Raw genomic sequence first — 137,157 nt, forward strand, 5'->3', positions numbered from 1 at the left:
GGGAACAGTTGAAAACAGCACTTAGGTTACACAGGCAACTCTGACAGGAATTTATCATAGAAAGAATGTGGCTCTCTATAGCTGTATACAAGGAGCCAAGGACTGCACTGTGAAAACATAAACACAAATTTGAGAAGCAGAAGGAATGCTAACCAGGACAATGTGATAGTTCTAGCGGAGGTATTTTGTGACCTGTGACACACAGAGGGATAGACTACACCTGGGAGAACCCTGAGATAAGGCCATTCCAACTAAGAAGAGAAACGTGCTGTCTGAAAAAATTGAGGAGGACAAAGAAGGGATTAAAGTAAATTGTAGATATCAGTTTGGGGAAAATAAGGCTCTGTGGCAAGGCTGGCAGACAGTTTCTAGATCCCTGCATTGATATATGGGACTCTGTAGAGTCACCCTAAGCTTAAGTGCTAGAACCTTGCATAAAGATGCAGAGTACTTACTGCTGACTCATGCTAGCAGGTGTAGCATATTAGCTTCAGGATATAAAGGGGATTGAAATATCTCTGTGGTGTAGAAGGGTCCTTAGGAAAGTCCCTGTTGGTAGGAACAGCCAAATCTAGGGAGAAAGTGTAGGCTGAAATTTGTATTTGCTGTTATTTAAGTTACCAAAAAAGCCAAACTATAAGAAGAGGTGTAGTTCTGTCTTGAAAGCATCTGCTTTGTTAGAGCAGTGAGAGTCACTGGAATTAGTGGTTGTTGGGCCCTGTCTTGTGAGAGGGGTGCAGCTTCTTGAAACCTTGACCCATGTCATCTGACTGTGCTCCACCTCTATTAACTATGTCAGAATTAAAGTAATTTGTGGAAAAATGGAGCACATGAAGTGACATGATTCTTTCAGGCTGGAAGGAAATCTGCTAGAGAAGGTGATTACAGCACTTCCATGTTTTCTTGGCAGAAAGTGACACTAGAAAAACCAGAGAGTGAAATCATCCATACCTTGCTACCCATACCAGATCCAGAGACGTTGGAAGATCTACAGTATATTTCAGGGGGAGCATAAAAAGGATTGCAAGATGTTATACAAGTCATTCACAATATTTCAGGAAAACTTTGATCCACATAAGAATGTCACTTAGGAAAGTCCCATTTTCTTTACAAGAAATTGGCTGCCAGGTGAGACCCCTGACCATTATGTTACAGATCTACCTAATAAAGCTAAATCATGTGAACTTCAATAATGAGGCAGAATTATCTGTGGTATAACTGATAACCTTGCTTTGGCCTGGTTGTCAAAGAAAATGGATTTGACTTTGTAAATGACAATGGATATTTGCAGAGCTAGTGAAAAACTGTTCTTCCCAAATGAAAGTGTTAGCAAGCAGTGAAGAACCTGAATCACATCTAATTAAAAATCTATACTATGGCATAAAGGCTGAATACAAAGTAAACAAATGGCAGAAGCCAGATTTGTTTTATATAAGGCCTGGTCTACACTACGAGTTTAGGTCGACTTTAGCAGCGTTAAATCGACTTAAGCCTGGACACGTTTACACTACGAAGCCCTTTCTGTCGACTTAAAGGGCCCTTTAAACCGGTTTCCTAACACCACCTCGACAAGGGGATTAGCGATAAAATCGACCTTAGGGGGTCGGAATTGGGCTAGTGTGGACGGAATTCGACATTACTGGCCTCCGGGAGCTATCCCACAGTGCTTCATTGTGACCGCTCTGGACAGCACTCTCATCTCAGATGCACTGGCCAGGTAGACAGGAAAAGCCCCGCGAACGTTTGAATTTCATTTCCTGTTTGCTCAGCGTGGAGAGCACAGGTGACCATGCAGAGCCCATCAGCACAGGTAACCATGATGGAGTCCCAGTCCCAGTCCCAGGATCGCAGAAGAGCTCCAGCCTGGACCGAACGGGAGGTACAGGATCTGATCGCCATCTGGGGAGATGAAGCAGTGCTCGCCGAACTCCGAAACAGTAAAAGAAACGGCAAAACATTAGAAAAGATCTCCAAGGCCATGAAGGACAGAGGCCATAACAGGGACGCGCGGCAGTGCCGCGTGAAAATTAAGGAGCTAAGGCAAGCCTACCACAAAGTCAGAGACGCAAACGGAAGGTCCGGGGCAGAGCCGCAAACATGCCGCTACTACGCGGAGCTGCATGCCATTCTAGGGGGTGCAGCCACCACTAGCCCAAGCGTGTTCTATGAGTCCCTCTCTGCAAACGGGGAAGCGGGTTCGGCGGACGAGGAAGATGAGGATGGAGAGAACATAGATAGCTCACAGCAGCAAGGAAGCGGAGAAACCAGTTACCCCAACAGCCAGGATATGTTTGTCACCCTGGACCTGGAAACAGTAACCCCCGAACTGACCCAAGACCCTGAGGGCACACAGGGGACCTCTGGTGAGTGTACCTTTGTAAATATTACACATGGTTTAAAAACAAGCGTGTTTAATGATTAATGATTAATTTGCCCTGGCAATCGCGGCCAGTACAGCTACTGGAAAAGTCTGTTAACGTGTATGGGGATGGAGCGGAAATCCTCCAGGGACATCTCTAGAAAGCTCTCCTTCATGTAATCCCAAAGCCTTTGCAAAAGGTTTCTGGGGAGGGCTGCCTTATCCCGTCCGCCATGGTAGGACACTTTACCACGCCAGGCCAGTAGCACGTAGTCTGGAATCATTGCATAACAAAGCATGGCAGCGTATGGTCCCGGTGTTTGCTGGCATGCAGACAACATCCATTCCTTATCACTCTTTGTTATCCTCAGGAGAGTGATATCATTCACGGTCACCTGGTTAAAATGGGGCAATTTTATTAAGGGGACATTCAGAGGTGCCCCTTCCTGGTCTGCTGAACAGAAATATTCCCCGCTGTTAACCACGCGGTGGGGGGGAGGGTTGAAGTGACCATCCCAGAGAATTGGGTGTGAGGGGGAGGGGAGTTAGTTGGGTTTGTGCTGCATGTTAAACCTGAAATCGCAGCCCCTCCTTTTACATTGCAAACCCATTTTAAATGGCACGGGTGCTTGGTATGGGAAATGAGGGCAGAACTGTTTGAAACCATCCCCACATGTTAAGAAGGTTAAAAAAGCCCAAAGACTATATGTCTTACCATGGCTGCCTGCAAGCTGAAATCTGTGTCCTGGCACTGCGTGAGTGATCTCTCACACCAAACCAGGAGACTCTCAATATAAGAGGAAAAATGCGACCTTGTAACGAAAGCACATGTGCTGTGTGATGTTGTGAACAGCAAAATCTAACGTGAAAGAGTCTACCCATTGTTCTCTAAAATGTATCTTTTTTAACAACCTCTCCCTTCTCCACCAGCTGCAAATCTTACTCCTTCGCAGAGGCTAGTGAATATTCGAAGAAGGAAGCGAAGGACGCGTGACGAAATGTTTACTGAACTTCAGACTGCCTCCCACGCTGACAGAGCACAGCTGAATGCGTGGAGGCAGTCAATGACTGATTTTAAAAAAGCCCAATATGAGCGAGAGGAGAGGTGGCGTGCTGAATCGCGGGCTGAAGAGGAGAAGTTGCGTGCTGAAACGCGGGCTGAAGAGGAGAGGTGGCGTCAACTTGTAATCAGAAAGCAAGAGTCGATGCTCCGGCTGCTGGAGCATCAAAGTGATATGCTCCTGCGTATGGTTGAGCTGCAGGAAAGGCAGCAGGAGCAGAGACCGCCGCTACAGCCCCTCTGTAACCAGCAGCCATCCTCCCCAAGTCCCATTGCCTCCTCACCCAGACGCCCAAGAACACGGTGGGGGGGCCTTCGGCCACCCACTCACTCCACCCTAGATGATTTCCATAGCAATAAGTTTTAAAGTTTTAAATTGGAGTGTGTCCTTTTCCTTCCCTCCTCCCCCACCCATCCCGGGCTACCTTTCAAATTATCCCCCTAGTTGTGTGCTGAATTAATAAAGAATGCATGAATGTGAAGCAACAATGACTTTATTGCCTCTGCAAGTGGTGCTCGAAGGGGGGAGGGTAGTAGGGGAGGGTGGGGTGGTTGGTTTGCAGGGAAGTAGAGTTAACAGGGTGGTGGGGGAGGGGCAGAGGGTTCATCAAGGAGCAACAAACAGAAGTTTCACTCCGTAGCCTGGCCAGTCACAAAACTGGTTTTCAACGCTTCTCTGATGCGCACCGCGCCCTGCTGTGCTCCTCTAACCGCCCTGGTGTCTGGCTGCGCGTAATTAGCGGCCAGGCGATTTGCCTCAACCTCCCACCCCGCCATAAATGTCTCCCCCTTACTTTCACATATATTGTGGAGCGCACAGCAAGTAGCAATAACAATGGGGAGATTCTTTTCGTTAAGGTCTGAGCGAGTCAGTAAGCTGCGCCAGCGCGCTTTTAAACGGCCAAATGCACATTCCACCACCATTCGGCACTTGCTCAGCCTGTAGTTGAACAGGTCCTGACTGCTGTCCAGGCTGCCTGTGTATGGCTTCATGAGCCATGGCATTAAGGGGTAGGCTGGGTCCCCAAGGATCACGATAGGCATTTCAACATCCCCAACTGTTATTTTCTGGTCTGGGAAGAAAGTCCCTTCCTCCAGCTTTCGAAACAGAAGAGACTGCCTGAAGACGCGAGCATCATGTACTCTTCCCGGCCAGCCCACGTTGATGTCGGTGAAACGTCCCTTGTGATCCACCAGGGCTTGCAGCAGCATTGAAAAGTACCCCTTGCGGTTTATGTAGTCGGTGGCTTGGTGCGCCGGTGCCAAGATAGGGATATGGGTTCCGTCTATCGCCCCACCACAGTTTGGGAATCCCATTGCAGCAAAGCCATCCACTATGGTCTGCACGTTTCCCAGAGTCACTACCCTTGATATCACCAGGTCTCTCATTGCCCTGGCAACTTGGATCACAGCAGCCCCCACAGTAGATTTGCCCACTCCAAATTGATTCCCGACTGACCGGTAGCTGTCTGGCGTTGCAAGCTTCCACAGGGCTATCGCCACTCGCTTCTCCACTGTGAGGGCTGCTCTCATCCTGGTATTCTGGCGCTTCAGGGCAGGGGAAAGCAAGTCACAAAGTTCCATGAAAGTGCCCTTACGCATGCGAAAGTTTCGCAGCCACTGGGCATCGTCCCAGACCTGCAACACGATGCGGTCCCACCACTCTGTGCTTGTTTCCCGGGCCCAGAATCGGCGGTCCACGGCATGAACCTGCCCCAGTAACACCAAGATTTCCACATTGCTGGGGCCTGTGCCTTGTGAGAGGTCCATGTCAATTTCCTCATCACTATCGTCGCCGCGCTGCAATCGCCTCCTCCTCAGCTGGTCCTGGTTTGGCTTTGGCATGTCCAGGAGGCTCTGCATGTTTTCCAGGACAATGCGCGTGGTGTTCATAGTGCTCAGAATTGCCGCGGTGATCTGAGCGGGCTCCATGATCCCAGTGCTGGCTATGGCGTCTGGTCTGAAAAAAAGCGCGAAAGTAGTATCTGACGGACCAGGGGAAGAAGGGAGGGAGGGAGAGAGGGAGGGAGGGGCGAGTGACACCGCGTACAGGTACAGGGAATTAAAATCAAGAAAGGTGGGTTTGCATCAGGGAGAAACACAAACAACTGTCACACAGAATGCCCCCCCCCCAAAGATTGAACTCAAAAGCCTGGGTTTAGCAGGAGGGAGGGGGGAAGCAAATGAATGGAGAATAAATCTATTTTTTACATCTTAAGACGACGGTGCAGCATGACTGATAGCCCTTGGCATTTTCTGGGTGCTTGGCAGCAAATACTGGGCGCTTGGCAGTAAGCCTTCAGGTCTACTGCACAATATGATGCCCACTGCAGTATGACAACGATGGATACCAGTCGTAATATACTATCTTCTGCCCAAAAGGCAAGGGGTTGCTGCTGTGTAGCAATGTTGCCCCATCCTGCGAATAATACATCTGATAACCATCATCATCAAGGCAAGGGGGCTGGTGCAATGCAGCCCCACGGCTGCCAGCCCCATGTCTGCCAGCACCCAGATAGCCCTCGGCCTCTTCTGGGTGCTTAGCAGACAATATTGGGCACTTGGCAGAAAATAGCATACTACGACTGATAACCATCATTGTCTGCCCGGGTGCCCATGATCGACAGCCACTGCAGTACGATGACGACGGTTACCAGTCGTAATATACCATCTTCTACCAAAAGGCAAGGGGCTGGTGCAATGCAGCCCTACGGCTGCCAGCCCCACAGCTGCCAGCACCCAGATCGCCAATGAAGGCTACCAGTCATGCTGCACCGTCTACCGCCAAAAGGCAGTAAGCTGCTGCTGCTGTTTAGCAATGCAGTCCCACGTTTGCCGGCACCCGGAAGAGATATGGTGACGGTGAGCTGAGCTGAGCGGGCTCAATGCTTGGCGTGGTATGTTGTCTGCACAGGTAACCCAGGTAAAAAGGCGCGAATCTATTGTCTGCCGTTGCTGTGACGGCGGGGGAGGGGCCTGACGCAATGTACCCAGAACCCCTCGCGGCACTGCTTTGCATCATCCGGGCATTGCGATCTCAACCCATAATTCCAATGGGCGCCGGAGGCTCCGGGAACTGTGGGATAGGTACCATAGTGCAATGCGCCGGAAGTCGACGCTAGCCTCGGTACTGTGGACGCGGTCCGCCGACTTCATGCACTTAGAGCATTTTAGGTGGGGACACACACAATCGGCTGCATACAACCGGTTTCTATAAAACCGGCTTCTATAAATCCGACCTAATTCTGTAGTGTAGACATAGCCTAAGTGTGGAGGCAATTGCAACTGTGTGTGGGATGGGGGTGGGGGAGCTGTATGCAATAAAAGCAAATATTTTGCAAAAGGTGAGTCACAGCTCAGGAAAAATTGCAAAGAAATACAAAAGCAAAACATTTTAAATATACAGCTTAAGGACAAAGCTCTGATGATACAAAAGCAGTGTTCTTTCTGAGCCTCTCGATAAATTTACAAGGCAAGATTTTACAATTGGTTTGTGATATTGGCAATAAACAGAAAGTAAATCTCAAAATTGATATTGGCACTGAGTGCAAGGTAATTGCAGTAAGTATATACAAAAAGATGAGTGACCATCTAATATTAAAAAGCAAAAACTATGCTTGTTTAATATAGCAGGCGCAAAATGAGCCACTCTGGCATGTCTGTCAAGAAGAGATACCACTCAGTAGAGTTTGAAACAGTACAACAGGAACATGTGGTTTGGGTGAAGAGTAGTTTGCAAATGCAGATGATCAACTGGTCAACTGAACAGGATGCAAAAGATACTCTTCAGGAATTTAATGAAATGTTTAACAGAATGGTATGCTTTAAGGATAATGTATTACATTAATATAGATCCTAGTGTGCTGACACAATACATGAACCATACAAAGTTCCATTAGCACCAATAGAGATTAGCTGTTGGACTTGCCTCAATGGTTAAATTAATTTTTATTGAGTGAGTTCTGACATGTACTGAGTTAACAGCAAGGTCACTGTAACAAAACCAAGTAAGATAAGGCTGCAAGTTATAGATCCAAAAAATAGTAGAAGAGATCATGTCTGAACCTGGAAATGCACAAGGATTTCCATTTTGCATGCAAGCCAGGAGTTCTGGTAGCTCCAACTCGATAAAGGAAGTGAAAAACTCTGTACCGTCCTCCTTTGCAGTTGGTAAGTACCCTTTAAAAGTTTTCTCTTCAGAATTGACTCAGTAACTAAGGTGCATGAAAGCATCAGGCTTCAATCTTTGAGGTTCTGGAAGAGATATAAGTAATTGTTGCTGATTTGTAATGAAAATGATGGGTGATGCATTAAGAGATTGATTAATGTTTTGTAGCATGCAAATAAACAGAACTTCAAATTTAACAGGAACCAAACACCAGATCAGGCCAAATGAGGCTAGTTACACAGGACAGAATCTGTATTCAATGACAAAGAAATTCCGTTCCACCCAAAAAGGTGAAGATAATGGTACAAAATGAAGAGACCCTGTCACAGGGAAGCCTTAGAGAAATACATGGGCATGTTAACATATTTAAGCAAATTCATCCTTTAATTTGTCACACTTAAATGGTCCACTCAGATTACAGCTTGATGACAATATGGCATGACACTGGGAAGGCTGGCAAAATAATAATGTTTGGAAATTGAAGAAAAAGTTGTCACAGAAGCATCTCTCCTGAAATATTTTGAGATTAATAAAGAACAAAATAACTCAGATGATGCAAGCTCATGTGGGATGCATACTGTTTTTGGCTAGATGATCATCCAGTGGCATATGCTTCCAAAGCACTGACTAAAACACAACAGAACTATGCTGAGATTGAAACAGAAATGCTTGCGGTTGGTGTGTTTGTGATCAGTTTTATTAATGTGTTTATGGACAGGAATAGATAAATCCATGGAAGGCATGGTACAGAAACAATTGTGCAAAGCACTACATTGAATTTTTAAAAAATCATGAAACTTTAAAAGTACACATTACTTGTGAAAAAATAGACCTGGTAAGGAATATTTTATAGCAGATATGCCTTGTACGGTACCTATACATTCTGAAAGGAAGGAGCTGGGGAAAGAAGAACATGAAGTAAATAGGATCAAATACTATCCATTTCTGAGACAAAATTTGACAAATTCGGATACTAAATGACCCAACCTCTCTAGAAATGTCTTGAGAGAGTAATTCTTAATAGATGATCTGCAGAAAAACAAACAAACAGATATCTCCAATCATAAAACTTATGTTGACTCCAGGGATAAGATTGTTACATATGATGGGATTCTCTGCAAACAACATTGTCAGAGTGGAACACATCTTGAGTCATAGATACTAAGCACAATACACAGCATACATGTGAGTAATGGAAACTGTAAGAAGAGAGCCCCAAATGTTCTATTCTGGCCAGCCCTTGTGTTGCCATTGGGAAAAAAAGGTATCTACATGTTAAATCTTTAAAATCAGAAAACAATGTAAAAGAACCACTGAAACCAACTGAGATTCATGATTGAGCTAGGTCCACGATTGATGCAAATATATTTAAATAACCTAACAGATTACTTACCTCTTGTCATTGGATTACTGATGGAATTTGTCTGGAAAACAAAGATTTTTTTTTTTACACAAAAATTCCATGTGAAAAATCTACTTTAGAAATTTTCCTGTTAGGAAATTCCTGTTTTCCTTTGGGAAACATTGTGTGGGAATGTGGCTTTCTTCCTGTCTTTTCACAATTTGTTACTGTTTCGCAAACTGGAAAACATTGGGAAACAAGAAAGTAAGTGTGTGTGTGTGTGTGTGTGTGTGTGAGAGAGAGAGAGAGAGAGAGATTAGAATTGGAAAGGTACAGAGAAGGGCAACAAAAACCATTAGGGGTATGGAACAGCTTCTGTATGAGGAGAGACTAAAAAGACTGGGACTTTTCAGCTTGGAAAAGAGACGACTAAGGGGGGATATGATAGAAGTCTGTAAAATCATGACTGGTGTGGAGACAGTGAATAAGGAAATGTTATTTACTCCTTCACTTAATACATGAACAAGGGGTCACCTAATGAAATTGATGGGCAGCAGATTTAAAACAAACAAAAGGAAGTATTTCATCACACAACACACATCACCCTGTGGAACTCGTTGCCAGGGGATCTTGTGAAAGCCAAAACTATAATGGGATTCAAAAAAAGAATTAGATAAGTTCATGGAGGATAGGTCCATCAATGGATATTAGCCAAGATGGTCAGTGATGCAACCTCATTCTCTGGATGGCCCTAGCCTCTTTCTGCGAAAAGCTGGAAGTGGACGACAAGGGATGGATCACTTGATTATTAACTGCCTGTTCTGTTCATTCCCTCTGAATCACCTGGCATTGGCCTCTGTCGGAAGACAGGATACTGGGCTAGATGGACCATTAGTTTGACCCAGTATGCCTGTTCTTATATGAGAGAGAGAGAGATTTCATTTATAAGTGGCAGCGTTGTTCTCACTCTGAGAACTAACATGCTACACTTTGTTCCCGTTTTCCAACTGGCAATAGTAATGGTCAGGAAAGTGGCTTTTTTCTCATGGGTGTTCTAACTTTTAATAGTTGGAAAACAGGCTAAGCGGCGACAACATGCACAATTTCAAAATGAAAAATGTGAATCGAGCATTTTCCCCCTTACATTTTGTTGAGAAAATATTATAGAAAACAAAATATCACCAAAAATGATTTTTATGCAAAATCCTTCTTTTCAATAACCCTTATTTTTGATGAAAAACATCTTTTTCATCAGAAAAATTTTGTCCATTGTTAATTAGTAGTGCGTGTTTAAAACCTGAGCTATTACACAATATATTGAAAAACAATTTGCCTATGGTGAGAGATTCCAGATCAGATTCCAATAATGGCTCACCAGTCACAACTGCCTCATTTTTTGAATTCTCTTTGAAATATCAATTCAAGCATGGCATAACAAGCCCTTAGTCTCATAGTCAAAAGGATTAGTTAAAAAAAAAAAAAAAGCTATTCTGCCTTCACCAAAGTCATTCAACGGTTGTACAGGAGGGACAGATAACATCTAAATTAGGGCTGGCAAGCGATTAAAAAAATTAATCGCGATTAAACAATAATAGAATACCATTTATTTAAATATATTTGGATGTTTTCTACATTTTCAGATATATTCATTTCAATTACAACACAGAATACAAAGTGTACATTGCTCACTTTATATATGTCCATACTGATGATGGGTTCTGCTCGATAATGAGCCAAAGCAGAACGGATCGACGATGCATGTTCATTTTCATCATCTGAGTCAGACGCCACCAGCAGAAGGTTGATTTTTTTTTTGGTGGTTCAGGTTCTTAAGTTTTTGCATCTGAGTGTTGCTCTTTTAAGACTTCTGAAAGCATGCTCCACACCTCGTCCCTCTCAGATTTTGGATGGCACTTCAGATTCTTAAACCTTGGATCGAGTGCTATAGCTATTTTTAGAAATCTCACATTGGTACCTTCTTTGCATTTTGTCAAAACTGCTGTGGAAGTGTTCTTAAAATGAACATGTGCTGGGTCATCATCCGAGACTGCTATAATATGAAATATATGGCAGAATGTGGGTACAACAGACCAAGAGACATACAATTCTTCCCCAAGGAATTCAGTCACAAATTTAATTAATGCATTCTTTTTTTTAACAAGCATCATCAGCATGGAAGCATGTCCTCTGGAATGGTGGCCGAAGCATGAAGGGGCATAGGAATGTTTAGGATATCTGGCACATAAATACCTTGCAACGCTGGCTACAAAAGTGCCATACGAACGCCTGTTCTCAATTTCAGGTGACGTAAATAAGAAGCAGGCAGCAGTATCTCCTGTAAATGTAAACAAACTTGCTTATCTTAGCAGTTGGCTGAACAAGAAGTAGGACTGAGTGGACTTGTAGGCTCTAAAGTTTTACCTTGTTTTGTTTTTGAGTGTAGTTATGTAACAAAAATATCTACATTTGTAAGTTACACTTTCACAATAAAGAGATTGCACTACAGTACTTGTATGAGGTGAACTGAAAAATACTATTTGTTTATCATTTTTACAGTGCAAATATTTGTAATCAAAAATAATAATATAAAGTGAGCACTGTACCTTTTGTATTCTGTGTTGTAATAGAAATCAGTATATTGGAAAATGTAGAAAAACATCCAAAAATATGTAATAAATTTCAATTGGTATTCTAGTGTTTAACCATGCGATTAATCACGATTAATTTTTTTTCGTTAATCATGTGAGTTAACTGCAATTAATCAACAGCCCTAATCTAAATAAAACTTACAAAGATATCCAAGATGCTACTGACAGTACAGGGGAAGATGTTACAGTAAGTCTTGGAGTAAGTGGATACTAACCCCTTTCAAGTGAATGGGTAACAACTTTTTTAGCCTGACCCAGGTGTGACAGGGGCTGGGATTGGAGCAACAGTCTGTTACTAACATTTCTGTGTGTCAAACCTTTATTACCATGGTTGCTTATAGGCTTCTAAGAGACTATATGGGAAAAAACACTCCTATTTGATTTAGAACAAATCATTATTACCTTCCTTATACTAAATGCTGTCCACAATTGTCTTCCTACTGTGAAGTATTTGGAAACAATAGGAAGACACATTGTATTGTCCAGTTAATGTTATTTAGCCAAGGCCATTGTGATAACAGCTATGTCTAAGTATGGAGAAGCTAGAGAGGAGTTTTGAAAGTAACATTACTTTGCAGATAGGTCAGTCTTATTTTATAGGAAGGTGGTGGGTATGTACATCAGAGTATGTGATGAAAACAACAGAGACGTGTGGGTGGATTCTTGTTGATTTCCAGAAGCCAGCAATAGTCTCCTTGAAAACATCCTGTGGTCAAAATTCAGGAAAAGGGTTGGGTTTGTTTGTTTTTTCAATCAAACCTGCCATTAGAGGAAGGAATCAAAAAGATCCTTGCATGAAATTCCTGAGATGTGAGGCATTGCAACAGAATTGTCAAGCAAGGGTCTGGAATGTGCTGATCTTCACAGTGGACATGACAAGATGAGGAATCCCAGTAAAGTTGCAGAGGAGCCACAAGGAAAGTGATTATTAGAGTGATTAAGTCAGCAAAAGACAGTGGCTCCAAAGGAGGAAGGAACAATGCAGGTAGTAAACTGCCTGCTCTTTGATCTTTGAGGAGTCCGGCCTTCTAGCTCAGTCATTAAAAGTTTCTTGAAAATTAAATATGCCAAAAGAACAAGGATAGCTAAAATTCCTTGTGATGGTCATTCAGCTATCCTCAAGGCATCAAAGGGGGACTCCTTTACACTTTCAAATACAGTAGTAAGTCACATACATTAGTTGTTGAAGATTCCTTTAATTATCACACTCATTTAATACTGATGTACTTCTTTTCTTGTTCTAATTGTATTCATTAATCTCTTTACAGTCCCCTAGGCATACATACAATTGTGTGCGCCATAAAAGCATTTTGCAAAGTCAGATGTTTTTCTGTAAGTCTAGTCTATTTTTTAAATAAAAAAGGCAAATTAAATATTTGACTTACCTGATTTGTTACAGTCTTTTAAAGTCAAATTCTGCTCTCCTTACTCAGGTAAAACTGCCATTGAGGACAAAGAGTGCCACAGGCAATGGGGAAAAACATTAGAAAGGTAAGCTATCACCCACCGTTAATACAAATAACCATTAATTAAATATGTATAGTTGGATGAATACTGTACTACTTTTATATCTCTAGGTGGCAGCAATGGAACAAAGTATTTAAAAAGTAATGAATATTATTATATGTGTTCACCGTTTAATACAAACAGGCATTAATTAAATGTATTTGACAGTTTCTTGCTACTGTACTACTTTTATACTCTAGATGGCAGCAGTGGAACAACATATAGAACAATTCCTGATGATATTTCTTCATCCATGTTCATGCTATACTCACATTTTCAGCAGGTTTAAGTTATAGAGAAGAATTGCAGAAATTTAAAGGCAGAGTTACTAAACAAACAATATTTGCATGGTTCATATTTGCTGATGCTGACTGAACAATGGAATTTGGTGCATCGTAACATTTAATTGCTATAATGATGGAAATCCTAATGTCCATTAGCATTGGTATTGTTATGAATTGGTCACTGTTTTTCCATTGTAAACTCTTCCTGCTTTCCCCCTCCCCAACGATTTATAGCTCAGGATCTACATCCATCAGATGGATAAGAGTGAGATATTCATTTGAGGGCTGATCCAAAGCCCTTTGCTTTCAGTGGCAAGACTCACATTGGCATCAGTGGGAATTGGATCAGGCCCTCCTGGAAATGTAAAGGAAAAGGTGGTCTTGGCTTTTATTTTATTTTTTTCCCACATGTTTAATGCTGAGGATGCACAGAATTGGCTAGCTTGTCCTTTTAAGGCACAATCCCAAGAAGGGGAACAAAGCTGCTTTGTCCTAGCTGGAGCTTGGGGAGGGGATTGTGCCCACCACCCCAAGCTTCCCCTGTACACAGCATGGTGCACTAGCCCCATCCCAGTGCATTCAACCTGATTTGTGGACTGCTGTGGTGGGGGAGAGACTCGGCCTCCTCTTTCCTTTTGAGATGCCACATGGGTGGCACAGAAGAAGCAGTGCATGTGCTCTTCTGAGTGAAGAGACTGCAGTTAAGACTGGTTCTTGTATAAGATCAACAAAGAGTTTGGAAGCTCTTTGCTCCTACCCTCAAAAACACCCACAAAAGGACCAGTCCTAACCTGGCCCCATGTAAACAACGGATATTTACGTTAAACCTGAGGATTATGCATCAACTCATTTTTCAAAATCTTCAGCTGCCAGTAAAACAGTAGGAAAAAGAGACTGAATTGTTAAATACCAATGTAAAATTAGAGGCAAGTCACTCCAGAACTACTAATAAATCTTAACGCTTACAGGGCTGCTCTTCGTCAGAAGATCTCAAAGCACTGTATGAAGATGAGTAAGTATTATCCCTGTTTTATTGATGGGAAACTGAGGCACTTTAAGAATATAAAGGCCCTACAGCTGGGAACAGGATAGCTGTATCCTAGACACCCGTACTTGTGCCCTACCCATTGTGAGCCATTCTGCTCCATGTATCAAAGATAAATCAAGGTTATACAAGTGACGGAAATAAGAGTAATTAGGGCATGTATTCATTTGTGAAAATAATGTATTTAAAAATTATTGCATGTTTCCCATTCAACAAGGGCTCTTGTGCTCTTTTTTTCTGGACTGAATGGTCCCAGGTCAATGAAGAGAAGATATTAGATTTAGATTACAAGTGGTTTTTTAAAAAAAATATCATGAATAAAAATCATTCCAGCTGCCACCTCAGTGACAAGGCCACTGTGCTCTGAATTTGAGAGGTGGAGATAAAGGTCAAGTGATGTCAACTCACATGGTTTCCCTATACTGTCAGACGATATGTACTGATTGGAGGACATAGGATTGGCATTCTCAGAACACACCCTTCCAGTAAGTATAGACCGCACTTCCTGCCAGCTAAGGGCACAGTCCCAGGTAGGGAATTTCAATGTCTGCACACAGTCCCAATCAAGAGTGTATGCAAGCCAGCTGTGCGTAATGTTGGGGATATGTACTCAATATTTTTGCTTTATTGCTAGGCATCCAACAAGGATTTTCACATGAGGCAAAGCCAGATGTAGGCACTGAAGAGTTAGGCCTGTCCAGAGCATGCCCAGGTTCTCCTTGGTATGGAAAAAAAAAAAAAAGATGGGGTTGACTATCAAGATGGAACACAGACATGAGGGGGATGGGATGTGCCCTCATTCTCTTCCTCAGTTACTTGGCCTGTGGCCCTCAGCAGCTGAAATACTTGTTTGAGTACCTTGCGGAGACGAGTGGGGGCATTTGGCTGGCGCAGTACTGCTGGCGGTAAGAGCGATTCTTGTGACGTGACAGATCAGTGGGGCCTACTATATTGGAGTTGTGCTGCCACTACTGGTACACATGGTGGACTCACAGGACTCTTGTAGGTGCCTTGCCACCATGGAAATCTGTGTACTGACTGAGTAGCTGATGGACTGAGTCTATGCTCTTTGTGAAAATCAAAGACTAATGAGGGGAGCTGTTCCAGCTTTTAGACTCATAGACTGTAAGGTCAGAAGGGACCATCATGATTATCTAGTCTGATCTCCTGCACATCGCAGGCCACAGGATCTCACTTACCCACCCACTCCTGTAATAGACCCATAACCTCTGGCTGAGTTACTGAAGCCCTCAAATCATGATTTAAAGACTTCAAGTTATAGAGAATCCACCATTTACACTAGTTTAAATGTCAGTGACCCCGGCCCCATGCTGCAGAGGAAGGTGACCCCTCCCCCCCTCCACTAATATCCACCCAGGTTCCTGTGATGGGGTGTAAAAACCCCACACTGGGACAGAAGGAGTTAAGGAGCAGTTCTGGGCTCAGATGACATTGCTCTCCCACACCTGCAGAGCTGGTCCAGCTGGAGGAGAAGCTCAAAAGGGAGGCACGCAGCTCAGAAGTGGAGCAGACAGGATAGCAAGACAGAGCTATTGTGGGAGCTCCTGAGTAAGGGCACAGCAGAAGTCCTTACTGCAAGAGAGAAGTCTGCAAGTGACAGCTGTCAGCTATCCCAACCCTAGAGGAGGAACTAGGGAAGTGACCCAAGTGAGGTAACTGGGACATTCCTCCCTTGGTTTGAGGACTGAGAGAAGCCTGGAGGCTGAGCGCTGCAATGGGAGCATGGCTGGAGAGAAGGGCTTATCAGGACTGCTGCCTGCCTAAAATCCTGCTTGGAGGGAGTGTGTGACAGCCCCCAGGCAGTGGGAGTGAACCCCAGGATCTTGGGCCAGTTTGAAGCTGGTTCTAGCCTGCAAGGAAAAGGGCTACCAGATGGGCTGAAGAGTCATTTGTTTTGGGCTATCTTCTGTTGGACTTCAACGTGAAGGCCTTTAAGGCTGTGTGGGGAAGTGAATGGTAGGACGTGGCCCAGGACGGCAGAGTTGAAGCACTCCAGCATGTTTGATATCACTACCTTTCATAGGGCGCTGGGCCAGAGCCCAGTGGAGTGGGAGGGCCCTGATGCCCTTTCCAACCTCCCTTGTTGCGGAGTGATGAAGGAACAAAATGAGGGCAGTGATGTCACATCCATCACACTCTTCCTCCTCTGCCTCGAATACATCCCCTCCGGGGCTTGGCAGCTCTTGCCACTAGAGATATTAGCTGGTGCCAGCCGATGCTACCTTGAGGGACTGCTGCTGGCTTGATGGTCCTCTTGTTAAAGGTTTTATTCTCCAAAACCATCTAACTACTCCGATGAACAGTAGCTGTATGCTGCAAGAGTATCACTAGCAGTGCTCATTATCTGACAGTCTCCCCTCACATTGTAGTGATTTTGGATTCTGGTGAGCTCATGTCTAGCTGCATGGGGGCAGAACTCAAGACATGATCTGGAAAGAGGAAATACAGTTTGGGGAGGTGGGGTGCAGGAGGAAAAGCAGTGTGAAGAAGTTACATAGTGTACATTTTGTCTGGGTTATAAATATGCGTTAAGGCACAAACATTTCCTGCACACACCCTTGTGGCCTGCAAGCTCATGAGAGTAGTGTTCATCTTTCTTATGCAATGGATGGCCTTCCATAGGGTGGACTAGAGAACCACAATACTCCTCATTCCACAGAACACATGTCCCCTCTCCCAGCTCTGACCAGAACTCCTCTTTTCTGCCACTGCCAGGTTGGTGCCACCCTCTTGACTTCCTTGCAGAGTGCCTTCTGCCTTTTTTTTTAAAGACTTTAAGATCTCTGCTGTAGCCTTCCACAGCATTCGGCATCCCCATTCATAGTCTGTCCTTCTGGGCAACCCCCATACCAGGTCGCCAGACTAGCCCCTGAAGTAGGCAGTTCACCAGCACCTTGAAGTCCTCCTTTGTGAAGTTGGTCATTGACTGGCCCCAAAACCGTCACTAGCAGCAAGTGAAGTCACCTTGACAGGAGCAGATACCCATGTAAAAGCAGGTAAGGCATATAAATACCAAGGTATGTGACCTCTAAACGGGATTCTCATGCCCTCTTTTCCATCCTTCAAATCCCTCTTTAAAACCCACTTTTCCCAAGCGTTCTATACTGATCGCCCCATGCCATCCTACATCTGAATACTGCCCTATGTTTTATTTGTTTCTCAGTTAGACAATAAGTGTTTTTGGGAAAGGAACATGTCTGATTATTTGGGGCCTTGATTTCTCCACCTCCAAGGCCCAGGACACAAGTAATGCCCAGTGAAGTGAATGTACTTGAAGAACTGGTTTGTAATATGACTTGTACATTTGTGATGTTAAATCTCACACTTACATATTCCATTTAAAAACAACCACCACCACCATTATGGTAATTGGATGTTAAGGCTGTGTGGTTAAGAATTTAAAAGTCCAAGAGTGCTATTTGTGCAGTCAACCTTAACTCTCCCTTGGTGCATATGCAATTATAAATAAAGATTATACAGTATAGATATGTAATCTTTAATTACATATTCAGATACTATTACTCAGATAATATGATCTAATATCACATCAGAGGGAGCATGTGGCAGAGGGGTGAAAGCACTGTGTGTGACGGGTTCGGTCACAGACACCCCCTTGGGACTGTCACCTGATGTGCTGAAATTACCTCTGAGCCCGTTTTCCCTGCCAGCTTGGGACTTCCAGAACCCTGTCTTGTTGAGCCAGACACACTAGCCTGCTGCAACACAGACCCAGGGTCTGGTCCACACCCCCAAAGCTGCAGCCTTAACTGAAAACAGCTCAGTGGGTTACCTATCTCCAGCACCCAGACACCCAGTTCCCAATGGGATCCAAACCCCAAATAAATCTGTTTTACTCTGAATAAAGCTTATACAGGGTAAATTCATAAATTGTTCGCCCTTTATAACACTGATAGAGAGAGATGCACAGCTGTTTGGTCCCCCAGGTATTAATCACTTACTCTGGATTTATTAATAAACAAAAGTGATTTTATTAAGTATAAAAAGTAGGATTTAAGTGGTTTCAAGTAATAACAGACAGAACAAAGTGAGTCACCAAGCAAAATAAAACAAAACATGCAAGTCTAAACCTAATATATTAAGAAACTGATTACAGGTAATATCTCACCCTTAGAGATGTTCCAATAAGCTTATTTCACAGACTAGACTCCTTCCTAGTCTGGGCCCAATCCTTTCCCTGGTACAGTCCTTGTTAGTTCCAGCAGACATCTCAGGTGGTAAGCAGAGGTTTTCTTATGGCTGGCCGCCCCTTTTGTCCTGCTCCACTCCCTTTTATAGCTTTGGCACAAGGTGGGAATCTTTTGTCTCTCTGGGTCCCTGCCCCTCCTTCTAAATGGAAAAGTACCAGATTTAAGATGGATTTCATTATCATGTGACATAGTCACATGTCACTGTAAGACCCCTAGTGTCCATTCTTCCTGGGTTGGCCCACAGGTACACAGGAAGGCTTTCAGGTAAATAAACCATTTACAACCAATTGTCCTAGTCAATGGGAGCCATCAAGATTCTAAACCACCATTAATGGCCCACGCTTTGCATAATTACAATAGGACTTCAGAGTTATACTTCATATTTCTAGCTTCAGATACAAGAATGATACATGCATACAAATAGGAGGAATATATTCAGTAGGTTTTAACTTTTATTATGATACCTTCCAAGAGACCTTTTGCATAAAGCATATTCCAGTTACTACATATTCACACTCATAAGCATATTTCCATAAAACATATGGAGTGCAACGTCACACTATGCTAGAGAAAAATTTCTGGTATAGCATCTATGGTCCATCAGAGTAAAGATTTGCTCTAGTGAAGGTTAGTGTCTCTGTCAGCTTGACATCTTAATCCGATGGCTCCTGTGATCATGTAATTTAAAAACTGATTGTAATGCAGCCGCTCAAGGGAGCAAAGATAAATGCCTTTTCCAGCTGCAGAGCTCCTATAGCGTTCAGGGGCAGGCACAGAGGCAAGGGCTACTACCAACTTTGCCTGGGGGATCATGGCTGCGACAGTGATCTTACTGACCTAACAAGGTGATCTTTCTGAAGTTCTTGTTTTACCCACAGTGCAGCTTATAGACTTAGCTATAATCAGTCTCATGGAATTTAGTGCACACCTCACTTAACTGGATTTTAAGATGAGTATTTAATTTACCCGTGGATACTCCCTAGACACTTGCCTCCCCCAAGATAAGTCTTGTGGCTTTAGTTTTTGTGAAGGAGAGAGCCCCACTTCTGCAAGGCTCTGCACACTGCATCACTGGTCCTATTTCCTACCTCTTCCAACACTGCCAATTACTCTCACCTCTCCCTTCATCTCCATTCCATTCCATGCCTTCTTCCATCCTCTCCATCCCAACATACCATATGCCTATCCTCTTTTCTTTCAAATTCCTCCTGAAATTCTGTGAAACATACAAATGCTAAGCTGTGTCAGAAAAATGCTGTCACTTCTCCATTATAGCACACAAAACAAAGCCCCTCCAAGAGCAACCCATCCAATGATTTCATTGGATTTGTGCCAATTTTTTCAGATTTGGGTGGCTAAATTATCTAATTTTCGGGGGTACTCAGCAGCTCTGAAATTTCTGCTAATTTCAATGGGTGCTGCAGTTAAAGCGCCCCTTCAAAAATTAGGATGTTTATTTAGGAGGCTCTATTGAGGAATGTCAACTAAGCTGCCAAACTTTAGGTGCCCAAGTTAGAACAAGAAACAAATCAACATTTTCTATGTCTTGTCCTGAGGGCAACTTTTATTTTTGACTTGTTAATAGGCTGCATTCGTAACCCATCCTCAAAAATTCAGAAAGCAAGACAGCATAAACCTTAGCATAAGCTTCCTCCCCAGGCTTGGCTCTTTTAGGAGTCTCCACAGAATCTCCTCTGTCCAAGCTCCCTAAACTGCATCTACCAGCATGACTTGGCAGTAATTACCTTGTACCATAACACAGGGTTTTAGCACCTGAGTCTAGTGTGACTCAGCAAAAGAACTGTGCATTCCTACACATGTTCTTAGGGTCAGCTACCCTGTTACAGAAGGGATATCATCAGGTAGTTCTTTCCCAAATTGTTATTCATGGTAGTTTAATATTGTTATAAATCCAGTGGGGACTGGATTTTTTTAATAATTCTAAATGTGAATTATTTTTATATCTACCAATTTGTTGCTTGTAAACTGAAACCAAACCAAAATAGACATTATTTTTGAAGCACCTTAAAACATTTATGCTTTGTTGTGGCAGCATCAGCTATTCGGCCGTCAGAGGGGGCACAACCTAGCTAATAAATCTCATTCACAGAGTTGGGTTGCCATCACTGATGGTGCTGATATATAAAAAAGAAAATGACGCTCACCCTCAGTGTCTTGCATTCATAAGAAACCCTAGAGAAAATATCACAGATAAACAAAATTGGCAGGAGAAGTTTATTTTTAAGTTTCCAAGAGGTTATTTTAAAAAATGCAGAATAGAAAAATAATTCTTAGCATGCAGAAGAATGCAGACTTAAAATGCAGACTTGCTCTGAAAAGGGAATAGGTAAAAACAGCACCTTCTTCCCCAACAGCTCTGCACTCCGGTCGTGCTGGAACAGTTTTTATAGTGGGGGGTGCTGTAGGCAGAAACTATATATTTGGGTTGTTGTTATTACTACTTCAAGCCAGGGGGTGGTGAAGCACCCCTAGTTTGAGCACCTATGCTGCTCTCTGTGTGTTCAGAGTCTTACCTGCTGACTTCTATGATAAAAATATGTTTTTACTGCTTTATACACCAGTTAACCTTGCAGGGGTCAGTACAACTCAGAGGGAATGAGTTGGAGTCTATTCCCTTTTTTTTCCTCATCATCAGAATTTTTCACTATTTTTTTCAGTCAGTTGCTCCTGCCCAAATGCACTGAGGGGAAAGGCCATGGCTTATGTGGTCCTGAAAATGATACTTGAAGAAATAGGTGTTGCACAAATGGAACTGTGGGCCTAAAATGACATGCAGAACCTCATTGCTGGTGGTGCTACATCAGAAGGAAAGAAGGAGTTGCAGATCCCAGGTTGAGTTTGCACAGCCATCAGTTAGAGAGAGAAATCTTTGTGCCTGTTAACCAATCAGATTTTGTATAGAAATAATTGAGACAATAAATATGGAGCCACAGTGCCAGATTTTACAGATCACTGTGCAGAGCAGAATCACTCTTTAATAGTTCATGTAAGGTGACTTTCATTTTGTTAAAGAGAAGCCAAAGCTTTGATGCCACTAGGCATCCTTGGAGGGACTTAGATGTAGAAATAATTTGTATATTGTTAATTATTTCTCCTCTGTTTTAGGTTTCATGAACTGGTTTATTTGTAAGTAGAGGATAAAGAGATCAAACAGCTTCTAGGTTTCTTTTCTTACTTTACATTTATTTATTGTTTTGGAGGGGGGTTAATGACTAATAAAGGGTGAAATTCATACCTATCAGAGGGACAGTGCATGCCTACGTATCTCTTAAGTGGTATTAGGCCTTGTGCTGGATCACTGCACAGCAGAGAACTTCGTCAAAGTCCTTTTTTTGGTGGTGGTGGTGGTGGTAGTAGTAGTAGTAGTCTTATGTCTTGGGACAGTCTGGGTAATGATCTAGGGTATAGCACTGTGTGTTACCAGACCAATTAAAAAGGGTATTGTTTCTGGCAAAATGGCATTTGGTTGTGTAAATTCTATCACCTGTGCTTGAAACTGATAGTTATCACCTATATATACAAAAATGAGTGCTTCAGAAATCCTCTGCTATATATGTCTCCCCTCCACACTCTTTCTTGAGAACCCCTACCAGTATATGTTCCATTAAAGAACACTAGTGTTGTTCTGACCAATCTGATGATGTTAACAATAAACTTAGTTCTTGTGCCCTTTACTCAGCACATCAGAATGAGTCTATTTTCCCCCATCACTCCGAACAGGATGAGTTAGGAAGAACTGAACCTCTACGGAAGTAAGGGGCGGGGGGGAAGACAGCATTATGTGAAGCTTAAAAACAGTAAAGCAAGAATGACAGGATTTTCATACAACTAAAAGATTATCTTCTTTAAATTTCTAACTCTCATGTTTGCTCTTTATGGGTAGATTGTTAGAGCATATGTTCAGCTTTCTCAAGAGGCATTTAGGACTTCAAATGCAGTAATAAATTAATTTGCGAGATAGAGGCAATAATGAAGGATTCCATTTCAAATCACTGACATGCAACTTTTGTGGAATTTTCAAACACTAAAAAATATAAGTGACAGCCTCATTTATTTATATAAATGAACCCACTGATGAAGGAAGGTACAAGATTGACAGCATTAGAAAGGGAAGCTCTCTTTGTATCTGTAGGAGAGATATTGCTTACATAGCAGTAGTACAAGCTTTCCTCCATGTCACTTAGCCACCACACTGTCCTAGCAGGCCCACCTCCGCAATGTGAAGGTAGTTCAGCCACCATGTGTATCCAATCCTTTGTTTCTCTTCTGAGATTACCAAAATTAGTTGCAGTGACATGGAAACATGTCAGCTAAGAACTGAAACCACCAGTTTATTCACATGGCCAACAATAGGGACAATTTTCTCTCAGTATCCACCTAAGCTAGATCATAATTAATGAACTGCTCTGTATCCTGTCACATAGTGCCTGAGCTATCCAGTTTTCTGTGACATCAATGTTATGCCAAGAGCACAGCAGTCTCACAACCACTAAAGAGCCATTTACTTGTAAAGAAGTGTAAGAAACATCTCTCAGGGGCTAAAAGTGTTAAAGAAATGCTTAACAGTATATTGAGTTGGCAGATTCTTAGGTTCAGATTACAGAAAAACATTAGCAGTGAAAGTCCACAAGACTTATCCTAATTTATCAGATTACTTCCTCAGAAACTCTTCTTTTGAACTGCTCTTCAACTAAAGAACAAATGTATAGACTTCAATGCTTAATAAAGCTAAAAGCTTCTCCCTGGGGTAATTGAAATTTTTCCATCAAAGGGTGGATAGACCTGGTTGCAGCTGCAACAAAGAAGAAACATATAAAGCCAAGTGGAAAGCAGTTAGACAGCATTGGTGGTACAAGACCATTGAACATGGTCTTGCTAATTGGAATCTATAGCACAGGACATTCCACTACATGCTGGGCAAATGACCCTGAAAGTTTCAAGTCTATCTAGTATAAAAAAAAGTTCAGATGTAAAAATAATCATACGAATGATGGATTCTGTATCCTTGAATGGGCATAACCAACCAGAGATCTGGGTAACTGGCAAATTTCTTTTTTAAATAAGGCCCTTTGAGCCCCATATATGCATCTACTTTCACAAGCATTTCAAAACCTGTCTTCTAATAATTTCACACAGAGCTTTCAGAGAAGCAATGTTCAAAAGAATAAAAGTAATGAAACACAGCAAAGTTTTACATTTTTATTTCTGCACTTTGGGAAAATTCCTATTGAAGACACAAGGCAGTTCAAATTGGAATTTCTTTACTGCCAACAAAAATGAGTAACTCTTGATCTAACGAAAAAATTACAGAGATTGAAAAGCAGAGATGGACTTGGGAAATGTTTCATTTACAGCAGGATGCAGCCCTTATTGCACTTGTATTTCAAATTGTTATATCCGTGGAGACCTAAATTGCTCCTGTATAGGGGTTTTGGGGGCTTTAGGGCTTTCTGTCCCTGAGGAACTCTTATAGGTAGCTAAAATCACAGACTTCATCGTTATGAAACTGGATAAATTTTGTTCAGCAATGTCCTTATTTTAACTGGAAATAAAAGAACACAATAATAAAACTGCTTATTTCTTGTCTTTTGTCTTACTTAGACTGTAAGGTCCTTGGGGCAGGGACCATCTTTTGTTCTGTGTTTGTACAGCGCCTAACACAATGCGGTCCTGGACCATGACTAGGGCTCCTAAGCACTACAGTAATACTACTACTACTAATAATTTTCAAAATATTTGGTATACAGTTTAAATGGTACCATCAAATGGGCATGTGCACATCCTTTTAAAGGCCCAGATCCTGCAATCTGATTTATGCAGGCTCACCCTTATATCCTGTGATGGGGTGTACAAACCATGCACTGGAAGGGAAGGGGTTAAAGAGATACTCTGGACCCAGGCATTCCCATCCCACTGCACCTGCGAAGCTTGCCCAGGTTGGAGGAGGAGCTTAAAAAGGGTAACTCAGGGCCGGGCAGGCAATGGAGATAAACTGACCTACGCTCAGAGCTCCTGAGAAGGAGCACCACAGGAGCTCTTGCTGGTTGAGGCCTGGTGACAGGGCCCTTACCAAGGCAACAAAGAAGGGGCCTGAGGTTCTTTGAAGGTTAGCGACTTTATCTTAGTGTTTAATTCTTTACTGTACCACTCCTAGCTTCAGAGCCCATGCTTCAGCATGTGCCCCAACTTCTGAGCACTGTGTACAAAGTATTTTCAGAGCACTAGAATTAGCCCCACTATCCAATTCTGTTGACCCAGGCTGGGAGACTCACCCCTGTGGGCTCCAAAATGCTGTGTAGACATACCCTAAGTGTTTCCAGGAGCAGGCCCTACATTAGACAATGACAGAACAAAAATGTCACTAGATAATGGCCATCCACACAAATACCCATCTATACCCAGATGCTTCTCTCTTTGGCCCATTAGCCATCTCTCTCTCACTTCCCCTTATCACCTCCATTTTCCCTGTCCTTTTCACTCTGGTCCCATCACTTTCTTTCCCTCCATTTACCATATATCACTTACCTGTCTCTTCTTTCCCCACCTGCAATCTATCTTTTTATCTTCCTCTCTTTCCCCCTTTCCCATTCTTTCCCACTCACTCACATATTCCCGTCTTTCCTCATCAACGTTTCCATTCCTTTCTCTGCTATTCTTTTTCCTCCCTTTCCACTTCTGTTTTCATCTGCTGTTCCCCATCCTCTTCCTCTCTTTGTTCTCATCTTTGCCCCCTTTCATCTGCTATCTCCTCTCTGCCTTTCCATTTCTCTTCTCCCACGTTTCAGCTCTTCCCACTAATCCCTTCCAGTCCCACTTTTTGATAGTATCTTAATGTATTCTGTCTCTGACACTAGACTTTTCTCCCTCACTGTCTTAACTAACATTTCACATGCTGAGCACAGGAGCTCCTTTCAGAAGTACCAATTCAGCACAGCAGGGGAAAGCCCAGTGCTGGAGGTATTATTCCATTAAGATAGGCTAGAACCAGTAGGTATGGAAAATTATGGAGCACAGTGCAAACGGTAGTTTAGAGCACCAGCAATTTTTAGGGCTAAAATGATGAGTCTTGGAGCAATGAGGTGCTTGTGGTATCAGAAAATAGAGTTTTTAACATGCCAGACAGATGACCTAGAGCAGTTGCTACCAGTACAACAAAGTAGTAATAAAAGGAGTGGTTGTATTCTGAAGACATAAGGTTCTGAGTACTTGTGTAATAATGTAAAGGGAAGCAAGAGACCAAGCAAAAAAATTGGGTCAGTTTTGCAGTTTTCAGCAGAATTGCCTTCTTATAACTGAAGTAGCTTGCTTCATTAATCCTCTTTTTAATCTTATCAAATAGATACACAGTGGAAAACACCATTCTGCTAATCTTACAGTATGGCGAGGAAGACAGAGAAAAGACAAGAAAGTGGCCAGATTCCACCTCATCATCTTCAACTTGATTGCAGTTAACCTGATACCTCTGCAAAGCCAAATGATTATTCAGAACAAGATTGTCTAAGCTAAGACAGCAAATACTAGAGCCACTGAAGCCATATTTTAACCTCTTGACTGCTAATTTCACTGCAGGACAATGTATACTATGCACTTTTGTATCTAGCAGTGGTACGGGTGAGGGGCAGTGTATATCTGTGACAAGGTGATTGCCCATAGTGTTTTTGAAACACCTTGAATATAAATGTTTTATCCATAACCTTTGACTATTAATGGTAAATCTTCTCCCCCAAATATCACTGAAAAAGTTCAGCAGGCAAAGTTAACATCAAATAGGGCCAATCCAACATCCATTAAAGTAATGAAAAGAGTCCTCTTGACTTTAATGGGAATTAAATAAGGCTAATATTGGCAAACCAACTGATATTGAAATTCTTCTTCGAGTGATTGCAGATGTCCATTACATTAGGAGTATGTGTGTGTGTGTCTTGTGCACCAGTGCCAGAGAGTTTTCCCAAGTAGTACTCATAGTGGCGACCACACCTGTGATCTGGTATCCCTCATGCTTTGAGCCACAGGCATAAGGGCAGAGCCGCCCTGCCAAACCTTCAGTTCCTTCTTATCATTGGTGGTCAGTGTGTGCTATTAGCTCATTCTTCTGCAAACAAGCCGTTATAGTTAATTCTTGTTGTTAGTTAGTGGTACTCATTTTGAGTCCTTGGGCCTTCTTTCTTCCCCCACCCTCTCATTTAACATATTCTCCACTGTTAGTAGTTAGTGGACTGTGGGCTCTGCCTGGTACCAGGAAAGCCTGTGCCAGGTTCCCCAGGCTTCAAGCCCTGCTCTGGTGTCACAAACCAATGCCCATGAGCAACCCTCACTCTTGCTGTCTGAAGTGCTTGGATAAGTGTTGTGTCAGGAGTAGGTGTGTGATTTGCTGATGCTTCAAGACAAGAAGTAGGAAGCAGAGAGAACACCTCAGGTACCTCCTTGTGGAAGCCACTCTTTGCCTGGCATCAGTACCACCTCGGTCAGCTAAAGGGAATTCCTCTCCATCCTTAGCTTTGGATAGAGACAGGAGGAGATCCCCTTCACAGGAGCAGTCCTCAAAGAGGCACAAGCTCTTGGGGCACTCTTGGCCTCTGAAACCAAAGAAGAGGATGACTTCCACATTGTCAGAGTTCTCTTTGTGGGACTCCTCAACCATAGAGGCTAGTCACTCTTGTAACAAAGGTAGAGTGCACCCTTCGGCTCACCACTCCCTAGTACCACATCCTGGGGCTCAATCAGGCCACAGTTGTTGATTCTGGTTCCTGTGCTGGGACCATTGAGGCTGGTTGTTTCCTCAGCACAGCCCATGCTCACCGAGGGGCAAAGGCCCTTTTGGTGCTAACCACCCTGGAAACCTCTGCAGCTGCAAAGAATCTGCTGAGCTTCTCAGGCCTGTCACACATGGTGCACACATTGGCTTCCATGTTGGGATTTGCTACGGTGTCAGTGACTTCAGGTCTGGTCCACTTACAGCAATCTCAATGCCAGCTCCGAGACCAATGGTAACTGTTCTGCCTCAGCACATGTACTGACAGCCAGGAAGCCCGCAACGTTGTCGCCTATGCAGGCCTGTCATAGATAATGGTTACACTCTCCAGCAACACTGCCCAGTTCCATTTCACCTTGGCCTTTGGATCATCTTAATTACTTGTTCTTTCTTATGTTTAACCAATAAACTTTTAATTTAAATAAATGCTTTTAAGTATTCACCAAATCACCACATACAAGCAAAAGCTCTATTTAAAATTAACTTCAAACCTATCTATTTAATATTAAATAATTTAAAAATTATAAATACCCCTAACTCTTTACGTCTTTAAAATCAATATCCATACAACATGACCCATACTTCTACTGAAGATTTGAAATGTCCAACCAAAATTAGAGTTGTCCTTTTTCACTATCCAATGAGGGAACAAGACATCAGCTTTTCAGTTCTTGCAACTTGGACTGGAATTTTCCAGTCTCTTTATGCAGCACATTTTGTCACACTAGCCTGTGTAAGACAAATTAGGCTGTAAATGTTGGTAGAGCCACCTTAGGACACTGGCTGGTTTGCTCCAGTCAGCAACTTACCTCTGCAAGTCACTTTCCATGGTCCTTTTTGTGGTGCATCCCTTGGCTAACTTTGCAATTATGCTTGTTCAAGTTTCAGTTTCTCCATCAGCCCTCTGCTAGTTGCTGAAATGTCCAGTTTAAAGTTCATAAAATTTATACAGAATCTCTCTATATTCTTTGATGGTCTTTAAACTTGTTTAATAGTCCATTATACAATGCAAAGACACTTCAAGAACTCTTGTTCTCTAGCAGATCAGAAAGCTGTATAAATCTTCCATTTCTGTTCTCTTTGTTTTAATAACATTGGTGGGACCTTGGTATGAATGGCTGAGTTGAATTTGTGCATTATTAACCAAATAGTTACATTTCTGATTCTTCCACTCTTGAGACCAGCTGTCCTTATAAAAACAATATTTGGTTTCAGTTCTTTTTATTTACTGCTTCTTTCATCACAGGTACATTTCATTAACTTGATAGCATCAGCATGCTTGATTGCAAATATTAGCCTTACTTCTTCACTTTATTACTTAAACTAAAGAAATCAATATGAACACAACCCCTTTCTTTCCCAAACAGGATTGCCTATGAGGTAAACCATGTCATTAAAGTTTACAATATTTTGCCCAAAGCTGTATCAGTTATAGCTGACATCCATTTTATACTAATAACTTTATTTAATTGCAATATTAGATTCCATCAAGTTCCCTGTTTTCACTACTGTATCTAGCACATCATAGCATATCTTAATGTTTGATTTTTTTTAATTCATTCATTCACATACAGGGAAAAAGGGGAAGTCTCTTTTAGCTGCACCAGTGGTACTTTCTTGCAAAAAGGCTGCAGCAACTGTGAATTTCTTCAGACTGTTGAAGAAATCTAGCCATTAGATCTTGGGTTTTTATTCTGTCAGCCCTCTGTTCTGTCTTTTCTAAAAGGCCTTGTTGCTTGAGCAATTCTTAAATAATAAAAAGTCACAACTTTGGGGCCTTAGTTACTACACAATACACCCAGGGCCTGCCTTCTATGGAAGATTTTCAACTGAAGATTGTGGCACAAAGAGGAAGTTAAAAAAAGAAAAATGGTGTGGTACACACTTGTTAGCAATTATTGTTGCAGTATCCCTGAGGCTGGTTCTAATTAGATTTCAATGCATGTACACTTTAGTTATTAATAATTATGATCTTTATTATTTTACTTTAAAATAATATAGTATTGGAAACAGAATCAGAGCTATTCCCGTTCACTGATACACATAGCTTCAAAAGGACTAAGAATAGAACAATATATTGTAGTAATACGGAAGTTAAAATGTAATATACGTGTTGCATGCTATAATAGATAGAAGTTTCAAGAAAGCCAGTCTAAAGGATTAACAGAATAGTTGGAGCCTGCATCAGCATGCTCACAATGTTAGATTCTAAATTATATTACGTTGCTTTCTAAAGATCTTTTCAACAGAAGGGTGGGGAAAGCCAGTGGGGCACAAAAGGAATAAATTACATTTATCCCTAGCATAATTTAAGATAATTATTGCTATCTTATTTTTAACTGTAAAAGGTTAAATTCCATCCCCCCAACACACACACACACACACACACACTCTCTCTCTCTCTCTCTCTCTCTCTCTCTCTCTTAAGGTAAAGCCTTGTTAAGAGTGACAAACAAATTCAGAAAAACTAGGAAGTTCTCAGTTTAGTTAGCATCTACCTCTAAGCTATGCCTCAAGACATTACTGCTGCCACTCCATCAAGGGCCTGATCACACTGGGCTGGGAAATGACTTAAGAAACTGTGATTAAACTCTGTTTAAAGGTGATTCTATCTAATCCAGTTCCTAACACAGGTTGGGGATCACTATGGATAGGGACACATTGCAGTCATATTTAAAAAGACATGTCTAATCTAAACTGTATTTTCAAGCATAGTTCTGACATGGTTTGCCCCATCACATTTACTGGCTAAACTTGTTAGAAACTGGTCTAGCCAGAATTGTATTTAAGCTGGGTTTAAATATGATTCCTAAACTCTGCTTAAAGCTCCATGTGGACAGAACCATAAGTATACAAAGATTAAAGAGAGGGTTGCCCACATTCAAATTACTATATTCACATTCCTGTGTGTTTTTATTTATTTCTAATTCATTAAGGACTTTATCTTTAGTGGGGATGAGCACCCAGACCTCCCACTGGCATTTCAACTAGGTGCTCAACACTGCTCAAGGGAACATAGGTAAGGGAACATTAATGAGGATTATCTACGTGAGAAAGGGCTGCAGGATTGGAACCTAAAAGTCTAGTGCAGACCTGCTATTTTAATTTAAAACTCAGCTATGTTCCATAGGTTTCATGTTTTCCATGCACAAAGAGCAAAACACTTTTTGTTTTTCAGTCTATGTATTTTTCTTTTAGGTTAAAGAAAGTAATAAACCAAGAAAGAACAAATATAAAGGGATAAACATAAAGTGAACAAATATAAAGGGATAAAATTTTAGGCAGTGCCTTGTGTTGGGGGATGCTGCAGAACTATGGGAAGCTGGGGGATTGAGCAAACTTCAGCATCCCTTCACTATCAGCTTACTCCTCAATATGCTAGGTCATCTTCATATGTTGCTACAGAGGGGGTCAGAGGTTTTGTATTTATGATGAATTACATCCCTAGGGATGTACAGAGGTCCCAGCTCTACCCTGGGAATGGAAATTTCCAAAACAACAAAGTTCCTTGCCAACTGTATGCAAGGCAGTGTCTGTGAATGAGTGAAATTCACTTCAGTGCACAGGGCCTACAAAAGGCTATCTATACCATTTAAAGTAAAGCTGGGTTTAAGTTGCAATGGAAGCATTTTACAGCCCCTCTGTACTGGGTTAATTTCACCCAATAACAATAACTTCTTGAAGCTTTCATAAATAGGGTAAGGGTTTAAAGATTAGTGTTGTTATATGACCAGGGCCGGCTCTGGCTTTTTTGCCGCCCCAGGCAAAAAAGCCTCCGGCCGCCCCCCCCCCCCCCGGGGGGGGGGGGGGGGGAAGGGGGCGAGCCCCAGCAGGGGCTCCGCGCTCCCCCCAGCAGGGGCTCCGCTCTGCCCCCGGCAGCCGGGGGGAGGGCTGCCGGAGCCCTGGGAGGAGGGCGGCGAGCCCCGGCGGGGGCTCCGCTCTCCCCCCGGCGGCCAGAGTGCTGGGGGCAGGGCGGCGAGAGGGCGGCGAGCCCCAGCTGGGGCTCGCCGCTCTCCCCCTGGCGGCCGGGGGGAGGGTGCCAGGGGGGAGGGCAGCCAGAGCGCCGGGGGGAGGGCGGTGAGCCCGGCCGTGGCCCCGCTCTCCCCAGCAGCCGGAGCGCCGCGCCGCCCCCCTCCAGGTGCCGCCCCAAGCACAAGCTTGGTGGGCTGGTGCCTGGAGCCGGCCCTGTATCTGACTTTGTTATCTGGTATAGTATGAGTTTCTTGTACCAGGATTCTTGTCACCATGGCCAAGAGCAGCTTTCATATGATGGTCCCATTTGCTTTTTGAATGACAGCTGCCAGTTCTGTTTTCACAGCATATGAAGGCTGGCTACACAATGGCAAATCTGAAACTCACCCATGTGGCAAAAGCAGGCCAGAAGTTTGTTTCACTCATCATTACAACTACTTTTCACACAACACTGAGTACTTTGTTGCCTGGAATAAGTCTTTTATTTTGGTGAGCACGCATGTCACCTAGTGGCTCCTGAACAAATGGGTGAAAAGTTGAAACTCTTGAAATTCTTACACATCTGAGCTATTTCAGTGGAGATGAGGAGCACAGTCAAGAAATATTTTCTTTTAACATTGGTACTTCAGGCCTTCATTATATGGTTGATGATGAATTGACTCAATCACTTTCTCTTTTTAGATTCCAGCAACAGCGGCCAGCATATAATAATATGCCACCTATTGTATTTTGTGAGTTATTCATATCCTCTTCATTTTCTAAATTGAGTGAATTTGAACCCTATATCTGTGAAATATTTAATGTGGGTGAATTTATGTAAGTGTGTCCCCTCCCGCACCCCAGTCCTGATCCCCCTCCTGCCCTCCAAACCCTCGGTCCCAGCCTGGAGCACCCTCCTACACCCCAGCCCCACCCTGGAGTCTGCACCCCCCAGCCAGAGCCCTCAAACCACCTGGGACACCAACCCCCTGCCCCAATCCAGAGCCCCCTCCCGCACCCTGAATCCCTCATTTCTGGCCCCACCCCAGACCCCGTACCTCCTCCCACACCGCAACCCCCTGCCTCAGGCCGGAGCCCCCTCCCATACGCCGAACCCCTCGGCTCCAGCCCAGAGCCCCCTCCTGCACCCCAAACCGCTCAACTCTGGCCCCACCCCAGAGCCCGCAGCCCCAGCCGGAGTCCTCACCCCCTCCTACACCCTAGCCTCCTGAGCCAGCCTGGTGAAAATGAGCGAGTGAGGGCGTGGAGAGCGAGCGATGGGGGGACGGGGGATGGAGTGAATGGGGGGGGCATCGGAGCAGGGGCAGGGCATGGGCAGGGCCTCGGAGGAGGGGCAGGGCAGGGCATGGGTGTTCAGTTTTGTGCAAGTAGAAAGTTGGCAACCCTAAGAACAAGCAAACAAGCCATAGACATTTAACCCACTTCAAAGAGGAGTTAGCAGGGATTGTTTTTCATTGCATCACAGAGGTTGCTAAGTGGTAGCTATGGTGTATTGAAAACTGTGTTAAAATTACAAGCTATCGCTTTAAGTTGCATAGACTATAACAGCAGAAGGGACCATTGTGATCGTCTACTCTGACCTCCTGCACATCCCAGGCCACAGAACTTCACACACTCACTCCTGTAATGGGCCGATAACCTCTGGTTGAATTGCAAGGGGTTTCCTGGTCCTGCTTGCAGGCTAGGGGGCTTTGTACAGAAGTGTGTGAGATCTGTTTTTTCAGCAGTCAGTTGGTGAAGAACCAACACAGAGCAAGGTGAGTTGAGTTGTTGTGCCTCTCTGCTTTATCGAGTAGCTTGCTTTGTCTCTCTCTGGTTTTGGGTTCTTGGGTGTTGGGGTTCTAGATTCTAAGAAATAAAGTAGTATTAAATTGCAATCTTCCAAAAAGAGTAATTTTAAAAATCTAATATCTTTGTGTGTGTACCATAAATGTAACAGTAGCCTTTTCATGTGTAAAATGGAATGTAAAAACAAGATCATAACACTTTTGGTTAGTAAATGAAGAGACATGTCTGAATTTGTCTGCACTCTCAATTTTGCCTAAATATTTCTGCAAAGAAAAATATGTTTAGATAGTTTGCTCTTGTTTTTAATAACAAAGCTCTGGGACTATGCCCAGTAAAATGCAACAGCTCCCTTTCACTTTCCTGGAAAGGCTTGTAAGTCAATGAAGACACTAATATCTCTTGTAACAGAAAGAGTTGATCACCTTGTAATAGGGTGACCAGTTGTCCCGATTTTATAGGGCAGTCCTGATTTTTGGGTCTTTTTCTTATATAGGCTCCTATTACTCTCCACCCCCGTCCCGATTTTTCACAGTTGCTGTCTGGTTACCCTACCTTGTAATATATAACAATAATAAAAAGGTTCTTTTTATTTATCTTCTTATTTCTGAGCCATTAGGGTACATACAAGTCAAACTTTCAAGTTTTTCTCTACAGCCATGGGGGGGCAGAATCTAGTGTGTCTTTAAAAAAATCAGTTCAATCTTGTTTGGGACCACAGACACTAAAATTCCTTAATCATACACATATGGTTATTGCATAAAGTCACTAGAGCAGAGTTAAAGTTATTTGGGTGCCCTATTTGAGTATTTCTATACTTTTAATGTTTGGATTTCATTTAAGTTTAACTTAAATTCTGAATTTCCTGGGTTTATAAGGGTGATTTTTAAGGTAATTACAATATCCCTGTAATTATTTCAGCCATATAATTGGTATCTTAACTCAATTTTAACGTAGTTTTTGTCAAGGTATATTTTAAAAAACGCATTATGTAAATGACTAGTACTCCCAGGAGTAGTCTTATTGATTTATATGGAACTACTTTTGAGGAGTGAGATTTACAGGATTACATTTAGCGTGAAAACAAATTTTTTGGGTTCTCACATAATGAAAAATATTCTACAAGAATTAGTATCTTACATTTAATCAGTTTTATGCCATTTCTAATTCCACAAATCAGAATCCTGCCCCCTTTTCTGTAAGCACTTGCTCAAATGTGAAAAAGAAGTTACAAGTTGGAGATCCAAAGCTGTGCTCCATGAAGGCTCCTATGTCTTAATACAGTGGGGAAGGTTTGTGGAATGAAGAGCCTAGTCCCGAGCCTCTCCCCCACAGCCACACCACTGTGTGGGCCGCGCTCTGGCCCACTGCTCCCGCTGAGCAATGTGGGGAGCGCAGCTGGCTCTGGCCAGATGTTGCGGCTGCGAGCTCCTTCTGTGGTCAGGGGACGAGGAGCAGAGGTCGGTTGGATAGGGGGTGGGAGTCCCCGGGGGGCTGTGGATGGGGTCGAGGCAGTTGGCAGTTGGGTTGGAGGTTCTGAGGGGGATAGTCAGGGGACGGGAAGTGGGAGGGGATGGATGGGTGCGGGGGCCAGGCTGTTTGGGGAGGCACAGCCTTCCCTACCCGGCCCTCCATACAGTTGCGCAACCCCAATGTGGCCCTCGGGCCAAAAAGGTTTCCCATCCCTGATCTATACCATCTCTGACAGGCGTTTGTCCAACCTGCTCTTAAAAATCTCCAATGATGGAGATTCCACAACCTCCCTAGACAATTTATTCCAGTGCTTAACCACTCTGACAGTTAGGAAGTTTTTCCTAATGTCCAACCTAAACTGCCCTTGCTGCAATTTAAGCCCATTGCTTCTTGTCCTATCCTCAGAGGTTAAGAAGAACAATTTTTCTCCCTCCTCCTTGTAACAACCTTTTATGAACTTGAAAACTGTTATGTCCCCTCTGTCTTCTCTTCTCCAGACTGAAAAAATTGGGTTTGTTTAATCTTCCCTCATAGGTCATGTTTTCTAGACCTTTAATCATTTTTGTTGCTCTTCTCTGGACTTTCTCCAATTTGTCCACATCTTTCCTGAAATGTGGTGCCCAAAACTGGACACAATACTCCAGTTGAGGCCTAATTAGTGTGAAGTAGAGCAGAAGAATTACTTCTCATGTCTTGCTTACAATACTCCTGCTAATACATCCTAGAATGATGTTTGCTTTTTTTGCAACAGCATTACACTGTTGACTCATATTTAGCTTTAGATCCACTGTGACCCCCCGGTCCCTTTCCGCAGTATTCCTTCCTAGGCAGTCATTTCCCATTGTGTATGTGTGCAACCTATTGGGCTTTGCATGGGGTTGCAAGATTTGGCCCACAGTGAACAACAAAACAGGAATTGATACTCTTGAGAGTGCATATATCAAGAAATAAAAGTTGTCTTATTAAGGTTTCCAGCTGAACTTTGGGATGTGTATCTAAACCAAACCTTTAAACATTTTGAAGTTAGACCACTACTATTTTAAAATTACTTCTTTCCCCCTGTAGCAGGGTCACTGCAGGACCCTCTTGGCTCCTGCTGTGCTGACAAAGTCACTCAGAGACCCTGGGGTTGAGTAATGACTGGAGTCATTTATTCACAGGTTGTGCTCCTGCCACCTTTTCACCATACACCGCTTGGGTTCTAGTGTCTGCACCCAGGAGGGAGGGAATTGGTGAATGGGAGACAGCTGCCCGCCCAATTAGGCACAGGTTTTCTCTAGCCAGCTCCAATTTACTTCCCTTAATGGGAGCTGGTGTGACAGAGAGCTGAGTCAATAGTTCTTGCCCAGTACCCTGTCACACCCCTCCTATAACCCTCTTACTATTTTCAGATGCCTCTTCACTTTCTATGTTTTAGCTGGAACCAGATGCATTAAAATACTTTCATGGTGCTTGCAAACTAGGCAGAACAACAATTTACAAAAAAGCTCATGGGAATTTTTTTCTTAAGATTTCCACCCTGTTTTCTAGACCAAGATGGCTTCTGATAAGCATTCAAACTTTAGATGTTTATCTAGACTTAACCAGTTACTAGTAAAAACTTTACATAAAACACAGACTGAAGTTACTTAGGCCCTGATTAGGCAAAGCACTTAGAGACAGATTATTAAAGGTATTTAGGCACATATAAATGCTATTGAAATTAATGGGAGTTAGGCACCTAGGCAGTTTTGAAAAATCCCACTAGGCACCTAACTGGATCATTAGGCACCTAAATACCTTTACAGATCTGGCCTTTCAATACTATTGTTGGATTAAATTATGCTACAGTACATTAAAAGTTTAGCCTGTGATAGGCATTATTCATGGTAATTATTGCAAGCTGCCTGCTTGTTCTTAGAGAATAGAAAAGAAGATTCATGAATGGTCTTAAGTTTCTGTTCATATTTATACCAGTGCAAGTCTGGAGTAGCTAAATTGACTTCAGTAGTCACTCCTGATTTACAGTAATCTAAATGAAAGCGGAATTTGGTGCAGTCATCTTCCTTAGTCTGATTGCTTCCAAGTGGCTGTCCAACCTCCTGAAAACAGCTGCCCTGTGCCCCATTTTTCCCCAGCTGCAGCAACCTGCCGCACTAATAGTCTGTAAACAAGCTTGTCCTTTTAAACACCATCAAGTGCATATTTTCAGCAAAACAATTTTAATCAGTCAAATTCACATGCAGATTACATTGGCTCAAGCCAATTCTTGTTATCATTATTGACCAGAACTGTGCATAATATTCCAAATATGGTCATACTGATGCTTTTTACCGTTCTAAAATAACTTCATTTGATACCTATTACATACCTTAATTCATACACAATGGAATTTGGTTTGCCATTTTTACTGCTGAGGATGATGCCTAATATTTAAGGTTTCATTTTTACATCATGACACAATTTTTTCCAAATATTGAACACTGAAACAATGAATAGCTTCAGAAATATTATTAGACTTCCCAGAGAAGGTCTTTAAACAATTCAATTTTTTGCCATTGGATCTTTCGTTGCATAACTGTTTGTTACATAATATTCCTTTTGAGCCTCTCATAGCTTGATCCTCCAAGGTGCTGAGTGCCCTCAACTAATGGGAACAGAGGGCACTCAGCACCATGCATAACTGGACCCTTATTGCCTCTTTTTATGACACAAAACCATTTAATAACCAGCCGAGATTTTTCCGATAAAGATTTATCCAATATTTCTTGTAGTTAAAGGTTGAAATGAAATTAATGTGACTCAGTAAAAAGAAAATATTTATGCACGTGAAAGGACTAAGGAAGATGCAAATCAAGCAGCCATTGTATCCCTAGTACTACCAGATCCCCAAACAAAATTTTGAAATATCTGAGTGGAAAAAAGAAAAGAAAACTTTTCTAACCTGCTGAAAAAAATTATGCTCACATGATAGCTAGAGACATAAAGGGTAACAAGAAAACATTCTACAAATACATTAGAAGCACGAGGAAGACCAAGGACAAGGTAGACCCATTATTCAATAAGGGCGGCAGTGGGGGGGAGATAATGTGGAAATGGCAGAAGTGCTAACTGATTTTTTTTAGTTTTCACCAAAAAGGTTAGTAGTGATTGGACGTCTAACATAGTGAATGCCCGTGAAAATCAGAGGCTAAAATAGGGAAAGAAAAAATTTAAAAGGTGTCTGCTGGTGGAATTTCTCAGAAAGCAGGTGGGAGAGCTACAGGAGAAGGTAGCTAGGCTGAGGAGCATCGCTGCCCATGAGGAATTCATTGAGAGTATTCATATGGAGCTATCCAAGGCTGAGGAAGCTATCCAGCTAGAGAAGACTGTCATGCCAGCGGGGGAAGAGTATGTGGCTCTGTCACAGGGAGGACACTGGCTGCTGGCTACTTCTGGCAGTGCCACAGCAGGCAGTGCTCCAGCCTTATTCCCAACCCACCCACCATAGTGATGAAGAACTGTTATATTGTGAATGCCAGTGAAAATGGCAAATAGAGAAGAACTGATTGAGAATTTGAAAATGGAAGGCAGCTTAGGTGAAAGTGATCATGAAATGGTAGAGTTCATGACTCTAAGGAATGGTAGGAGGGAAAACAGCATAATAAAGATAATGGATTTCAAGAAGATAGACTTTAGCAAACTTGGGGAGTTGGTAGGTAAGCAAGTCTAAGGGAAAAACAGTTCAAGAGAGTTGGCAGTTTTTCAAAGAGACATTATTAAGGGCAAAAGAGCAAACTATCCCATAGTGTAGGAAAGATAGGAAGTATGGCAAAAGACCACGTTGGCTTAACCAGGAGATCTTCAATGATCTGATCCTCAAAAAACAGTCCTACAAAAAGTGGAAATTAGGTCAAATTACAAAGGATGAATATAAACAAATAACACAAGTATGTAGGACAAAATTAGAAAGGCCAAGGCACAAAATGAGATTAAACTAGGTAGAGACATAAAGGGTAGCAATAAAACATTCTATATATACATTACAAGCAAGAGGAAGACCCAGGACAGGATAGGCCCATTACTCAATGCGCGGCGGGGGGGGGGGAAATAATAACAGAAAATATGGAAATAGCAGAAATGCTAAATGATTTTTTGTTTCAGTTTTCACCAAAAAGGCTAGTAGCGATTGGATGTCTACCTTAGTGAAAGCAAGTGAAAATGAGGTAGGAGCAGAGGCTAAAATAGGGAAAAAACAAGTTAAAAATTACTTAGACTAGTTAGATGTCTTCAAGTCACCAGGGCCTGATGAAATACATCCTAGAATAATCAAGGAGCTGACTGAGGAGATATCTGAGCCATTAAAGACATGGAAGATGGGAGAGATTCCAGAGGACTGGAAAAGGGCAAATAGAGTGCCAATCTATAAAAAGGGAAATAAGGACAATCCGGGGAATTACAGTCAGTTCAACTTCAGTACTCAGAAAGATAATGGAGTAAATAATTAAGCAACTAATTTGCAAACACCTAGAAGATGATAAGATGATAAGTAACAGCATGGATTTGTCAAGAACAAACTATGTCAAACCAACATAATAGCTTTTTTTGAAGGGTAACAAGCCTTGTGGATGCAGGGAAACTGTAGATGTGGTATATCTTGACTTTAGTAAGGCTTTTGATACTTACATGACCTCATAAATAAATTAGGGAAATACAACCTGATGGAGCTACTATTAGGTGGGTGCATAACTGGTTGGAAAACTGTTCGCAGAGACTAGTTATCAGTAGTTCACAGTCAAGCTGGAAGGGATATCAAGTGGGATCCCACAGGGATCAGTTCTGGGTTTGGTTCTGTTCAATATCTTTATCGATGATTTCCACAGTCATCTTGGTCAACTCTGAACTGAATTTGAACCAACCATGGTAGATGCGGATATCTAATGCACAAATGGAAAATCAAGGACTCCCTGGTGTGTAAGTGTTGTTCCCCAGAACAGACCATCGAACATATCACTACCTACTGCCCAATTTTCTAAATATGAAGGAGACATTACTGCAATAAATTCTGCTACTCCTGATGTAGCTATTTGGCTTGATCAACTTCAGCTGAAATTGTAGTTGCTGCTCTACACCAGCCAGATGAAAGAAGAAGAATAGAGAGTACACTTATAAAGTTTGCAGATGATACCAAGCTGGGAGGGGTTGCAAGTGCTTTGGAGGATAGGTATAGAATTCAAAATCATCTGGATAACCTGGAGAAATGGTCTGAAGTAAACTGGATGAAATTCAATAAGGACAAATGCAAAGTACTCCACTTAGGAAGGAACAATCAGTTGTAACCATATAATATGGGAAATGAGTGCCTAGGAAGGAGTACTGCAGAAAGGGATCTGCGGGTCAGACTGGATCACAAGTTAAATATGAGTCAACAATTTAACACTGGTGCAAAAAAAGCAAACATCATTCTGGGATGTATTAGCAGGAGTGTTGTAAGCAAGACACGAGGAGTAATTCTTAAGCTCTATTCCGCGCTCATTAGACCTCAACTGGAGTGTTGTGTTCAGCTCTAGGCACCACATTTCAGGAAACGTGGACAAATTGGAGGAAGTCCAGAGAAGAGCAACAAAAATGATCAAAGGTCTAGAAAACATGACCAATGAGGGAAGATTGAAAAAAAATAGGTTTGTTTAGTCTGGAGAAGAGAATACTGAGAGGGAACATGATAATAGTTTTCAAGTACATAAAAGGTTGTTACAAGGAGGGAGAAAGATTGTTCTCTTTAACCTCTGAGTATAGGACAGGAAGCAATGGGCTTAAATTGCAGCAACGGCAGTTTAGGTTGGTCATTAGGAAAACCTTCCTGTCAGGGTAGTTAAGCACTAAAATAAATTGCCTATGGAGATTGTGTATATTACAATTAGTTTTCTAATATATGAATGAGAGAACATGATTAATATTAAGTGTTATAACCATCAGCGGCTATGAAAAGGTAATTTTTATATGTTTAACTAGGAGTTTAGATACTTGTCTGAGATTAGTAGGCAGTTTCTGAAATCTTAACCTTTCATCTCACAGAATATGTTTATACATTAAAAAAAAAAAACATCAAACCTTTCCCATTCATTTGACATTTTGTAATTGCAAGGAGTCTGTTTTGTTTTAGAGGTTGAGAGAAGTACTCATTTAGGCCCCGTATTGTGTGGTGCACAGAGTTGTATGCATCATTTCCCAGACTAAGGGTTTTCTGTGTGAATTTGGAGAGCCACCTCTTCAGCCCCTTATGTGCCTATTTGGGAAAAGCCCGCTGCAATTTGGGGAGGCCAGGGCCCCATTTGTATGTGTGGGAAAGTCCTGCCCTCCTATGTCTGTGTATATACACATACGCTTTTTTCTTGGAGTCAGGCCCTCCTGTGTATTTAGAGATCCTCCCTCTCCTAGGGATTCTTGTTTATATTAGTGTCCACAACGTGCAGGTACTTTCCAAACACAGAAGACACAGCCCTTACCCCAAAGTACATGTAATCCAAAAGGATGAAGACAGACAAATGGTTGAGGAAGAAGGGAACATAACATACAAGTGAATAGGATGATGACAGGCATAAGGCTTATCAACTTTGAGTGATTTAAACATACTGGATTCCGCTTCCTTCATCTTTCCTCCATCATTCAACACCTGCTCTTTCCCTCCCAGCAACCCGCAACTCTGCTTCCAGTGTTATGCCTCCCCCTTCACAACATTTGATCCAACTCTTTGGCAGGGCATAAACAATCAGTGAGTAAACAATACAGTGTTGTGGGAGTGGTGGAAGAAGTGTGGGTGGGTGGGAGGTGGTGATTAAGGGATGAACAAGGTAGCCTGCTGTCCTGTGCCTGTGGAAGGCCCCCCTCTCCAGGGCGAGGAAGGGAAATAGGTTTCCTGGGTCTGATCGTGAAGGGGTAGTGCCCAGGCACTCTGTCCTGCGAGACTTAGCCCCCCTCTTGGCGGCTGTAAACAGGCGGGGTGGGGGTGAGCCCCCATCTCCTGGGGATCAGCCAGCTCCGCCCTGGCTGTGGGAGCATGGAGGGAGTTCCCTTGCGATCCCGCGTGTGGGCAGGAAGCGAGACCCTTCTCCTGGGGACTAGCCAACCCTCTCCCGGGTCCGGAGCCCTGCGGGACTGAGTTCGCCCGGGGAATGGGCTAGGCAGGGGTGGTTAGGGTTAGGCCTCGGGTGGCGGGGTAATGAGCCCGCTGCGGGGGACTAGCCAGCGCCCCGCTCTCTGGGTGGCGGCCCCGAGGGAGCTCTGGGGCCAGGTGGCAGCCAGCCCTGGTGTGCGTTAGGAGTCAGCCCGCGCCGTGGGGGAGCCAGTTCTGCCCCTCCCCGGGGCGGGCGAGCGGGACTCAGGCTCGCCCAGGGCGCGAGGGGAAGGCCGGAGGAGACCCGAGCAGGAAGAGGCCGCTCGGAGGGGGACAGGCGCCCCGCCCGGCGTGAGAGGGAATTAGCCGCTCCAGTGTGTGGGGAGGGGCCGGGGAGCCGAGCGGGAACACCCCGCCCCCAGTGCGAGGGGAGAGGGAGCCGAGCCGGCGCCGCCCCGCGGTGTGTGAGGACTCGGAAAGGGAGCCCGGAGAGGGCCCCCCCCCCCCAGTGGTGACAGTTTCTAGAAGCCCGTCCCGGCGTCCTTTGCGGTCTCAACATGGAGGAGCTGACCGTGGAAGTGCGCGGCTCCAACGGGGCCTTCTACAAGGTATCGGTCCGGGGGGGCGCGCCAAGCAGAGGGAGCGGGGCGGGTAACGGTTTCCGTGTCCCGGTCTCGGCCTGTCCCTCTCAGCCAAAGAAACCGTTAGGGTAGTTTCGGGCCCGGGGCGCGGGGGGGGGGGGGGGGGGGGGGGGGAGAGGGGGGGGGCCTGGGGGGGGGGGGGGTGTGTGTGGGGGGGAGGTTTGCTTGGGTGTAGTGGGGAAGGGTGGGCTGGAGGGAGTGCGAGTGCTTGGGGGGCGCTGGGAGAAGGGGGTTGGGTTGTGGGGTGGGCTAGGGGAGGGGGGTGGGGTGGGAGGAGACATCCGTGTGTGGTAGGGTTTGAGAAGGAGTTTGGGGGCGTGTAGATGAGGTTTATTCTCCAAGGATGGGGCTAGTACCTTGTAAAGTGGAAGGGGGAGCCTGGTTTCATCGGGACTGAGGCAGGTTATCAGCTGACAAACGGAGAAAGATTTCTTCCTTTTGGGGGGGGTGAGGGTTTGGATTATTCGAAGGATAGAAGCTTTTTGTAGGAGTGTGGATTAAACTGCTGAAAATAAAAGCCCATATAATATAATGCTTAGGGACTTGGAGTTTATTTATGTCATCAGAAAGCTTCCTTCACCACCACCCTCCCTGGTATGCCAGGATGTTACAGGATCAATACAAAATACTCTCAGCTGTTGCCTGTCAGTCTTTTTCCCTAAGCCAGGCCTGAGATGTTTGAGAATCCCAGCTCTTTTTATAGAGAGAGAGCCCTCTGTGCTCCTTTGCAGGAGGGCTGATTGCAGCCATCATTGTGAACACTCACTTTATGCTCTGCTCCCTGTGCACTTAATTTCAGGACTCCCTTAATCACTTACATCTAATCATAATAGCCCACTATGTAAGACAGTGATTTATTTGCTCTTTTCATGAGTTTCCTGTTGGTTAGGGCTATGGATTTACAGTCGATATCATATGGTAATAGGGTGACCAGATAGAAAGTGTGAAAAATTGGGACGGGGGTGGGGGGTAATAGCCACCTATATAAGAAAAAGCCCCGAATATCGGGACTGTCCCTATTAAATCAGGACATCCGGTCATCCTATATGGTAAGTGTATAGTATGTAAACACAATTGGTGTTTTAAGGATCATAACCAGCTGATTTTACAAGTTTCAGTCTTTTAATAGATAGCTGGTTGATAAACTAGTAAGAGGGACTCTGATAGAAAGAACTTACTAGGGAAAATTGTATTTCCACTCTTAATATGTAGTGTTGAAATTTTTATTGAGATCAACAGTGTTGTTAGACTTTGACAATTAAAGGAATTTTAAAAGTCTTATTGAGATTTTGAAAGTCTCATCAGAACACACATTAAAATCCTTCATCATAAGAGAAAGATGCTTTTAAAAAAGAGAAGGGAGCCTTTTCTGCTGGCTAAAGTAGTCAGGAATTTTATCTAGATATTATTCCTGGCTCTGCCATTACCTTGCTTTGTGACCTTGGACAGTTTACTTAACTATGCTACAGTTTCCTCATCTGTTGAAGAATACGGGGGTTTACAAGAGTGTTATGAGGTACTTTAGAATCTTTGGATGAAAGGATCTGTGTAAATTCAAAATTGTCATCATACAAAGCCTGCTTTATAATCTGGAATGATGAAGTGTCCCTCCAAGTAAGTGAGAATTGGCAGAGCTGAGTCTGTACCATATTGTATTTAGCACTATGAAGAAAGGTGGTTAATGGAAGTAATGGGCCATAGGGAGGTGACCTATAAGTGGGTTTTACTTAGAAATGACCAGTTTGGCGGTCAGCTCTATTAACTGAGATTTGGGGAAAGGATAACATCTAATACTGAATGTAGTCCAGTTATTAAGAGTTAGAAATTGGATTATAAACCTTTCTGAAAGCTGGGGTTGAGATGTATTGAGTTAAGACTTTTGGTCACCTTGTGATCCATACCCACACACCCTTTCAGAAGATTCTGTTTTGTTTCGGTAGATAAATATGGTGAAATAACATCTGCTGATGGCCAGATCTGGTTGGCCTAAAGAGCTGTTGCATGTTAAGCAAGCAAAGGTTGCATGCATGTCTGGGGATCTAAATTGCTTAATTTTTCTGTCTAGGGTTTAGAAGGGAGGGAGGGAGGAATCAGACTAATGCTTTCAGCATCCCTGGGTAGTGATAGAATAGCAAGACTTACAAGGGGATCACTATCTCAGGTAAGGTCAGAGTATGGAAGGCATTACATTTTTCTTCTGAAGGGAAAAAAAAACATATTAGGATGACAGGATGAAACCTGAGGGTTGCATTCAGTGTCCTGGATTCAGACTTACTATTACAGTATACCTCAATCATGTCATGAGATGTGAAACTTACCCACCGTGCTAGTAGATACAAAGCCAAGCTAGTAATTGTGTAAAACAAATAATTCTTGTATAAATGACTTAACTGCAGCTAAGCTATAACAATGTGCTTACAAAAATCTTTAATATTAAATCAAATTTGCCATATGTTTTACTGTAGTTAGTTCTGTACTCTTTAGAGCTATGAACATGGCATCAATAATAGCTTCTCTTGTCCCTCACTAACTGCTCTTCATTTGCTAGAATTTTAGAGTTTTTCATGCGTGCATTATAAATGACATAATTTAGTAAGGAAAATGGTTATTGTACTTTTCTAAAAATAGAAAAGATCAAAATCTATTTTCCACAATATAAATCAATTTATTTAAAAGGGGTAACTGGTTATGGTGTATGCTACAAGAGGGATTTCTTGATGGTTAGCTCTTGTATATAATAATCTGATTTAACTCTAAACCATTAACCTCCAAAACAATTTTAAATATCTTTTGAAATAAACATTATCTGACAAGGTTTTATTAATCATTTTTACTTTATCCAATGGACAGAGCGTACTCTTCTCATCTTACTCCCCTTAGAAGGTTCACAAATTAAAGCCCTGGTCCCTCAAGTTGTTTCATGTGGGCTGCCTGCATGGAACAACTTGTAGGATTGGGGCCTAAGGTATGGTGAGGCCAAGGCAGATACTTTGAACGCTAGGTAAATTAATCTTTTCAGGATCCTTCAGATGAGCATTTTAAAAAAAACCCTGGTTTTAATAGCGTGGTCAAAAATAAAGAAACTTAATGCTACAATACCTCTTGCAATCGTATTTTGCCATATTGCCTGTGTGCATTTAATGGCATCTACAGCAATGCAAAATACTACTTATGTACTAGGGGGCCACATTGTAGTTACTGTAGAAACTATACTTTTGCATTTCCTGATTTAAGTGCATTTGTATTCTCAGTTATTTGTTAACTGTAAGATCAAAATTATTTTATCAACAAAATTTAAGTTGACATATTTTTTGAAGGATTATTTTTTATCCAACACACATTTGTAATAACTACACTTGCATGCTGAAAAATAACACACAATGGACCAAAAATGTCCCTAGCATAAGCAGGTGCAACTCCCTTTTTGTTACCAGTGGAAATAATATGCACTTATACCCAGGCTAAATTTGAGCCAGTATTGACTAATGCTTCAGGTAGTCATAGGAAAGTTGTGTATGTACCAGATGTCATTCTGATTCCCCAGGAATTCTGTCTAAGAAATGACCAGTAGCAGTAAACTACCAAGTGGGGCCAGGGTAGATTATTTCTTTATTTAAATGTTTTAAGATATTATAATAAGGTTAGGCCTTAACGTATTTTGTATTAAGTTCAGATTTCAATTTAAACAGGTTTATTATCGAAGAGAAAAACTTAGAATTTAAATAACAATAAAAATCTGATTTAAATTTAAAAAAATCTGATTTTTAAACTTAAAAAAAAAATCATCCATTTTTATCCACCCTGAGGAGGGTCTTTTTATTTGTGTATTACATGAAACAATTCTCACATAAGTGGCAATTATAAAATTACAGTGCTTAGGCATTAAAAGGCTTAAGGGTTTGGTAATAGTATTCAGATCTTTTGACCTCAACATCAGCCCTTTCCTGCACCCCTTGATTTCCCCCAATATGTCAGTAGCTCTCTTGTGGGGTTTGATACAGAGATCTCCATGGTGTGTGGAGACCCTTTATTTTGAGTCTCTGGTTCCCAATCTAGCACAGAAGAAACCTTGCTTGCGCACAGGCATCTCCTCTCCCTCCCCCCCCGACCCCCTCCAATATGTTGTGAGTGCATGAGATACCTCTGGGTTTGCCCTATTTTGGATAGTCCTCTTGCTGAAGTTACAGAATTCTCACCATTCACTTATTTAAAGCTTACCTGTTTGCCTTTTTCCCCATATTGTTTTATTTGCTCCATCTTACTGCTCCCTTTTTTTCTCTGAGGATTTCTTTTGTTTATTTCCAAAGTTGTGTTTTGGCGTAATTATCTTCACAGTCACCAATGGTTAAATAAGAGTCATTGTAACAGAGTACTTTTCCCAGTTATGCTGAGAAAAAACATGTTCATTTTTTTCATTACCTATTAATTTAGGGAAAACTCTCACTTTCTGTCAAAACATCCAAAGTGGCTAGTGTAAACGCAGAGTGGTGGCTCATAGTAACAAAACAAATCTATTCATATATTCCAAGGCCAACAAGGATCACTGTGATCATGTGGTCTGACCTGTATAGCACAGACCATAGAACTTCCCTGAAATAATTTCTGTTTGAACTAGAGTATAGCTTCTAGAAAAACATCCAGTTTTGATTTTTAAAATTGCCAGTGCTGGAGAATCTACCACAACCCTTGGTAAGTTGTTCAAATGTTGTTTTTTTACTTACTGTTAAAATTTTACACCTGATCTCCAGTTTGAATTAGTCTGGCTTCAGTGTCCAACATTTGGACCTTGTTATAACTTTATTTGCTAGACTGAAGAGCACATTGTCAAATATTTGTTTCCCATGTAGGTATTTATGATCAATATGTGATCAAGTTCACAAATTCTCCTAAGGTGTGTTTTCCAATCCTTTAATCATTCTCATTTATTAAAGCATACATTACTACCCTGGTGTAGAATTCCTCTGAAATTCAAGGTTTAAGACCTGATTCTCCACTTCCTTGCATTTTGAAAACTCAGGTTATAACACTTTTTATAGGAATTAGTATCTCACATTTAACTAAACAAATATGATGTAGACTACTCTCTTTATTTGTTAGATTTATGAAATGTGTTAGTAATAATAATACCTTTGTAAATTATATTTAAAAAATTACATATTGCCTCAATACCACCAAAAGACTTCCCATCTGTTCTAAAAATGTTACTTATTGAGGAACAGATGTGTTTTGCAGTGTTCTATGAAGGTTATCAAATCTATGCTCTGGCAGACCAAGGAGCTCGTTAGAGCGGTGACTGACTTTTTTGTTATGTTTGTGTCTAGTGCCTACCACAATGGAACCTTGGTCTATGACTGGGGCTCCTAGATGTTATCACAATACAAATAATAAATGATAAAAGGATGTTGTGGAGCTGAGGACTCCTCAGTGAGAATGTCTTGTTGCTAACTTCATTTAAATTAGAGGACTGCTACTTTAGGTTCCTCAGACAATTGCATTTGCTGCAGATTCACATAAGGAAATAGGGGGTGTCAAAGATAAGTAAGGTACAAATTAGGACTTAATGGGTCAATATGAGTCTTATATTTCATCTAGAATCAGATTTTGGAGCATAGGTGTACGAGAAATCCCGCTTAGCTATGCAGCTGAACTATCTGCAGTTTCCATGTGGTCTTAAGGCATAGATATATGTAGATTACAATGCAGTGTTCCAATTTAAGGTGACACATCCATGGATAACTATGCCAATATTGATATTCTAAAGAAAAGGCCACAGCCTTTTTGCCAAGTTCAGAAGATATACAATCTTTGCAAAGCGAGCATGTGAGACATCCAGATTTCAAGTCTGTGTAACGAATAGATTTAACCTGACAAATGGGCTCCCAATGTCTCTTCTGGTTGCTTGCAGCCCCCTATAATCATCTGTCTTTATCAGTAATATAAAGACTGGTTGCTTTCAAGATAGTTTGAATCAGGGCACTTAAAAAACTCTCAGGACTGGTCAAAAACAACAAAGTGGTCTGAATTTCTTTATCTTCAACTTTCAGACATTGGATCATGTTATACCTTTCTTTTGCTAGACTGAAGAGCCCATTATCAAATATTTGTTCCCCATGTAGATACATATAAACTGCAATCAAATCATCCCTTAACCTTCTCTTTGTTAAGCTAAGTAGATTGAGCTCCTTGAGTCTATCACTATAAGGCTGGTTTTCTAATCATTTATTCATTCTCATGGCTCTTATCTGAACCCATTCCAATTTATCAATATCCTGTTTTAATTGTGGACACCAGCATTGGATGTAGTATTCCAGCCGTGGTCACTACAGTGCCAAATACAGAGGTAAAATATACCCTCTACTCTTACTCAAGATTCCACTGTTTATGCATCTGGGGATCATAGGCACCGATTTCTGCTCGCGCTGGTGGGTGCTCGACCCCCCTCTGTCCCCTGCCCTGCCTCGACTCCACCCCTGCCCCAACCCCTTCTCCAAAGTCCCCGCCCCAACTCCGGCCCCTCCTCTGAGGCGCCACGTTCGTGCTCCTCCCCCCTCTTTCCCAGAGTTTGCTATGCCACCAAACTGCTGTTTGGCGGCGGCAAGCGCTGGGAGATAGGCGGAGGAGTGGGGACGCGGCGCGCTCAGGGGAGGAGATGAGATGGGGTGGGGGATGGGAACTTGGCTGCTGGTGGGTGCAGAGCACCCACAAATTTTTCCCCGTGGATGCTCTAGCCCCAGAGCACCCACAGAGTTGGCACCTATGCTAGGGATCACATGACCTCCAAAATTTTTTATCAGAGTCACTGCTTCAAAAAGGAGTCCCCCATCCTAAAAGTATGGCCTACATTCTTTGTTCCTAGATGTTTACATTTAGCTGTATTAAAATACATATTGTGTGCTTGCACCTAGCTTACTGGGTGATCCAGATAGCTCTGTCAGCCTATTCTGTTCATTGTCTACTACTCCCCCCCCCCTTTTTTTTGGTCATCTGCAAACCTTATCAGTGATGATTTTATGTTTTCATCTAAGTTATTGCTAAAAATGTTAAACAGTGTAGGGCTAAGAATTGATCCTTGTGGAACCCCACTAGAAACAGACCTGCTCAATGTTCACTTCCTGTTTATGCTGACATTTTGAGACCTATTGGTTAGCCAGCTTGTAATCAATTTAATGTGTGCCTTGTTAAGTTTATATTGGTTTTTTGTTGTTGTTGTGTTTTTTTTTTTTAAATGTCATGTCATGTGGTACCACGTCAAACACCTTACAGAAATCAAAGTACATGCAATGGGGGGGAACTACATTCACACAGAGCTAAGGTTGCTTAGTGATGTGTTATTTCCTTACAGAATGTTGAATTGAGCCAAGCTCAGACTTGTGAAAATCAGGAAATGCAGCAGTGCCCCAATACACCCCATTAATATGCATACCTTTACTCTGCCAACCCTAGAGTTGCTGAAATGTACAAGCCGTTTCCCTCCGTTTACAGCCCATTCACTGTCACCCACAGGCTTCCTTCTGACGTGTTAAAGCACAAAAAGAGGGCGGGGGAGGTTGCCTAGAGCACTTTCCCCTCTATCCTTTTTGACCAGTACCCCAATATGCATATACCATGCTGGCCCTTGGCAGTTTAAAATTGAAGAGGTTACAGAATGGCCCTGATCACTAGTATCCTACGCTGCCGTTTCTTGGGTGCAGTGGCCTTGGGAGCAGGTGGCAGCGCCTCCTCAGCTATTGGGGTCTGCTCCTCACCTCCTGTTGCCAGTATGGCATACTGGTTCTTTGACCTGCATGGGAGGGTGAACCTCATCTCCAAAAAACAGTGAGGTGTCAGAGCTTGTTGTGTTTCTATGCCTTAGAGTACACATTTTTGGGTCAGTTGTGAGCTCTCCAGTTTCCCGATTGATGTTTTTCCAGTACTTACTAATCATTTTTATATTGTCACTGTAGCAATTCAGATGCTCTGCCAAAACAGAGAAAACTGTAACAGCTCCTGGGCACAAGACTCTGATGCTGTCCAATTCTGGTGTCATAGATTGGATGAGGTGTACACCTGGAATAAGGCATAGATCATTCTAACTGAGTGATTCACTACTAGAATTTACACTAGATCACAACCTCTTAAATCACTGGTTAGACATTGCAGAGTGTGCAAAATGTGATGCCATTGCAGGCCACTTCACTCCACCCAAATCAGCCTGTAGTCAGCAATCCCCATGTCATGGTGTACTCCTTGCTCTCCCACAAACTTCTGCAACCTCATGATCTGGGGATCATCCAGAATCCATACATTGGCGACCCAGGTTTTCTTGCCCCTCAGCGGTCAAAGTACCTGCACTGTCAGTTCCAAACCTCTGTCCTATGTGTTTGGAAACACCATGTTAATCTGCCCTGAGATCAGGAAGTACTCCCCCTGCCCGCGCAAACACCCTCAGGAGCTAATAAAATACAGATGTTCTCAAATAACTAATGCAAGACTTGCCTACCACTTGTCCTCATTTCCTGCTGCTTCCAAAGCTGCAACCCAACCCCTCTCTCTGTCTCCCCCACAAAGTCCTGTCTACATCACCTCCCCACCCAGCATAACAAACATTTTGGTTAGGCTGGCTGCTGATTATTCTGCTATAGAAACTGGGTAAAAATTGGTACCTTTCAGTTTAACAGAACACGACAGTAGAAGTAAACCAGTTTCTTCTAGGAGACTGTAATTTGTGAATACCAAGGTCAAATTTGGGTTACTAATACTACCTCGTGCCCCTATGATGCACACCAAATTTAAAAGCAAGTGTGCTTACAAGAGTTGAGCTTTTAAGCATATAAAGTGGTCGGAATGGAAACCCTCTAGCTGTTCTTCTGTATTGGTGCATGTGCACCTATAAAAAACGTGTATTTTCTTAAATACCATTCTCGGTTTGGGTCCTCCAAAGATTTAGTGGGTGCCATGCACTACTTGCAGTAAAACTTGACAGATTGAGACCTTTTTGACCAACATATCAATAGTTTGATTAAGAGTGCTGAGCAAAAAAACCACACACAAAAAACCTTGAAACTTTTTGAAAAATGGCTATTTTTTTAAAGAAATATCTCCACATCCCAAGCTCAAATGATCCCAAATTTGGTTTACTAACCCTACTCTGAACCCTTCTGAGGCAGACCAAATTTCAAAGAAATCTGACTAAGCATGTTGATTTTAGAAGTCTTAGGAAGGTCAACCTTTAAATATAAGTCATGGTGCAGCCTTCAATATAGTGGTCCTGACGTGCCACTATAGTTACATCAGCACTTATTACCTTTATCAGCTAAGCCTGTAGTCTCATCAAAAAAGATATTAAATTAGTTTCATGGGATCAATACTTCCATAAACCCATGTTAATTGCTTTAATTATATTATCCTCCTTTAGTTGAGTTGTGTCAGCCCTTCTATTGTGTCCGGGATCAATGTCTGACTGACTGGCCTCTAATTACCAGGATCATACCATTTACCAATTTTAAATATTTGCACAATTTTAGCTTTCTTCCTGTCTTTTGGAATGTCCCCTGTGTACCAAGACTTATTGAAAATCAACATTAACGGTCCAGCAACCTCTTTTAAAACACTTAGAATCATAGAAATATAGGACTGGAAGGGACATTGAGAGGTCTTCAAGTCCAACCCCCTGTACTATGGCAGGACTAAGTAAATCTAGACCATCCCTGACAGGTGTTTGTCCATCCTGTTCTTAATTATGGGGATTCCACAAACTCTCTTGGAAGCCTATTCCAGAGCTTAACTATACTTATAGTTAGAAAGTTTTTCCTAGTATCTAACCTGAATTCTGTTACTGCATATTAAGCCCATTACTTCTTGTCCTACCTTCAGTGGACATGGAAAATGATTGATCACCATCCTTTTTATAACAGCCCTTAACATGTTTGAAGATTATTAGGTTCCCTCCTCCTCCCCCCCCCCCTTCCCCCATAATCTTCTTTTCTCTAGACTAAACATATCTGGTTTTTTTTAACCTGTCCATGTAGGTCAGATTTTCTAATTGTTGCTCTCCTCTGGACACTTTCCAATTTGTCCACATCTTTCCTAAAGTGTGGTGCCCAGAATTGGACAGAGTCCTCCGGCTGAGGCCTCACCAGTGCTGAATACAGCAGGACAGCTGCCTCCTGTGTCTTACATACAATACTCCTGTTAATACACCGCAGAATGATATTAATGTTTTTTGCGGCTGCATCACATTGTTGACTCATATTCAGTTTGTGATCCACTATAAGTCCCAGATCCTTTTCAGCAGTACTACCACCTACATAGTTTTCCCCCATTTTGTGCATTTGATTTTTCCTTCCTAAGTGAAGTACTTTGCGCTTGTCTTTGTTGAATTTCATCTTGTTGAATTCAGACCAATTCTCCAGTTTGTTGGCGTTCTATGAATTCTGATCCTCCCCTCCAAAGTGCTTGGTGTCATCTGCAAATTTTATAAGCATACTCTCCACTCCATTATTTAAGTGATTAATGAAAATATTGAATAGTACCAGACCCAGGACAGACGCCTTTGGGATCCCACTAGATAGGCCCTCCCAGTTTGACAGTGAACCATTAACTACTCTTTGAGTGCGGTATGTCAACCAGTTATGTACCCACCTTATAGTAGTTTCATCAGGACCACATTTCTCTAGTTTGCTTATGAGAATGTTGAGTGGGACTGTGTCAAAAGCCTTACTAAAATGAAGATGTCACATCTACTGTTTTCTTCTTATTGCAGGGATTTATCAAAGATGTCCATGAGGATTCACTCACAGTTGTATTTGAAAACAAGTAAGTATTCTATAGGAAAACAACCCCATGGTTTAAAACTGTATTAATTTTATTCTTCTCTTCACCATTGAGATTGTGAGTAATTGGTTCATACTGGAAAGATCAGTTTCTAGAACACATGATATTTAAGGCTCCTTCCACAGTTACTAGCATAGTCCCAGATTTTCCCCTTAGTTTAACTGCCTTTCCAACACTAGAAGATTTAGTATACCAAGTTCATTCTGATAATTAACTTTTACTTTCTTGGGACTCTTATCAGGGTGATCTTTAGGAAGGCTTCACTTTCCGTATATGACTTTGCTACTCCCTGACATTTTAGCAGTATTTTTGTCACCCAGTACCCATGTGTTCATCTTTCAGCCAGGTTCAACTACAGTTTCCTTGTACAGACTGGAAATTTTTGAAGTGTATTAGAACCATATTGTAAGTTCATATTGTAATTTTTGAAAGGATCTTATATATTACTCTTCTTCGAGTATTTGCCTTTGTGGATCCCTACTTCAGGTGCATCTGTGCCTCATGCACGCAGGATTGGAATCTTGTTACAGCAGTGTCTGTTGGGACCATGCCTGCACCCTGCATAGCCTTGTTCCCTCCTCCTGCCACCTCAGGGCACAACCATCCCTCAGTTTCCTCTTACCACCTGTGAAAGCAGGACAAAACCAGTAATGGGATAAGAGGAAAGATCATCTCATGGATCAGCAACTGGTTTAAAATACTCCTCACAAAGGGTAGGAATACATGGTCCGTTTTCCCAATGAAGAGAGGTAAATAGCAGGGTCCCCAGGGATTTGTACTGGGACTGCTGTTCAACATATTTAAAATAATCTGGAAAAAGTGATAAACAGTGAGGTGGAAAAATTTGCAGGTGATACAAAATTACTGAAGGTAGCTAAATCCAAAGGAGACTGCAAAGAGTTACAAAGGGATCTTACAATATTGGGTGGGCAACACAATGGAATATGAAATTGTGTTGATAAATGCAAAGTAATGCACACTGGAAAACATAATCCCAAGTACACATTCAAAATGATGGCGTGTGAATTAGCTGTTACCAGTCAAGAAAGAGATCTCGGAGTCATTGTGAATAGTTCTCTGTTATGAGGAGAGACTAAAAATACAGGGACTGTTCAGCTTGGAAAAGAGATGGTGGGAAGGGGGAAGATATGATAGAAGTTTATAAAATCATGACTGATGTGGAGAAAGTGAATAAGGAAATGATGTTATCCCCTTCACATGAAACAAGGACCAGGGGTCACTTATCATTTTATTGATCAACAACAGGTTTAAAACCAACATAAGGAAGTAGTTCTTCAAACAATACGCAGTCAATCTGTGGAACTCATTGCTGGGGATGTTGTGAAGGCCCAAAGTACAACAGTGTTCAAAAAAGAATTAGATAAGTTCAGGGAGGATAGGTCCATCAATGGGTATTAGCTACGATGGTCAGGAATGCAACCCTGTGCTCTGGGTGTCCCATAGCCTCTGACTGCCAGATGCTGGGACTGGACAACAAGATGGATCACTTGATAATTACCATGCTCTTTTCATTCCCTCTGAAGCATCTGGCATGGACCATGTTGGAAGACAGGATACTAGGCTAGATGGACCATTGGTCTGACCCACTATGGCCATTCTTATGTTCTTCTGTCTGTCGCTTCCTCATAGAATTTCCTTAGTTTAGCTTAGGTCAGTCAGGAATTGATTCCCTACTAAAATTTTCTCCTCTTTCCTTTTGTTATTTTATTTCCAAAAATCTATTTCTTTATGAATTCTGTTTGGTGCCTCTTTCCACTACTGCCTGTAATGACAGATCCAAAGCCATCAGGCTTTATGCTCTGCCCATCTTATGACCATCAGATTCCCCTCACAGATGGCCACAGCTGCTGTCTGTCATGCCTTGTACTTGGTTGTTGCTCAGTCTGGTGATTGTTTTCCAAAAGGATAAGAAAAATCTAGGGGCATGTGTCTGAAATCTTCTAGAGCTATCAATGAAGAGCACCTCAGATCCTGAAGATCAAAGTCAGAACTCCAGGACAGGACTGTCCACAAAGACCCAGTCTATCAGTGCTCCCTCCCTCACCAGGCAGTGCTTTCACCCGATCCGTCTTCGTGCTTTGGGCACAGTCTTCACCCATTCTACCACATCTGGGCGTCAATAACAATGGACCAATGGGAGTTAGAGATTGTACGATTGGGATATACCATTCCCTTTACCTCCCGACCACCTACCCTACCTCTCTCCCTGTCCCTCTTCAGGGACCCTTCTCATTAGCATCTGGTCGGACAAGAAGTTGATCATCTTGTACCACTAGGTGCTGTGGAATGAGTATCTTTGCAATACACGGCGAAGGGTTCTACTTCTTTAGCCAGAAGAAAAATGGGGAATGGAGACCTATCTCGAATCTCAGGAAACTCAACAAATTTGTACGCACTCAGAAGTTCAAAATAGTGACACTGGGCACGATACTTCTAGTGCTGCAAAAGGGGGACTGGTTTTTAGCCCTCGACCTCCGAGATGCTTATTTTCATATTATTATACATCCCGCTCACAGGAAATTCCTGCGTTTCACAGTACGACACACACACTTCCAGAACAGAGTACTAACTTTCGGCCTATCCACCGCACCAAGAGTTTTCTCCGAAACCCTAGGAGTATTAGCGGCACATCTGCGCAAACAGGGAATAATGATTTTTCCTTATCTGGACGATTGCCTTCTCAAAGGCCCAATTCAACAAGAAGCACTGGACTCAGTCCAGATGATGATCACACTATTCAGGGATCTAGGACTACAGATGAACAAACGAAAATCCACTCTAGTCTCTGTCCAACAGGGCACATCTCGATACCATAGAAACCAAAGCATCCTTGCCCCTGAACAGATTCACAACTCTGACAAACCTTATTTTAGAGATAAGATTCAGCCCCCAAATACTGGCTCATACTGCCCTGCAACTGCTAGGACACATGGCAGCCACAACGTTTGTGGTACGACATGCAAGATTACATATGCCCTGTGTATAGGGCTGGCTGAGCTCGGTATACATACCCAGCAAGCACAGCCTGCACAAACAACTTACAATACCACCCAGTGTCCTGGACTATCTACACTGGTGGACAAGACCAGAAAATGTATACCTGGGCGTCCTGTTCCAACAGGAGCCCCCTTCAGTATTAATCATGATGCCTTGCTCATATGCACCTGCGCACGGTTCAAGGCAAATGGTCTCCTGCGGAGACTCAGTTACACACCAATCTACTAAAACTATGCCTAGTCCGCAGTGCCTGCAGAGACTTCCTACTGCACATAAAGGATGAATCCATTCGCATTATGACCGACAATGTTGCCTGCACGTTTTACATCAATCAACAAGGGGGCGCTCGATCTCACTCACTGTGCACTGAAGCCATGAAACTCTGGAACTGGTGCATACACTACAAAATAAACATTTTGGCCTTCTACCTTCCCAGCTGTCAGAATGTGACGGTGGACATGCTAAGCAGGTACTTCTCTCAAGACCGCGAATGGGAAATGAATGGGAGAGTTTTGCTCTCCATTTTCCGCCAGTGGGGCACTCCTCTCATTGACTTGTTTGCATCCCCAACGAACAGCAAATGCGCAATGTTCTGCTCGAGAGTGGGGATGGGACTCCTGTCACTGGGGGATGCCTTTGTCATCACATGGGATGCACACCTCATGTACGTTTTCCCACCAATTCCAGTGATATCACGCAATACGCAAGAACAGACAAGGCCAAGGTTATCCTCATAGTCCCGACATGGCCACAGAAGCATGGTACAACCTTACCTGATGCGCATGGTGATATGCATCTCTCAAGCTCTCCCTGGTTGTCTGGACATGCCGTCTCAGAACAACGGTCACGCTTTTCACACGAATCCAGAGAAACTCCACCTACAAGCGTGGCTCCTACATGGTTCCATCATGGCGAACTAGCCTGCTCGGAAAAAGTTAAACAGGTGTTACTAAACAGCAGGAAAGTGACCACACACAATACTTAATGGATGAGATTAAATGGATGAGATTCTCCTCCTGGTGTCAAGAAAAACACTCAACAGCCTCCACAGCACTGCTACCATTAGTGTTGGAATACCTACTGGAGCTGAAATGCTTGGGTTTAGCAACAAGCTTAATCAAAGTCCCTCTTGCGGCCGTTACTGTGTTCCATCATGAGATTGATGGGAACTTGATCTTCGCGCACCCAATTACTAAACACTTCCTCACAAGTCTCCAGAACATTTACCCAGAAGTTCGCCAACCTACCCCGGCCTGGGACCTGAATCTGTTGTTGAAATGCCTCACCAGACTGCCATATGAACCCTTAGCCACCTGTTCCCTGCTGCATTTATCCATGAAAGTGGCCTTTCTGGTTACCATTACTTCTACCAGACAAGTGAGTGAGATCAAGGCGCTTATGGCTGATCCTCCCTACACAATATTCTTCAAAGATAAGGTCACTCTATGCCCACATCCAAAATTTCTACTGAAGGTAACATCGTCCTTTCATATGAACCAACCAATTCATGTTCCTACGTTCTATCCCAAGCCTCATGAGACTCCAGCAGAGACCGTCTTGCACACATTGTACATCTGGCAGGTGTTAGCGTTTTTCTGGAAAGGACCAAACCTTTCTGGAAATCTCCTAGACTTTTTGCTGCGCAATATCCACTCAGAGATTGACTAAATGGATCTCCATAAGCATTCAACAGTGCTATCGTATTTGGAACACGCATCTTCCTATGCACATCAGAGCACATTCTACAATACCTCAATAGTGTTCCTCAACAATGTTCTGATAGAGATTTGTAGGGTGGCCACTTGGGCCTCTGTCCACACATTCATTGAGCACCATGCAATCACTCAAGACTCCAGGGCTGAAGCCATAGTTGGTCTAACAGTACTTACCTCTACAACTCAAATAAACTCGAAGTCCCTACTGCCTTCTGAGGGGCACTGCTCTACAGTCACTTGAAGTGGAACACCCACAGGAGCAGCACTCGAAGAAGAGAAGGTTACTCACCTTGTGCAGTATCTGAGGTTCTTCGAGATGTGTCCCCCTGTGAGTGCTCCACTACCCACCCTCCTCCCTCTATTTTGGAGTTCGTTGCTAGGACTCTGCGGTAGAGAAGGAACTTGAGGGCTTGGGTCATGCACGTGCTAGACCCGGCACCGTGAGACACCTACTGAGCACGCGCAGGCACTGCTACCATAAATCTCCGATCGATGGCACTAGGATGCACCGACACCTGAAGTGGAGCATCCACAGGGACACACATCTCAAAGAACCTCAGTTACCGCACAAGGTGAGTAACCTTCTCTTCTCAACAAGCTATCTCAAGATGCTAAGGAAGCGTTAAAATCTGTAATCGCTGAGGGACAACTAGTAGTGAAAATGGCTCTACAGAGAGCCATGGATATTTCTGATACTGCAGCTCAATCAGTGGCCACTGCAGTGACAATGCAAAGGACGTCCTGGCTGCAAGCTTCAGGTATGCCAAGGGAGGTACAGAATATGGTTGAGGATTTGTGTTTCGCAGGCACTGACTTGTTCAGCAATCAGACTCACGAAGTATTGCATTTATTAAAATATTCCAGGGCTATGTTAAGATGCTTGGGAATCTATAACCCAGCCTCCAGGCTGAATTCCTAAAAATACCAATCCCATTCCTTTTCCCAACACTGATACAAAGCTTATCTTCCAAGGAAGAAACCTAATTTCTCCCACAGACCACCACCTTCTATAGGCGTGAACCCTCCTGCATAGTCATCTAGACTGTGGTTTGATATAAAGGTCGAAAGGCATAACCAGATCAGACTGGAGCTGTCCATAAGTCCTATCTTTGGATGTCGTTGTTACTGCATGCGGTTGCAACATCTGTATCTTTAGGAGGAACATATTGTATTAAGTATCGGAGGGAGAGCCGTGTTAGTCTGGATCTGTAAAAAGCAACAGAGTCCTGTGGCACCTTATAGACTAACAGGTGTATTGGAGCGTCTGACGAAGTGGGTATTCACCCACGAAAGCTTATGCTCCAATACATCTGTTAGTCTATAAGGTGCCACAGGACTCTTTGTTGCATATTGTATTAAGTTTATGTATCTCTGTGGACCAGGGATTGTATGAATGATTGAGTTCTACTCCATGAGGTCACCACAGCTCCTTCAGGAATTAAAACAGTGGAGGGTTATTAAGGTGACTCAGTGAAACTAAACAACTCTAGAACTACAACTCCTCTCCCGGAGTGGTTTGCATATTCTGGTTCAAACGGTTTCCAGAGACTATGAAAACAAAGATAGGGCTTTTGGCTTAAAAAGGCTGCATTTAAACTGACTCAGGGCTTTCTGTCTGATCCAGCAAATGGACAGGATTTTCTGAAGGACTTTGATCTACTAGGGCTTGATAGGACTGACGGGTGACCTCTCATAAGCTTTTAGCATGTGGGTAGGAAACTTTTGTACATTTCGTACACATTTTCTCTGTAATGCTTTCCCCTTAAGAATAAAGATGCTTGCTCAGAAAGAAGTGCATAGTAACTTGTAACTGCTGGCAATACACTCTTCATAAACATTGGAAACAACACAAAACATAGGCACAGACCTTTAGCCAGGCTGGCTTGCTGGGGATATCACAGTGTATGGCAGGGAGTTGTGCAGCCTTAAACCCCCCCCTGGTCAGAAGGGAATGTGATAAGGGTCCATACCCAGAGACTGGTGGTTTCTGGAGACATAAGTGGCCACTTTGGGAGTGGACCACAGAGGGAGGATACAGGTGCAGTTTCCTTGAAACTGTGCAGTTGTCTTTCCCTATCTTATCAGGCTTGGACTGGAATAACCACCAACAGATGAGTAATAGAGATTATCTCCAGAGGGTACTCTATCCGATTCCAGTCATTGTCCTTTCACACCCTCCTTTCTTGTCCCTCTTCAGGGACTATTCTCACGAGAAACATCTGAAGGTTGAGGAGACCTCTTTGGTTCATCTAGGAGTAATAGAGAAGGTGCTTGTGGAATTTGGAGGGAGAGGTTTCTACTCCTGATATTTCTTTATTCTGAATAAAAAATGGGGTCTTTGTCCTCTGCTTGAATTGAGAACGCTGAACAAATACATAAGCCATCTCAGATTTAGGATGGTAATGCTAGCCTCCATCATCCCTTCCTTGAAAGCTCTGGCACTTGACCTTCTAGACACATACTTCCATATTGCAGTCCATCCAGTCCACAGGAAGTACCTATGATTCTCTAGAGGGACCTAATCACTAGCAATACAGAGTTCTATCATTTTGGCCCCTCCATAGGATTGAGAGTTTTCACAAAGTGCCATGCAGTGGCAGCTGCACATCTGAGGAGACAGGGCATTCACATCTATATGTACCTGGATGGTTGGCTGATGAAAGGCAGGTCTCATCAAGAAGTGTTCGCAGTTCCATCTCATATCCTTGACCTACTCAGAGATTTAGGCCTGGTGATGATAAATTACAAGACGTCATGTCTCAGCTGTTCTCAATTGATAAAGTTCATAAGGGTTTTAATAGACTCAAAATTGGTAAGAGCACACCTCCCCGAGGAGGGATTTCACTTCATTGTGATAGTACTCCCTAGTATCAAAGCAAACCAATCGATCATGGTCATGACTTGTGTAAAACTCATGGGCACATGTCAGAATACACTTTTGGTGACCCCTGTAGCCAGACTTCACCTTGTGCCATTACAAGGCTGGCGAAGATCAGTATGTTGTCCGTTTTGACATTATATGGACATTGATAACTATTCCATCTCATATCGTGGCATCACTAAGTTGGTATGCTTGCAGAGCTATACCCTTTTCCATCCCTTCATCAAAAAGACAGTGATCACGGATGCTTCAGGAGCAGGATAGGGCACACACTTAGATGACCTTCAAATACAGGGAGTTTGGTGTCCAGAGCATGTAAATGTGTTGGAGCTCTGGGCAGTCAGGCTTTTGCAGGCCATTCTTAACAGCCTTGAAAAGTTCTGCCATACAGATTCTCATAGACAATGTGTCTGCAATGCACTATGTAAAGTAGTAGGTGCTCACTCATCGCACCTGTGCCTAGATACCACCAGGCTTTGTAACGGATGCCAGACACATGGGATAATCCTGATATCCCTTCACCTACCAGGTGTCAGCAATACCCTAGTGAATCTTCTTAGCCAGTAATCTATAACCAGTCATGAGTGGTACCTCAGAACATCTGTCCTTTCTCTGATATTTCACTAGTTGGCAAAAAAGTCCAGGATGGGAATACCCAACAGAGAGAACACACAATGCCCAAAATTCTGTGCCAGAGTGGGTATGAGTCACGGATTCATACAGGATGCTTTTCTCACATCTTGAAAACAAGTCTTACTATATATACATCTCTGCTGATTCCTCTGATACCCAAGATAATAAGTAAAATTGGACAAAAGGCAGTGCAGGTAAAACTGATTGGCTTAGACAGTTCTGGCTGGTAGATCTCCTTCAAATGTCACCTCAACCTCTAATTACACTGCCAGACATAATATCACTTAATCAGGGTCAGGTTCTCCACCCAGACCTGAAGTCATTACACCTAATATCCTGGATGTTGGCTGGCTAAGCACCACTGATAGATACCATTCAGTGCAGGTCAACAGATCTTTCAGTAGAGCTGAAAGTCTTCCCAAGGAAAATCTATTCTTCCAAATGGAAGAGATTCTTGATATGGCAACTTGTAACAATCTGCATGCTCTGAAGGTTTCCATTCCCAAGATTCTTGACTACATCCTGCATTTAAAGTTCTCATGATTCTGTCAGTTCAATCAAGGTTCTCTATACAGCATTTTCAGCAGATCACTCTCCAGTTCAGTCAATCTCCGTATTCCTTCACCTTGCTGTTCTGAAGTTCTTAACAGGTTGATCCATACTTACTCACTAGTTAGGGATCCCGCCCCTTCCTGGAATATAAATGTCCTTAACAACATTATGGAGGACAGCCCCCCACCTCCCAGCTGCTTTCTGATTGCTCTCTTTACCACCTTACTCTCAAGACAGTTTTCTGGTGGCTATTATGTTAGCAAGAAGATTGAGTGAGATTATGACCAACCCTCCCTACATCATATTCCACAGAAATAAGAATGTGGAAGCCTCAACCTACATTTATTACCAAAATTGTTTCTCTGTTTCACATAAACCAATGGTTCTCAACCTATTTACCATTGTGGGCCGCATATGCAACTCTCTCTGTGTTATGTGAGCCGCATCTACACAGTATATATAAATTTAGCACCTTTGTGGCCAAGATGGAGTCTTCTCTGCAGGCAGCTCTGGCCAAGAGAAGGCGGGCGCAGGAATGCAGCAGGAAAAATCCCTTCCACCCCAGGGGCACCTGTTCCAAACCCCCCAGAGTGAACACACACACACACACGCACAAAAAGTACAATGGATATAAGAAAGGGAGATATTTATTTACAGAGGGATGAGAGGAGAAAAACAACAAAGGGAAATATAGGAGGAGCAGTAAAACAGAGTTGCATTCAAACCAAGGCCCCACAGGCCCCGTGGTAGCACAGTCTGAAAGGGCAGACACTGAGCAATGTGTCTGCACACAAGAGTTCAGGAGTCCTGGGCAAAGTTCCAGTCCAGTGGTGAGTCTTGGGTGCTCCTGGTCATCTTCGGCGCCAGTGAACTTTCCCCCAACAAACCCCTCCAGTGCCGCCTTCTGCTGCTCTCTGCAAAGCCACACAGAGTGACCACCTCCTCACTTAACTAGCTAACAGCCTCCCTCCTTGTTCCCAATGCAGAGTCTCAAGCCCCAGTACTCACAGCCCCATGGAGCTCTGGGCAGCCGTGATACTGGGTCCAGCTCCGGCCTGTCCTTCTCGAGCGATTCCTCTCTGGCACAGTGCTCCTCCTGGCTCCTGTCCTGGGGTGTCCCCGATTGGCTGCCCTGTCCTTCCCAGGCTTCAGGCAGGTTCTCTGCTGCTTCACTTTGCAAGGGCCTCTGCGGGCTGCCCCTCTCTCTCCCTCCCAGCTTCAGAGTCACCCCCTGGAGTTTCCCTTCTTTTTTCCTCACTCTCCCTCTCTCCCCCCTAGGAAAAAGATTTAAAGGGGCCATGCTCTCTAAACCCCAAAGGGGTTACATATATACTACCTGTATGACCCTGAGGATGTCACATGGGCCGCAGCTGTGTGCTGATTGGGCCACAAGAGGGCTGCGGGTTGAGAACAACTGACCTAAATAAATCAGTCAATTTTCCTTTCCAAAACTCTCACCACTCTGAGGGAGAAGAAGCTTCACATTCTGGATATTACTGAGGCCGTAGTATGTTTATCTGGATAGAGTGATACCATTTTTAGACTCTCTGTGCCTCTTGATTGCATTAAGCAATGTAGGGACAAGCCATCTCGGCACGGAGACTATCTAGATGGATTACACAGTGTATTTCTATTACCAGCTGGCAGACATGCCCCTTCCTCCTAACATCAAGGCTCAATCTGCTATTCTGTGCTACCAAAAATAGGCTACTACCCCATATTTCAAAAATATCTCTTTATCTGAAATAAACGGCCACCTGAAGTAATCCCCTGATTTTTGTTAAAACATTATGCTATGGACCTGGCCTCCAGATTAGAGGCAAAACTGGAGCAGGCTGATTTATTTATTTATTACTGTAACACCCACCTTCCAAATGGGCACTGCTTGCTAGTAAGTCTTGGGTGCTGAAATGGAGATCCACATGAACACATACTCAAAGAAGAAAGAATGGTATCTTACAGTAACTGTGGTTCTTTCGAATGTTTTGTCCATGTGGAGCCGCATAGACTTTCCTTTAACATTACTTTTTTGGCGTCTTTATTAGCTGGTATTCTCACTTAACGAGGGAACTGAGGGATGGTTGTGGCCACTCCTCCCTTTATGCCCTTAGGTGGGGGGTTGGGGAACTACAGGGACATACAGGGCATGAGAGACTTATTCAGAGATTCTGATCCAACGCATATGAGTTGCATGTGCACTTGAAGTGGGATCTATGTGGACAAATGCCTTGAAGAATCACAGTGACTGTAAGGTAAGTAACCACTCTTTATCGGAGGAAGATCATTAACCGTACTGGTGAGGGATACCATTCTAGACACCTAGCAACAACTGGTACTGAAGCAGTTCCTTGACCAGCATAATTCTTAAAATAATGTGGACATATCCTAAATTGAATCTTTGCTTGCCAATCATTTTTTTAAGAAGAGGAGAAATTGGTATGTAGGAATCTAATAATGTGCCATTAAGAGTCAGATCTAGCAAAACACCCACTGAAATCAATGGAAGTTTGGGGTGTGCAAGGACCTCATGCCCAACTAGCTGGATATATTTAAATACGTATAAAGGCCTGTATAGCATGAACAGTGAAAAACCTGTTTGGGTAAAGTACATTATAAAATAGTTTTTACTTAGTTCACTTGATATTTATGGAGGAAATTTAGAGGGATAATTTCAACTTGAGGGTTTTTTAATTGATTAATTTAAAAAATTCAGCTTTTGATGTAACAGCCTCTAAATATTATATCCTGAATTTAAAAAAAATCATAAGGCTTTTTCTGTTCCTCTGATGTTTGTAAGAATTTTTTCAGCAAGGGAGAAACTGACGACTACACGTGGGAAGAGTGAGACGGATTATATGCAAAGTAATATAAAATGCACAAAAGTAAACAGAAAAAATATTGAAGAAATATTTTTCTCTAACGCCTTCTGTGTTGTATTTACTATAGTTACATATAAAAGTTTCAGAGAACTATTTTTTCCAAGTTGATTGTCAATTCAAGTAATAATTTTATTTCTAAAATTCTTAGAAATTTAACTTTCGTTGATTATAAACTCTTTGTAGCAGGAACAATCTTTTTGTTCTGTGTTTCTACACTGCCTACCACAATGGAATCCTGGTTCACGGCGAGGGCTTGTAGGCACTGCCACAATACAAATTATAAATTAATAATAAGAACTGAATTTTAAACAGTGAACATATTTTAAGAATGAATTGTGTCAGTGAATATTTTTAAGGCTTGCCAGACCAGGATTAGTTCTTGAAATAATCAATGAAATATCTATTCAACTTTCAGTTGGCAACCAGAGCGACAGGTTCCTTTTAATGAAGTCAGATTACCACCTCCACCTGATATCAAGAAAGAAATAGGAGAAGGAGATGAAGTGGAGGTGAGTTGACTCTCATGTTTCCTTCCTAGCTTGCCCTCCTGTGGAAGTGACTGTTCAGACAGGATAATGTTAATACTGATTATAGTCACAAGAAAAAGTAGAGTTAAGCTTTAAAAGTGAACGTCTAATATATGTAGTGTCTGTCACTGGTAATGGTTGTACTTTTTGAAAGGTAGAATGGTCGAGTAGATGGAATATGGTTATTACGAACTAGAAGTTACAATATAGAAGAAATTGGTTGAAAAAATGTATTTTCAGTTTGAAAAAATCATAGGAAACAAACCTTTTCTCAGTTTCATTAAAAATTTTCATGGAGCTTTTCATGTTTTCTCGAAACTGATGACAATCAAAAATGGTGACCCTACCATTCCCATAAAAATTCAACAAAACAGAAATTTCCTACTGAAAATTTCCATTTAATTAAAAAGCCATTTTTGGTCAAAAAGAACCAGCTATGTTAGGAACTTGATTTCTGATCCTGACTGCACCTCTGACTTGCCCTTAGGGTTTGAACCTGTGCCTATTGAGGTTGATAGCAAAATTCCAATTGAATTCAGTGGTGCAGGATCAGGTCCTTAAACCTTTGTTTCCTCACCTGTAAAATGTGCACACTGTTTACTAGTTCACTTAGGTAGTATTGAGGTTAATGTGTGTGTTTTGAAAATCTGAAACTGTATATTAGTGCTTTATATGACTATATTGTGCTTGATTAGCTCACATAGTTCAAAATTGAATTCCAGCTTCCATTCTAATTCTGCTTTTTCAGTTGGTTATGACCTCAAATAAATTCTTTTGGAGCTGAATTTTTCCATGTTTTATCTCAGCAAAGGGATGATTTTGTTTTTTGAAAGTTTGAACAACCCCAGCTCGTGTGCTTGAGTTATGTAAATGTGGAAGAAGAAAAGTTTCCCCATAAGTTTGAATCTGAAATTTTGCACTTGGATGACTGAACTAATTTATGGTAGATTCAAGGATAAAGCCAAGTTTGAAAGAAGCTCGTGTTCAGTAAATTTAAAGTTAGGAACATTTGAAATTGGTTGATGACTTTTGTTTGTGTGTTTTATAGTTGATTTTTTTTTTTTTTAAATGTTCATGGAATCTGTGTGTTTTGAGGTATGACAAAAAACCCACCACAAACATTCCCTCTCCCTCTCTCCAGGACTTTCACTCCACTGTAGTAGTCTCCTCACGGTGAACTAGTGCACACAAACTTGTGTACTGTAGATTCACATGCTGTGTTGCTGCACAGTTACTCGCTGTGTAAACAAGCTTTGTGTGTCCTAGAAAGCTGTGAAAATGTTTCAAATTCAAGTTAATTTTATAATGTTTTATTTTGCTCTTTGAATAAATAATATGTAAAATATTTGCTAGAGAAAATGTACTGTGAAATGTTATTTTGTTTATCCAAGTTAGGGTTCCTTTTTTTAAAGTTATCTTTGTATTAAACATATTTGACTAAGATTCTCTTCTTTGAGTAGATCCAGCCTTGTATTCCACTTAGGTGTATGTGTGCGCCCAGTGCACTAGAGCCAGAGAATTTTGCCTATCAGTCTCCGTAGGAGGCCACACTTGTGCTAAATGAGGCAGCACTGCCTTGACCCCATCCCTCAGTTCCTTCTTATCTCCCGTGGCTGGAGTTGAAGCTCTGTGTGGTTCTTAATTAGTGACTTTTTTTCTAGTTGTATTTAGAATCATAGAATATTAGGGTTGGAAGGGACCTCAGGAGGTCATCTAGTCCAACCCCCTGCTCAAAGCAGGACCAATCCCCAGACAGATTTTTACCCCAGTTCCCTAAATGGCCCCCTCAAGTATTGAACTCACAACCCTGGGTTTAGCAGGCCAATGCTCAAACCAATGAGCTATCTCTCCCCCCTAATTAATATAGTACCCTAGAATTAATTAGTAGTCTTAGTATAGTGTTAATTAGATTTAGCGTTAATTAACTTTCATTTAAGTATTCCCCGGTGATATCCTCACCAGGATTTAACATTGTCCATTATGTGGGGGAGCGATCCCTGGCAATTGATTCCCACACGTAGTGCTTTCTGTGCTTAGGCTGAGCCACACGAATGGTGTTTGATTTGCAAATCGTTCGCGAAATGGACTCGGGTGATGAGGGGTCTTTGTCTAAAACAGCCTACTTGGACACGCCATGCAGCCTGCTTCGGCACCGAGGTTTAAATCAGATCGGAGGTTGCCCTTGGGTTCCAAGAGTGTTATCATTTCATGTTCTGGATCCAGCGCCTCTCTGAAGAGACAGAGGAGTCGCTCCCCGTTGAGTGCACTGACGAAAAGGTTGTATAAGACTGACCGAGGCCTCTCGAGTTCACATGGGGACTCATCTGTCTCCTGCAGAAGGAGCGCATGCTACCATGGTGTGAATGTTGGTGCGTGGGATGGAGTAAGTCCCATTAACCACTCTCCAGTACCACACAGGGAGGTCAGAGACCTGTACCATTGACTGCAGTTCCTCTGAGGGAGTTGCTCTCCCTATTAACGATGCGCTCCTAGAGCCAGCTAGGGTTTTCTGGAGCATGCCGGCTTCAGTACTACTTACTGCAAAGTGCTTGGAGAAATGCTGCTTTGTCTCAGTGCAGGGATTTGAGGGTTTTTATACCCACCCTGCTCCAAATTCCCTGGTCGTAAACACAGTGAATGATAGAGCCTGGCAGGGCAGATTTAAGTCAACTTCTAAGGTTAAACACGTTAAACAGATGGCCCTGATGGATAGGAAGATTTACACCTTTTCTTCCTTGCAGATGTGGATTGCTAACCAGTAGGTATTGCTGTCAAAATATGACTTTGTGAACTGGCTGGCTATGTCTTAAGTTTGCAGACCAGCTGACCGAAGCTTCCAGGGAAGTATGTTGGACATTTATTACCAAAAGCTGCTGGGTGGCTAAGACTTAGTTGCAGTCTGCACTGGACGCCAGGGATACTTGGGCCAGAGTAATGGCCTCGATATTGACCATGAGAAGGGTGGCCTGGCTGCAGAATTTGGCCATTGCTCCTGATGTTCAGCGGGCTATAGAGGATTTGCACTTTAATGGCTGCGTGCTGCTTTTTTTTTTTTTTTTTTGACAAAATGGATGAACTCTTCACTCCTTCAAGGACAGTAGGACTATCTTATGGCCCTTGAGGGTGTACACATTGGCAGTGCAGAGACCGCCACTATGGTGGTCAACAGCAGTATTGTCTGCAGTGCACATTTGGGCAGCTTTCCCTCCCCTGAGATAACAGGACTATCCCAGAAAGGGGCATAGGTCCCAGAGGAGGAGGCATTCAAGTCTGGGGTTTGGCCAATAGACATGCCTTCCCCAGGTGCCCCTCAAGCATCCATTTTGACTCCAGAACAGTGATCTAGTCATTGCACCCTTTTCCCCCTGTCCCCTCTGTTTGGGGACATGTTGGCTCACTTTCATAATGCTTGGGGCTTGATCATCACTGACAGCTGGGTCCTAAGCACCGTCAGATTAGGCTATGCCATACAGTTTCTTTCAGTCCCTCTTCAGGGCCCCCTCTCACGAGATACTATTCCTCAAGCAGGTCCACTTTTCCTGGCTTTTTTTGCTTGACTGTCTGGGTCTCATCCTAACTATTGGGAAGTGAACTTTGGTTCACACTCAGAAAATCAAGTTCATTGGGGCCCTAAAAGACACTGAGTTCAAAAGCTTTTTGCCCACTGACCATTTTAAGGCAATTCGCCACCTTTGCCTCAGTCTTCAGTCTCGGCTTCCAGGACAGTTCAGATGTGCCTGGGGCTCTTGAACCACATATCCGTGGCAATCAGGTTGTGGCAGTTCTGCATCGAGGAGAGTATCACTCTGATACCCAACCACTTGCCCGGGGTCCAGAATCATCTTTCAGACCATCTCAGTAGGAATGTTTGTCTGAGTCACAAGTGATCCCTGAGGCCAAGTGTCCTCCAGGTCATCTTCACAGTTTGGGGCATTTTGATGATAGACCTGTTTGCTATGAGGGACAACAGGAAATGTCTGTTCTGCTCTCGAGGGGGCCTCAGTCTGGGCTCCCTAACTGACAGTTTTCACCTCAGCTGGCAGTCGGCTCTCCTGTATGCTTTTCTTCTGATCTCAGTCATCCCACAAGTCATTCTCAAGCTGAAGGCGGATTGGGCCAAGCTTGTTCTCATTGCCCCAGTATAGCTGAGGCAGTGCTGGTTCTCTGACCTTCTCACACTGTCAGTTCAGCCTCCCTTGCTCCTTCCTCTCATGGCGTAGCTGTTTCATGGTTGAATGAGGAGAAAGAGCAGTGTTCAGCGGCTGTTCAGAAGGTACTACTCAACAGTAGAAAGCCTTCTACCAGAATGGCTTATTTGGTGAAATAGAAGCAGTTTTTGATATGGCCATTGGCCTGTGGAATTCAACCTATGCAGGTTTCTATCCAGGACATCTTGGAGTACTTGCTGCACCTTCATTCATCAGACCTTGCACTTAGCTTATTGAGAGTGCATCTGGCAGTTAATATCAGCATTTCATCCTCTCTCATTCAGGGAAGATCAGTCTTCTCCAATGGCATGGTAGCAAGATTCTTAAAAGGGCTTCTTCATCTCCATCCTTCTCTGGTCTGGGAGCTGATTCCTCTGTGGGACCTTAACATTTGGCTCTGGAGAGCCAAAGCCAAGAGCTGGAGCAAGCCAAAGGCAGGGAAGCAGCGGAGGGGCTTACCCTCTGACTTCTGATTTGAGTTTTGCTGCAAATAAATAAAACTGTTGTTGTATATAGTAGGTAGGAAACTGAAGAGGTCATGTATAACAGTGTGGCATTCCATTTTGAGTTATGATATATCCGGTGTTCTGAGCACAGTACATTCTGACAATTGTGACATTCTATTTGTCTTTAATGTTTTTTTTAAAGAGCACTGCCAGTGTGTATTAAACCAAATCAAGAGGAATGATTAAAAGGGCATTTAATAGTAGGATATGGAGTCTTTCATTTCTAACTTACCAGTTCAAATAAACCTTTTAAAACAAGAATGACTAAAAGCTGCAGTGGCCTCTGTGAAACGAATTTGGCAAGATTCAGAATTTATTTAATAATGGGCAAGAGGGATCATATCTAAAAATACCTGTTAGAACTAATTGGTGCCCTCAGCAACAGCCTCAGCCGAAGGCCAGTGATTGACTGAACCATAAAAACTCACCTACCCTCATATTCCCAGTGATGGCAACTTCAGATCAGGGAGTAAGCATGTTGCTGGGGTAGTGTAACTAATGCTACTGCTGCTGCTTATTCTGCTTGTTCCATAGTTTCCAAGACTGCTGATCTGACATCTTTTCTAGAGCAATATAATCACACACAAATTAAATTAATAGAAAAATAAAACACATGCCAAGTTTTTATCCTGATACACCAAAAGAGTTTGAAATCCCTCCTGCACAGCTAATATGAAAGATTATGCTGGCGCATAAATGGAATTAAAAATTGCTTGCCATGTTGGCTGCAGTAGCACTAAAAATAAAGCAAAACAATGTTTGCTAAATAGAGAACAGAATTATTATTGAAAAACTACTATTTTCAGGTTTCTAAATATTTGAAAACATCTAGTTTGCTACCTGAAAGGATATCTGCCAAATGAAGATAGAAATTGCAGTACTTTTATATATTAAGTTCCTAGTACTGTAAAAACCTTAAGTGTTTGCTGCTTTCAGCTTTGGCCAGTTAGAAATACTTAATTATTTTGCATGATAAGTATCCAGTGTGTAATATAATATTGATGTTAGGCCTGATCTACACACAGATTTTGTATCAGCATAACTATTTCTGTTTGGACATAAGCATATTTATGCCAGATAATTGTCTTCACGCTAGAGGTTTTGTTCCACCTTAACTATACTGGTAATATTAAAATGGTACAATTTGTATGTATAGACAAGGCCTTAGTCTTTGTGTCAGAATGACTGAGAGAGTTAAAACAATGTAGAACTTGAACTAAAAGCTACTAGTACATTATAATTTTTTTGAAAATGCATGTGTTTTTAAATTTTTTTTTTGTATTGGCTGTTTTAATCTGGAATCCCCAAATTTAGGTCCTGAATCTGCCTTCATTGAAGTTAATGGATAAACTCCATTTGCCTTCAGTGGTTTTGAATTGTTTCCATAGTAAAAACACTTGTGTTTTAAGGAGAGACACAGTACTTGAGCCTCCCATGAAATCTTAACAGCAAAACAAAACGAGAGCCAGAGCAAAGGAGAGAATATGGAAAAATTACTTGTGAATAAAGTTGAGTATGTTTGTAAATCTTTGCAAGATTAAGGTCTTATCATTCTTTCAGCATAGGTATTTTTATACAATTATAGATTACATGAGAGTCGGGGGCTTGGCTACACATAGTAGTGTATACTATGATGAAAAAAAATTAATAAATGCATTTATATGTAGTGATTTTTAGAAGTTGAGAAGATAATTTTATGCAAAAACATTATAATGTTCTTGAGCATTCATTTATAATTCTTCAACTCTCTGTCTATGACTTATATAGAAACCTGCCAAAGAAAACATTTCTAAACCTATAGTCTGCTCCCTCATTATCAGATGAGCACTTGTGACTTTCCAACCCAGCCAACACCAGTTGCAATACTGAGGAGACTGGGAGTTAAGTTTTAATTATGTATACAGGGTAGGGTAACCTGTTGGTTTTTTCTCAACACTTTTGTATAATAATTTAATTACTATGTTGTTTATTAAGTATTGCTCAACTAAATGCTCAGCTGAGGGAAAAGCCTGAAAGATTTCATCTGAAACCTTTTTTCAAGAAAGGAGTAAGCACCTGAAAAATAGACTTATAATGCCAGTGAATTTTTTTAACCATACCTACAGTACAGTGTCATTAGCATGGTTTTACAATATATTCATGCCTTCGCTTTTTATGTCAAAGTTAGATCAGAGTTTATTAGAATTGGCCACAAACACAGAGCTCTACTTTTTAGCCTGATGGTGATCATCATCATTTCAGTTGAATGCAAAGCCAATATTAAGAGCTGTAGGAAGATAGTTATTGGAAATATTTTCAGTTACCATTCTTTTGTTGTTGTTTAGTGTGTGCTATGCTTTATTTAATGCACGTTATTTAAACCTTCTCTTATTACAAAATTATTAATTTTCTTTTGGACTGTATAGTATCTTAAGAGTGTTAACATTTGTAAAGAATTATCTTCACAGCACCCTTGAGAAGTGAGATGGTATTATTTCCCCCCATTTTATGCATGGGGAGCTGACGCACAGAGAGATTTAAGTGCAAAAGTCCTAATTTTTGGGTGTCCACTTTGAGACACCTAGGGACTGATTTTTTTCAGAGTATTTAGCATTGCACTTTACATGTTCATAGCACAGCTCACATTGACTTAAGTTGTAAATGAGTGCGCTTAGCACTTCAGCAGATCAGGTCCTACGGTCTCAAGTTGGGCACATAAAAAAAGAGGAACACATAATCAATGTGAAAAAGTTTGGTTTCAGTGACTGTAGCCCAGCATCATGTAGGAACTCTGTAACAGGAGAAGGAATGAATGCAGTTCTCCATGGCAGTATTCAACTGCCTTAATCACGAGACCATACTTTTTCTTCCTGCAGTCCCCTGTTTCATTTATTACATGCCTTCCAACTTCTGGAACAAATGAGACAGGGGCCTCCATACAAAAGCTTCCTCCACTACATAGTCCTCATTCATCCCTAGAGCATGGTTCGTCCCGTGAACTGAATGAGGCAGGAGTCCTATGGAAAAATTAGTATGTGACTATGTGTTTCAAAACTATATCATAATGCACATGCACAAGAGGTAGAATCAATGTTGTGCAGGCATCCTTTTGGCATTTTCTAACTTTTAAGTGCTTCATTTTGCTGCCTTAATGTTCTTTTCATGTATTTTTTGGATGTAAATTCTTATTAAAATAAACAAAACCTCAATCAAATTGAAAAATCAGAAATTCCCTCTTGAAGCCATAGTGACGTAGGCGCCGACTCTGTGGGTGCTCCAGGACTCCAACCCTCCCGCCCAGCACCTCCTGCCCACTGCAATCAGCTGTTCCGCGGTGTGCAGGAAACGGGGGGAGGGGGGGGGAGGGAGAGGAGCAGGGATGGAGGGTGTGAGGAGGAGGAACTGGGTGGGAAGAAGTGGGGTTGGGGGCGGGGCCTGGGGTGGAGGCTTGAGGGAAGAAGGCGGGTGGGGGCAGGGCCTGGGGCGGAGCTGGGGGTTGAGCACCCACAGGGCTTGGAGGAAGCCAGCGCCTATGCATAGTGACCCCCAGTTTGGGTCAGAAATGGGGTTTAGACATTTAGGTCCATATCACAGATCTCTACCACTTCAGCTAATGGGATAACTGATAGTAGTAGTAGGCTGTTATATTCTATGTGGACTAGCTACTAGTGGAAGATAAAATATACGCTTTGCTCGTGAATCTCACAGATATTAACTAATAGCACAGAAATGTAGAAACACAGGACTCCTGGGTTCAATTCCAGGTTCTGGAAGGGGGAGTGTTCCTTGGTGGTTATAGAACCTTCTGCACCTGAGTCCAAAGTACAGCCTGTCTCCCTTGTCCTTTGCTCCTACCCACCATACCCCAGCTCCTGTGTCCTCCCCATGTACTCCTATCCACCCTCCACCCACAAATATCCTGGCTGCATGCCCCTGTCTTTCTCTATCCTCATTTCTCTCTCCCCTCCTGCTCCTGTCCAACCCGCTCGGCTTCTGTCCAACCTCCCACACCCAGCTCTTGCCTTCCTACCCCACACCTCTTTGTCCCCTGGCTCCTGCCCACCCCCTGTCTCTTCCTTGCCTTCTGCTCCCTGCCCACTCTGTACCTATGTACCTTCACAGCCCTCTCTTTTTTTCCATGTTCCTATCCGTCATCCCTCACCATATCCTTTCCTCCTACGCCTCCTCGTCTCTTCCCTATCCTCTGGCTCCTGCAACCCCTCCTGCACCATTCCTCACCCCTCAGCATTGGAGTCAGGCAGCTTCCTCCTTCTCGATACTGCCTGTGTATCAGCAGGGAAAACTTTGAGAGCACAGGAGAGACAGTTTTCCTCTCCTAAGTTCCTGTGCCTAGTGCCATAGTGTCTCCTGGTGTCCTGCAGGACCAGTTTCAAGAAAAGCTGTGCATTTGATTTTTTTCTTCCTAAGGTGAAGTACTTTGCACTTGTCTTTATTGAATTTCATCTTGTTGAATTCAGACCAATTCTCTAATTTGTCACGGTCATTTTGAATTCTAATCCTCTCCTTCAAAGTGCTTGCAGCCCTCCCCGCGTGTGTCCCCTGTAGATTTTATAAGCATACTCTTTACTCCATTATCCAAGTCATTAATGAAAATATTGAATAGTCCTGGACCCATGACTTACCACTGCAGGATCCCACTAAATACACCCTCCCAGTTTGATAGTGAACCATTGATAACTACTCTTTGAGTATGGTGTTTCAACCAGTTATGCATCTACCTTATAATAAATTAATCTAGTCCACATTTCCCTATTTGCTTATGAGAATGTCATGTGGGAAGCGCAATAGCATAGTAGAGTTGATACAGCAAATTGATCTAGACTCAGTTCAGTGACATGCAATGGAAAATTCCATCCTGACTGAACACTGTTCGAAGAACATTCACAGGCTTAGACAGTGTGACCTGGAATTTGCTCTGCAAAGTTACACAGCAAGAATCTCTCAGCATCTTTATCAGAAATGCACAGTACACCAATGAAGAAGCAAACAAAGTTTTATAAATTGGTAATGGCAAAGTAAGCATTAGTGTAACAATGTCACTATTAGAAAAGGCAAATGTATCTCTGAATAAGTAATGCACTTCTTTTAATGGGTAGGAAAGGTCTGTGCCTATGTATTATAATATACAGCTTTGCAGAGAAACAGTGTAGTCTAACGCACACTGGTCTGAGAAAAAGCAAATTCTGTATCCAGTTCTGCTTCTGACTCATTGTATTATCTTCACCAATTGCTTCATTGCTCTGCTGTGACCTTTCTGGATAGATATTTTGTGTGTCTCCTGAGCTCCCAAGTATCCATCATTATATTAAAAGATCTATTAAGCTGCTGCCTTCCTTTTGTTTTTCAGAGTAGAAATCTTCGGCCATCTCTCTTCCCACGGTCTTTTCCTCCTGTGGGCCTGGTGTCATTTTACATTCTGTTCAGCCAAGGAGGGCTAGCCCTCACTTCTTTCAAAGAGAGATTTTTGCTAGGAATTAAACTTGAAAAAGAGAATGTGTGCTAAACTCCAATGTTGTTTGGTCTGTGGTTTACTCTGGTGTCTGCACTTATTTATTTTTTTTATTATTATTATTATTTTATTTATTTATATATATATATATATATTTTGCTTCACAGCCCTGCTTTTCCATCTCTTTCATTTTGCAGTAAAATCACAGTCTGTTTATAGCACTGGTTTTGCCATGGGAATGAATATGATGTCACAAGTTCAGCCTTCTGACCTCAGGGTAGGATCAGATAGGGAAAGATGGGCCAGGAAGGTGCAGGTCTTTTTCTCCAGAGAGTGCTTGGTTGTAAAAGGTGTGTGGGGAAAAAAAACGTGAAAAAGTATACAGTAACTCCTTGCTTAACGTTGTAGTTATGTTCCTGAAAAATGTGACTTTAAGCGAAACGATGTTAAGCAAATCCAATTTCCCCATAAGAATTAATGTAAATGGGGGCGGGGGAGGGGACTAGGTTCCAGGGAAATTTTTTTCACCAGACAAAAAACTATATATAAAACTTATATACACACACACACACACACACACAGTATAAGTTTTAAACAAACAATTTAATATTGTACACAGAAATGATTGTGAAGCTTGGTTGAGGTGGTGAAGTCAGAGGGTGGGATATTTCCCAGGGAATGCCTTACTGCTAAATGATGAACTAGCATTCGGCTGAGCCCTCAAGGGTTAACGCATTGTTGTTAATGTAGCCTCACACTCTAGAAGGCAGCACCAATGGAGCGAAGGGAGACAGCATGGCAGACAGAGACACGCCCTGTGTGTAGGAGAGAGAGAGAGAGATGCGCATTGCCCCTTTAAGTACACTGACCCCACTCTAAGTACACTGCCTTTTTAAGTACATCAGCAAGTTGAGACAGCAGCTGCAGCCAGCAAGCTCTCTCCGTCCTGAGCTCTGTTGTCAACTAACCCTGCTCTATATGGAGAAGGGGTAAGCAGGGGGGAGGAGGAGGAGCAGGGGAGAGGGGGACACCCTGACATTATCTCCCCTTCTCTTCCCCTCCCCACCTCCCACTCCGCACAGCAAGTAGGAGGCTCCCGGGAGCAGCTCCAAGGCAGAGGGCAGGAGCAGCACACAGCAGTGTGGGAGGGACAGCTGAACTGCTGGCAATTGATAGCCTGCTGGGCTGTTGCCACACAGGGGACATGGGGGAGTGGGGAGCTGATAGGGGGGCTGCCGGTCCACCCTGGTTCAAAGCCCCCACCAGCTAGCTGCAACAGGTTGCTCTTCCTGCAAGTAGTGGACAAAGCAGGTGGCTGCCAAACAAAGTTATAAGGGAGCATTGCACAACTTTAAACAAGCATGTTCCCTAATTGATCAGCAATGAAACAACAACGTTAACCGGGACTACTTTAAGTGAGGAGTTACTGTATCTGTGTTTTAGGGATAATATGTGTACCACTCCATCCAGTATGAAACTGCCTGTTTTCATCTTGATTAATCCTTTATTACTGGTGGTGATTTAGTTCTCTATTTTTACTGGCTGACTCTTTAATTTTCCATCAAGATTTTTGGAACATAAATGTTCTTGAGGTGACTGGACTAGACTTGCCTTATTGATTTTGATACTCAGAGAAGGGTAGTGTATCTCTTCATGAAATTCCTACTATTAAAGGGTGCTATATATATGTACAGGACACATTTTGGGGGGTGGAGGGGAAGATGATTTTTTTTCAAGTTAAAACACTCAGTAAGGAAGATAGTATTGACAGCAGCATTGTCAGTGATGGATCTTAGACATATAGTCTAAGAATTGCCATAGCATTTTTCCATTTGTAATATCAAGGGAAAAAAAACCTATTTGGCATAGTCAGTCTGGCCAGTGCAGGGTATATTTTTGTCTGTTTTGCCGTGGCTACTTATAAATTTCTTTCTGATAGCCTTAGTTTACTACATTAATGTATACTGAACTTGTGGAACAATTCAAAGTTGTGAATCCCCCAATTCATCACTTGCCTAATGTTAAGTAGGTACTGGAGTACCTATAGTAGCACTATCGTGAGCTGACCTGAGTCCAGGTCATTGAGTAAACTATAGACAAAATGGCATCCTTAACACTGAATTTCTTGATTCTTGTGCACTTTAGCCTCACAGAAAAGTGTTTAAATTTATTGTGGAATTGCAAGAATCCCGTGTTTTCATCTGCTATTGAGTAAATTTTTACGCTCCAGTTTTAAACCCCTCAAAAAGCTGCCTTGTGTATTGTTAACAGAATCTGCACACCTAATCTGTGGAGTGCAATGTTATGAAAATGTATATAATGAGAAGCACATATGACTATGGCTAACTGGAATTTTATATAAAAATAGATTTAAATTGCAGTATCTTATACTACTGGTGGCTTTTATCTTGGTGATTAGCTGGGTTAGTTGAAAAAGATTCATTTCTGCTTCACTGTTGGTTTAACCCGTTAGGTTTTTTAATTGTGTAGCTCAGGGGTTGGCAGCCTTTCAGAAGTGGTGTGCCGAGTCTTCATTTATCCACTCTGATGTAAGGTTTCGCGTGCCAGTAATACATTTTAATGTTTTTAGAGGGTCTCTTTCTATAAGTCTATAATATATAATTAACCTATTGTTGTATGTAAAGTAAATAAGGTTTTTAAAATGTTTAAGAAGCTTCATTTAAAATTAAATTAAAATGCAGAGGGCCCCGGACCGGTGGCCAGGACCTGGGCAGTGTGAGTGCCACTGAAAATCAGCTCGAGTGCCGCCTTTGGCACGCTTGCCATAGATTGCCTACCTCTGGTGTAGCTATATTTTAAATATGCTCCTCTTGTATTTTTTCCTTTCAGGTTTACTCAAGAGCAAATGACCAAGAACCTTGTGGCTGGTGGCTGGCAAAAGTTCGAATGATGAAAGGAGAGGTAAGTTACTTTAAAAATTAGGACTGTCTGCTCCCATTTGAAGTGCAGCAAGTATGGAAGGTAAATATTGCACGACTCATTAAATCTGTGTGTAGTATCTTGTGAGGGAGAAATGACACTGATATAATGACAGAAAAACAGAGCTGGTGAGAGTGGGTTGTCACTAATACAGAAACAAAGCATAGCTTGAAAAAAGGAGAAGGAACCCAAAGTTAAGTATTACCAACACAAAACCATGATGGCAGGTTAGGTCATAAATTAAGGCCGCTCATGGCGATGGTAACTTGCTGGCTGACTATACGCGGGTGGGGGTAACAATAAATATTCTTTCTTGTAAATTACTTGCTAAGTGGGGATGACTCCTGGATACTTGCCATTTTGTGTTTGACACACCTTGGGTCAATATACCTTGGGTCTGGTTGTTTAGGTTCTGCAAGAACTACATTGCATGCCTAACTCTGAGTTATATGTCCATATATTGGATGAGCCATTTCTGGACTATGTGTGGTACCTTTTATATCTGTATACTTAGTTTCTGACATAATTTGAAACAAATCAATCTATTTTGCAAACAGAATTCATGAGGTTAAAAAAATATGTAAAACAAAAAATGTTCCTACCTGTGTTTCTAACATCCTGATAAGATTTTAAATTTGATTCAGTTGTAATAATTGTTACTTCACATCATTTGTATGGATATTAGAACCTCAGAGTTATGAATACCAGACTTACGAACTGACCAGTCAACCACACCCCTCATTTGGAACCAGAAGTACGTAATCAGGCAGCAGCAGAGACACCCCCCCCCCCCAAAAGCAAATATGGTACAGTACTGCGTTAAATGTAAATTACTAAAAAAAAGAGAGAGAGCGCAACATTTTTCTTCGGCGTAATAAAGTTTCAAAGCTTTATTAAGTCAATGTTCAGTTGTAAACTTTTGAAAGAACAACCATAATATTTTGTTCAGAGTTACGAACATTTCAGAGTTACGAACAACCTCCATTCCTGAGGTGTTTGTGACTCTGAGGTGCTACTGTATTGTTTTTCTCTTTACATTTCACTCAGCTTAGTGAAAGGAGACTAATCTGTTTCTATTAAAAACATTTTTCAATACTCTTCTGTTTTCTCTTCCTATGCGCTAGGAGAACGCAGCCATGTTTTGATTAAAATGCAGCCCGGACATGTAATTTTTTATATTTCCATTAATAGTTAAAAATACACTGAATTTTGGGCTTAAACTATAAAATGTAACATGATGACATTTCATTAATTTAATTCCACATTTTAGTTAAGAGTTTGGGGGTTGGTTTTTTTTCAAAGAGGGGTTTGGGACTGGAGTTGCATTTAAATATTGTCCTGCTGAATCGGGAACCCAAATACAACAGCATCATGCATCGACCAAGAGATTTGGAAAGTAAAACTTTTCAATGGCTAACTTCATTTTGAAACTGAATAAAATACAAACAACAAAAAAAGTGAAAGTTGGCTATGATGGTGACTGCCCTAGAAATAACCAAAGTAGCTAGAACAGCAAGTTAGATTTCTAAAGTTTTCAGTAAATAAGTAATAATTGAAGGTGATAATCTTTAATATGGACAAGGATGTTTTTTGAAAGATGTTTATCTCGGCAGTGCTCCTGTAATAAATAGGAGCCTGATTCTGCTAGTCTTCCATCTGTGCTATTCATATAGATGGCCATTGCAGTTGCAGGCACAAAAAAGATTTGCACACTCAGACACTTAGTTTAGGTTTAGTGAATCATTGCTACATATCTGACATTGTCCCATTAAAATATTATTGCTGTATTGTGAATTGATATGCTGGGTACTAGTTGGAGTGATCCTTTCCAACTGAAAAGCTGTATTTTTTTTTTGTCTTTAGCAAGTAGTAGATCTCCAGAAACTCAGTCAGGAAACAAGGTTGGGAATAAGAAATTGTTTATGTATTTCATGGGCTTTGAGGTTTGCGTAGTTTTTTGTTAGTACTTCTGCTGCTTCTGTTGAACTCCATTGGGAGCAAGGAGTTATTCAAAGCACATCATTTGAAATAGACCATTGTCAAGGACAGTCACCTATCTAGGTATTTTCTCTCTTATTGTGATTGGTGTGGATGAACAAGCTGGCAAGAAAAGACACTTTAAACTTGTGACATTGAGAGATACTGATTAGAACATCTGTCAACTCCCCTACAGTGGGGTGAAATACAAGCCCTAATATATTTCTCTTGTATGTCACAGCAGCTTGGGATTTTACTACCAACCAGCTAACTAAAGTTTGTTAGAGGACTTGGATTTAAATAGTGAGAAACAATACAAATGTCCATAGGTGTGCGGTCTATGGGTTTTTTTTAATGTAACTCAACAAATGTGTTTTTAATTATATACACAAACGAGAAGTTACCTAGCCTTCTAACTCCCGAAACCTTCCTGAGTTATTGACAGTAGGAGTTTTCATGCTTTGATCTCCTGTATCCTTACTTATCCTTGCAAAGTACTGATAGAATTACACCTGTTACAAATTATATAATCTTCAAGCTTTTATTCACTTCTGAGTTCATTATAGATGCTTTGGCTGGGTATTCTCAGATTTAAGTTTGCTAAACAAGGGACTAATCTGAAATTCACAAAAGATGTATCTGATGATGAACAACCATATGTTTATTTTTGGTAATAAATCTGTTTATATGACATGTTGCTAAATTGAACTACTTCTAAATGTGGTAAGATATATTACTTTTCTAAGAGCATATGGACTTTTTTTTTATTTTCAAAATGTGGTTGCAGGTATATGCATTTTCAACACTATTAAAGATAAATTGGAAGAGAACAAAAGTTTATGTAGACAATACATATGGCAAATAGTTGTATGTAATAATTGATTTGCAAATAAAGAAATCATTCTGTGAACCAAATTTAATTTAAAATCTGGTTATAGTCAGAAAAGACCCTATGGAAATATGGCACCACCTTACCAAACATATCTGTTCCTTGTGTGTATTTCAGTCAAGTCTGCTTATGTTGACAAAAAACAAGTACAGTATCTGGTTTTGTGAAGGAGCAAGGGAAGATTCTGCCTACTCTTTTGGAGTTGCCCAATGGGGTGGAAAAGAGGATTTGATTTGGGAAGGCTATGTAAAAAATTTGTACCCTGGCACAAAGCTGGGCTTTGTGGGCCTTCCTGTGTACCAAAGGGTTGTGGGGTAGGGCCAAAATATTTTCAGCGTTTACAACTTCCAGACTTTTTGTCTCCTGAAACTGAAATAAATATGTGTAAATACAGAGTAGCACCAGAGCCTGAGAAGGAAGGATACCTCCTCCTCCTTTATGTCCAATAGTTATCTGCTGGTCACCTATTTACACAGTAGATTTAACGTTTACTGCTGTTCCCTCAGAGCCAATATATCAGTGTAAAATTAGCTGGATTCTTTTCTCCCTCAAGCATTTTTGGAAAAATTGTCAGCTAAGTTCTTGTTGCATTACCTTTAGTAGTACATGGGATGTACTAAGCAGAATGAAGACAGTTTAAATTTCAGGTCCTGGATTGAGTCGACAGAATTGGCAGTCAGAAAAAAACAGTATTTGATTTACAAATGGAGCAAACTTAGTTTCCAGTTGTACAATGCAATGTGCATATGCATACACCTCCACCCATATAGAGACCCATTGGCTTCAGTGGGACACTGAGGGAGGGGGTCTGCACAGGATATAACATTGCAAGAGCATAGCTTTGTCAAAATAGAACTATGTTTTAATGTGTAAACCCATATTTTATATTTCCTTGATAACGGAGATAGTAGCTGTTATCTTTATGAAATGGTTACTTTTAATTAATGATTTTTTTTTAAAAAACTTTCCCCACTTAGTTTTATGTCATTGAATATGCTGCTTGTGATGCCACGTACAATGAAATAGTCACATTTGAACGACTTCGACCTGTGAATCAAAATAAAACGGTCAAAAAGAACACGTTCTTTAAGTGCACAGTGGATGTTCCTGAAGATCTGAGAGATGCGTGAGTAGCTCTGCATACTGTAACTTCACTATTATTCATTTCAACATGGCATATTCCTTTCTCCATATATGTATCATAAATTCTAGTCTTAGGTTATTTTTTGGAGAGAATACTCCTGTTGTAGTTCACAGTTAAATGTCACTAACTGTGATACTTCAATCAAATATGAAAGTGATGTGGTTGCCAATCATCCTCTGGGATAGTTGTACCTGCCCCCTCCTTTTTCCCTCCACCAGAAGGCTTGGTGATTTTCTGGTGGTTGGGCGACATGCTCTTTTGTGGTTGAGCTGAATGCCATGAAAGAAGAAATCTTTGGTCAAACAGGCTGCTTCCTGAGCATTCAGCCCTGTACACATGAGCTGCTACTGTAGCCCGCTGCAATATAGAGTAACAAGTAGAAAAGGAAGACTTTCAAGGAGCTGCAGACAGCTTTACCTCTTCCACATTTGCAGTGTGAAATCAGGTGGACCCCTGGCACATCTCCTTGCACTAGTCTGGAGTTTTCCAGGCTGAGAAACATTCCTTATTATAGACTACTGCCGCATTCTCATTTTTGATTAATAGGGTTACACAGTTCTTATTGATACGACTGTCTTCAGCTGAAGTAACCTTTATAACATTCATTTCTCTAGGTGCGCTAATGAAAATGCACATAAGGATTTTAAGAAAGCTGTAGGAGCTTGTCGAATTTTCTACCATGCTGAAACTACGCAGTTAATAATACTGGTAAGAAATCAGTTTATTTTTTGTGCAGACAGTGCATGAATATTCAAGATATTAACTACTACATTTTGATTGGTTACAGATTGTTGTGTGGTTCCTGCATATCTGTGAACTGATTTATTTGTACGGCTATGCACATTTCAAGCAGTTTAATATATGTATGTGTTCATAATATCATTTTAAAATATTATATTTTGGAGTAGGCTCATTGGATTGGTGTCAGTACTGCATCAAAGGCAGCCTGAGTTTGGGAGTGATCTTTGGTCTCTCTGATTAATGTTTCCTGCGATGCAGCTTTCTGCAGAAGTAACGTGCTTAGTCTCTTTTGAGGGTAAAAGCACCCTTTACTGGATGGAGAAGAGAGATCATAATCATAACCCTAGTCATTTAGGGAATTGGGACCCTTAGGGAGATTTTGTAATATACAGAATGATAGGTTCAGGGTAGTTAGTCCTATCTTTTACCTATTTTTAATCGTCAGTCAAAGCCAGGGAAAAGCTAGTACTCAGTCTCCAAGCCTCATAGGAAAAATTTAAAGGCAACTCTCACAAATTTGTTCAAATGCAGTGAGACTGAAATTGGGTTTGGCCTGGGGATTCCTGCATCCGCCTTCTAACATATTATTTTTCACCCACACCTATGCAGGAGAATCCCACAAACATCACACCTGGCTTAATTAGATTTGCTCCTGTTCAGTAATATTTTCCTCAGCAGTAATTCGTCTTTGCAGTTCTATTTCCTTGGGACAAAATTTTCCATATAAATTTGCCTGTTCAGATTCAGTTTTGCCTTCTTACTTTCTTGGATCTTCCAGTGAATAAGTGGGTGACCTGACATGTGTGGTAAAAAGATTACATAAAATAATCTAGCAATTTATCATAGATCCATAGTGGGATTATCTCAGTGCAACATTCACTGTATAGGTCCAGTAGAAAAACTGGCTGTAAACACATGGAGCCAATGGTAATGGATTTGTGGGATTTTGTTTTGGAAGCTGAATTTTTCTTGCTATGTCTTGTTTTGAGACCTTGAGGAAGGCTAATATCAATAAGTGACTTTCTAAATTGGGATTTATATTTACAATTCAATTCAATTGTAAAAGTAAACAGAGTTCTAATTTGCCCTCTGAATGTGGATTTTCTTTATCAAAAGGGGATATTGCTTATCTTACCACTTCTCTTTTTGTAGTCTGCCAGCGAATCAACAGTGAAGAGAGTAAATATATTGAGTGACATGCATTTGCGCAGCATTCGTACCAAGCTAATGCTCATGTCAAGAAATGAAGAAGCCACAAAACACTTAGAAGTAAGCTGTCTTAGAATGGAATTGTTTAAAGTAATCATTTAACTGTGTTCAGTTTTGAGTTTCTTCTTATGGTGGACAAATTCTTTCACCTCTCCCTAGTGCACAAAACAACTTGCAGCAGCATTTCATGAGGAATTTGTTGTAAGAGAAGATTTAATGGGACTTGCAATAGGAACACATGGTAGTAACATACAGCAAGCGAGGAAAGTTCCAGGAGTAACTGCAATTGAGCTTGAGGAAGATACTGGTACTTTCAGGATCTATGGAGAGGTAAGGGGAAAAGGTTTTTTTGTTCTTCATATTTAATAGTTGGTTTACTCTGGTGTTTATTACTACTGCATAGAGATGAGATCTGAGCACAGGAACAAGAGTCAGAGACTGCTGAGTTCTAATTCCAATTCTGACACAGTTTGTGGGGCCAGTCAACTTACCCCCTGTGTTTCCTAAGGTGTGAAGTGGGGATAAAAATACACACTTCACAGGGTGAGTGTTGTAGGTGGTATATTTAACTGTCTCATATTTGTAAAGCATTTTGAAGATGAAAATTACTATAGTATCATGTAATAAATGTTTGCCACTTTAGCTGTTACCTTTTTTGTTTTGAGTGTACATAGTTTTTTACCCCTGCTCCCCACCCACCTTTTTCTTGGTTTGCTTTTTGGGGGGAGGGGGGGGCATTGCCTATTTCATCATTTTGGAATTCAGGTCTTTCTGTTTTTCGCTCCCTAGCATCTTGAATGACGACCAAGTTAGAGATTTGTAATTCTGTTTAGATTTCTTCATTCTGGCCATGGAGTTTTTGTAATGTGATTGAAAGCTCCAGAAGTAAAGCTGATATTTAAAAGAGGATATAATATGCACAGTATGTGCTCCAGTCTATTAAAGGAGAACAGTTCACATATCATAATGTTATTTACAGATCACTACTCATTCATTGCTAACTAATCAAAAAGTTCTGCAGCAGTGTCTTCTGCTGTTTCTCATTTGAGGCCTGATGTTGACCTTTTGTGACTCTGTGGAACTTTAACATTCAGTTAAAGTCATTTTCTGTATTTAATAATAATAAAAGCTGGAAAAAGACCGCTTATATAGTCTACTACCACTGGTGTAACACATTGCACTCTGTTGGGGAACATATCAGTTATAAAAAGTCTCTTAGGCAAAAGGCCAACAAGCAGCATGGGGTGGAGGGGAGAGAAATTACTCTTGGTTGCAATACTATTTATTGTATACAGGTAATACTTGCTCAGGACAAAATACTTATTGCAAGGTATTATTCTTGTTAAATGACTATATATTACCTGCCATTCTTCAGACTAGCATGTTTCTCTCCAAACTGCCATGACCTCTCTACATAGTAAATACACTGGAGTGTATAAATATAGGTGTGCTCATGTAGCTCTATAAAGGGATTAAATATTAACAGATTGAGAGCCCTGATCGTTGACTCTGGCTGAGGAGCACTTGATGCAGGTCAGGAGGGGAGTGTACAAATGTGGCTTTAAAGCTATTTTTGTGCCCTTGTGATCCTGGGGCTGCTTTAATTAGTCCTTTCCTCTAAATCAGGTAAGAAAAGCCTGAGGGCTGCTTTTATTTGTGCTGGCTGTCAGTGGCCCCAATAGGGTGTTACTGCATCTTAGTGTTGCTTGGGCTTGCCCGACATCCCCCTTTTTTCCCTTGCCACACCTCCTATGCTAGTCACAGGGAGTAGGAGTTGAGCTGTTCTGGCAGCTACCCAAGGTTTATCCTGTACTGGATTGATCCTGTTGCCACCAGCTATGCCAGTTGAGTGCAGTTCTGCACCAGCGGAGCAGTCCAAAACTACACTAATGAAGCAGAGAATCTGGAACTCTGTCTTAATTAAGTTCATGCCTCATACGTGCTTATTATTTACTTCTACCTAAGATTTTTAACAAACTGAGTGTAAGCAGGCTCCTCCTGGTGTATGTGGTGGTTATTTGTGAAAGCTTGGGAACTTGCTAGCATTCATCTCGGAGCCAGAGCACAGAGCCACTTTTTGGGCAGGCTGTAGTAGTGGTTGAAGTCTCTTGTGTTCCCTTAGATAGGACTTTTGTCCTTTGGATTCTCACAGTCTATAGACCCTGTGTCTACCACCCACTTCCGGGCCAAATTCCACCAGTCTGCCTCCAAATCCTCCCTTAAAAGAGCACTGTGCAGAGAATTGTTTGTAACCTGCCTTTTTTTCCACCCACACTAAAGCAGGACCTCTGGTGTACAAACCTTGTGAAAATGCACATATGGAAAAGAATTTTAACCATGTCAGTTCAGCTGTGTGTATGTAACTTGTATACAAATAATATAAAAATAAATTCACACATTATTTCTGAACTTAGTTTATTTTCAATATTGATATATCTAACATCACAAAGAACTTATTTTTTAAGCTTTTATCCAGGTCTCCTATTCCACATTCAAAGAAAAATTTAATATTCTGTATTATAGGAGGAGTTGGTAGCTACTGTTATATTTAGGCTGCCTAACATTTTACATTATAAAGCATTCTGCAACTTTTTCTCTGAGAAGCTGTCACACCTTCATTGCTTGCAGATGGCCTTTGAATGCCTTCAGGGAAGCCTTGAAGGCCTTGCGGTGGGTAGAATGTCTTCAGTCTTGCAAAATGCCTTTTCTTTGTCCTATAAAATTCTGTTAAACTTTTATTGAGATATAAACTACTAAAAATTGTTTCCCCTTTCTCACTTATGTACCTTAGGAAAATGTTGGCAGCAAACTAAAATAATAACTGAGCATGAAAATTCTAAGTTCAGGCCACATCACTGCCTGAGTAACAGCAGCAGATGCTGTAATGAGAATACCTGGGAGCTGTTGAGGCATTTGTATTGAGGGAGGAACTTCCTGCCCCCCCGCCTCCCCCCAGCTCAGAGTTCCTGCATCCCATACTTCCTGTCAGGGTTCCCTCTCCACTTTGAACTCTGGGGTACAGATGTGGGGACCCGCATGAAAGACCCCTAAGCTTATATTCCACCAGCTTAGGTTAAAAACTTCCCCAAGGCACAAATTCCTTTCCTTGTCCTTGGACAGTATTGCTGCCACCACCAAGTGATTTAAACAGACATTCAGGGAGGGGCCACTTGGAGCCCTATCTCCCCCAAAATATCCCCCCAAACCCCTTCACCACCTTTCCTGGGGGGACTTGAGAATATTATACCAACCGATAGGTTAACAAAGTGAGCACAGACCAAATCCCTGGTTTTTAGGACACTGAAAATCAATCAGGTTCTTAAGAGAAGAATTTTATTTAAAAAAAAAAAAAAAAAGTAAAAGAATCACACCTGCGAAATCAGAATGGAAGATAACTTTACAGGGTAAGTAAAAAGATTTAAAACACAGAGGATTTCCCTCTAGACTTAACTTCAAAGTTACAAAAACAGGAATAAACCTCCCTCTTTAGCATAGGGAAAATTCACAAGCTAAAACAAAAGATAATCTAATGCATTTCCTTGCTGTTACTTACAATTTCTGTAATTTTTAGATGTATCAGTTCAGGATCTTTTTAGGAGCTGGGTTACCTGCTTGGTCTCTCTCTTTGTCCCGAGAGGGAACCAACAAAGAGAGCACAAACAAAACCGTCTCCTCCACCCTCCCTCGCCCCCCCCAGATTTGAAAGTATCTTCTTTCCCCATTGGTCCTTCTGGTCAGGTGCCAACTAGGTTAATTGAACTGATTAACCCCTTACAGGTAAGTGATTCTGTACCTCTGGCCAGGAGGGATTTATGTTACTGCATACATAAAGGTTGTTACCCTTCCCTTTATATTTATGACACCACCTCTTGGGGCATCATAGAGCAGGAGCTTCCAAAACTCCCAAGAGTGCCAAGAGAAAGAGGGAGAGCCAGGCTGTGCTCTCTCTGTCTTTGACAGGGTTACTGGCGTAATGGATGAAGGGGAAGCTGTAGACATGATATATCTTGACTTCAGTAAGGCTTGATAGAGTCTCGCATGACATTCTCATAAGCACGCTGGGGAAATGTGACCTAGATGAGATTACTGCAAGGTGGCTCCATAACTAGTTGAAAGACCATACTCAAAGAGTAGTTATCAATGGTTTGCTCTGAAACTGGGAGGATTTATCTAGTGAGGGCCTGCAGTGGTCTGTTCTGGGTCCAATATTATTCGGTATTTTCAGCAATGACTTGGATAATGGAATAGAGTGTGTGCTTATAAATTTTGCAGATGATACCAAGCTAGGAGGGATTGCAAGCACTTTGGAGGACAGGATTAGAATTCAAAATGATCTTGACAAACTGGAGAGTTAGTCTGAAATCAGGAAGATGAAATTCAATAAAGACAAGTACTTAACTTAGGAAGGAAAAATCAAATGCACAGCTACAAAATAGGGACCAACTGTCTAGTACTGCTGAAAAGGATCTTGGGATTATAGTGGATCACAAATTGAATATGAGTCACCAATGTGAAGCAGTTGCGAGAGAGGCTAATATTCTGGGTATATTAACAGAAATGTCATATATAAGAAACAGGAAGTAATTGTCCCGCTCTACTTGACACAAATGAGGCCTCAGCTGGAGGACTGTGTCCAGTTCTGGGTGCCACACTGTAGGAAAGATGTGGATAAATTGGAGAGAGTCCAGAGGAGAGCAACAAAAACAATAAAAGGTTTAGAAAACCTGATCTGTGAGGAAAGGTTAAAAAAACTGGGCATTTTTAGTCTGGAGAAAATAAGATTGAGGGGGAACTTGATACGTCTTCAAATATTTTAAGGGCTATTATAAAGAAGATGGTGATCAAATGTTTTCCATGTCCACTGAAGGTAGAACAAGAAGCAGTCATCTTCATCTGCAGCACTGGAGATTAGGTTAGATATTAGGAAAAACTTTTTAACTATAAGAATAGTTAAGCATTGGAATAGGCTTCCAAGGAAGTTTGTGGAATCCTTGTCATTGGAGATTTTGTCTAACCTGTTCTTAAAATACTTGTCAGGGATGGTCTAGATTTATGTAGTCCTGCCTCAGCAGAGTGCTGGACTAGATGACCTCTTGAGGTTCCGAACAGCCCTATGTTTCTATGATAACCCCTACCACATGGCCCCACTATGCCCACCCCCCCATTCTGTGGGGGCACCTGGGAAGGCATGAGCCCCCCAACACCAGGTGGGAGAGAGCCAGACTAGGCTTACCCCGACCACTCCTCAGACCCGTAGTGACTGTGTCCAATCATTTCCTCCTTTGGGAGCCTTCTTTCTTCTTACTGCCAGTTTATGGACTAGTTCTGTAGCTCAAGTGGTGTCCATCTTATGCTGAACATTCAGGATTCAAACCCTGCTGGTAAATGCATAATGGAGCATTATTACAGTTGCACAGAACAGAATTTGCTTTTACTTTTTAAACAAAAGAACTCCTAGGAAATTACATACAAAAAAACTGTTAGTTATTTAGGTTGCAAAGTCAAGTACTGGAAAGTTAGGAAATTTCAGTTTTTTTTTTTCCTTGCCCATGCATGGTCATGGACACCCTTCTCAACCCTTGAAGACCTGGACTTTGCAGATGATCTTGCTCTCCTATCACATACCCAACATTGTATACAAGAAAAAACAACTCGACTCAACTCATTCAGCCAGCAAATTGGACTGAAAATCAACCGCAATAAGATAGCTATCATGACCTTTAATATTGCCTCACCATCACCAGTATAGATAGAGGATTATGTTCTCACCAATGTAGAAACATTCACATGCTTGGGCAGCACCATCAGCTAGGATGGTGGAACAAGCTAGGACATTCAGAACAAAATCCATAAAGCCAGGAACACCTTCAGGAGCTTTAAATACAGTCTGGAAATCATTAAAACACAACACCAACACCAAACTCAAAATTTATCAGAGCTGCGTACTTTCAACATTACTTTATAGTTCAGAATGCTGGGGAATGAGAAAGTATGACATGTCCAAACTGTCTTCATACCATACAACCTGCTTCAGAAAAATCCTCTGAGTTTGGTCATGTATCCACATGTGCAAGATCCCATCCCTCCTTAAGATCTCCTAGGTTCTAGTAGAATTGATGAGCCCACCTTTTGAACCCCTTGCAACTTGCTCTCTGATGCACCTCTCTATGAAGGTAACATTTCTAGTGGCCATTTTCTCGGCCACAGGGGTGGGAGAGTTAAAACCCCTAGCATCAGACTCTCCCCTACACTGTTTTCCATAGGGATAAGGTTCATCTTTGCCCTCACCCAAAATTTCTCACTAAGGTAGTCTCTGATTTTAATGTTAACCAGGCAGTCTATTTGCCAACTTTCTTTCCAAAACTTCATGCTCATAGAGATGAGGAGAGACTGCATTTCTTGGATGCCAGAAAGGCTCTAGTTTTCTATCTGGAGCATACTAAGTCCTTTAGGTCTTCTATTCAGTTGTTTGTTGTGATTACAAACAGAACTAAGGGCAGTCCAGTGACTACTCAGATGATTTCATCCTGGATCTCTTCATGGATTCATTTATGCTACCAGTTGGCTAATCTAACCCCACCAGTTAGGATATTGGTGCATTCTACTACAGCACAGGCAACATCAACAGCTTTCTTGGTGCAAGTACCTATAATGGACATTTGTAAAGCAGTGACTTGTTGTCATCTGCCTACACATTTGCTTTGTATTATGCCATTTCCCGTCAGTCCAGGGACAATGCCAGTTTCAGACGGGATGTCTTACAGTCACCTCCATGTTTGTCTCCTTGTGAGTTACCTACAATGGGATGGACATGTGCAAGCACTGAAGAACAAAAACCAGTAACTGCCATTCAGTAACTGTTGTTCTTTGAGTTGTGTTGCATATGTCCATTCCATGACCCACCTGCCTTCTCCCTCGTTATCGGAGTCTGTTCGGTACGAAGGAACTGAGGGGAGTTGGGAATGGTTCTGCCCTCTTCTACCTGCACACAGTGGTGCAAAGTGACGGGGTGCTCGGACCACCCCAACGGGTATCACTGAGGGGGAAAAAAATTCTCTGACAATTGTGCACAAGATGGAATGGTCACATGCAACACACCTCAAAGAACCGTTTTTTCTTTATCTTTCTTCTTTCTTTTCTGTTAGTCTTTAATGTGCCACCGGACTCCCTGTTTTTTGTGTGGATTCAGATTAACACGGCTACCCTCGATACTTATTTTTTCTTTGTGATGTTAGTTATATAGATATTTCTATACAAGCATATCGGTTCAGAAATTGTGTGTGCCATTTTGGGGATAAAAGAATATATATCCTTCTGAATTGATGGTCTCTCTAAAATTCAATGAGTTGTTGCAAGATGACATAAAGGGGGTATTTTTGACAGTTGGTTTTAATTGTGGTAAATTGCAGAATATAAAAACTTTGTTTTAAATAGTGTGAAAACATTGTTTTTTACTATTTATGCCACCCTCTTGCCACTGTTTTGTTCCTGAACTTTTTAAACTCGGTTATTTTTCTAAGATTGAGTTCAAAACTAGGTTAAATTAATCTCGTTCCTGCTGTTGTCTGGCGGTTTTCCAGCTGTTGTTAACAGGGCTTTATTTTTAACATATTGCATTCAAAATAAACTTCTGTTGTGTTCATTTCTAGAGTGCTGATGCAGTAAAAAAGGCTAGAAGTTACTTGGAATTTGTGGAAGATTTTATTCAGGTTCCCAGAAATCTTGTTGGTATGTAATACTGCTAAAAGTTTAAAACACTTGAAAATTTTGGGAAAGAAAGCCTGTTCAGTATGACTATGAATAGAAGGCTTAGATGCCAGTATATGACAGTTTCTCCCTTCACTCAGAAACTAAAACCTTTTAAATAACAATAGGTATAATAGAAGTTTTGAAAATATCTGTTGCATATGTGGACATTTTGTTGTCAATTCTATCTTGTAATTAATTTAAAAAATATTAAATAGAATGCTTAGATATTATGGTTGCACTTTGAGATACATAACAGATTCAGACTTCTGCAGTCATGTGCTTTTAAATTTCCTGCTTGTGTAAAGTTTAAATTGATAAATGCGGGTAGGGGGAATGGAACCTATAAAATCCTCTTTAAAAATTAATGTTGAAAATGATCTTTCGAAATTAAGTTTAAAAGAAAATAATTTCCTTTGAACTCTAAGAATGGCATGGTGATTCAACTAAGATACCATTGTCCAGTGCTTGGTCCTAGTTGACTGGTTATGCCTTTTGCATGGTGTGCTGCAATATACACAAGCAACAGTATGATAGTCGCATCCTTTCATGTATGCTAATCATTCTTGAGGTATCATGTGTCCTTTTAATTTAGTTTTTTAATCTAGGGGCAGAAATACTTTTTTTTATGGATGAAATTCCTAAAACTGTAAAAATGTATGCTTCAGCTGGTTCCTTAAGTACCCTTATACAAGCTCAGAGCTGCTCACAATTATCTTTGAGAACTCCTGGAGGACAGGAAAGGTCTCAGAAGACTGGAGAAGGGCAATCAGAGCACCACCTATCTTTAAAAAGGGGAACAAGGAGGACCTGGGGAATTATAGACCAGTCAGCCTAACTTCAATACCTGGAAAGATACAGGAGCAAATTATTAAACCATCAGTTTGTAAGCACCTGGATGATAATAAACGTATAAGTAGGGCCGGGCTGGAAATTGCCAGTTTTTTCGGGACTCCCTGATCAGAGGGTGGGCAAGGCACATGGGGATCTCACACACCCAGATTTCTGCCTGAAGACACCTGACTCATCCCCAGGGCAGAGGCTGGAGCAGAGATGACACGTGGGTGGAACGCAGGGTCACAGCCCTAACCAGATTTCTGACCAGGAGTGGTGACAGGGCCAGGCCGTGGCTCCCCGCCATGGGGAGGGGGAGAGGCTTGCAGGGAGGCACTGACTGATGGGCTGGCGCTGCGTCCTGGGCCTGAACCAGCCACCCTGCCACCATGACAGGGATCACGACACTGCCCCCAACCTCAAATGTGAGGCCACAGGTACTCCCTTCAGCACCCCCCCAAATATCCCCTCCCAGTACACACACACCCCTCCAGCATCCCCCCAAATACTCCCTCCAGTACCCCCCCGAAATACCTCCTCCTAGTATAGGCACACCTCTTGAGCATCCCCCACTTTGTTTCAGTAAACAGATTGGGCTAGTTTTTAAGTGACTTTGGGCTATTAATGAAGTAGAAATCTGGCAACCCACCTGACTCATCCACAGGGTGCAGGGCAGAAGCTGGGGACTGGTTGGTGTTGAGACTCACTGCCAACTTCTCCCCTCCTCACACAGGCTTGTGCTCAGCAAAACCTCTGAGGAGCTTCCCCTGGGCAGGCAGGGCACTTGGCAGCATGGCACCGGGCTCCTTCACCATGCTGCAGAACAGACGATGCTTGCACCTGCTCTCAGCAGTGTCCACAGCACCTCTCCCCTATTCACCTCCCCTGCATACAACTGGCTCCTCTCCCCTCCCCTCAGCACACAGCTGGCTCTAGCCCTCAGTATTACAATACAATACAATATTTTTTGAATTAATGTAATGCATATTCTGAATTTCTAAAATATACAGCTTTGAAAATCTGAAATTACACTTGTTTTCATTGCTGGAAAACGCTGGCTAAGGAATAGTCAGCACGGATTTGTCAAAAACAGATCTTGCCCAACCAACTTAATTTCCTTCTTTGATAGGATTGCTCACCTAGTAGGTGGGGGGAAAGCAGGAGACGTGATGTGCCTGGATTTTAGTAAGGCTTCTGACACAGTTCCACGTGATTCTTATAAGCAAATTAGGGAAATGTGATTGAAATTACTATACGATGGATGCATAACTAGGTGAAAGACCATACTCAATTAGTAGTGATCAATGGTTTGCTGTCTGATTGGGAGGGCGTATCTAGTGGAGTCCGCAGGGGTCAGTCCTGGGTCCAGTACCATTCAGTATTTTCATTAATGACTTGGATAATGGAGTGGAGAGTATGCTTAAAAAATTTTCAGATGACACCAAGCTGGAAGGACTTGAAGGCATTTTGGAGGACAGGTTTAAAATTCAAAATGACCTTGACAAATTGGAGAATTGGTTTGAATTCAACAAGATGAAATTCAATAAAGACAAGTGCAGAGTACTTCACTTAGGAAGGAACAATCAAATGCACAAATCATAATGGGGAATAACTTTCTTGTGGTAAAGGAATCTGGGTGTTATAGTGGATTACAGACTGAATATGAGTCAACAATATGATGCAGCTGCAAAAAAGGCTAATATTTTAGGTGTATTAACAGGATGTTGTATGTAAAACACAGGAGATAGTTGTCCTGCTCTACTTAGCACTTGTGAGGCCTCAGCTGGAGCACTGTGTCCGATTCTGAGCACCACAATTTAAGAAAGATGTGGACAAATTGAAAAGATTTCAGAGGAGAGCAACAAAAATGATAAAAAGTTTTGAAAACCTAACCTATCAGGAAAGGTTAAAAAAACTGGGCATGTTTAGTCTTGAGAAAAGAAGACTTAAGGAGGACCTGATAACAGTCTTCAACTATGTTAAGGGCTGTTATAAAGAGGATCAATTGTTCTGCATGTGCACTGAAGATAGGACACGAAGTAATGGTCTTAATCTGCAGCAAGGGAGAATTAGGTTAGATATTAGGAAAAACTTTTTAACTATAAGGTAGTTAAGCCTTGAAATAGGCCTCCAAGGGTGGTCATGGAGTGCCCATGTTTGGAAGCTTTTAAAAACAAGTTGGACAAACACCTGGTAGGGATGGTCTAAGTTTACTTGGTTCTGCCTCAGTGCAGGGGACTGGGCTTGATGGCTTCTCCAGGTCCCTTCCAGCCCTAAATTTCTATGGTTCTATTATTAGGATAATTCCTGTCTCTTAAACTATTGAAAAATAAAGGTTGGTTCCCACTTCCTCTTCCAAGATAAAACACACATTTTCCTAAGGCTCCTTGTCCCAGTGTACTCCTGGACTTCAGTTTTATATTTCCTCTGATAAAAGACATCTCATCAAGCAGAATGCTTCTAACATCATACTTTGTCACGGGTTCAGTACTAGGAGAGCAGTGTTATCTACCGAATCATCAGTTCCAGCTACTGAAAATAACCCCGATTTTGGAAGTCAGTTATAAAGGAATTACTACTGTATGTCCCAACACGGTTTATCTCATGAGATTTGACAAGATCACTGTCAAATCTCATGAGGTGGTATGACTGTAGGTCTGAAAGATCTGTTTCAGAAGGACTTATTTAAATTCTGGGTTGGCTCCATTATATAGGAATCTCATATTTCCTTGTTCTGATTCAGATACCTTGAAATAAAGTAAGAAGAGCATGTAAAATTATAGTGCCATTGAATCCTAGCCCTGATCCAACCTCACAGTTGAACCTAATCTGGATCCAGCCGCCACCATCCATGACACATATCTGATTTGTACATTGCATTGATTCTCCCACTTGTACCTTGTGTAGTCATTTGCACCTATGTAAAGTAGGTGAAAAATGTGACACAAAGTCCAAGGTAGTGGATAATTGGGCTCATAAAGCACGACTTTTATTTTATTGCTATTACTGTTTTAGTACATGTAACTTGGAAATGACAAGGAAACTATGTTAAAGAAAACTTTGAAGCATTGGTTCAAAAATAGCTATTTTCCTCCCCTCAAGGAAAAGTTATTGGAAAAAATGGAAAAGTGATTCAGGAGATTGTAGACAAGTCTGGAGTTGTCCGGGTGAGGATTGAAGGGGACAATGAAAACAAACTGCCCAGAGAAGATGTAAGTTATTTAATCTTTCCTTCAACTATTAAACTTGTATTTTTGAAAACTACATTAATGCAATTTGTTAACAAATGATTTTGGAAGGAGCAAAGGCGATACTGTTTACTATCTGTTTAATATTAGCAAAGTATTTGTAGAAAGTTGACAAGCTGGGGAAAGGGTGAGGTACTGGATCACCCAGTGGGTTAGTTTGGGATCTCCATTTCATATATAGCCCAGGTTGTTAGTATCTATTGGCTGTTTGGTTGCCTATGAGACATTATTTTGGTCTCAATCAGTTGCTGGTCGACTGGTATCCATATCACAAAAACTACTAGAATTGACACTAGATGGGAGGGACTCTTCTTGGCATTCCCGGAGAAAGGCCAAAGAACTGGCTCTGCAGATTGAATTACCTTAAGAATGATCCTTGTAGGTTTTGGTTGAGGCACATTTGTGGGTCAGAGTAGAGGAAGATAACACCGCAGCTGCCAGTGCTGTACCTATTCTGGGGATATACAGAGGACTTCACTCGCCAGGGCTGTCAAACCAGCACCTTTCACCAGCAATAACTTTACATTTAAACTTCAGCAACTCAGGAAAGTTGATTAAATAATCATATAGTTCTCAATAACACATTCTTTGATTTGCAGTATCATTTCTCCCACAAATACCTGATCACCTGCACAACTGTCATGTAGTCGCTACACTCTTTATTCATGATAATATTTATTTTATATATAGAACTAGAACTTTGATCCCTTTAAGGTTCACCTGTGCTGAAAAGCTGGTTTAACTAGCTAGTGAAGGATTCTCCCTTTTGGGGGGAATTTGGGAATGGCATAAAATCACCACAGCTACTTCTGTGCTGGCAACTAGTGCAGTGAGCATGGCTGGAAAGTGGTATGGACTGAACATCCCCATGCCCCAGCAGTCTGCAGCTGCTGAAATGGCCTGTTGGGGCCATAGGCAGCCAAGCATAAATTAAACCAATCCTGAAGCTTCTCTAACTTACAGTAGCCCGAGGTTCAGAGAAGTGCAGAAATGTCTGTCACCATTGCCTCCTTCCCCTGACTGTATCTATTGTATGGTGGATACAGCCCAAGGTTCAAGCTACATTGTTATGAGTGGTGTTTGTCATTTATTCACATTACTTAGGCAGATAATTTGTTCTCTTTGTGGTTTTGATAATATGTTGCTCTTTTTGAGAATGATTATAGTGTTTTGTTTCTACAGGGAATGGTCCCATTCGTATTTGTTGGCACTAAAGAAAACATTGGAAATGTCCAAGTTCTTTTAGAATACCATATTGCCTACCTGAAGGTACGTTTTTATCTTTGAATTTTGGAAATGCTTATTAGAGGAAATTATCAATTTATACTTACATTCTTGAGTAACACCTTTACTTCAGTGGGAGTAGCAGAAGTTCAGTTCCTCTCAAGATTAGCCCTAAGGTTGTATGCATGGCTTCAACTTTGTTCCCTTGCACATATAATTTAAGGCCAACGTAATGCATGTGATCACAGGTTATCTAAAATACAAATAAGGTTAATAAAATAAGGCTGCAGGAGAACACCGTTGTGTACATTTGATAAAAAGTGTGTGATCTCGAAATTCATCCTATTGTCTTGCAGACATGCCAAGGGAGCAGAGATAATGTGTTTTAATCTACATTTTTTGCATGTCCTAATTTAACAGTCCAACCTTAATGTTTTAACATATATTCTCCTTTCAGTGATTCTACATGTATATAATTCCATATTATGTGTGCGCATGCCCGGTGCACTCAAATTGGAGACTGCAAGCTAGCATTACTCATCAGAGCAGCACATGTGCCCTGTCCTTCATTGTGCTGTGGACCAAGGGTATAAAGGGTATAAAAGGGCAGAGTCATCCTCACCCCTTCTCGGTTCCTTCTCAGTGTATGTGGCTACTAATTGGAGCTCCCCATAGTATCTGGCTCATGGGCTCTAGAGCCCTTACTTGTTTGCAAAGACAGCGTTCTTAGTAGTGATAACATCAGTTAGGTGACTTCTGCACAGATGATCTGTAACTGGATATCGTTCTGCATCAGAGCTTGTTACAATCTGGCCAACGTCACACCTGCAGAGAGAATTCTGGCTCATTTCACCAGAGGTGAGACTACCTCTGCAGCATTTTTAAACAACATCCCAGTCATGGACCTGTGGCTGCCCTGCAGATGGACTTCGATTCACACTTTCACAAGACACTATGCCATTACAACATCTTCTAGAGCTGATGCAGACTTTGGGAAGTTTGTTCTTCAGCTCATGTTCAAATATATTCTCAATTCTCACCACCTAAGGAGTACTGCTTTGGAATCACCTAAAATGGAATATATTTGTGCACAGTCACTTGAAAGAGAAGAAACTGTTATTTAATTGTACAGTGACTGTTTTTCATCAAGATGTGTTGTGCACATATATATTCCACAACCCACATTCCTTTCCTGCTACATCAGAGTCTTGATTATCACTACAGAAGTTTTTTTTTCTCCTGCTGACAACAGTTCATCTTAATTAATTAGCCTCTTAGAGTTGGTTGGGCAACTCCCACCTTTTCATGTTCTCTGTATATATATCTCCTCACTATATGTTCCATTCTATGCATCCGATGAAGTGGACTGTAGCCCACGAAAGCTTATGCTCAAATAAATTTGTTAGTCTCTAAGGTGCCACAAGTACTCCTGTTCTTTTTGCGGATACAGACTAACACAGCTGTTACTCTGAAGACATCAGGATTCCTGTTAAAAAGAACTGAGTAAGGATCAAGGTGGCCCCACCCTTTATACTTTCAATCCATGGCTTAAGCAAGTGCAACACACATGTGCCACCCTGACAGATAATGCTAGCTAAAAGTCTCTAACTCTAGGTTTGTGCGTGCCCAGTGTACTGATGTGGAATATATATACGCACAACATACCTTGAAGAACAACAGTTATGGTTCAGGTAACTTGTTTTTGCATGTGATGTGCTGACTCCAGCTTAACTAAGCACGAAACATAAACAAGGAACTAAGCATTAATTAAGCATAAGGAAAGTAAATACACTGCTACGTAAGGCTTTCTCAGGCCTTCAGACAGCTATCAAATAGATGACGTAATATTGATTGGTAATGGAAGATCTGAAAACCTGTTAAACATACTCTGCTAAAATGACACCGAGGGTTGAATTCACTTTCTAACAACACATAATAATGCTATAAAACTGGTTATGATTTTATCTCTCTGAATATAGGAAGTAGAACAGCTAAGGATGGAGAGGCTCCAGATTGATGAACAACTGCGTCAGATTGGTATGGGTTTCAGACCTTCTTCCACCAGAGGTCCTGAAAAGGAAAAGGGGTACACTACTGATGAGAGTACTCTCTCCTCAGTACAAGGGTCCAGGTCATATAGTGGAAGAGGGAGAGGTCGCAGAGGCCCCAATTATACGTCTGGTTATGGTGAGTGTTTTTAAATTACAGAACAGGTATGGAAACTTCTGCCTAGGAAAATGATGCTGTGCTTTATTTTTAAATATATATTTCATTTTTAGATATGTTACTTACAGCTAATGGTGCGCGTCTGTCACAGAGGTCACGGAAGTCATGAATTCCATGACTTTCCGGGACTTCTGTGACTTGTAAAGCGGCCGGTGTGACTGGGCCGGGGGCCACTTGATCTGCTTGGGCGGCCCCCTGGGTCAACCACACTGGCCTCTGCTGGGGCAGTCTCGGGCCATCGCACCCCTCCCCCCCAGCAGCAGCAGGAGTTTGGGTGTGGGAGGGGTCTCAGGGCTGAGGCAGGGGGTTGGGATGCAGGAGGGGGTGAGGGCTCTGGGCAGCACTTACCTTGGGGGGGCTCCCCGGAAGCAGCCAGCATGTCCAGCTCCTAGGCGGAGGTGTGGCCAGGCAGCTCTGCACGCTGCCTCCACCCGCAGGTGCCATCCCTGCAGCTCTCATTGGCTGTGGTTCTCGTCCAATGGGAGCTGTGGAGCGGGCGCTCAGGGTGGGGGCAGCGCGCGGAGTCCCCCTGGCCGCACGCCCCCTTCCTTCCCCCCCCAAGCACACAAGTTTTAGTCAAAGGTATATAGTGCAAGTCATGAACAGGTCACGGGCTGTGAATTTTTGTTTACTGCCCGTGACCTGTCCATTTTTACTAAAAATACCCATGACTAAAACATAGCCTTACTTATAGCATGGAACACAGTTGAGTGACTGCAGAGTTCGGCTAACATAGGAGGTAGAGCACATTAATTATTAGCATAGCATCTCAAATGAACATGAGGCCTTATGAAGATCCCATCTTGTTTGCATTCCTATTGAAAAGATGTTTTAAATTAGAGAAAAATGAAATTAAATGAAAATCCAGTAACTGAACTTGGTGAGATCATGCCCTTTGACAGTAGTATAGTTATATAATACTAAGGTGTCAGGGAAATGGTCTGTGCAACTGAACAGAAACTCAGAACGAAACGCAAGTTAACCAGAGAAAACCATCTAATGAGTGTCAGGTTTACATTCATGTTTTCGGTTGCAACCAAAATAAAACAAATGAGCTGTCTCTGGCTGCATTTCTTTTATATCACTGCACTGATTTTAAAGACTAAAAACAATTATAAACAGGTAGCACTCTATCTCTTTAGAGTTCCCTGACTAAAACTAGTCAGAAAATCCCCGTGTTCTTTTTTAAGGTTCTGAGACTATCTGGTTACGCCCTGTTCCCTCTTAAGACTTCTCCCCAGTTTCCCTCAACTCAGGGCGGCATTCTTAAGAACTCTGAAAATCTAGTGCAGAACCACTGCTTGGCTTTTAACTCCCCGTAAGTCTCCTCGCCTCTTTTTGGCTCAGCAGGGCTCCCCTCGGGGTCAAATTGTACCTCTTTAAGATTTCTCATGTAGTTTTAATTGGAGAGCTTACTGAATTCCCCTCATTTACTTAAAAAGAAAAATCAAACAGAACCTATTGTGAAGTGCTATTGACTGAGACTTACTGCCATGTTCCAACCAAGAAGTGGTTGAATTTCAGTGCTGGGTAGATATGCCTTATATACATGGTTTATGGAGCACTTTGGTCCTTCAGCATAAAAGATGCCACAGAACCATAAACATACGTAACGTTTGTTTGTATAGTAATTTCTGAAGTAATTCTAGGTGATATGGAAAAAAATAACGTCCAGGAAAGAGAGTGCCTGTAATTATTAAAAAATATTTTATGATTGGGTTCAGATATACCTTGTTTCTGTTTCAAAACTGGGAGAGTTTGTAATGAAGCCTTGTGGATGGGGGGAAGTGGCAGATGTGGTATATCTTTACTTTAGTAAGACTTTTGATACTATCTCACATGACCTTCTCATAAACAAACTAGAGAAATAAAACCTAGATGGAGCTACTATAAGGTGGGTGCAAAACTAGTTGGAAAACTGTTCCCAGAGAGTAATCATCAGTGATTCACAGTCAAGTTGGAAGGGCATATCAAATGGGGGCCCGCAGGGATCAATTCTGGGTCCGATTCTATTCAGTATCTTCATAAGTTATTTAGATAACGACAGAGAGAGTACATTTATAAAGTTTGCAGACGATACCAAGCTGGGAGTGATTGCAGGTAGTTTGGTGGATAGGATTAGAATTCAAAATGATCTAGACAAACTGGAGAAATGGCCTGAAGTAAATCGGATGAAATTCAGTAAGGAAAAATGTAAAGTACTCCACTTAGGAAGGAACAATCAGTTGCACACATACAAAATGGGAAATGATCACCTAGGAAGGAGTACTGTGGAAAGGGATCTGGGGATCTTAGTGGATTGCAAGCTAAATATAAGTGAACAGTGTAACACTGTTGCAAAAAAAAGCCACCATCATTCTGGGATGTATTAGCAGGAGTGTTGTAAGCAACGCATGAGAAGTAATTATTCCGCTCTACTTTGTGCTGATTAGTTCTCCGCTGGAGTATTGTGTCCAATTCTGGATGCCACATTTCGGGAAAGATGTGGACGAATTGGAGAGACTCCAGAGAAGAGCAATGAAAATGATTAAAGGTCTAGAAAACATGACCTATGAGGGAAGATTGAAAAAATTGGGTTTGTTTAGTCTGGAGAAGGAAGACTGGGGGGAGGGAGGGGCATAATAACAGTTTTCAAGTACATAAAAGGTTGTTACAATGAGGAGGGAGAAAATTTTGTTCTCTTAACCTCTGAAGATAGGACAAGAAGCAATGGGCTTAAATTGCAGCAGGGGTGGTTTAGGTTGGTCATTAGGAAAAACTTCCTGTCAGGGTATTTAAACACTGGAATAAATTGCCTAGGGAGGTTGTGGAATCTCTGTCACTGGAGATATTTAAAATCGGTTAGACAAACACCTGCCTGGTATGGTCTAGATAATACTTAGTGCTGCCTTGAGTGCAGGAGACTGGACTAGAAAACCTTCCAGTCCTACAATTCTGTGATTCTAATCTTATGATTAAGGTTGTCATTTAAGAATTTTTCAACTACTTTTTGGAATGTTGGACCAGCAGTTAGCATGATCTTTGTTTAATCCTGATGCCAGTAAGTCCAGAGTTCCCTGTGCTAAGCATTGATGATTTGTACCTACTGTCTGCACCAAAAAATATTGCTTCCATGTGCCAGAGGTTAAGCCATTTTGTACTCTTGGTGAATTGTGTACTAAACTGGAATGGGTGTTGTATAGTTGGCAGTATCTTGATGTAGTACATAACAAACTCTTTTATCTCAGGGAGTTCAATTTTCAAGGTGTTGTACCTTCATGAGATAATCACAAGTGGCCAAAATATTTTCATCCCTGATTACTTCAGTGTCCGAGTGCTTAAAAAGGCAGGAGTTGTATTTTTAATCTAGTAGAAAATTATGGAGAGTTTGTTACCCAGAAGTATCAGATTGAGATTTATGGCTATAATTTACCATAGTAGTTAAATTGTTCCAACCAGCATTACAGTAGTTGCATGATTGAGTAGTTGCTTAGCAACTCTATAAGGTGGTAAAGTTGTCCCTGGGAATTTTTAGAGAAGTTGCCTAGAAACTGGATCATATAGCCCACATGTATGTATATATAGATGGAATTAATCCCTCAGTGCTTGTGTGTCCATGTACAGAAAGACAAAATAATGTACGTTATGCATGAATTGCACTTGTAAATGACTAAAATTGCATAATAAATCGTTGACCACATGTTTCTCATATTATTCCAAAACAAAACCAAGAGTTTTCTAGAGAGTTGCTAAATATCAGTTAAAACCTAAAAACCATATTTTGGTATCAGATACACATGGATCCCCGTGGTCAGTGGGATTCCTATGTGCATCTGAAGCTAGAATATGGCCACAAATTTCATGTCCATCTCTTTGTTTTTCTTTTTTATACTGTTAAAGGTACAAACTCTGAGCTGTCTAATCCCTCTGAAACGGAATCTGAGAGAAAAGATGAACTGAGCGATTGGTCACTGGCAGGAGAAGATGACCGGGAGAGCCGACATCAGCGGGACAGCAGAAGACGTCCTGGAGGAAGAGGACGTAGTGTTTCTGGGGGTCGTGGACGTGGTGGACCACGTGGTGGGAAGTCATCCATTAGCTCTGGTAGTGTGTTGAAATATATTTTGGGTTTAATTTTTATCGCAGATAACTGGCTGTATTTTCTCTTCTTAAATTAAGTAAATCACTATTTTAAAGTATGTGTATATTTTTTTTTAAATATTGCAACTTTTTTAAAAAATAGGCTGTATATTGCAAGCCAACTATCAAAATTTAGATATTTACAGTTGGATCATGTCAGTCATGTCAGGATTTGCATGTTTTATACATCATGTTGTGAAAAAGTTTAAGGGCTTTGCTTTTCATCCCATCTCTCCCTAATGCCCAGTCCTCACTCTTTCACCAGCCTACACAGATAATTAGACTTGGAAGAATTTGATTTTTATTTTTTTTTCTAATTTTGACTGTTAATGATTTTTATTTTTAACTATGTATTATGAGGTCCCTTCCAACCCTGATATTCTATGATTCTATGATACAGTCCCTAGAAATTAAGGGGGGTAGGTATAGGGGTAGGGTTAGGTCATTGCTGACAGCGTGGCTGAAAGGGGCTCTCAGCCCTGACACCAGACCTGCGAGGGGCTCCCTGCATGGCCAAAGGGCCCAAGACACCAGGGCACAATGTGTAGGGGAGGTTGCAGTCCTGGCCCGGTGGAGCAGAGACCCCTTGCCAGGATTGCAAGGAGGAGGACAAGCCCCTGTCTGCAGGGCACTGCTGAACAGTTCCTGCCCATGGTGGCTCCCACACTCCTGTCTGGTGAGGAAGTGTCCAGGGCTGTGACATTGGAAGCCCCCACATGTATGTATCTGCTAACTAGGTGTAGAGGGCCGTTCAGCAAATAAATGGATTTAAAACTAATCTTCTAAAAGTTTCTTTTAAATTATTACATTGAGGGTCTCTTGATAATATGCTGACGTGTTCTACTGTGCTGTGGTGCCCTAGAATACACCTGTTGGATTATCGGAACTAGTGAAAAAGCCCAGAGTAACTAGCATAAAACCATAACTGTTATGTATGGCAATGTTCTGCGTGATTTTATACAGTTTTGTATTTTAAAATGTATAATGAAATCAGTATGACCCACTATTTGTAACTGAAGTTTGTCTTAGATGGACCTTTTCCATATGATATTTAGTGCTTAAAGATCCGGACAGCAACCCTTACAGCTTACTTGATAACACAGAGTCAGACCAGACTGTGGACACTGATGCCAGTGAATCTCATCACAGTACTAACCGTCGTAGGCGGTCACGCAGGCGAAGGACTGATGAAGATGCTGTTCTGATGGATGGAATGACGGAATCTGACACTGCTTCTGTTAATGAGAATGGCTTAGGTATGTTATCAGCTGGGAAACAGAACCACAGAATGAGTTACCTCACAAAAGATTGTTCTGAATCGTCTGTGTAAGCGTAATGGAACATATGTTCATTTTTATGAGTGGAAAATCTGTTTTTGGTTAAAAAATAATTATTAATGTATTATCTAACTTTTTCTCTTTTGGTGAAAAGTCTTCCACACCCATGGAAGTACCATGAGGTTTCCTTCTCTTACTGATCTCTACTGCTATCCTATACCATGTCCATAATACTTCTGGCTAAGAGAGACTTTGTGCGTCTGCTTTGGTTCCTGTCAGTACTGCTGTTTTAATTAGTGCCTCTGAGGCTGATTAGAGAAACAAGGCACTCGTGGTTCTCCTTGGGCCAGAATCCTACTTCCTTAACCCTTGGCAACTTGAACCTCAATTTAGGAAAGCACTTAAACACCTGTTTATGTCTGTCCCCATTCAGCCTATGCTTAAGTGTTTTCCCTGAATAAGCCCCATTCACTTCATCAGTATTTGCATAAGTGCTTTCCTGAATGGGGTGCTTTCCTGGATCTGGGCCTTGAGGAACAAGGGGCTAGTATCCAGAATATAATTGTTGTCTCCCATATATCAAAAGTATAAAGTTACCCACTGAAGTTTTGTATCTGTTTTTTTGTGGTGACATTGAGGTCAGACAAATCTTACTGCAAACGTAAGGAAAACTTAACTTTCCAATGACGTGGGGCCGATGATCAGCTTGTTAGTAGACTAGTAGCAGTTTATATTTCATTTATTATATGTTCAGAAACCACATGTAGGCATTGATTCAGCAACGTAAACGTAAGTATATGCTTAAAGTGAAGCATGTGCTTGAGTGTTTTACTGAATTTGGACCAAACTGTGAACGATCAAGTTTCTAATCAATTTTGATTGCTTCCAATTCAAAATTCCATTTTCTTTCAGTATATCTTCTTTTGTCTTCAATGTTAATAAAAGCAATCTGTGCCCATCCTTAAACTGCTGAAGAAAAACAGTTTTATCATCAGAATAGTTCATGGTAAACTTTGCAATTGCAGATGATAGTGACAAAAAACCCCAGCGACGCAATCGTAGCCGCAGGCGTCGCTTCAGGGGTCAGGCAGAAGATAGACAGCCAGGTAACTCGAGTGGAGCTGTGGGTAACCTCAGATCACAAGCATGAAAGAATGTCATTTGTCTGCTGTTTATGTATATCTATAAATATATATATATATATATATAGCTGCACTACTGTAAATAAAAATTACTTAATAACTAATAAGACTACTGTGTACAAGACAAAAAACAATTCTCACAACAGAACATATTTAATTCATAACCTGTCTAATGAAACTAACTTTTATTGTCCTTCAAAATTTAATTTTTTACTTGTAAATACAGTTTATACTTCTGATGCTGTGCTCCCATTGAAGTCAATGGCTAAACTCCCATTGATTTCAGTGGTTCAGAATCAATCTCTGTAAGAATACTGGGACACGTTCTGCACTTACACCTGTGCAACCCCCTGAAAGTGACATGACCAAATATTTTTAAATTTTTCACTATTGGCTGTTTTCATGTGAGAGGAAGATGGCTTGGAACAGCAGCGGTGGCATGGGTTAGTACTGAGGTGCATAGGCAGAACAATGTGAGGGAATTTACATGACATCTGCCTGCCCTATGTGTGTATCAAGCCAATTCTATCAGTCCCTCACTTTTATGGACGTAGTAATCATCCACAAATTGAAAAAAGACATTTTAAATTAAATTGCATGTTTCTGGTTTTTTGGTACTGTGGTTTGAGGCATTTCTTTTATGTGTACTAACACTTTAAATCTTAAAGGTGAATTCTCTGATTTTCAGTGTTACCTGTTCTAGAAAATGTGTGACTATAAATTCATAAGACATTTTGGTAAATTTAAAGGGATGTTTTCCAGCCTGCTACGCTCAAAATTTGACTGTTTTACTTGCATCTGTTTGCTGAGGGTCATGTAATTGTTCATATGTGGAGGTTTTTCCTGAAACACATGCTTCAGTGCTCTTTCAAAAAAAAAAAAGAATCCGAACAGTCCAGTACTTTATGAGCATTCTTCAGTCCTATAATAAATAGATGTGTACTTACAAAGAAGGAAGTAGATTGGTAAGAAAATCAATTTCAGCTTTACAAGGGGTTATTGTAAATGAGAAATATAATAAGATATTAGTCAACATTTGAAATGCCATGACAGCATTTCCCTTCAACTGAAACATGCTTTATTAAAAACTCAAAAACACCAAACTACCCCTCAATTTTGCTTTCAATCAGTTTAGTTTCTCCCCATATTTCAGAAGTTGAATGAAGGCTGTGCTTTTCTGTTGCCACTGTTGTTCAGAATAAACTTTGATTATATTAGTAAATATTTGTAAATAAAATAAAGGACGGAGCAATAGCATGTTGGGTTGTGAGAGTAATAGTGAAAGATATGTAGTTTTATAATGTCCTCATGGATAATGCTCTCCTGCTAATTTTTTTTTATAAATATATAATAGGAATAAATGGAAGGAGCTTATAATGATACTGTTATGGCAGAGATGGTACTGAATCTTTTTTTTTCCTTTTGTAATGTGATTTTTTTAAAATTCCATTAGTTTAATTATGAGAGCATGAGAAAAGCTCACGGAATAATCAAATGTTTAAAAATCAATATACAAAATTAGTTTTCATTGGAGACATTTAGTTGTAATGTTTCTCTTACTGTTGCACAGTTTGGATGAATATTTGTGCATACAGGACTTAAGTACATGCATAACTATTCATGTGAGTAGTTCTATTGCATGTATGCAAGTCACTGGGTGTAAAGTAGTATTTTAAAGCAGCACCTTTACTGGTACTGAGAACTGAATTGTTCTCAAAACTAGATAACTCTTGAGCAGTTGCGAAGTGTCTAATAGTAATGGAACAGAAACCAAATTAATACATTTTGCTTTGGACCCTGATATAGGTCTTACCATTTTATCACCATTAAACCCAGAAAAATAACTAGCTGGAGTTTGTCAAATGCTAAATATAATTATCAATTGTTATACAATAGATTTGATGAGCTCTGTAACTTCTTTTGGTGGTTCACCTCATTGTTTATCCCTTCAAAATGTATAATCACAAATATGTGTTCTAGAAGTACAGAGTTGCCTTAGTTGCAGGAGTGGATAGGAAATAGCAGGAGGGTGTGCTTAGTTCATGAAGAACTCTGCAAAAAAATAAATATTTTAATACTACTTATTTTAAAAATTTGTTTTCCCCTAAATCCATCTATTCCTCCCATGTTTCTAATCTCCCTTCAATCTACTTATGGGATACCCTAGAGTGAAATTTCCTTACTTTTTATATGGTACCATAGCTGTCCACTTCACTTTCTAGTCAGTAAAATGTACCAATATAAACAAATTCCCTTTCTCAAAGTGCTTACAATCTAAAGTGTTTTATGTCATGAAGAGAGCTCAGTGATAGTCCTTCTTTTCAGATTGCTTAGCCTACACCTACCTCAAACTAGAATTATTTTTTACCCTAATTACAGCCAAATTCTGCCTGCAGAAGCAGATGTATGCTCAGCTACCACTGATTTCAGTGGAAGCCATGCATGTTTATCCAAGGACAGAATTTGATCTTTACTATGAAATTATTATAAATTAAATGTTGTTAATTATAATTTTTAATCACCCAAAGAGTTGTTAGGTGATTCACAAATAAGACATATTTATCAGCTATAAAAATCTATATTTTATGCATAAAGTGCAGAAAATCCTAAACAGTGGCACAGTAGCAAATTAGCTCACTGTTAAACATGAAATAATCTGGAAAATATTTCGTAACGCTTCAGCATCTTTAATTTTTCTTCCCTCACACAGTCACAGTAGCTGATTACATATCGCGAGCTGAATCTCAGAGTAGACAAAGAAACCTCCCAAGGGAAACATTGGCCAAAACCAAGAACGAAATGGTAAGAAAAAAGGAAGAAAACAACATTTTTTTAAAAATATATGCTGCTTTGTTTTCCTCTCTTCTTTAGTGATGGGAATGCTCAGTCTTTCACGGTTGGGGAATGAAAAACCCTACTGATAATATAGTTGATGCTAACTAGCAAGGCAGATATACTTTTACCCTGTGAACGTATATTTGAAATAGGTCTCAAAAGTACTTTGTTTCCATCTTCAAGCCAAATTATGAAATCGTAAATTTTGCAGAATATTTATGAAATCAGGTGGTCTTTCTGAAGATTCTAGTGTTTTAAAACCACTTTATCTTTTGTAAAGATGCAACTGTTTGAGATGACTATAACATCACAAGAGCAAGTGACTGAGTACACAGCAGTTGATGTTCATCTGTTGTTGAATTATAAGGCAGATTTTCTTATAAGTAACAGTTGAATTTACTGCATCTAACATCGTACTCTAAAATTAGAAGTCCTTACCCCAATTCCTTAAATACGTGCCACCTATAAAGCTTTTAATCTTCAAAGCACTTTATGAATAATACCCATCTCACAGGAGTCATAAGCATTATTTTTTTATATATTTTACAAATAGGGGAAACTAAGGCAGAGATTCAGTGACTTGCATAAGGCTACAGAGGCTAGAATGAATGGTGTAGAGATGGTAAACTGGGACCCTATTCACCCATCTCATAATACCAGAACAAGGGGGCATTCAGTGACATTAAAGGGGGCAAAATCAAACTGAAGAAAGGAAATACATTTCTACCCACATAGAGAATATTGCCATTTATTGAGATGACAAGCTTAGCAGGATTTGAAAAGATATTATTCATTTACACCTCTACCCTGATATAACACACATTCAGATATTACGCGGTAAAGCAGTGCTCCGGGGGGGCGGGGCTGTGCACTCCGGCGGATCAAAGCAAGTTTGATATAACATGGTCTCACCTATAACGCGGTAAGAGTTTTTTGGCTCCCAAGGACAGCGTTATATCGGGGTAGAGGTGTATATGGATAACAAGAATAGCCAATTATACTAGTAAATACTAAAAAGGAGTAGGGGAGATTTGAAAGGGATATAAAACCTAATGTGACTTAAGCCAAACTCTCATTACTGGGGATTAGGAGGAAACTTTCTTGGGGGATAGATTATTCCATATTTGCCTACTGCAGGGTTTCTTGCACCTTCTTCTGAAGCACCTGGTGTTGCCCACTATTGGTGACAGGATAGACCACTGGTCTGATCCACTATGGCAATTCTTATGAGGGAGTTAGTGTCAAGAGCCAAGATTAGAACTCGGGTGACGTTGGCTCCCCTTCTGATGTTTAAAACACACTAGACTATTCCCCCCCTCTCTCGATTGGGTTTTTCCATGTTGTATCTAGTAGGTTTTTAAAATCTTTTTTCTTTTAAAGGCAAAAGATGTGATTGAAGAACATGGCCCTTCAGAAAAAGCAATAAATGGCCCTGCTAATGCGTCTGCGGATGAACCTTCTAAGCCACAGCCTAGCCCTGAAGAAGAGAAGTCAAGTACTATACAAGAAGAAGAAAATAATCAGGAAGAAGCAGTGCTGAATGGTGTTTCATAAACTGAAGTTCCTAGTTTACAGTTTTTACATTACATTTTACAATAGTGCTTGTATAAGCTTGCCAAAGATAGAATATGGATCGCCAGTCTTGACACCGCACTTTCAGTTCCTCCATTTTGGAATTCAGAAAGGGGAGGGATCCTGAAGAAATCATATGTTAAACATACTTTGACACCTACTGTGTTATAAATATATCATCAGATGTGCCTTGAGATAGTATATGTAACATTTAAATAAACAAAAACTTGCTGGCTATAGGAAATGTTATTTTGTTTTCAAAATATGGCAAAGATGTGGGGGGAATCCCTAATGTAATATTCTTTATGAAAGCATTAGCTGCTTTTGTTACATTTTTAATAATATGCAACCACTTCTTCACCTGAGGAAAACTAGAAAGAAATGCAGTCTAAAATATTTTGCACTGAATTGTAATTTCTCCATTAGTTTAGTCTGGAAACTGGTCTGTTTTAATACATGTTTTTTAAATGCTGTATGTAGAGGAAAAAAACTGCAGACCACTGGAATACATTTGTTAAATTCTCATAATCTGCAGGGATATTGGGTGACATTGGCAGTGACTGTTCTACTTTGAGGCTTTGTTTGGTTTATTTATTAAACTGTACAGTATTTAAAAATCAAACATAGCTTTAGATAAAACACTAAGCTGAATTAGTCATGTCCATTAAGACATAACCTGAACTACTGAAAAGATCAATTTCCAGAAAGTTTATTCTGTATAAACTACATATGTTAGTCCTTAGTAGAGTATTTTTATTTTGGTTGTTTGATGTGCAATATGTTTTTGTATGCTGGTAGAAAAAAATAAACTTTGATCTTCCATTGGTTACTTAGTTTCCTTTAATCAGAAAGATGGCCTAGTTAAAGTAACTCAAGATATTTCAGACTATTGACATTGTAATTTAGTACTAACCTCTTTACTTATTAACTGGTTGAGATGAACTCTAGGTTCTCTCCTATGGAAGACCTAGATAACACGTTAAGCTTGACCTCTCTACACAGGAGTTGGTAAAACATAAGTTAAGATGCTTTAAAAATACCGTTTTTATCCTCTAGACTAGAAGGGCCTTGGAGATTTAGAGGAGGTGATAACTTATTTTTATATAGATGGAAGTATTGACAGTGGCACATTCACATGTGTTGACATTTGCAGGTTTTTAAAGAGGGACTTAAAAGATGGAAGCCTGGCACAGAATAGGGGAGGCCATTCCAGGCATGGGAGTAATATTGATATGGACTAGAAAATGCAGAGCAATGAGGTCACTATTTTGTCATGTGGACCAGAGGGATGCAGAAAGATACCGCAGCAGATGTGGGTGTGGTTGTGTAGAGCCTTGAAAGAGAAGACCATCTTAAACCTGATTCCGTGAATGCAAGCCAGTCGAAGGATTTGAGGAATGACATGCTCTGAGTAGTGGGTAACGTTATTTTAACTGCCGCATTTTATATAGCGAGAGGAGCTGAGATGGGCAACAAGGAGGCTAGAGAGGCTGCAGTAGTCAAGGCAAGAGATAACTAAGACATAGGTATGCATTTCAGCTGAAGGGATGGCTTGTTTTCAGTATGTTCTAGAGAAAAAAGTACCAGGATTCGGTGACAGTATAGTTGTCTGAGGAGGAAAGTACAGGTCTGTCGCATCTTACGCGCATTTAACATGCGCGAATTCAGCTTTATGCGGTCGACAAAGACAAAAGAAAAATAACAATTTAAATACTGTTCCTGTAGTGCAGGCGATTCCGCCCGCCATTACACTCAATGTAATTTTGACTATACGCGGTTTTCGCTTTACGCGCTGACTGTGGAACGTAACCCCAGCGTAAGATGAGACAGATCTGTATGCAGTCAAAATAATTCTAAAGTAAACAACTGGAGTAATTGGGAAGGTAGTGGTGGTCACAATGGCACTGTTGAAGCGAGAAAGATGAGCTCATCTGATGTGTGTGTTTAAGAATGTAGTATGACATCTAGAAAAATGTGATCCTGGACATAGGGGAGAAGAGTTAAGCGTAGAGGTAGATTTGAAAGCCATTAACAACGTTTTTATTTTTTTAATACCCTGAGATATATCACAGCTGGACCTGCAGAGCTGTGTTTATTTTGGGAAATATCTGGACAAACAGATTGAAGCACTGTATTGATAAATCTTCATGCTTCTCGTTTTCTATATTTTTTTTGTTAAATACTCTTTTAAAAACAATTCAGTAGTTCTGGTTTTCCATCTTTGATTTAGTCTTGCTCATTTCTTAATGCACAGAATTTCAGTGGTGATACTCCCATACACAGCGAGACATACATTTTTGCAGATTGGGATCAGAGCGACCCAGGGAGAAGTTGCAAAGACCTCAGTTTGGTCACAATACAAGCATATTAGAGTTAGAGAAGCTAAAAGTTGTGTGAACTGTGGTCCGTGTATAGACAACATAACTTCTGTGCTGTAAAGCAATGTTTTCTCTACCAAGGGAAAATGGATAGGGTTTTTTTTTGGGGGGGGGGGGGGACTCCTTTACAATTTTTCTTTTAAAAAAAAAAAAGTCCTCCTTGAACTTTGAATCTAAGCCTCTACCTTAAAAGCTCATGCAAGTAAAATTCCCACTTTCCATCTCTTACTACAAACTTCAGTGTTGTTACCTTATTCTTTTAAGATAAGCATCATATACTGTAAGGCTTTAGTATATTATGCAGTTTTAGTACTTATACTTCTAGTAATAAGTTTGTCATTTTATTTAAATGCAGTGGAATCAGTAAAAATAATGAAAACCAGTGTAGAAATAAGTAAAAAATACATGGAGACAAATCAATAGCACTGACTATGTCCAACTTGTTTTTGAAAGTTAATACAAGTTATCTTACAAGAGAATTCAGTACATTCCACTTTCTCCATTTTACATGTCGCATTAATGTAACTAAGAATTTCTAAATGCTTTATTCCTATTGTGCAAATAAATCCCCATGATTTTCCTTGGGTAGTTTCAACCCAGCCTTTTCTCTTATTAGTATCATCTTGCTAACTTTGGGATATTAAGCCATAGCAGCATGAATTTCAAAAATGTACCTGGTTAAACAGAAATTCAACATTTTCAGAGTGCTCAAGACTGTCAGGCTGTTTGTCTGAATATAGATTAGCCAGACCAAATCACAGTATTTCCCATGTCATCCTAGGAAAAATACTTTGAATTAGAGGTAAATTGTACCACTACTACAGATAGTGGCTTAGAATCACTTTTGGAAAAGTACTATTTGTAAGCCCCCACCCTCCCCAAAACAAGATATACATGATGCAACCAAGATGGGGGGGGGGGGGAGAGAAGGGAGGGTTCCCTGCATTAGTTTAATCATTGATCAAGTAAAAAAGATTGGTGTCAACTTTCCTTGGGTCAATTATCAAAACTGATATTCATATACATAAACTAAACCATTAATTTACAACTAAATATCCACATTCACTTCTTAGCTTGGCCTTCCAGTAAATCTTTAGCTTCATTGATTTTGGCTGCCACATAGGGAGAACCACCTAGAAGAAAAAACAGTCTTGTCACAAAAACAGACAATTTTTTTCTACTTTATTACATTATTGCCCAATTCTGGCTTACTAGTACCAGTAGGGAGAAAAATGTGAGCACATCTGTTCGAAGAAATACATGACTGCCCCTTAATAGACAAATGACATCTGATACTAGTTGCAGAATACTTAAGATTTGTCTAAACATGGAGTTCAGGAACAGCTTTTACTCCAGCAAAGTGGATTAAGCTTGACAGAAGAAGACTGATTCTGGAATATGTCTCCACTCAGTTCAGAAATAGTGATTCCAGAATAGCTATTCTGGAATAATTTCATGTGTAGACAAACCCTAAATTCTATTAGGTTTCTAGTCTAGTCCTGTGTCACTTGGTGAATTTATTGATAAGGTCACCAAGGATTTAGAGGGGTATGCAGAACTATTTTCCAAATGTTTTGGATGTTCCCTGCATATTTTATATAAAGCTAATGAGTCCACAGATTAACCAGTCTCTCTAATTCAGCAGGGCCTGACCCAAGCTTCTGTACTGGTGGAATAATTTAATAGTGAAATGTAAAATACAGGTGATTAGTAGATTAAATGTACCAAAATTAGATTTGATCACCTACCAAAAGATGCATAGACCCTTTTAGAGTACAAAGGGCAGTGTCTCCTAAGGTCAGTATTCTTTGCTTTAGTTCCTGTTAAAAACTGGCAATATTATGAGACTCCCATGTTACTAGACTCTGTGTATGCCTAAGAATTCACTTGATGTTTCCTTTGCTGGAAGATTTCTGGGGAAGGCAGGTCCTGATGACCAGTTTTATTTGAGGAGGAGGAAAGAGGCAAAGAAGTGGATGGGAAGTTTCAGTCACTTCAAGGAGGCCATTATCTTTTAAATCAAGATTAAAGGTCCCAATTTGCCAAGTACCAATGGACAAAGGTTTAAAACAAATAAAAGGAAGTATTTGTTCACACAACACACAGACAACCTGTGGAACTCCTTGCCAGAGGATGTTGTGAAGGCCAAGTCTATAACAAGGTTCAAAAAAGAACTAGATAAGTTCTTGGAGGATAGGTCCATCAATGGCTAATTGCCAGGATGGACAGGGATGGTGTCCCTAGTCTTTGTTTGCCAGAAGCTGGGAATGAGCAACAGGGGATGGATCACTTGGTGATTACCTGTTCTATTCATTCCCTCTGGGGCACCTGGCATTGGCCACTGTCAGAGGACAGGATACTGGGCTAGATGGACCTTTGGTCTAACCCAGTATGGCCGTTCTTATGACATGATTTAGATTCATTGAAGTCAATGGGGTTTAACTACTATGATGAATAGAGAAGGCAGTATTCATATGTTTAAAGTTAGGCATGTGCTTAAGTACTTAACAGAATCTCAGCATTAGCGTCGCATAGGCAGCAATACTACATATTAAGTTTTTTGCTGTTTCTGAAGACTTAACGGCCCAATTCTAACCAAATAGGAGTTCCATGCGTCGGAGCAGCTGTACAATCACACTGTAGGCTTTCACTGAAAAGGAACTTTTTTTGTCTTTATATGGTAAGTCAATGCAGAGATGATGTATCGGGTAATGAGAGACGAGTTAATTTGCTGAATCTATTAGTCTTAATAGTGTTCAAATGTCTGGGCAGGGGACCTCTGAATATACAAGGATTCAAGCATCTTAAGATGTATTTCCTCCCAGTCAGGTTGGTTTTTTTTTGTTAATATATGAATGATTTACCTATATGCCCTAAACATCTCATTATCTTGGTTCCATTAATTTGGGCCAAAAATATACTGGGTGGACAATAATAATTGATTTATTTCAAATGGGACTTATCCCTACTGGTTTTACATACCTTTATCTGGATGATTCAAAAGCATGATCCGTCTGTGAGCCTCCCTAATTTTACCTTTATTGGCTGTAGGACTAGTTTAAAAAGAAGAAACAGAGTTAGGTAACCTGACAAAGGAATTTTATTAAAAATATTACACAACTGAAAACCTGCAAAATTAGAAAAAAATTAGCAATTATTAAGAATAATTTGTCTCATACTGCAATTGTTCACAGCAAGTTAAGAAATTTGAAAAGACTTTTTTTACCCTGCAGAGTTTTTTCTCTTGTTGCTACTTTGTTCAACATCTTCAGTCCATCATGCCAACGTTAATGTATTTTACAGCTTCACTGACAGATATTGACCAATTTCTACTGCAGAACTGTCAAAAGGAGCTTGACATTACTTTTTGTGGTCTTTTATTTCTTGGAAATTCAGTCATATTTGAAAGAGAAAACACATACCCTCCCTAGGACTGTACCTAATTAAAGTCCTGTAAACATTTGTGGGTGTATGTGTACAGTCCTTGAAAGCAAGCCATTTAAGACATAACTATTTAGTTATTTGAATCCCTAAACTGTTAGTTATGGCTGCCTGCTTGTGTGATTTTCCTTTACTAAACTTTTATTCTTAGTATTTTTACTTAGATTTCAGCTCTTTGTGGGGGAGATGGTCTTTTCATTGTGTGTACAGCACCTAGAAAAATGGAGCCCCACTGTCTGATGGGGCCTCTAGGTACTACCACAATACAAATAATAAGTATTCTTATCAGGCATAATGTCACAGACTTATGCTATTAGGAAGATCAATGAGATGCAAATCTGGAGCAGTGAAAGAATGAATAAGGGCAAGGCAAAATTTTCAAAAGCACCTTATGCCCAGATTCTCAAAGGTATGTAGGAGCCCAACTCCCATTGACTTGGGCACCTATATCCCAGAAAGTCAATAGGATTTATGCTTCTACGTGCCCAAGTTACTTTTGAAAATGAGACACAGGCACTTTTGAAAATCTTACCTCAACTCTAACTCATACAAGTAGTTCTGATCACCACACTGAGGTTCTTCTTAAAGCAGTGGCTCCCAAACTTTTTAAACCCCCCCCCCCCCCCCCCCCTGCTCCAAAGTACCCCCCCCCCCCCCCCTTTCCCCAGAGCTGGGCCATGACTACTAGGAGCCAGGGGTCAAGCCTGGGAGCAGGGCCAAGGCTGGGGACAGAGGCCAGGGGTGGGGCTGGGGGCAGAGTAGGGCTGGGTGGCCCAGCCCCATCATCCATCTCCCTCCCCCCACCCCAAACGTTCCTCCACACCCCTAGGGGGGCACACCCCACAATTTGGGGGCTGCTGTTTTAAAGTATGTGTTTACTGCAGTTAGCCTCTCTATGGTCAGTCAGTTACAGAATAGATGGCAGTCAGCTTCAGAGAGGGCCACCAACTACATTAGCTAATAATGCAGTGAGAGTCCGCCAGTTGAAGTCATCACAGTAGCCATTTCCCGAATATAGGAATGAGGATAGCTACATCTTAAGTCTTTGCAGCAGTCTGGGCAAGGGTCCTAAAAATCCAGACAGACTTCAAATGAAACAATTTTCTGAATAAGGCTGTGCCTTCATAGTTGCTAAGCTTAGAAAGCTTGTGGAACTTTTGCAGCCAAAACAAAAGTCAATCTTTCCAGAATTTGGTGAAGGCAACCACCAGTCATTAACTTTTTTAGTATGTGTGACCGAAAACAAAAATAATTTTTGTACTGAAATACTAAATAGATCATAGTCCATGCTTTGATATAAAGGCACAGTGACATTCTTTTATTGCCAGAAAATTTAGGTTGGGTGTTAAAGCAAGTTAAAAATGTAATACAAAAAAAATGTGGTTGAATACTAAATCCCCAATTGGAAATGGCTTTTAAAAGGTAATGTTTCTTTGTACAACATACTGTAATCAACAATCTAATATATGCAACCTTAGAAAGACCTGGTAGCCAGTCTTGCAAACTGAGCTGAGTAAAAGCAGTCTCTGCATTATGATAATCCCTTTTAATTTAACTTGGCACTGAATTTCAGATGCTGAAGTCAATGGGAGCTTTGAGGATTCAGTACCTCTGAAAAATCAAACCCCTGATCTTAAACTCATTAGTCCTGTATTCTCTCCTGCATCCTACATTTTTAATTAAAATGATTTTTTACCTCACTCCTAATATTAAAGCTGCTTCTCGTTTGGTCATTTTGGGATCAAATCCACCTCTGTAATAACCACTGAAGGCCTGAAATGGAAGATGCATTAGTAAGAAAACTGACAGGCAAAATAATGTGAATTAAACAATATTGGAGGTGAAGGAGAGATCACCATTTCTTCTTTAATAGCTGCAGAGCTTTCCTATCTATAAGAGTACAAGGATGCTTCTTATGAACGGTTTTCATGAAATTCAATCAAAGTTGAATTTCATTATTTACTCAACTATTTGGTGAGGTGGCCAAATCAACCACTTTAATTTGGAACTGACCTACAGCAGTATTGTTGAGATGAGTGAAAGTGTTTTATACACTCAATTTGGAGATCTTCTGTCCCAATTTGACAGCACCAATCAGTAATACAGTACTGCAGTGATGACAGTTTGGTCTGTCTCGATTTATATTAGAGCATCTTGAACCTCTCACTCGGGACTGAGTGAAACTATTTAGGTACAGAAAAATATATTTAACATAGGTTGAAAAAAAGTACTATGGATAAAACAAAACTTACAGATTTTGGCAGACTCTGAAGGGCTTGTTTTACTTGTGGTTCCATTTGCTTCATAGCTTGTAATGCATAACGACCTTAAAGAAAATGACTAACATTAACAGAACTAAAGGCATAATTTCATGAAGATTTAGAAATTCAGTACAATAATTTACTTTCAGATTAGTATGTAGGACAAAAATGGTTTTGACCTGACTAAAAAGAGAAAAATTTAGGTATTTTCTTTGGCTGCAATCAGATCAGCAAGTCCACTCCTCTGTATGTGTCCCTTAAAAGATAATGTACTGTGTCATGCTGAACTGAGAGTATATTTTACACTGCACCATTATTAAAGCACATAATGAAAAGTACAATCCAGTGTTAGATTCCTCACACCAGATACAAACCTGCAAATCCAGCAGCAGCTATTGTCAGACCAACCGCTATCACAGTACTAGCCTAGGTGTGGGGGAGAAAATTAATCCGTTACTCTAACAAAAATGAAAATGCAATAATCTTTAGTCAAGTTAATTACATATATACATTAAAACTAAAATGGCTTCAAATATGACAAGAAAACAGTAAACTGCAATATAATTGATAGATACAGTTAACTTGCACACATTGGCTGGCAGCTTTTAAAGCCTTACTTACTGTATTTCAAAACTACAGGTAGAAATGTTAATAGTTACTCTTGGGAATAGAAAAGCTTCAGTAGTCCTATATGGATATAGTTACTGAAACATATATTCCACTAATCACAAATGCATTTTTGGGCTTAATTGGTATTTATAAAATGCTTCGAGTTCCACAGATAAAAAATGCTTCAGCAATATCAAATATTACAGTTCAGTTTCAATTATCCAAACATCATTCAGGACATCCAATATGTCTGAATGCTCAAAATTATAATGACATTGTTCAATTATTGAAAATCAAGAGATATGTGGACACATGGCCCTATTTTGGATAAGTGATGATTGTGTAACAGCTGGCGAACTGTATTATCTACACAGCCATGCCTATACTAGGTGCACTTAACTGGTATAGGTGTACCAGTATATTACATTGGCAAAGTGCTCCTAGCTGTGCTTTTACTGGAATAGCTTATTCCATACGCACACCCAGGAGCCAAACAAGCTACACCAGCAAAAGCATGGTTTTGTTGGTATAACTGCATCTACACTATAGGCTTTTGCCAGCACAGCTAGGTCTGTCCTAAGTAGGGTGACCAGATGTCCCGATTTTATAGGGACAATCCCCATTTTTGGGTCATTTTCTTATATAGGCTCCTATTACCCCCCCCCCCCACCCCCGTCCCAATTTTTCACACTTGCTCTCTGGTCACCCTAGTCCTAAATCAAGCCTACATCACACCCCTGACTGACCCAGCGCTACTGGAAGAAGTTTGTAGCATAGGGTTGCTTTGCTCCCCTGCTTAATTTTGAACTGATGAGTAAGGCCACTGAAGGCAATGGGATCATTGAAGATCCAGAATGTCTGCACATCGTTACGCCTGGTCTCCAGGCAGATTTTGCACTGGTCTCACTGTGCTGGGGGAGGTGGGATTTGTCACCAGACCAGTTACATTGGTCCAACCCTTCGTGCGGCTGCAGAGTTTGCTCCGCTTCCCGGGCAGGCACGAGCTCGGCTGGCGTGAGAACCGTTACTGCGGTGTCACTCTGCGCTGCCGTAACGGCGCCGGTGTAGTCCAACACGCCTCGTAGTGTGGACAAGGCTGGAGCCGCCCCGGCTAGGCAGGGCCAGGGGGAGAGTTGCAAGGCAGGCGGAGGTCAAAGCCAAACACCTCAAGGGCGCCCGAGCTGCGTCCCGCGGCCCAAGCGACTGTCCGGCGGCGCGAGCCGGACACAGCGCTCGGCAGGGGCGGGCTCCCCGGCCCGGCCCGGCCCACGCGCTTCGCGGGTGAGGCCGCCACAGAGCGGGACTAACGGCCGCTCCGGCCTCCCCCGCCCGGGGCCACCCCGCGACCGGCCCCTCGGGGACCTGCTCGCCCCCGCCTGCCTGGACGGAGGGATCCGGAGCCGCCCTCACCATGACTGACCCGGCGGAGCCCCGCTACTGCGGGCGGGAAACGGCCGGACCGGACACGGCTCGGGGCCCCGCCGTCCCCGACTCGCCGTACGGCACCAGAGCCCTGTCGTAAAGCCCGCGAGGGGCTTTAGGGCCTGTCGTAAAGTGGAGCTGACGGGGGGGGGAATGGGAGCGCGGCGTGTCCTTCCTCGGAGGTGGGGGCCTGGAGCTTCCTGGGCACTGATCCCGGAGGGGAGGGGGCGCCAGGCTGGGGGGAAGGAGACGCAGGCTGAGGGGTGCTAGGCTGGAGAAGGGGGGAAGGGGACGCAGATGGGGGGGCACCAGGCTGGAGATGGGGGAGAAGGGGACGCAGACTGGGGGGGCACCGGGCTGGAAATCGGGGGGGAGGGGACGCAGACTGAGGGGGCACCGGACTGGAGATGGGGGGGAGGGGATGCAGACTGGGGGGGCACCGGGCTGGAAATCGGGGGGGAGGGGATGCAGACTGGGGGGGCACCGGACTGGAGATCGGGGGGGTGGGAAGGGACACAGACGGGGGGAGCCAGGCAGGGGATGGGGGGAGGCAGTGCAGAGTGGGTGGCGCCAGGCTGGAAATGGGGGGGGAAGGGGATACAAACTGAGGGGCGCCAGGCTGGAGATGGGTGGAAAAGGAGCACAGACTGGGTGGTGCCAGGCTGGCAGTGGAGGTGGCACTGATTGATGGGGTTGCCAGGTGGGGAAGGAGGGCACAGATTACGGAAGTAGGCTAACGATGGGGGCTCACAGTGGAGGTAGGGAGCCAATCTGCAGAGGGGAGTCACAGTAATGTTGGTGAGAGAGGGTACAGACTGAGGAGGGGGAGCACTGGATGAGGCGATGCCACTGACTAGTGAGGTTGGGGAGAAGGAGGCTCACTCTTTCTCCCTTGGTGCTCTCTGTGCTACTTCTCTCTATCTCCCTTCCCCTCCCTCATTCTTTGAGAAAAATGTGTGTTTTAAATAAGTGTCTTTGTTATTTAAAAAAAAATGGCTTTCCAGATATATGTAAAACAATTAATCTGCATTAGAAATTAATGCCCTGAATTTACATGTGAAGAGAAGTCGGGTTTGAATCATTTTTGATTATTAAAAGAATATTTAGTGAAGCCAGGCAAATATATTTGTTTAAACCTTCATCTAAAATAGGCTGAACTGTTCCTCCTCCCCCCTCCCAATATGTAATTTCAAGATGAGACCCATATTCTATAAACACCCAAGTGCTTAACTTCACACATGTTGAATAGTCCCATTCAGGGCCTAAATATGTGTAAAAGCTTTCATCTGTCTCAGACTTTAGGAATTTTTACAACAGAATTACAAGCCTCTGGAAATAGGTTTATGTACTGTTAAACCTACAGAAACTACAATATATTGGCCCTATCATGTGACTACTGAAGTCATGGTGAGTTTTGATATTGACATCAATGGGAATCAGGCCCTATATTGTATTGTCTAGAGCAGGGATCGGCAACCTTTGGCACACGGCCCGCCAAGATAAGCCCCCGGGCGGGCTGGGGCGGTTTACCTGCTGGGTCCGCAAGTTCGGCCAATCGCAGCTCCCACTGGCCACGGTTTGCTGCTCCACACTAATGGGGGTTGTGGGAAGCAGCGTGGGCCAAGGGATGCGCTGGCTGCTGCTTCCTGCAGCTCCCATTGGCCAGGAACGGCGAACTGCGGCCACTGGGAGCTGCAAGCGGCCGTACCTGCGGTCGCTCAGGTAAACTATCTCACGGCCCGCCAGGGGCTTACCCTGAACAAGCCGCGAACCAAGTTTGGGAACCACTGGTCTAATCCAATATGGCTGTTCTTATGGTCTTATTTCAGTCTTGTTCTAAGTCAAATAGACTGCCACCTTTTTCAAACACCAAATTCATTTGTCATGAAAGGCAGATATGTTTTCCTCCCACTCTTGTTAACATGTGCCCTCTCCTTTTTCTCTTCTTTTTGCTCTCTCTGGTCTCTCAAGTCTATATGTTTAATCTTTTCTGGTTATTTCTTTTATTTGTGGTAATTCCCTCCTTCTGCCTGTGACCATCCCATTTTTCTATGACTTTCTTCTTTCTTGCATCAGTCTTTTTGTTCCAGATGCATTATCACGGAAATCTGTGAATTTACACCTTAATGGAACACTCCCTGCTGTGCTGTCAACAAATGGGACTGACCACTAGCACAGTCTGTGTAAATTTAATATCAAATATTGGTTCCAGATGGACAAGCTCAGTTATTTGATTGCTGTAGATTACCACAAAATGAAGGAGAATTATAGGTCTGGTACTTGTGTCTGAGTATTAGTAATAATATAGTGTCATGTATTAATAATACAGTGTTGTGCAACAAAGCAGTAGTTGAGGGCCCCTCTGTAGTTCTATTATAAAATCAAATTTTTGGATACTGGATGGCTCAGAATATTGGTAATGAGGTAAAGAAGCTTTCTGTTCTGAGTCACTGCTTCAAATTCATCCCAGGTAAGATGGTCTAAACACTGCTGTCTGATGGCTGTTTTGGCCTGTATGAGTGAGTTGCTGGTCTCAGTGGTAATTCCTAGTGGAATGGTGAGCGCCTTGTTGGCATTCCCAAGGGCTCACAGTGAGCACCCTTTTTGGCATTCCCGAGACTAATGATCAAATGAGCATGAAGACTGAACTGCCCTTTCTCTGCTTAAGGCCCCAATCCTGCAAGCTCCTCCATGTGGGCAGCCCTTGACGTAGGATCAGAGACCTAAGATGAGGTCTGACTCCTAATGGAAGAGAAGCTTGCAATGCTGCTGCCTCTTGCTGTGGAAAATTGAAAAATTCAGTTTCCATTGTTGTCATATACCTTTTATGAGCACTGAGTTCACTTTAGAAAATAAACCGTGATTTCAGAGTTTGGGGTTTGTTGTGTTATTGTTTTGGTTTTTGCTGCAATTTTAATGAGGTCTAGTTCTTGGTAAATAAGGTAGTATTTTAGGGCATTTTCTATTTCTTTTTCCTCCTACCAATTTTTTAAAAATCTGGTAAATTTTAAACAGGGTGAAAGAAAGTTCTTGGAGTGCTTAAGATATAACATGACCCAATATAACACGAATTCGGATATAACGCGGTAAAGCAATGATCCGGGGGGGCGGGGCTGTGCACTCCTGCGGATCAAAGCAAGTTCGATATAACGCGTTTTCACCTATAACACGGTAAGATTTTTTGGCTCCCGAGGACAACGTTATATCGGGGTAGAGGTGTACTTGTATTGGCTGTATAAACGAGCAGAACCCTGCAGCCTCAGAAATTCATTTGCTAGAACCAGGCCTTAATGCCTCCCAGGAGGAAAATAGCCTGCAATACTAATATCTGGATTTATTAATAAAAGGTCACTTTATTTCTTTTTCCACTTGTTTAAAAGGATTGGTGACCACAACCCCAAAGGGTGGGGCAGAAACCATATTCCAGTGCTTATTTTATATTTATTTGTGTCACTATGAAACAGTTTAGCTCCAGAATTATAGATACTGGTAGTTTCTTAGTCTTGCGGATTTTCTGATTTAAGTTATTTGCTTTTCAGTGTGAATTAGAGTTCATTTGGTAGAAAAAAAGTAAGATTGCTTTATAGTATGCACACGGGCAAGTTCTATATGTGCACATCACACAAATACAGTCTGGGTATGGAGACCATGTAAATTGCTGACTGTGCACCTAATACTCCTGGAGGCATTCTGCACCAAAAAAAAAATAAAAAATAAAAAAAAAATTCTGCACCAAAAAATAAATAAATCTGTGCACAATATTTTAAAATTCTGCAAATTTTATTTGTCAAAATAACACTACATAATCACCCCCATTTCAATTATTTTGGTAATTTATTTCAAAATACCTGTCAGCAAGTATGTCTGTAACAATACAGACACACAGAAAAATTCCCCTAGGAGTAGAGAGTTAAAGAAACCCCTATGACAACCAGTTCCTGTTTCTCTACCCCCTTCCTCCCTCCCGAGCCCAGCCAGGGGGCCAGACACCCCCCCCCCCCCCCCCCCCCAAGCCCAGCCATGGTTCCCCCGCCAATACACCCAAACCCCACAGAGCCCAGCCACACCCCCCCGGCCCAGATATCCGCACCCTCTTCCCTAGAGCCTAGCCGCAGGGCCCCCTTGGTCCAGATACCCGCCGCTCTCCCCCCAGAGAGAGCCCAGAGGGATCGAGAGGGAGAAATAGCCTGATGCTCGGTCCCAGACTTGCACGGAGTTTCCTGCACGCTGCCGTCTCCTTCCCTCGGCGTGCTGGGAACTGTAGCTGCCAGGAACCCTCTAGTCCAGTGGTTCCCAAACTTGTTCCGCCGCTTGTGCAGGGAAAGCCCCTGGCAGGCTGGGCCGGTTTGTTTACCTGCCGCGTCCGCAGGTTCGGCCGATCGCGGCTCCCAGTGACCGCGGTTCACTGCTCCAGGCCAATGGGAGCTTCTGGAAGCGGCGCGGGCCGAGGGACACACGGACGTGGCAGGTAAACAATCCGGCCCGCCGGGGGCTTTCCCTGCACAAGCAGCGGAACAAGTTTGGGAACCACTGCTCTAGTCCCAGTCCCTCCCCCTCCCCCTGGCAGTGTCTTCTACGTGTGAGCTGGGCTCTGCCAGGTCCAGCAGTCCCTTGCTGCAGCAAGCAGCACTGCAGCCTATTTCTGTGGGGGAAAGGAAATTCTGCCTGCCCGTTAATTTCTGCTAAATTCTGCATTGCACAGTGGTGCAGATTTTGCCCCAGAAGTAATCTAAAAGGCACACATACTGCACACTCAGTACTTACCTTTTCCCGATAACATGAGTTTAACATTTTGGCTCAAAAATACACTAATTTAACAAAGAACATTAAAACTAGAGGGTTGCACGCTTTGTAGCTTCTGTCAGCTGAGCTCATTGCACACACCAGAGGCTCCTTGCATCCCTTCATTCTATTCCACAAGCTCCCTGCATGTCATCCTCCCATCCTCCTCTATTTCAGGGATTTAGTGTAATCCCTCACACCCCCTTCCTTAAACTGGGAGCTCTGAGTCCCCCATTCCCTCCTCTCCCAATGCCAAGGATCTCTTGTGTCCCCCATTCCCTCCAGCCCCCCAATTTCCCCTTCCTCCCCACCACTCATTTCTTTTTCATTAAGAACATAAGAATGGCCATACTGGGTCGGACCAAACATCCATCCAGCCCAGTATCCTGTCTACCAACAGTGGCCAATACCAGGTGTCCCAGAGGGAGTGAACCTAACAGGTAATGATCAAGTGATCTCTCTCCTGCCATCCATCTCCACTCTCTGACAAACAGCTTAAGGACACCATTCCTTACCCATCCTGGCTAACAGCCATTAATGGACTTAAGCTCCATAAATTTATCTAGTTCTCTACCTAGTTCATTCAGTGTGAGCATGTTAAACTCAGCCTCCTCTCCCCATTTCCTTGGGCAGAAACCCCTTCTGATGGCTGCTTTCCCCACTGCCACACCTGGGGAAGAGAAGCCGATCAGGAGCCTGCAGGAAGTAGGCAGCTTCCCCCTCAGGGGTCAACACGATTCTCACAGGAGGAGAGGAGAGAGCAGAAAGAGCCCAGCAGCTCAGGGAAACCCTGCTTTCTCCTCCCCTCCCATGTGCCACAGGGCAGCTACTTCTCTCCTGTACCTCCCTGCAACACCTGGCCTGGGAAGGGAAAAGAGGGGTGAAGAACCCTGAGAGTGGTGTCCTCCCAGCTTGCAGGGAAGAGAAGGGACCCCACTGTAGCCCCCTCAGACCTAAGAGTGAGGCATGAAGAGCAGAGGTGGGGCAGGGCTGATGTGGGTGCAGAATTGATAGTGGGTTGGGGGAGCAGAATTGATAGGGGGTGGACAGACTCATAGACTATCAAGGTTGGAAGGGACCTCATCTAATCCAATCCCCTGCTTAAAGCAGGACAAATCCCCAGACAGATTTTTGCCCCAGATTCCTAAGTGGCCCCCTTAAGGATTGAGCTCACAACCCTGGGTTTAGCAGGCCAATGCTCAAACCACTGAGCTATCCCTCCCCATACAAAAGTCAGTGAGTGCAGCCCCCTGCCTTCACTACCAGGACCAAGTACTGATTTTGGGCTGAGCTCAGGGCAGGGAGCCAAAATAAATCACCTTAGTAAATTTGGGAGAGGGGGCAACACAAATTGGCATGCACAAACACTGAGTGAGCGGGGGGATGGGGTGGTACAAAAATCAAAAGACAGAGCAAAAGTAGGGTAATCTTTGGCCCAAATTATGAAAAGGCAATTGGGCAGGAGTGTATGTGTCAGGTTAACAAGTAACTGGAGGGTACTGGACAAGCAGCTTCGAGTGCAGGGGCTGGGAGTATCTGTAACCATTCTCTCTGGTTCCCATCATGGTCCACACTTCCCCTTTTCCACTCCCTACACATCCCCGCCACCTTACCAAATTGCTGCAGGCCCAGGAATCTCTCAGGTGCCCCTAGCTTGCTGCGTATACATATCGCATATGCTGCTTTCTCCCATTGGGTTTTCTACAATGCTACAATGGGAGAAAGCCTACAGAAGCAATGGTGTGTGACTCTCTACTTAGTAGATGCTTTGGATAAAATCCTGCCCTGTGCTGAGCTGAAAGACAGTAGAGGGAATCTCTTCCCTATCCAGCATGTGGACTCAGAAGCTAGGTATGGCTTTACCCTAGTACTGTCTTGAGCACTAGGCTGGGAGAGAAGTTAAAGGACTCGTCTGTGCACCACAGCCCTAGGAGGGCATGGTTTGCTAAGCATTGCTAGCCACCCATCCTGCCCCCCCACACACACACATTAGAGTTGGCCAGAAAGAGGTCTGTATTTTCTGGGATAAAAACATGTAAATTATTTTTTTTAATGTTATGTGCAAATTGTCCACTTTTCAACAGAAAGAGAAAGTTTCAGTTTTCGAAAACCCCAAACGAACTGAAAAAAATTTGATTTAAGTTTTCACTAAAACCCAGGAAATTTCAAAAGAAACAAAAATTATCTGTGAAAATGTTCATTAAAAAAAAACAAACCCAAAGCAAAATAGTATTTCTTTTTTTTAGGGCTTTTGTGATGATAGTGCCTATTATAGCATTATAAGGCCTATAAACCTGTAGAAATTCTGCTATTACAGTCGTCATGCATGCAACCAATCTGATTCTGTACACTTCTGTGTTGACAGAAGCTGTAACGATTACTGATTGCCATTTCGCAATGATTCAGTTAAACAGTAGTTTAGAAGCATGTGGATTTTCCATTCAGGGCCCCAAAATAGAGGAATTTCATAGACGTCTAAAATTTTCCCTTCCCTCAGGTCCAGAAGGATACTGCAATTCAAGCATATATTACTGTATTTTTACACTAATGCATAACTAATAGGAAGCTTTGCTATATTCTTTCACTAACATATCTTCTTTTTCTGCTGTGCACTTTCTTCTCTTGTATGCATCTCCCACCTCCTATGACTGCGACTTGCTGCACTTATTGGGTGTACGGCTCCTCTTGTCTCTGAATGTCTCTTTTCTTCATCCATCTTTCTTTCTGAGGCTCCTTCATATTTTTTGTGTCCTAACCATCTGCATCAGAATAAAGCACAATACTGTTTTACCTGTTTTCTGCTATGCTAGCCTGTTTATGGTCTTAAAAAAAACAAAACAAAGTAGGATTGCATTGTAATCTAACACCAAATACACATGTGTGTCGGTGGTGATGAAAATTACAAAGGAATTATTTCTATCTTGCGTGCAGTGTCATTACGTGGCCTTCAGACCTGAACAAAAATGTTAATAAGATTGTCAGAAAGTGAGACAGGTGGAGGAACAAGGTTTGTAAATGTCAGTAGAGTATTCAGACAGTAACCTAAAGCTCAGATAATGAATTCAGAATTAGCAGTTGGTAGGTCTTCTGTTTCTCAATAACTTTTAGGATCCATTTTATTACTTGTCTTTCTTTAGCGAAATTATCTTCAGTCGTATTTTTTCTTTGAGGAAAAGTAATGAAAATAACAGTGACCTGTCATTCCATGGCGATTAGTATTATGTAATTTCAGATTTAATTTCATCTTGATTGTGATTACTCCCATGGCTTTATTTTTCATTTTTGTGCCAGTGTTTGCAAAGAAATTTGAAAGAAAAGACCGTTATTTGAAGTGACAATACATTATAGTGAGCAATGGTTCTTCAAACTAAGGTCTTAATCCTTAAAGTCATCCTTCACATAGATTATTACAGGACTGAGGCCTAAATCAATTTTCCAACAGATAGGCACAGTGTCCTGTGTATGCTGTTGCTTCAGATTTGCTATGGTATCTGCCCCTAAAGATGACAGTGTGGATGACAATTTGAGTGTCAGTATTGTTAGCCAGGAAGGAAAGTGTGAGTGGGGCAGAAAATTGGGTGGATTGGGGAGGAGAAAGGAGGAGGCAGGATCATCACAGGGTTAACTATGGGTTAGGAGAAGGTTGAAAAGGCAACTCCCCTCCCTATCCCTCCTCAGGGTTAGGTAATGATAAGTGAAGTCCTCCTCCAAGCAGCAAATGTGGAGACTCATATTTTTGTTAGTGAATTTAAGGCTTCATTTTGAGATGAAATGAAGATGCACAAATTGATGGATGGCTTCATCTAAAAGGCTTAAAAATCAGAATAGACAAGGTTCCCTCTCTCCTTGCCCACTTTTCTCCCATGTTTCAACCCTTAAAAGCTACAGGGGGCAAGGGACTTCTAAACAGTAATCTACCATACCAAACATCCACAATAGTGTTGGCAGGGGGTAGTATGTGCAAGGGGGTGTGCAGAAGGTAAGGTTGGGGGTAGTCTGGTGTGTGGAGGGGATAGCTTGGTAAAGGAGGTTCTGGAAGGCTATAATCTCTAGAGAGGCAAAGTTATGATTGTGGTCTGTAGTCTATGTGGAACTTAAAAAGAGAAGCACAGGTTGCAGAAGGGAAAAGTTCGGTTGAGCACCAGGAAATCAGTCTGTGTACACATGGCTAGAATGGTAGCTGCATTTACAGGTCCTCTGTAAAGAGTTGTCTTAATGAAGAGCTTGTTGAAACATGAAGTTTTCTCATGTTATTAGCTTGCTCACTGTACATGAAACCTGGTGGGTCAATGAGACCCAAAGTTTGGAAGAGAATGTGATTAACAGGCAAACAAAACAACACATAAAAACGGAAAAAAACGGGTATCACAGTGGGACTCAAACCACCAGAAATGCTGGATTTCCAGACCAACAAAACTTTCACAAGCATGGAAGCAAAAATTGATTCTGTTTACAGAGCTGACCATGGGGGCTGAAGATGAGAAAATGAAGGTAAAGCTTTCTTCCTATCTCATTGAGGAAAAAAGGGCAAAAAGTGAGTGAAACACTGTTGCAGGATTAATGTCCAAAACACTGGAATAGCTGATAAAGTGTTTAGTGAATACTGTGACTTTAGACAGAATGAGACCGTACGGAGAAAAACGTTGTTTTTTTTTGTACCTGAAACCAAGACACAAAAGAGGGGATAGATACTTATGTTACACAGATGGAAATCATGGCATCTACATGTAACTTTGGAGACATTAAAGATAGCCTAATTAAAGATAGGATTGTTTATGGGACACGTGATTCCAGTTTATGTTGAGAGAACAGAATTAACCCTAGAGAAATGCCTCCAAATAGCAAGGGCAGCTAAGCTGTCCAGGGAAAGGATCAAAAAACTAACAGCCACTTGTGCAAAATAAGTACACAGACACAGTCTAAAGGAACCCAGGAGGCAGTACAAAGACAGACAGATAAAATATGCAGGCATCATGGTCCACGGTACGTACTGTGGAAAGCAGCACAAAAGGCAGAAAGAAAAATGACCAACTTATGACCAATGGCGCAAAGAGTGTGGGAAACAGAACCACTTTATGTCTCAACGCCATGGCTACTCTAGGAAGAAAAAAACCGTGATTTGTGCTGTAGCAAAATCCAAAGACTCTCAATATATACACAGCGCAGAAGAAGGCTTCCAGCCATTCGACTGCCATATGTGAAACTATGCTATTAGACGAATGACCAGTTCAGCTCCAGCTGGAATATGAAGCCAGCTGCAATGTAATCCTAGCAACACTGCTAAGCAGCAATGCTAGACTGGAGAAATTTGACCAAGTGCTGGTGATGCACAATAAAAGAATTCTGAGGCCAATGGGAAAATGCAGACTGTTGATAAGAAACCCACAAAACAAAAGATGTTATTGCTGAGTGTTTATAGTAGTCAACACACAGGAGTACCAGCTGTAGCAGGGCAGTGCAAGCTGTGTATTTAATTGCAGTACATCAGATGTTCTTAGTGTGAGAGAAGATCAGCCAACACGGGCCACCTCCAGCATTATAATAGAGTATAAAGATATACTTCAAGGAAATGGACACTTAGGGTACATCTACACTGCAACAAAACACCTGTGACTGGCCCATGTCAGCGACTCAGGCTTCCGGGGCCTGGTCTGTGGGGCTATAAAATTGCAGTTTAGACATTTGGGTTTAGGCTGGAGTGTGGGCTCTGGGACCCTACTCCCTTGTAAGGTCCCAGTGCCCAGGTTCAGGCCCGAGCCTGAATGTCTACATTGCAGTTTTATGCCCCACAGCCTGAGCCAGCTGACAAGGGACAGTTGTGGGTGTTTTATTGCAGTGTAGACATACCCACTAGACTAGAGGGCAAGCTGAAGTTAGAAATAGACCACCATGTGCATCCCAGGATCCTATTGAAACATTGAGTTCCATCAGCCCTGATGGAGTCACTGAAGAAGAAATTGGCAAACCTGCAAAGAGGCATCATTACACCCATTGAAACTAGCACTGAATGGATTAGCAGCCTAGTAGTGGTGAGAAAACCTTTAGGCGAACTGAGGATCTTCACTAATCCAAAACCACTGAACAGAGCATTGAAAAGAAATCACTGTCCATTACCAATAACTGAAAACATGCAATCTGATTTATCCAGGGAAAAGGTGTTCACTGATCGTGATGTCAAGAATGAGTCTGGCATATTGAGCTAAATGAACCACCAGCCACTTGTCAACCGTTGCCATACTTGTTGGCAGATACTGCTGGGTATGAGCTCAAACCCAGAGGTGTTACCATGTAAGCTGATCCAAGCACATGAGGGACTCCCAGGCACCAAGATTGTAGCTGATGAGATTTTTATTATAGGTGAATGAGAGGTCAAAGAAGATGCAACCCAGGACCACAGTACCAAGCTGCAACAACGCCTAAATAGGCGTCATGAGTGAAATATTCAGCTGAATGCAGACAGCAGACATCTGTTTACTTCTCAGGGACTCTGGCTGGACCATAAGAAACAGAGATCCATTAAGGAAGTGCCCAGACCAAAGGATGTGAAGGAGTCCAGTGATTTATAGGGATGGCCAGCTACCGTTCTGGATTCTGTACATGCCTATCAAAAGCCTGTGAACACTTGATGGTTAACATACCATGATGCAGCATGGGAATAGTGAGAGACCTAAGAACAAGCATTTGAAAGAGTAAAGAAAATTACAAGCAAGGCACCAGGTCTAAAGTACTACGGCCCTGTAGAGCAGCTGGGGCTACTGTGTGATGCCTCAGAAGGCAACCGAGGAGCAGCACTGAAGCAAAGCCCTGCAGCCCTTTGCATTTGCTGGTGGAGCCCAGACAGACAGAACGGGGATATGCTCAGACAGGAAAGGAGCTCCTGGCTGTCCATCAATTCACCTTTGGGCATGTGGTGGACGTGCAGTCTGAGCACAAGCCATTAGCAGCATCATGAAGAAGGCAATGTTGAGTGCATTCAAGCAACTACAGCGCATGTTATTGAGATCCTAGCGCTATGAGACAGTAATAAAGTACTGCCCAGGAAAGTCACTATTAATGGCAGATACACTGAGCAGGACATGCCTTCCAGAGTACAACACAGATGGCTCTGTGGAGCAGGAGATGGAGTAAACACGCCACAATACCTTTAAAAAGTGACAAAGAGTCCTGTGGAACCTTATAGGCTAACAGACATACCTTTGTATCTCCAGTGGGAGTTCTCCAGGCAATCCAACAAAACACTGAACAGGAAGATGCCACAGGCAGTAAAACAATTCATAAGCCAAGGTTGGCCAGATCACAAGAAGCAAGTGCTGCAAGATGTTATCCTCCACTGTCAGGTGAAGGATAAGCTGTGTGTGCAAGATGGACTTTTGTTTAAAGGGGCCGAGCAATAATCCTAGCAGATTTCAGAACTGACATCTTGAAATGGATACACGCTTCATACCTGAGGATACAGGCACACCTGAGATGAGCCAGGGAGTGTATCTAATGGCCAGGCATGAATGCCCAATTGAAAACAGACACGGTACAATGCAAGGTTGGCAGAGAGTATAGTAACTGACAACAGAAGGAGATTCTACAGCCTAATGAAATCCCAGCCCAACCCTGGGAAGAGGTTGGAACAAAACCTGCTTAGTTGTAGTGACAGGAACTTCATGGTCGCAGATGATTACTTTTCCAGTTGATGGGAAATAAACTATCTGGAGGACACTTAGAAAAGAACTGTGATCTGGAAACTGAAGGTGCATTCTGCAAGGTATGGCGTATGGGCCATCTTATGGTCAAAAAATGGACCACAATACACTGTAGCAGAATTCAAACAATATAACAGCCAGTGGGAATTTGAGCACAAGACACTTTCCCCTGGGTACTCACAAAGCAATGGGAAGGCAGAGTTGGCAGTAAAGACATCCAAGAAACTGATGGCAAAGGTAAAACAGACAGGAAGGGATCCCTGCCTGGCAATGTTGGACCATTGCAACATATCTTCCCAGGGACTAAACAGTAGCCTAGCCCAGGAACTCTGCTTCCTATGAGGGATAGTTTGCTGCAGTCCAGTGGAGGATTGATAGACAGAACATAAAGTAGTTAAGAAAACACTACACTTAGCAGGAAGCCTGCTACAAGAAATGAGCTAAAGACCTAAAGTCACTATATATAGGTGAGCAGGTCTGGGTCCAACCATCAAATAACCACACAAACCAATGGCAAAAGCCCACAGTCACAGCTGCAGCGGGACCCAGGTCATATGAGGTAGCTACAAACTCAGGACAGCAGTGGAGATGAACCCGAAAACAACTGCAGAGTAATGGCAGACAGCCATCACAATTGGACTGATGGGGTTAAGGTCAGGACCAGGAGAAGTTAGAAAGAGTGTCAGCTGGCCTGATGTAGGAAAGTCAGAAGAAACTAGATATATGAGTAACACAGAGGGCCAACAGGTTGCCACCTAAGATAATGAAGGCAGCAACAGAGTGGAAGCAAATCTTCCTCCAACAGCAATAACATAAACAAGAAGTGGGAGGCTGGTTTGAAGACCAGCACACGTGAAGGACTCTGAGGCCAAAGAAGTCAAAATGAGCTGTGCGTAGGCAGCGCATAATGGAGGCTGGGGGGAGGCTAAGCCTCCCAAATATCATGCCTCCAGGGGGTTGGTGGATTTGAGGACCCCAGAAAAATCTCCCCCTGCTATGGTCCCGGGGCTGGTGGAGCTCTCACTCCCTGCTGCAGCCCCACAGCCACGGTAGGGGCACAGAGCTTTTCCAGTCTTGGGGCCACAGCAGGTGGGTGGGAAGGAGCTAGCGAGGTGGTAGGGCCTTGGGGGGAAGAGGTGGAGTGGAGGTAGAACAGGGGTGGGAAAGGGGCACAACTGAAATCTGAGCTCCAACCAGGGCTGAGAGAGCTCCGCCTTGCTCCCGGCCAAGGCTGAGCGCTCAACCCCAGGTGGGGCCGAGATCTCACCCCCCCTTGTCCTCCTGTGGCTCCGACTGAGCTCTCAGCCCCCCAACCGCCCTGGCCGGGGCCACGGGAGGGCTGAGAGCAGTGAGTGAGGGCGTGGCCTCATCTGAAAGAGGTGGGGAAGGGCCTAGCCACCCCAAGGGGAAGCTTCACCCACCACCCATGGAGCTATGGATAAAGTCCACGTCTCTATGAAGGCCTGTGTACTCATGGGTAACAGGTATCAAAGGCTGGGGGAGGTAGTGCTTCCCCCAAACAGCCCTGTGTTGGCCTGCCCATGCTCCGTCCTCAGACCCCCTCCTGCTTCCCAGCACTCTGCAGCTCTTCCCCCGTTGCCAGAGCCCCAGACTGGGGCTGGGGCTAGTGGGGGCCAGCCTGCAGCCAGGGACCCTGGGTGGCTGGAGCTGGTGCTTGCGCCAACTGCCTGCCCGGCACTCTGGGGCTGGGGGCACTGGGGTAGTCCCGGGATGGGGCTGGCGGCTGTGGGGGAGGGGGACTCTGGGCTCCAGTGGGAGGGGCGGAACCTCAGGCAGCAGGGGCAGGCTGGGCTAGGCCGGGGGCTAGCCTCCCCGAGCCCGCAGTTCACCTGCCGCTCGTGGGTACTAGTAACCTCTGGCCCCAGCAAGTCCGCAAATGCTGGCACAAAAGACATAACAACAAATGTTAAAAAGAAAGATGTAGCCACCTGTATGGAACTTGGAGGGAGGAGCAGGTGTTGCAGGAGGAAGGTGTTTGGGAGAGGCACCAGGAAGTCAATCTGTGGGCACATAGCTATAATGTTGGGCTGCGGTTGCAGCACCTCTGTAAATTGCTTGCTTAACAAAGAGCCAGTTTAGGTTTAGAAACATGGAGTCCTGCTATGTGTAAATCCCTGTGGCCTGAAGCCCTAAGGAGTAGGGAGTTCACTACTGAAACTTGTGGTGAAGTAGGAGAAGAGTGACACAGAGATGTTTGAGAACTCCAGTTGGAGGGAGAACGCCAAAGGGGAGGGAGCTCTGTGCTGGCATCTGCTTGTGAACAAAGGGAAATGAGTGAATGGGCCAGGCCTCATTAACATTTCACTTATGTGATTGTTTGGGGTATTATGGTTAAAATGCAGTTAAGTTTTCAGTTTGGGGGCCAATAAAAATGCTAGTAGCCCTGTTTGGAAATGAAAGGACAAGAGGACTGCTCCACATGTGCTGGGGGTAAAATGTCACCCTGACCGAGACCACAGTCAGGCAGAGTTGGGTAAGGGAACATGGACCAGGCTAAAGGAGAGGGAAAAGGGGTTCTTGCTATCTGATGATTAGGGCTACACTAAGGGTTCTGTATGCCACTGATCTCCCTCCTAAGACTCAGCATAGAAGCAACTTCAAGACAGTGAATGGCTTTGAAGAGGTGGGTGGATCTGAGATGAGGCTGTGCTGAGGTGGCTTGGCTTGAAGCTGCAGATAGCAGCAGCCTACTTGTGGGCTTCCTGCCCCAGCAATGAAAGCTGAAATTACTTCAGGGTAGAGTCCCAGGAGCAGCCCAGGCAACATTTCCCTTTGGGACTGGAGAGTTACTTGCCAGAATTCTTGGACTCCTTGAACTCTGGACAATAACTGTGAGTGGTGAAGCTGGGGAGGAGGGAAGTGGCTAAAACTCATTAGCCACTCATTGCTGCAAGAGGAGGATTGAAGTTGAAACTACTATTAGGACACTCAGGGGTTGGGATTCTTATCTAATAGATATTAATTTATTTCTGGCTTTCTCAAGTTTACCCTGTTGTCGCTGCCTTGCCCTCCCTTAAGCGCTCTTTGTTTTAACCTGGACGGAGTGCTTGCAAGTGGGGAAGTATGGCCTTATCAAGGGCACACAGGGTGATCTATGTAGTTTCACACCTTTCTGGATGGGTCTCAAGCTGGTGTTGTTTACGTTTTGAAAAGGAACCCCTAGAAAATTTAACCTGGCCCTTTTTGCTGCCAGCAACACCAGGCAGAAGGGTGACACCTGTTATTGCCCAGGCGCAGTACAAAAAACTGTCTATGCTAGTATTGGTTGAGATAGTGGTAAAATGGAGGAGTTGAGGTATGCACTGTTGAGTGACAACATTTTTTATTTCTTTGTTCTGTGGGTTTATGTCAGGTATGTTATATGTGCGGCTACTGTTACTGTTTCACAGGCTAGTATATTGTGTATTAAACGACATAGAACTTGCTTATATTTTTTCTTTATATAAGGTTTTAATCCTGTTCAGAAAAGCTTGTTGCCATTTTGCCATCCCTTCCAACTTTCAGTTCATGGTTCCACCTACACCAAGGGATGCAGTAGGGGCAAGGGAGATGGGGACAACATATGCAGAAGTCTTGTTTGGGATGGAACGGCATGAGCTTCCTAAATCCCTCATTAGTTTTGTGAACCTTATTGCAGAGCTACTGCAGAGTTGTTCTGCCCCTTTCAGTCAGGCTGGTGTGTCTCCGTGGAAGAATGAAGAGTCCACATAAGAGAGAATAAGGATTTGTCCCTCAAAGATGGAAGTGGTGGAAAAAGTCAACTATACAGCAGTGCCCAACGTTAGGTGAGTTCCTTACAACAGAATAAATAGTTGGCTCGTTGTCCCCATGTTTCTCCCTTCTCATAGTACTGAGGGAAACATTTTCATTATTATTAGGTTATTGTTTA

The 137,157-nt window shown here is 42.2% G+C and overlaps 2 protein-coding genes across 5 annotated transcripts; one reads left to right on the forward strand and one right to left on the reverse strand.

The window, feature by feature from the left end:
• Positions 1 to 42,245: 42,245 nt before the first annotated feature.
• Positions 42,246 to 111,485, forward strand: FXR1 (FMR1 autosomal homolog 1). 3 transcript variants are annotated; one of them, XM_026650064.1, is made up of 17 exons: positions 42,246 to 42,324; positions 53,099 to 53,151; positions 65,263 to 65,356; positions 78,388 to 78,459; positions 82,321 to 82,469; positions 83,102 to 83,195; positions 84,381 to 84,497; positions 84,597 to 84,767; positions 92,087 to 92,165; positions 96,120 to 96,229; positions 97,448 to 97,534; positions 99,469 to 99,676; positions 103,595 to 103,798; positions 104,890 to 105,090; positions 106,137 to 106,217; positions 108,964 to 109,055; positions 110,469 to 111,485. In XM_026650064.1, exons 1-17 carry the CDS (start codon positions 42,274 to 42,276, stop codon positions 110,640 to 110,642), a joined length of 2,037 nt encoding a protein of 678 aa, XP_026505849.1. In that variant the 5' UTR covers positions 42,246 to 42,273; the 3' UTR covers positions 110,643 to 111,485. The 3 variants fall into 3 exon arrangements, with proteins under 3 accessions (XP_026505849.1, XP_026505850.1, XP_026505851.1); XM_026650065.1 differs by having other exon boundaries at positions 104,938 to 105,090; XM_026650066.1 differs by lacking the exon at positions 106,137 to 106,217.
• A 1,872-nt stretch (positions 111,486 to 113,357) lies between these two features.
• DNAJC19 (DnaJ heat shock protein family (Hsp40) member C19) lies at positions 113,358 to 120,862 on the reverse strand. 2 transcript variants are annotated; one of them, XM_024204012.1, is made up of 6 exons: positions 120,770 to 120,862; positions 119,115 to 119,166; positions 118,732 to 118,805; positions 118,176 to 118,252; positions 116,021 to 116,091; positions 113,358 to 114,171 (listed from the first exon to the last, which is right to left on the reverse strand). In XM_024204012.1, the coding sequence occupies exons 3-6, from the start codon at positions 118,783 to 118,785 to the stop codon at positions 114,101 to 114,103; spliced, it is 273 nt and encodes a 90-aa protein (XP_024059780.1). In that variant the 5' UTR covers positions 118,786 to 118,805; positions 119,115 to 119,166; positions 120,770 to 120,862; the 3' UTR covers positions 113,358 to 114,100. The 2 variants fall into 2 exon arrangements, with proteins under 2 accessions (XP_024059780.1, XP_024059779.1); XM_024204011.2 differs by having other exon boundaries at positions 120,760 to 120,861.
• Between the last annotated feature and the right edge of the window lie 16,295 nt (positions 120,863 to 137,157).

Source organism: Terrapene carolina, unplaced genomic scaffold, assembly GCF_002925995.2.
Source record: "Terrapene carolina triunguis isolate 2854851 unplaced genomic scaffold, T_m_triunguis-2.0 Scaffold88, whole genome shotgun sequence".
Taxonomy (NCBI): domain Eukaryota; kingdom Metazoa; phylum Chordata; order Testudines; family Emydidae; genus Terrapene; species Terrapene triunguis.

Bases quoted from the DNA above. Each gene is read 5' to 3' on its own strand.
- FXR1 (XM_026650064.1), top strand. From the start codon at position 42,274: ATGGAGGAGCTGACCGTGGAAGTGCGCGGCTCCAACGGGGCCTTCTAC. The intron at 42,325-53,098 runs GTATCGGTCCGG...TTCTTATTGCAG, and splicing joins CCAACGGGGCCTTCTACAAG to GGATTTATCAAAGATGTCCA. The intron at 103,799-104,889 runs GTAGTGTGTTGA...TATGATATTTAG, and splicing joins GAAGTCATCCATTAGCTCTG to TGCTTAAAGATCCGGACAGC.
- DNAJC19 (XM_024204011.2), bottom strand. The intron at 116,092-118,175 runs GTAAAAAATCAT...TTTTTAAACTAG, and splicing joins GCTTTAATATTAGGAGTGAG to TCCTACAGCCAATAAAGGTA. The intron at 114,172-116,020 runs GTATGTAAAACC...TTTTTCTTCTAG, and splicing joins TTTGAATCATCCAGATAAAG to GTGGTTCTCCCTATGTGGCA.